Here is a 144,179-nt window from a genome sequence, read left to right as displayed (position 1 = left end):
AGGCCTGGCTGACCTCCTTCTGATGGGCTCAGCTGTGGGACTGGGTTGAGCTGACTGGAGGTTGATAAGCCTTCTTGTGGGGAAGGCCCTACAGTCTCAACTCATTGGGAGACAGACACCCATTGTGTGGGTGCCACTTGACTTGGGACATCTGTGTGGTGATTTGGATAGGTACAGCCCCCATAGGCTCATGTGTGTGAACGTTTGGCCTATAGGGAGTGGCACTATTAAAATGTGTGGCCTTGTTGGAGTAGGTGTGGCCTTGTTGGAGGAAGTGTGTCACTGTGGGGGCGGGCTTTGAGGCCTCCTATGCTCAAGCTGTGCCCATTGTGAGACTTACCTCCTGGGATCATGCTGTAGAGCTCTTAGTTACCTCTTCAGTGCCATACTGGCCAGCATGCTGCCTTGCCTCTCATCATGATGACAATGGACGAGACTACTGAAACTGTAAGCCAGCTCCAATGAAATGTTCTTCCTTTCTCGGAGTTGTCATGGTGTCTCTTCACAGCAATAGAAACCCCTACTAGGACAATCTCTCTGACAAAGGGTGGAAGTGGGCGTCTCCGGGACTACTGGTCCTCAGTCAGCTTTGGTCACAAGGGCCTGGGCCTTCCTGTCCACCAGCCCCAGTGAATGAGCTGAATGAATGACGGTAACTGCAGCTGCATGTTGGGTCTCTTGATGTGACAGCATGGGAGCCGACAGAGCAGCTGCTCACTCAGAGCTGTGGCGGGAAGGGAGGAGAGCATGAGGAAAGGCTGGCCTAAGAGCAGATCCTCAGGTCTCAAGGGGCTAAACGAATTTCTTGACTTTGGATGTAACCAGGGCCCTGGCCTGGAGCTGTTTCACGTTGAGTATCATCTGGGGTAGTGGCACGTGTTCTACAGACATGAACAGAGACAGCTCTCACCTGGGAGAAGCTTCCAAGAGCAAACTCCTACTTAACTGGAAGAGACCATCTAGTCAAACCCTTAAGAGACCAGGACCGAAATCTCATACCCTTTGGCAAGCTGGAAACTTGCGGACACGGCTGGTAGGAAAACCTCAGAGGTGGGGAGGGAGGAGGCCTGGGAGTGAGCCTCAGGGGCTTATCAACTTGGGTAACTTCCACACCCACAGGTCTACGTGGCCTCACTTGAGAAACAGCAATTCAGGTCTTGTAATGTTGAATCATCACCCTGCTGTGTGCAAAGACTGAGCTCCCAGTTCTCAGCCCAGGCTTATATAGAACCCTGATCCACTTTGATTTCAGCTGCCTCTGCTTTCCCCAAACCCTGTGCAAACACCTTCATAGTCTCCCTCTATCCCCTCTGGCGTCTACTTGGAAACTCTGCACTCTAGAGGAAGAAGAGGCCCAAGTCCCAGCTGATGGGTCACAAGTCAATGTCTGCCTTGGCCTGGCACTGAGAGTCCCATGGGACAGGCGTCAGAAACACAAATATTGGGTGGGATACACTGGCAGCCTCAGGAAAGGGTGGGAAAGGACCCAGGGGCAGGAAGAGGACAGCCAATGAATATCCTGACAACCACCACTTTCCCATACAGGTGGGGGTCATGTTTTAACACGTCTTTAACCCACCCAGTGTCCCATGGGTAAATCTGTTCTCAGCATCTTCTCCAGGCTGGTGCACCCTTCTTAGCATTAAGGCTCAGGATGAGCCCAGGTAGCCCAGGCCGTCACTTGCCTGCCTTATAAGGAACAATGATGTCCTCTTATCCCTTTTGCCACCCTCCAAGGTCTGCAGAGCTGAGGAACAGGCATTGATTGAAGCCATAGCAAACTGGGCCAGAGCTGCCCACGGTGTGGAGAAACAGGCCCTGCTCTGAAAGCACATTCCGTTCTCTCCCCTTCTTTCTGATGAAAACCCTCCTGTAATCTGCTGGTGCTGGGCACTGGAGCATGAATTATTCAGAGAAGTCTCTGTGCTCCGTTATCTCCCCTCCCCCGGGACGCCCCTACCATTGTCCGCCCTGATGGGTCATTACGCACTCTGTGAATTTAATCTTTTAGGCTATCCACCGCACAGGGGGAAAAATGTATGAATAACAATTTCCCTGTAATAACCTTCAACTAACCTTTCAACCAGAGTGAGTCATTCCAATCCCATTTTCACATCAAGAGGAGTCAAAGGCAGGCAATTACCTCTTATCTGTTTCCGAAGCTGCCCCCACCTCCCCTGCACCCTTAATTTTTAAAGGGGTGTTGAAGAATGTGATAGGCACTGGGAAATGAAGGAAGCCAGAGGGAGGGCTGGGAAGGATTGTCTGGTAAGAGGCAGGCATGGAGATGCCAAGGCCAAGAGTGAAGAAGGGATTCTGAGTCTAAGACTTCCATTCAGGATTCGGGATGTGACCTACCCTTGTCCCCTGGCACCACCTGAGCTTCCTCTCACAGGGCCAGTTCTTACTTAAGATAACCACTGAAAGACATTGTCTCCTGGGCCCAGAGACTTCCACAGAGCCTTCCGGGTATGGTAAGTCCAGAATTCTGTCTCAAGCATTTAGGTGGCTGACATGGGAGAGGGCAGGGAAGGGCAGAGTCTTTGCCCATCCACCAGGGATTCCCACTTTCCCTTAAGATCTCTGCAGGTCAGAGGCCTGGAAGAGCTTTGGCAAGTCCCCCTGCTCTAAGCCTGGGAAGAACAAGTTACCAGCATTGGGTGGGGCGGGAAAGGAATCTGTCCCAGTGGACGGCCTGGGTTAGGCATCCTCACCTAGTGGCCCTCACCCATTTCTCTTGGTATAGTTTCCTTTCTGGTGCTATGACTAAACACTTGGACTAAGAGCATCTTAGAGGAGGAAAAGGTTTTTTCTCAGCTTACAGACTACAGTTCATCTTGGACAGCTAGGGAAGTAATGGCAGACATTTTAGTGATAGGCAGGAGGACAGCACTACAGTGAGCCTCTGCCAAGCAGGCAATCACTCATCGCCTGGCACAACATGGGCTCTGTGGTGCCAAATCTTGCAAGTTTTTTCCACAGGAAGCCAAAAAAATTGTTTTTCAATTTTAAAAAATGAATTCATTTATTTCAACATTGTTAGTTTACATGAGGGAACTATCTAAATGCTCTGAGTGTGTGAGAATTAAATCAAGAAAATTAAAATGTTCCTAGAAGACAACGCGCACAGAGAGGTGGACCATGTTCTTGGATAGGGAGGTGTGCATCTGTACCAGCCGCTTTGTTCATTGCTGTGACAAAAGCAGTTTCAGGAACTGTGGGTCACAGTTTGAGCATACAACCCGTCATGGTGGAGAAACCATGGTACAGGTGTGTGAGGCATTGGCTAGGAAGTAGAGACAGGTGGATTCTTGTGCCTTCTCCTTTTTACTCAGGCTGGGACCCCAGTCCATGAAATAGGGTGTTTTTTTAGATATCAGTTAACCCGATCCAGCAACATCCTCACCAACATGCTCAGAATCTCTCTGGGTCTGCATCCTACCAGCTGATAATCAACACACTGGTGGGACTGTTTCCATTTATCATCTTCTTATTGCTTATTTTGTCAGGAGAGGGCTTGGGTGCCACAACATGCACATAGAAGTTAGAGGACAACTTGTGGGAGTCATACTCGCTGCCACTGAGACTCAGGCCCTGGACTTGTGACGTGAGGTCTGCTTGGGCACTCAGGCAAAAGGCGCCTGAGGCTATATGTGCACTAGGCACATCTCCTAGGGAACACATTTCCTAGGTCAGCACATTGTTTCCCTTCGTGGAGTGAGCATGGTGGTTCTGGGTCTCAGTGCCTTCACCTTAGCCTGATAGCTATAGCATTCTCAACCATCTATCTTGACCCTTGTCTCTGCAGTGAATAAAACCCCGGGCCATCAGCCTTATCTCTCTGGAGATTGGCCCAGAGTCCTAGCAAGGGAGATCCCAGCAAGGCGAAGAGAATGCTCTGAGCTGTTGCTGTGCAGTCACTCAGATGTTCTGTGTTTGCGTGGATAGAAAAATAAACAAAATGTGCCTAAGAGTCAAAACACAATCTAGAAAGCCACACCACACCAGCAGCCCTTACCTTTCCCCAGAGAAACCAGATTGTAAATACATGTATGTGTTTTTTCCCTTTTTCTTCCCCGTGGGGGTGGAGGTGTTACATTTTAATCTCTGAATTTGGGCATTTGGTTTGGAAAAATAACTGTAATGCCAATGGGCAAATTTTCCTCCCTACCATCTCGGAGGACTCAAGTTCATGTTTAAACTTTCTGCAGTGGAGTTAAACACACAGTGTCCAGAAGCAGCTGTTCCAGGCAGACACATTCCTAGCTCCACCCTGAAAGAAAACAGCGGCACAAACACTACCCCTGTTTGGTTGCATCTAAGCTATGCGTAGCTGCAGCAAAGACCATCTCTCCTGGGTTTCCACAATCAGGATGTCGTATGCATGTGGACCACACCACAGTGCAGACTGCCAGCAGGTGAGGTTCAGGAGATGAGAGCGCAGAGAACAATAATGAAGAGATAGCAGAGAAGAACCCTCCATCCATCTCTCCTACAGCCTGGCCCACACCCTCTTATCCTGAGTTCCAACAAAAGCAAGGACATTAATCTCTACAAAGTTTGATTCCTAGCAGTGTTGTGTCTGCAAGACTGGGCTCTGCTGGGACAGATAAGGGACCTAAGTGTCCTCTTGAGCTCCTGAAGCAGGTATCTTTGAGAAAGGCCAAATACACTTCCTACTGCCTGGTGGTTATGAAGCCGACTGGTCCTGGGTGGCCATGGGATCAGGCAGGTGTATATCCATGTTCTCTGCAAACCCTCGGTTCTATAGCCCCTTTTCTGCTCTGAGAGATTCAATGGGGATTGCCTACCAGCTCGAGACCACAGTGAGTCCCTAGGAAAGGCCTCGCCACAGTCTCACAACCAGGCAAAGGCAAAAATACCAAGTGGCTTTCTACTGCTTTTGCCATAGCCCCTGTGGGGAGGCCCAGGAGCACTCAGGGAACAGGGTGGCTGGACTTGGAGGACAGAGGAAGATCTGCCTCACCCCTTACCTGAAATCCTGAAAGTGAGTTGGAATGGTGGCTGTGAAACACCAACATTTCCCAAAGATATGCTAGGAAGAGCCCTTGTCCTTGGGGCCATAAAAATTCCAGTGGTCTCTGCTCTGGTCCAAAGCCTGTCTAGCCTTAGAGTGCTGCACACACATGTGTTGTGGAACTCTGGATTAGTGCAGCGGTGGGCGTAGAGCCCTATCTTTCTTGGGGAGGAGTAAAATAGTATTCTAATATTGGCTAAATCCTTCTAAATGCAAAGTGGTTTAACAGATTAGCTTAAAATCATAGGGAAGGCTGTGTGGAAGTAGGCCACAGGAAAGGTAAGTTTGGATTCAAAGCAGAGCCCAGGGAAGTGAAACCCCCTGAAATCCAATTTGAGAAAAGCTTATTTAAATGTGTTTCTTGGGGAAAATAAATGTTCTGTGTATTGTGTGGGCTTGTGCACCGGGAACTCGTAGGGCAATCAAGCCGTAAGAGGCTCTTGGCTCAAGGACTCACGTTTGACTCAGCAAGGAGCTGCCAGATGTGTGTTGGGGAACCTGTTAGCAGGGTCGGTTTGTTAAGGGTCTCACTGTGTAGCCCGGGCTAGCCTTGAACTCAGGAGCTTCAAGCCACCTTAGCTTTTTGAGTTCCTGGATTATAGGCATACACCACCATGCGAGGAAATTCTTGTTTTCTTAAAGGAAAAACCTCGCATATATCCTCTGGGGAGAGTTTAAGGCAGGAAGATGCCCCTGCTCCATTTAAGGCTATTCAAACGAAGACCTGGTACGCAAGCCTTGAGGGCTGGATCTTACTCACTCATTTAGACCCAGTTCAGGGCTAGGCCCTCAAGTGAGTGGCCATTGAGCAAAATCAGACATCTGGGGCTGGGGTCATGGCCCAGTTGGTAGCGTTTGTCTCACAAGCATAAGGACAAAGTCACAGAACCTACAAAAAAGCTGGGCACGGTGACACGTGATTCCACTGCCGGGGAGACAGAAACAGGCAGACGTCTGGGGATCTCTAAGGGCCTGTCTAGCAGCCTCGTCAGGATGTATGGACGATATGATCGCTTGGAAGGAACACCTGATGTATTCTAACCTCCACACATTCACACACAACATAAACACGCATGCACACACATGCACATGCATGCACACACACACAAACATGCACGCACACCGTCTGGACATCTCATCCTTGAGGTTTTAAGATGGGGTTCTATTAAAGCAAAGCTAGACCTCAACACATAGAACTTTCTGGAAGAATTGTTACATAAATTATGACTCTGTCCAGAAGGGCCACAGAGAGAGAAGACTTGAGGAATATGTGCCCAGCTGCTTTTCCTCACTCGGATGACCATAGCAAACTGCTCACCTCTGTGAGACTCAGTGTCCTCCCTGGACCCGGGATCCTAAAAGTTACCTGTTCTCTCAAGTAACAGATAATGAGATGAAGACTCCCATTCTCAAGACGTGGCAGGATCAGAGAGCTGTCAAGAAGGCCTCCTGTCTAGAAGTATGTCTGCCAAGGACCGTCAGAGGGACAGCCTCCAAAGCTTATTCCCCAGAGAGGGCTGAAGGCCTCTAGAACATGGAGATGTTTTTACTGACATGCATGGAGAAGGTTCCAGAGTTCATCTGCTCTCTCTTGATTCAGAAAGCCTGGTGGGAGGGATGGGCCTCTCCAGTCAGAGAACCACATGGACCGGGGCCAAGGAGAGAAAGTAGAGTTAAAAGCAACTACATTGTCTGGGCTGCTCTCCAGCTACTCAATAGCCCCAGCTTCTCATCATTAACTGGGTCTCCCCAGGATCCAGTGATGGGATTAAAAATCAGATCCCAGCTCACGCATGGGGCCCGGGTAGAGGCTGGGAGTCTGCATTTCTCATGACAATCCCACAGGATGCTGGCGATGCTAACCTGGGAACCGCATTTGCAAGAACAAAGTGATAAACACCAGTGAGCCAAATCTTCCATGGAAACCTGGCCTCGGTCAAAGGCCTCCTAAGTCCTGTAGCAGGTGGCAGTTTGGGAGGAATTCTGGCAAAAGCAGTCCTCCCCTGGGAGAATGGAGTGGCTAATACAGAGAGATGCTGTTTGTAAATTTGGATTACAGGGGCTGTGCGATCCTGGTAAGTGAACTGTGCTCTCAAGAATGATAAATGTTTGCAAGATGGGGGTCTTGCGACCTTCTGTCTCCACCCCACAGAACCTAGGGCTTAATTCTACACTGCATATTTTACCTCAGTCTGGCCTTACATTTGCCTGAGTCTAGGACTCTGTGTTTGGGTGGTATCTGAGCCATTGGTTCTCTGAGCATCCATGCATCCATCTACGCATCCACCTGTGCATCCACCGTTGCATCATTGTCTCTGGCTCTTCCTCTCTTTTAGGTCCCCCTCTTTCTTCTACCTCTTTTCCCTTGCTATTTATAGGCTTTATCCTCAATATCTGGTTCACAGGAGACAAGAGACTCGCCCACTCACCAAGAGGTCCCTGAGTACCCTTCAGGAAGTGAGCCAGCCCTGAGTCCCTGAGGATGGGCACAGGTGTTCTCCCATTGCCTAATGCAGAGCTTGGTGCAGTGTGGACAAGGGCGCATTCTTGTTTCACCACCGTTGGCAACAGCTGCATCCAGAGGTGGGTTTCTCAGTCTCTCAGCAGAGAGTCTCTAAGCCCAAGTTCAAATGCATGGTGCTTCCTAAGCACTGGTTTTCCCAAGTCTCTGAAGTTGCCATATGAAAATGAAACTTTGAATTCAACATGAAACAAGTGAGCTCAGGCATCTGTCTTCATAGCGTGAGGAGCCGTACCTGGGAGAATGGGGACATATTGTCTCTAAAGAGGGAGGCCAGATGAACTCATTGAAGTCACAGAGGCTTTGGCATGTGGCACCTGTTAGGGATGGAAGGCTATCCTTTCACGGAAATATCATCTGAGCCCAAGGGCACTCAGACTAACATGTATTCTCTCCACTTCTGTGTAGCCACACCGTTCTCCAAAAGCAAAGGGGGTGTCATTGCAGCTTGGCCTTGCTTCCAAACCAACTTCCTGTTTAGAGTATTGGTCTTCCCAGTCCTGCTGGGAAGGTAGATCCAGGCTTGGGGTGTGGTTTTGCCTGAGGTAGTAATTACACTTGTCTCCACAAATGAAGAATATGAAGGGCATCGCAGTTAGTGCCGCTCAGAGTGTGGGCCAGAGCCCATCTCTAAGCCCTTACCAGAACAGAGGGAAGGGGGAAGGACTGTGCCCTTCAGTCATTTGGCATTGCCCTAACTTCCATGTTTTCTCTCTGGTCTTGTTGAGAACAGCCAGATTCTCTAACTCACATAACGGGCTGCTGATGCTGTGAACTGGGCATTGGTTCCACCTAATGTGACTGTGTCAGACTACAGTGGATTGGAGATATTTTCATTGTTATATCAAGATATGGCTTGAGTTCTTGGGGCATTTGGTAGTATGGTTGAGACATGAAGAGTCTAGTCACTGTGGAGAGCACCACCAAGAACACATTTCTAGACACGGGGGTGAAAGTCCCTCCCTCTGGGAGACTGTGATCCAGGCTACCTGGGAATCCAGGTGATCCTCTCTGTGTCTCAGCTGCCCTTGCCTAGTTGTCTGAGTGACCACGCAAGGTGAATGGAGGGTGTGGCCATTTGCCTGGCCAAGCCAGGCCTCTTCAGGTGAGATTTGGAGCACGCAGGGTGTTATGGACAGAGACAAAGAAAAACCAGGCTTCAGTTCATTCTCTAGCAACCACTGACACCCTCTTTTTGAATTGGGGTCTCATGTAGCCCAGGCTGGCTTCAAAATTGCTTTGTAGCTGAGGATGACCTTGAACTTCTAACCCTTCTGCCTCCACCGACTGTGTGCTGGGGATCGAACTCAGAACTTGGTCAAGGCCAGACAAACTGAGCCCTAGCCCCTTTCTTTGCCTTTTTAGAATGTGCTGCTTCTCCCAGATTGCATTTCCTGGGGGGACCTGGCAGGGACAGAGGGGCATTCGAGGAGCTCCTACAAACTATCCAGGCTGGTCTGAAAGGCAGTAATCTCAGAAGAGATGATTTACAGTGCGGTGCGGCGGGGTGGGAGGCAGTGAGCTAGCTGTTCCCCACGGCGCTCATTAAGCTTCCGTAGATTGCGTTTCCTGCCTCCCCCGCTAGCCCTCCAAAGTGCCTGTTATTAATTCATAAAAACACTGCAAGCATGATTGAGTCCGCTGATTACTGGAGCAGGCAGACACAAGAGACAGTAAAATATTCTGCGTCTCTCTCTCAGGCTCTCAGGGGCTCAGGAGGAGGGGAAAAAAGAGAGAGAGAGAGAGAGAAAGGCAACAACTCAAAGAAAGGGATATGAAAAAAAAACCATGTTGTGAAATATTAATCAGAACTGTTTGCCCCCGGGGGCCAAAAATAGGAGGTGGTATAATCAATGTAGCAAGAGCTGCCCAGCGACTGTCTTTGAGAAGCTGATTATGGCGGGTAAATACAGCTAAATATTCTAGATCTTTGGACTATCCCTCTGCTGTTATTGGAGAATCTGATTTCCTTATCATCCTTCTGCAGGCGTGGCCCTGGGGGAATGCAGTAGGTGCTGGCTGGACCTGGCTGTATAGGTTGGGAGTCACTGGGGCCCAAGTAGGAACTGCTTTGGTTCCCTTCCAAATGTTGATTCAGGCGGGGCGGGAGCTGGGGATGCACACATTGTGGGTGGGTTGGACTTTTAGTCTCTACAGCTAATGACCCAATGCTAACTGTGCCAAGGGAACCCTCCTGAGGACCTTCTGCAGGATGGAATTTAGTAGAAGCTGGGAAAGGGGGTGCTCAGGAGTAGCCAGCAAGACTGCAATCATTCCTGCTCAGCCATATACTGAGACGGTTGATTCAGTGAGCCTCATGCCTGCTGTGCGTCCCTCAAGCTCAGGGATCTGGTTATGAAGCCTGCACGGGTGTCACTGCAGGCTGGAATGAGTCCAGATGCTGTCCTCCCTGAAGGGTGGGTGGACAGAGGTGTGGGCTCCTATTCACAGAGGCGGAGGAGGTCAGAGTGGAAAGTGTCTTTAGATTTCAAGCACAAGATCTCAGGGTGCACAGAGCTCCAGAGAATGACATCTCCAGTAGAGAAGATCCTTGACATACCACCGAGTGTGAAGAAAGAGAGATGGAGCTGGGGGTGGGTGGCTCAGTCAGTAAAGGACTTGTCCTGCAAGCCCAGGACCTGAGTTTGATGGACCAGGACCCATATAAGAACGCTGGCCATGGTGGCATGTGCTCGCAATTCCAACACTAATGAGCCGACAGGCAGATCCGCCATCCGTGGGCCTCCAGCCTAGATGAATTGGCAAGCTCCAGTCTAATGAAGGACCCTGACTCAAAAAGCAAGGTGACTGGCTCCCACCTGCACACACACACATACCCACAGGAGCGTACACCCACTTTCACCAAGTCTCCCCTGAGCTTTGGTTCCTCGTTTGTGTATTCATTTGGCAGAGTTCATCCAGATCTTGAAGGAGAGGGTAGGGTAAGGGGTGAGCTGTGCCCAGGGTCTTCTCAGTGAGGGGAGAGAGAAAGTGGAGTAGAGCAAGCACCTGGGATCATCAGAGCACCCCGTGTCCATGGACCAGGAAAGCACCCCCTGTGAAGGACCTCGGGAGAAACTGCTCTGCTACGTTCCCTCCACAGTCTGGGGTTACAGATGTGTGCTACCGTGGCAGGCAAGGTATTGCATTTCTTTTTAAAACCAGGTTCAGTATGGTTCCCGAAATGCCCTGAATCATCCAGTTACCCGCTGAGAGTTTATTATGGGAGCTCGGAAGAGCTCCATCTCCATCTCCGTCAGCTTCCGCAGAGGGTGGTGAGGACCAAGGCAGGCCACAGCCAACTGCCTTCGTGAGTGACTCAACCTGGAAACAGCTGTTCCTTCTTGGCTCCAGGAGGTGGTTGTTGGAGCTACTTGGGAAAATAATGGCAATTGCCTTTCAGCGTGGTAATACCACCCCTGGAGTGAGCACGGAACACCGAATCTTCAACTGGTGCTGCCCATTTTACAGCAAAAATACAGCAAGGACGAGCAGATTTCAAAACTTTGCTTCAGGCCAAAAAGCCAACTGGGAGTGGCTCTGGCCACAACTCATTCCTACCCATATATATATATATATATATATATATATATGTATATATATATATATACATATATATATGTGTGTGTGTGTGTGTACCTATAGATGTACATATATATGTATGTATACATATATGCAATTTTATATGTATAATTTGCTTTGAGAGAGGCTTTCACATAACCCTGGCTGGCCGGCATATTGAACTTGCTAAGCAGCCGAAAACAATCTTGAATTTTTAACCCTGCCTGGGATTACAGGCTTGGGTCACCACACCTGGCTAGGAGCTATAAATTTTGAACAAGGGTCTGCATGATTCTCAAGACACACAGGGTCTTCTCACTCCTCGTCATTGATATCAAGTGACAAAATATAAATCAGATTTGTCTACTGCTGATTTCTCTCAAGCCAGGAAAGTGAGATTCAGGCTGGAACAGAGAGTGCAATGGCCAGTAAGTTCATGTGCTGTGTATGTACTATACATTGCAGGAGCTCAGGCTGCCTTGAACTCCGTTCAGACTCCCGAGGCTAAACCTCTGATCCCTGAGAGGCCTTTCAAAGAGCACCAAAAACTGATGTGGCCTACAGAACAGGAAAGGCAGCGTGCATGTGGACAGAGGTATTGTGACCTTGAAAGCTTGGTGTGAATCTGAGGTTCAACAGAATCACACATGAGGAAAGCATGACCAATCAGCAATTAGAAAAGGACTAGGAATCATAAGGGCCCAAAACAGCTTCGCTGAAAACAAGTGAATCGCAGGAAGCCTGTGTCAGAATGTGTGGTCTTTAGTGGGTGGTCAGAAAAACACAATAAAAGTAATGGATCTAATTTTAGTACAGCAATTGGCAAGGACTTTCAGTGCCTTCAGACAGGGATGGAGAAATGCAGGAAGGAAACCTAAGCAACTGTACTGAGAGAAACTCAGGGGACTTGGTTAATGCCTGCTCTAGTCTGGCTTCTATTGCTGTGATAAATAACACTGACCAAAAGCAACTCGGAGGAAGAAAGGGTTTATTAGCTTATGAGTTCCAGGCTGTCATCTAGGGAAGTCAAGGCAGAAACCTGGAGGCAGGGATAGAAGCACAGGCCACGAAGGAACACTGTTTACTGGCTTGCTTCCAGGCTCATGCTCAGCTAGGCTTTTCATGTAACCAAGGCTCATAAGCGTAGGGATGGGTCTCAACCACAGTAGTCAACCCCTCCCCCACACAATCATCAATCAAGAAAATGTCCTCACAAACATGCCCACAGCCAATCTGATCCAGGCAATTCTTCAGTTGAGGGTCCCTCTTCCCAAATGCGTCAAGCTAATAGCAAAACTAACCAGGCCAATGCCCAGGGCCTGACCCTCTACAGACACTCAGCAATATCTCCCAAACAGAGTGTCAGCATGGGCTGACATGCCATGTCAGCATGGCCGTGGAAGCGACAGAATCAGATCCTGTCCCAGGCAATGATTTAATCTGTTACCTGATAATAGACAGAGAAGTACGGTTTAAGATCCGGTTATGACTCATATTAATACTAACACTTAATCTTTGTAGAGTTATCGAAGTACCCTTAAAATGAAATGAAAAAAAGTTTATCTATGGAAAAAGTTCTAGAAGCTACATTTCCACCTGCATGAACACACGCATGCATGCTTGCACGTGCATGTGCAAGCACGTACACACACATACACACACGCACAAACTGAGCAAGCATAGAGAGGGAATATAAAATGAATAGTAAGTATAATTCTGTTTCACCTCTGATAATTGTTTTATAATAAAAATTACCGTGTGTGTGTGTGTGTGTGTGTGTGTGTGTGTGTGTGTGTGTGTGTGTGATGAGACAGGGGTCTTGGTAGCTAAAGTTATTGCTTTGCAAGCATGAAGACCTAGGTTTAATCCCCCAGAACCCATGTAAAGTAATCCCAGTAGAGGGGAGATAAGAGACAGGCAAGAAGGAGAATGTAGCCACAGCCTTGTCCACTTCCCCCAGGAACAGGTATTTAGACCCTGCCAACCTTGCCACCAATATACCGACCACCTACTGTATACTAAAGCTAACATTTGTCCAAAAGTTCAAAGAAGATGCTTCCCTCTCAGAAGGAGGGAGACATTTTGTCCAAGGAATGACGAGCAGCTATTCAACTAGTCAGTGAGACCTGCCCCAGGAGAGGCCATGGGTTCAGGACAGCCTGCAAAGCACAGGGAGACAAAGCCACTACTCAGGATGAGTAAGGAGGGCCTCGGCTGAGGGGTGGGACTAAGAAAAAGATACAGGTCACAGCAAACATGGGCAGAGCCTCGGGTACAATGAAGAGGAGGGAAAGGGTCAGATGGCGTTGGGGCTGCTCATGTTGTCCTGAACTCAGGTCTATGCTCTGGGTGTGGCCTGGACTGGTGCAAGGCCAAGGGCTTTGATTTTCTTGCTCTAGAGATGATTGGACATTCTTTTTTTATTATTATTATTATTTTATTGAAAGAAAAAAAAAAGAAATTCCCACCTCCTCCCAGCCTCCCATTTCCCTCCCCCTCTTCCCACTCTTCTCCTCCTCCCCCCACGCCTCTCCTCCTCCCTGTCCAGTCCGAAGAGCAGTCAGGGTTCCCTGCCCTGTGGAAAGTTCAAGGTCCTCCCCCCTCCATCCAGGTCTAGGAAGGTGAACATCCATACTGGCTAGGCTCCCACAAAGCCAGAACATGAAGTAGGATCAAAACCCAGTGCCACTGTGATGGAGGAAGGTCATTGGCTAATAAAGGCACTGCCCTGGCCCATTTTATTGGTTAGAGGATAGGTGGGAGGAGTAAACAGAACAAAATGCTGCGAGGAAGAGGAAGTGAGGTCAGAGACTCCACAGCTCTCTCGGGAGCAGACGCCTGAGAGAGACGCCATGCCCCAGTCCCAGGATGAAGCTCCGAACCAGGATGGACTAGGCTAGAATCTTCCCGGTAAGACCGGTTCTCACAGATTACTAGAGATGGGTTGATCGGGATGTGAGAATTAGCCTGTAAGTGCTAGAGCTAAAGGGCCAAGCAGTGCTTAAAAGAATACAGTGTCTGTGTAATTATTTTGGGGCATAAGCTAGCCATGTGGGCGGCCGGGTGTGGGGGACGCAGCCCTGCCGCCCCATACTACTACAGGTTGGCGCTCAGACGTGTGGACAGCCGAAACCCACTTAAAAAACCTGAGAAGGCTTAAAAATAAGGGAGAGAGAGTTTAACACAGATTTTTGCTGTTTGTTGGTGGCGTGCTGTAGAGAGATTTCCTGATTCGGCAACAGTAGCAGAAAAAACGCTGTGTCATTTTAAAGCGCGACTTCCTGGGGCTGTGCCACCATTGCGATCTCTGTCTGACTCCTGCAGGAGACAGAGCTTTTGAATAGACCATTTGGAGTAAAGTGCTACGATTTGTTTGATGGCAACTAGACTCGCTGTGTTCTCGGGTCTGCTCTGCTTGCTAGAGGCAAGCATGCGCTTTCTTCTAAGAGAGGCTTCCTGACTCAGCTTTAGCTGCAAAGCCTGCAGCTCATTAAGAGGTCCTGCCACGAAACACTTAAACGGTGTTGACGAAAAGCTGAGCGCATGCTTTTCGGTTTTCAGCCGTAGCAGGAAAAAAGCTGCGCCGTTTAAAAATGCCGGCTTTCTGGGCTGTCCTGCCAGGGCAAACTCTGACTGTTTGAGGCAGGAGGGCCGGCTACTGAGAGAGGACTTGAGTGTTGTCTGTTGTAGCTCACTTGCTGGCAGGGACCTTGAAATGCCATCCAGTAAACATGGCTACAGCCAGTACCTCAGCCATGAGGCTGGAAAGCTAAGGAATGGACTGGATCTAGTTGGCAAAGCCACGCCTTTAGTCCTACTGAGATCGCTTGGTAAATTAAAGACTCATGTGGTCAGAAAAAGAGAGATATACAGTAAAGAGAGATTCAAAGACAGAGAAAATTTCTGAATGGTTTAAAGTGTGTTAAAAATATATGCAGACTAAAAGTTGAAGTTCTTAAAGTAAAAAACATAAAAAAAGGAAGAGAGTTGTTGTGTGTGGTAGCACACGCCTTTAATCCCAGTGCCTAGAAGGCAGAGACAAACAGATCTCTGTGAGTTCAAGGTGTAGTAGTGTACACCTTTAATCCCGAATGCCTGGGAGGCAGAGACAGGCGGATCTCTGAGAGTTCAAAGACAGCCTGGTCTACAGAGTTACTTCAGGTCAAAGATACAGAGAACCTGTCTCAAAAAGCAAAGAGTTAAAAGTAAAAATAAACAAAATAGAGGTTAAAACAAAGCTGCACAAAGATGGAAAATATACAGAGAATTTTGATACTGTATGCTATTATGCTCTCTTTGAATCGTTTGAATGCTGAGGAAGGACCAACAGCTGCTAAAAGATATTTGTTTATAAATGCTGCTGAACTAATCCAACATAGATACTTTGAAAATGCCTTAACTTTGAAATTTGGATCTAAGGACATGATGCTTTGGAAAGGAGTTTCTTATTTTGTTTTCACAGAGGATGAGATGCTGTTCATTTCTTCTATTCCGATTTGGTATGATGGACCACGCCCTCCTGAAGGGTTGGTGAGAACGCCTTCAAAAAATTGCTTTGCTCAACTGCCAACTGAGATGAAACTAGCACACAGGTTATACCATGAAAGACCAAATTAACGACGCCCCCATTCAGCAGGAAGCAGTTTGGAGAGAAATAACTGCGCCCAAATTCCCAAAAAATGTTTATAAATGTTCTTTTACATTTAAAGGGGGATATGATATAGATATGAATAATTTGCATTAGTATAGATTTTGCTTTATTGATAGAGATTTAAGGTCAATTTTGTTATATATATAAGTGTTTCTGATTTTTATTAAGGTATTGTGATTGTGTAGTTCATTTAAATATGTACTGTATAATTAAGAAATATAGGTTGTTAATGGATAATCATCGATAATAGTAAAGCTTGTAGTCATGTTAGTTAGACTTTCTAGATATATAGAGATATATTTTAGATAGACATTCTTCATGTCTTTCAAAGATTACAGAATAGGACATTTAATGTTTTAATAACTGAGGACTTTTCATGACAATGAGACACTCTGCTCCTGGCAGCACCAATGTACTTCAAGAGGAAGATGGGCATTGAAGAGGCTCGTTATGGAGTTTGATAGCCATTTGGGCAAGAAACTGCTCTTGCCTGGACTATTGCATAAATTGGACACAGAGATCCCGCAGAGAGAGGACTACTGAACTTGCCTAAGGTGAGATGATCTTTCGGGGTTCCTGATTCATGAAAGAGTCTGCGAGACATTCTGCAGGACACAACAGATAGTGACTGAACTGACTGTGAATTTTCCTGCTTTATGGAAATGTCTGCTGGATACCATGGGCCTGAAGGCTGAAGATGGATGCCCCAAAGGTACAGAGGAACTTTGGGTGACTGTCCAGGCAGCGAGATGTCTTTGTCATTTCTAGAGTTTGAAGTTTCTTAGTTCTTGTTTACTTAGGTAATATATCTTTCTGGAGTCTTTGATGGAATTAAGAATAGTTAGTTATAGTTATAGTTTTCCTTAGTTATGATAAAGATTATTGTAACTTTTACTTGATAACTGTTTTGTTATATGTAATTTTGCTATGTTAAAGCCTTCTTTTTGTTTAAACCGAAAAAGGGGAAATGATGGAGGAAGGTCATTGGCTAATAAAGGCACTGCCCTGGCCCATTTTATTGGTTAGAGGATAGGTGGGAGGAGTAAACAGAACAAAATGCTGCGAGGAAGAGGAAGTGAGGTCAGAGACTCCACAGCTCTCTCGGGAGCAGACGCCTGAGAGAGACGCCATGCCCCAGTCCCAGGATGAAGCTCCGAACCAGGATGGACTAGGCTAGAATCTTCCCGGTAAGACCGGTTCTCACAGATTACTAGAGATGGGTTGATCGGGATGTGAGAATTAGCCTGTAAGTGCTAGAGCTAAAGGGCCAAGCAGTGCTTAAAAGAATACAGTGTCTGTGTAATTATTTTGGGGCATAAGCTAGCCATGTGGGCGGCCGGGTGTGGGGGACGCAGCCCTGCCGCCCCATATTACTACACCACTGTCTTTGGCTTCTCATCAGCCCTCATTGTCTGCCATGTTCAAAGAGTCCAGTTTTATCCCATGCTTTTTCAGTCACAGTCCAGCTGGCCTTGGTGAGCTCCCAATTGATCAGCCCCACTGTCTCAGTGGGTGGGTGCACCCCTCGTGGTCCTGACTTTCTTGCTCCTGTTCTCCTTCCTTCTGCTCTTCATTGGGACCTTGGGAGCTCAGTCCGATGCTCCAGTGTGGGTCTCTGTCTCTATCTCCCTCCATCGCCAGATGAAGGTTCTATGGTGATATGCAAGATATTCATCAGTATGGCTATAGGATAGGGTCATTTCAGGTTCCCTATTCTCAGCTGCCCAAGGAGCTAACTGGGGACATCACCCTGGGCACCTGGGAGCCCCTCTAGGTTCAAGTCTCTTGCCAACCCTAAGATGACTCCCTTAATTAAGTTATGTGATTCCCTGCTCCTCTATCCAACCTTCCTTTCTCCCAATCATCCCGTTTCCCCAAGTTCCCCCTTCTCCCCTTCTTACTTTTCTCTCCCCATCTCCCCTTACCCCCGTCCCACTCCACCCCCAAGTTCCCAATTTTTTGCCCGGCAATCTTGTCTACTTCCCATACCCAGGATAACAACTATATGTTTTTCTTTGGGTTCACCTTCTTATTTAGCTTCTTTAGGATCACAGATTATAGACTCAATGACCATTATTTGTGGTTAGAAAACAATTATGAGTGAGTACACCCCTTGCTCCTCTTTTTGGGTCTGGGATACCTCACTCAGGATAGTGTTTTCTATTTCCATCCATTTGCATGCAAAATTCGAGAAGTCATTGTTTTTTACCGCTGAGTAGTACTCTAATGTGTATATATTCCACACTTTCTTCATCCATTCTTCTATTAAAGGACATCTAGGTTGTTTCCAGGTCCTGGCTATAACAAATAATGCTGCTATGAACATAGTTGAAAAAATGCTTTTGTCATATGATAGGGTATCTCTTGGGTATATTCCCAAGAATGGTATTGCTGGGTCCAGGGAATGCAAACTTGTGCAACCACTTTGGAAATCAGTATGGCTGTTTCTCAGGTTGGACATTCTTGAAGCTAGTGATCATCGCTTCAATGCTCTGGATTGGAGGAGGAGGAGGAGGAGGAGGAGGAGGAGGAGGAGGAGGAGGAGGAAGAGGAAGAGGAAGAGGAAGAAGAAGAAGAAGAAGAAGAAGAAGAAGAAGAAGAAGAAGAAGCGTCAAGTATCCCAGGCCAGCAGGGCACCTTTACCCCAGCCCAGGCTCTGACCAGTGGGGCACCTGTACCCCAGCCCAGGCTCTGACCAGCAGGGCACCTGCACCCCAGCCCAGGCCCTAACCAACAGGGTACCATAGCCCAGGCAGTCCCAGGGCCCCAGATCCCAAGGATAGCAGCCATCTCCTACCTGTAGGGCTACTGGGTGGATTAATGAGCTTGTGTTTATGAAGGGTGCTCAGCTCCTCAGAAGGGCTCTGCAGAGGCAGAAGAGGGTTGTAATTACCACCACTGCAATTAACAAGTCCAAACTTCTTAGAGAATAAAGTGCTTAATAAAAGGAGGGGGGAAAGAAAGGGAAAACCCGACGTGTTTGAACTTAGGATTTTCTCCCATTTGGAAAGGACTTCTCAGGATGGTATAAATGATTCTCGATTCTCTTCTCTCACAACAGAGCCCCAGATGGGATGTCTTAACGCCCAGGGCAGACTCAGCTGGCATGATAAAGCACACTGAGGCTCTTTGGAGAAAGCAAAGCTGGTAATTAGGAGCTTAGAGTGAGTCCTTGTCGTTAGGGGTTCGATGCTACCCACCAGCCAGCTGGATTCTGAGAGGTGAAGGTGCCACGGTCACACCCAATCCTCAGTGCTCCAGGTGGAGGGGGCACCATACCTCCCACTTGACTTACGTGAGAAGCAGGTAGTCACAAACTTCAGAAATAGCTCATTTCTTTTTTTATTGTTGTTATTATTTATTATTTAATTGAAAATTTATGTACCAATCCCAGTTCCCACTCCCTCCTCTCCTCCTGCTCCCCACACTTTTCCTTACCCAACCCCCATCCTCTCCTCAGAGAGGATAAGTCTTCCCATGGGGAGCAAACAAAGTCAGCACATCAATTTGAGGCAGGACCAAGGCCCTCCCCACTATATCTAGGCCGAGCAAGGTATCCCTCCAAAGAGAATGGGCTTTAAAAATGTCAGTTCAAGCAGCAGGAATAAATCCTGATCTCGCTGCCAGTGGCCCCACAAACTGGCCCAGCCATATAACCTTCACCCACATTCAGAGGGCCTAGTTTGGTCCTATGTAGGTTCCCCTGCTGTCAGTCTGGAGTCAGTGAACTCCCATTAGCTCAGGTTAACTGTTTCAGTGAATAACCCCATCATGGTCTTGACTCCTTTGCTCATATTATTGCTCCTCCCTCTCTTTGACTGGATTTTGGGGGTTCAACCCAGTGCTTAGTTAGGGATCTCTGCATCTGCTTCCATCAGTTGCTGGATGAAGTTCTATGATGACAGTTAAGGTAGTCCTCAATCTGATTGCAGGGAAAGGCCATCTCCACTGTTGCTTAGGGTCTTAACTCAGGTCATCCTTGTGGATTCCTGGGAATTTCCCTAGGGCCCCGTTTCTTGCTAGCCCCATAATGGCTCCCTTGATCAAGATATCTCTTTCCTTACTCTCTGTCTCTGTCCTTTTCCCATCTCGACCACCCTATTCCCTCTTAGTCTCCTCCCCCTCCCCTTCTGCCCTCCCTTGCAGAAATAGCTCATTTCTAATAACATTTTTTATTTTAGTCTTTGGCAAGGCTGGGCTATTGCATGAACAGGATTGAAAGAAGAAAGTGGTTTTTCTTTCTTTCTTTTTTTTCTTTTTTGCAATATTAGAAATGGAACCTAGAACCTCAACCATGCAGGCAAGCACTCTGCCATGGAGCCACATTCCCAGCCCTACGTATACTGCTCAGTCTGTTCTTGAATTTTCCCTGCATTTCAGTCAAGCCTTGAATTTGCAGTCTTCCTGCCTCAGCCTCCTGAGAAACTGGGATTAACAGACCTGTGCTCCCAGGCCCTGCTCAGGAAGGTCTCTTCTGACTCTTAAACTACACTGCTAGATATTCCTCAAGAGGCTGAGCCTGATAGGTATGCATGTTTTATCTCCTGTTCACCAGTACTGTGCATGGCTATTTTAATGTGTGTGTGTGCGCTTGCGTGCGCATGCACACACATGCACTTGTGTAGCCAAAGTCAGATGCAAATTACTGTGCAAGGTTTGCACCTTCCATTCAGCACCAAGATGGGGAATTCTTGTTCCATCTGTTTCTACCTTCTGGCGTTGGTTGTGAATGAACCTGTTGGTGGTTCCTCCCCATGGTACAAGTGGTAAATTAATAGGCCCCCTTTCTCCTAAACAGAAAGCCAACCTGACCCTATACCAAAGGCACAGTCACTCATCAGAATGTTTATAAAAAGAGAAACTGGGTTTGGAAAAATAAACTAGAAATTAATTCTATTCTAAAACAGTTTTAAACAACTTCCATATACTGCATAGTATGCAGGGTTCTTTTTAATTTATGCATTTATTATTAGTGTGTGTGTGTTTGTGTGTGTGGTGTGTGTGTATGTGTGTGAGAGAGAGAGAGAGAGACAGAGAGAGACAGAGAGAGACAGAGAGAGAGAGAGAGAGAGAGAGAACAGAATATGTGTGGAGGTCAGAAGACAACTTGCTGAGTCATCTCTTTCTTACTACTACGTGGGTTCCAGGCACCCTTACTTAGGTCATCAGCCTCGGCAGCAGGCGTCTTCACCGGCAGAACCTTTATTACTCTGGCCCCAGATTTAACTTTAAAAATCCCTCTCGAGGACAAGGAACATGTGGTGGCGAGGTTTGATTTCTAAGTTGGTGTGGCTGATCTGCTATCACAACTGACCTCAGCCTCTTCCAGGATCTGGCAATATCAGGACTTGTTTACGCTGGGCTGTTGGGAAATTCCAGTCCAAGCACTGTGTTTGACATGAATTCGGCCGAGTCACTTACCAGCATATTCACTGTCTTGCCAGTTTTCCTGCTTGTATCAGTTCTGGGTTTCTCCCTGGCTGCAGGGAGGCAGTCTTTCGATAGCCATTGCTCCCTTGTTTCAGTCTTGGGCACAGGGTGTGTGGGAGGGGACTTCTCTGACCTGTTTGTGCAGGTGACATCTTTCTGGGTATTGGACAATCAAGAGTTCATAGGAAACTATAGGTTGAAATGTTAAGACCCACGTCTCTTTCCTTCCCAGCTCAGAGCCCTGAAGCCAAAGGAGATTGGATTTGACTTTGCTTTGCGGGTCTTTGGAAGAGGAAGTCAGATGTGGGGACAGCTGCCAAGAAGAGTCTAGATCCATCCGGTCTAGAGCACCATAGTCTTTCTGGGAAGGAGATAGTTTGTATAAAACACCCTGGGAAGGAAAGCTGAGGAGGAGTAAGGACAAGGAGAAAGAGAAGTGGGGGCACTCTGGCTGGCCGATGACCTGCCCCCAGTGTCTGCTGAGGGGCAGCGGTCCATCCAGCCCACACCTGACCTTTTCAAGCAAGCAGCATCTGAGCCAGGGTCATCTCACACTCTACCTCAATGCTATAGTCTGGAAGTCACCTCCACCCCCTCCCCATCAATTCATGCATTGACTCCTGAGGGCCAGTGTTAAGAGTGAGGAAGCTGGGAGCATGCCTCAGTCAGAAAAGGGCTTGCTCTGCAAGCCTGAAAACATAAGTTCAAGCCCCAGAACCCATGTAAAGACGCTTGGGCGGGGAGGGTTATGCCAGATATCCCAGCACTGAAGAGTCAGAGACAGGAGGTTTGTGAAATCTGCTTGGCAAACTCTAGATCAATGAGAGACCCTGAGGACACAAACCCAAGATCAACTTCTGACTGCTACAGCGCACATATGCATGCATACACATACATGCACACACATGCACATACATGCACACATATGCGCACACACATATGCTTGCACAGCCCTTTGGGGTGGTCTGGTCATGAGGGCTCCACTTTTTTGTACAGGGTTAGCCGCAGCCTTGTGAAAGGACTGGATGTCTGATGGGCCTTTTCTTGCCTGCTTTTCTTCCATGAGAGGTCACAGCAATTTGTCCCTGTAGAGGGACACAGTGTAGGTCTCACCTTGGAAGAAAAAAACAGACTCTCACAGCACCTTAAACTTTCAGCCTTCTGGACTGCAAAATACAAATTTCTGTTGCTTATAGATCACTCGCTCTGAGGTATTGTGTTAGAGCAGCACAGAAACTGGGTGCTGGAGACTCTCCCTGTTGACACTTCACACAGCAGGGTCTGGCGACTCCTTTCCGGAGCAAAGGAGAAAGGCACCAAGACTCCGGGGCTGGTGGGGGAAGAGAGAGAAATGGAGGAGCCCGGAAGCTGACAGCATCATGAGGAACTGAAGTCTAGGTCCTTTAAGACTGAAAGGGGGAGAAAGAGGTTCCAGGCTGTCCCCGCCCCTCGCCCCCCCTCCCCCCCAGAGCCTGGAAGAGTCTCATGAATCCTTTCAACAAATCCCTTTTGGCTCGAGGCTGTCAAGTGGCTTCCTGTTCTTTTCCTGCTTCCTGCCTCTGACTGTCCTGGTTATCCTGATAACTCGACCTCATTCGCTAATGTTTACAGTGTCTTTTTAATTTTTAAGAAGTAAAATCAGATGGAAATATATTCTAATTTCCTGTATTTATTCTTCATCTGCAGAGCGGTTTCTGGCTGTCTGGATCATGCCCATCCCCACTTCCCATGCTCTGAGGCAGTGAGGCGTGGAGGGGAAATGCCGCACGCTTCTGCCTGTCTTATGGAAATTGGAGACCAAAGAGCTAACATAGAAGTCTTTAGGAGAGGGTCCCAGAAAAAGCCCAGAAAGGGGGTTTGCTCAGCTGGTAAGTGACCCTCCTTCCTCCCTCCTTTCTTTCCTTCCTACTAGGAAGGTAGGCATGATGGCGGGTACTCCAGCAACTATCTTATAAGCAAGAGGAAGCAATCACTTGGGAACTGGCAGGGCTAGGAGGAGCCTGGGAATCAGATGAGATCATGCGTTATCCTGAGCAGTGAGAAAATGATTAACTACTACACATTCTATCTCAAATGCATTCCAGGAAGACCCCTACCCCAGTCTCTGCATCCTTGTCTATCTCCAGGCCCCATCTTTTCCTTCTAGAACATTCCTACATGAGCCCAGCAGCTTCCCCTTTCCCATCCCACTGAATCACTTCTGATGGCCACTTCTACTCTAGTTGACTCAGGTCTCCATCCCTGATCTTACTGAAGCTACGTTGAGAGAGACTCCACCCAGCCTGGTCTGCTGGCAGCTGAGATCACACCACCCACCTACTCTCCAGGGTCCTGCTGCAGAATCTAAACCCTGAAAGACAAATCAGCACCAAAGCCCAATCCTTTCCAGCTCTTCAGGGTGCCATGTGTTGGCCCAGCAGCCTGGTAGACACCTGGGGCAAGACCTGCCTATCCAGCCATCAGGGGTGTTCACTGCCCAGTTGCCTCTCCGTGTGCAATTCTTCCAGGCTGGGCTGCTGTATTTCTCCTGGGTCATTTCACAGGCCTCCTGAGTTGGCGCTCCAAAGCCTTTGTCCCTCTACGGACAGGCTGTGTCATCTGTGCAGAGCATAGATGCGACACTCACTCCTCCAGTTTCAGCATTTCCCAGTCTCCCCAAGGCCTCATAAATATCGCTTGCCTCTCGAACCCCGTCTCCTGTTCAATCATCAATCCTGTGATGCTCTGGCAACCCCAGCCCTCTGTCTCCCTTTCTCCACCTACAGAGGCATTCCTCAGCTTTTGGATTGCATGGGATTTCTGTGTTACCTGCTCCCTAGCGCCTGAGGTCATGGTCAGCTGTTTCCCTGATGGCCACTCACTCTCTGAGAACCAGCCTCTATTGCCAGCCTCCCACCGTATGGGCACTGGGTAGGCCTCAGTAATTCGATCAGGTGATGGCAGACAGAAGGTGAAAAGCAGGGTCTGGGGTCCAACAGAGGGCTGAAACCTTCCAGCACCATCTGAACCCTTCAGCAATGACCTAGTACTGTCTCCCTTGGTCCAACAGTGTCACCTGTGGGGGGAAAGCAGCCCTAGGCCAGGGCAAGGTAAATTCCCCACCGCCTACTGGCATTCAGGCCACCAGGCACCAGAAGAACAAGGCTTCTTCTTCTTCCCCTCATCCAAGGGACCCAGGGCCTTCCAGTCTTCTTTGCCCGAAGCCAGATCTTCCTATAGAGTGCTGGATGATAGCTTGGGTCTGGCCTTCAGAGACAAACCCAAATACTAGTGCAACCTTGAACTTATGCATGTGAAGCCTATGGCAGGTATGTGGAGATGCCCTAGAGAAAGAGTCCCCAGCCTGAGATTCTCAGAGGTGCCTCCAGCAGGGCCTGTTAAATCCAGCTGCCCGCCAGCTCTAAGGATTCAGAAGGGTGGAATGAGCCTGAGAATTTGCATATCCAACTTGTTCCCAGGTGGTGTGGATGCTGGGGGTGGGGCCACCTAAGCGGCACAGAGCCTCTGCCACTCTTAAACAAAGAAGGTGTCCCTGTGGGCACAGCCATGGGCAGATGGATAGGAAAGTAAGTGATGCCACCTTTTGGGTCCAGGGAAGGGCTGTTCAGAGGCAACTCCCCTTCCCTTGGGAGGCATCCAACATCTGCTCCCTGGAGCAATTCCTGGGCTCCACCCAGCTCCCTTTGTAGCCTTTCCTAAAAAGCCTTGGAAAGAAGAAGGATGATCTAAAGTCGTCACTGCACCGTGGAGAAAAATATTAAGGAATTATCATGTCGCCTTAAACCCTATATATGCAAATGTGCTCATTTGAATAACTGCCAATTTACATGCCCCATCAAATTAGATATTCAAATTCTAGCTAGGCATGTACAGTTGCTCCCCTTCCTGGTTCAGGCTTAAGTAGTCACAAGAAAGATGAGCTGGCAGCGCCTCCTTTGAGTCTGGCTCTCTAGAGCTGAGGGGAACAACAAGGGGTATATTTCCTTCGGGGTCACTTGTCCCTCTGACGGCCCAGAGGGCCTTTGAGGCTTTGTCAGTAATAAGTCCATTTCCTCCCCCTGTCTGCAAAATATATTGTGTTTTCATCTCCTCTGGGTCTTAAAACATCCCCAGAAGGCTGTCAGGTAGAATTCCCAGGAAGGGAAACTAAGGCCTGTGGTCTCCCAGATCATATCCTTGAACCCCTGTCTAGGTATCCCCAGGCCTCAGTTCTTTTTATCCTGCTTGTTGTATACCTTTGTTGCATTGCCTCAGGAAATCAAAACCTGTGAACTGTGGATATGGCGCGGTGGGCGAAGTAGACCCTGTGCGAGCATGGGGACCAGAGTGTACATAACACCTGTTTAGTTGGAAGCTTCACCCTGGCATCCATATATCCAAAGAGTCTGGAATGTTTGGATGGAAGTTCCATCCCAAGCCCCCTCCCCTGGGAGTTGCCTCAGTCCAGACCCCACCTCCGAGAAAGCCGGCCAAACAATGACCCCTCCTCAGAGATGCTCAAGACCACGCCCACAAGGTATTTAAATTGCCCCCACCCCCTCCAGAACAAACATGTGGTTTTCTGGTTTTCCTTCCCTGTCTCCTCTCTGTGGTGCCAGACGGCCACCAGGAAGCACTGTGATCCATTAAACCTGGGCTTTCTCTCATTTGGTTTGATTTGGATTATTGTGTCAGCAGAGAGGTTTATTGGGGCACAAAAACTTTTCAACACCTACAAAAACTCCAGCCCACTTGTAATCCTCTGCCCAGAAAGCAGGGACAGGATCCCCTGAGCAAGCTGACTAGCTAGACTAACAAAATGGGCAAGCTCTGGGACCGTAAGAGACCCTGCCTCGATTAAGAGGAGACTGATTGAGAAAGACATTCAGCCCCCCCCGACCCCCACTCCAGCTCATACACACGTAATATGAATATGTGTACCACACACATATACACTCAAAATGGAAAAAAAAAACATACAGGATCAAAATCTGTGCTAACTTGAAACACTACCATTCTTTTCAAAGAATCTCCCACCCCGATTCGATAAGTCCTATCACCTGGCATTATCTAATTCCCCCGTGGCACGTGGCTGTTCTTAGCGTAGGCGACGTCAGAAAGGCCTGGAGGTGCAGGGCAGTTTAGAAGCAGGGCAGGAACCATGGTTGTGCCACTTGCTTCTCAGAGACCCTCCGGGAGACTGACCTGCTTCCAGGAAAATCGCTGGCATCTCTGCCCAGTTCCACAACAGTGCCCTCCATCCATGGCCAGCTGGAAATGGACCTCGGCGGGAACCTGCTGGTCAGAGTGTGGCCCCACTCCTCCCAAGGCTGCTTCCATCCACACCTCCAAGAAGACATTTAGCTGGACGCTCGTTTTATGTCCTTGTCAGTTCTGTGGTTTGAGCTTCTGTCTTCAGCCTTCAGTACCGCTCTCTCCAAAGAGAGGTGATCTGAGTCCCCACAGCTGACTTAAAAGGGACCTACCTGCCCCTGAGCAGGCCCCAGCTCCAGTCAGAACCTGTAAGATCTGCAAGGTCCCAGGACACAACGAGGGGACCTGCCTTTATCCTAATTATCGTCTGTTGCCCTATGTCCCCTCCCACTCTGACCTCTGGAAACATGAGTCAAGAGGTTCACCGCCTGCCTGCTCCTGCCTGTCTCAGGCTGCCCCAGACCTTTTATCAGTGCTCCGTGGTCAAGTTCCTGCAGGACTTCCAAGTGTCACGTAGAAGGGTCAGATGTGTCAAGCTGAGAAACCAGGCTTGCCATCTTTGGACTCAACTCTTAACCTTCCCTGCTCTGTCTCTCAGGATGGAGTGTTCCAGGCCTGTCTCCTGCCAGCCTGCCTTGCCCTATGACCATCTATAACAAATGGCGCAGGTTTACTAAACTGATCTGGTACCACCTGGAGGCCAGAACAGTGAACCACTTACTTAGACACCTGATTTCCTCAGGGCTTCCCAGCAGGAGCCCCACTTGGCAGTGAACTCTCTCCTTGAAAGACTGCTGTTGGCCTTAGTGGTATCAGGGACCCTGCAGGGCGGGCAGGTTTGGAGCACCGGGCCAGAGCTGCTGGGGGTTGGAGGATCTGGGGATAACTTAAAGAGAGGTAGGTAGAGGAGAGGTCCCTCTGTTCTAACCCTTCATGTTTTCATCTCACAGATGTAAATAGAAGCCCAGAATTGTGGGTAGTTATCGGTGCAAGTCTGTTTTCCTGAGACCTGTGGTGCCTATTTCAGAGCTAAGCTTTCTCGTCTCCATGTTGCTGGGGATAATTTTGGCATCTTTCAGATGCAGAGCAAATATTCCAGCAAGAGTCCCAAGATATCTACAGTTTATTAATTTTTTATTCTTATTTTTATAGTATTAGGGATTGAATCCAAGGCCCTGCATATGCTAGGTAGGCTCCATGTATACCCCTAGCCTACTATTTGTATTTTAACAGGACAGACGAGAACACCAGTTGAATTTCAGGTTAGTCTCTTCCTCATGTGTACTCCATCAAGTTCCTGAACATATACAAAGCCATTTGTAATATTAACTAAAACATTCACAAACAACCAATAAATAAATAAGTTCTCAGAAGGGTTTTTTCCAAAACAATTTAAACAATTAGGAAAAAGAATTCCTCAGGAGCCTGGAATAACATCTGATTTACACACACAGATACACCCCCCCCCCCCCACCACACACACACACACTGAGCTTCCTGGCAGCCAAAGCAAAAGAAACCCTTCAAAAGGTAACCTAATAGGTAATGGGGGTGGGGATCCCTTGAAAGAGATAGCTGATGCCTCCCCCCCCCCCACGGTGAGCCTACTACCTCGGGCTCCCTGGAGGTGGGGGAAGGTCCTCCTGCTCTTTTCCTTCCCACTCCTCCCTCACCAGCTGCACTGCTGGCACTCTCTGCCTGACCTCAACTAACCCACTCCCAGAAATGACAGCGGTGCCTATTTCCAAAGCAGCTTCATAAATAAACATAGGCGCCAAGAAGGAATTCCCTAAAGATAGTTAGGAAATCAGAGGTGTGTTTATATTAAGGAGGAGGGTGTGTAGAGCCAGCAGCTGCTCAGCTCCCATCCGGAAATAGGAGAGAAGAGGGATTTGGTGGCTGTCTGTGATGATCAAGTGTGGTCTAGCCCAGAATAGTCAAGTGTGTTTGGCTCGGGAATTAGGTAAGTAGCCGCATGAGGTGGCTGGCTTTGTGCAGCTACTCTGGCTGGAAACACCATGGACAAACGGGTTCCACAGACAGGGAATACTGTTTGGACATGAGCTTGAGCCCACATCAATTAAAGGGCTCGACTGGCTAATCTTCAGGGAAGGGTTGAAAATGTCTGCCAGCTTGATCCGGCTGCTCCAGGTGGCTTTCTAATGGCTGATTTGGTTGGGCTGGAAATCCTGTGTACCGGTTAGAGGGAGTCAGCCTGCTTCCTGGATGGCTGTCAGGTGGTCTTGCATCTGTGCCCTTCTTTGGCCCCCGTTCCATGGTGTTTTCTTTACTGCTCAAACAATCAGCTCATTTTCCTTTCAGCTGAGTCAGGATGGTGTGTGTGGCAAGGGTGGGAGTGGACCAGGAGGAGAATTTGGCTCAGTTGGCATTGTTCTGAAGGCAAAGAAAGCTGCATTGGCAGCCCCCACAGAGATGCGTGTGCAGTCCCGCCCCCACCAGAGATGGCATAGACTACAGACTTCTGCAGCATCTTCCGCATCCTCTAGGGAATCTTCAGAGACTGTGCATGGGAGGTTGAGCCAGAAGGAGAGACCGCTGCTCATTGGAGGGCTCAGATCAACAGAACACTAGCTCTCAGAGTGGATCACAGGGCCTGGGGGTGTCTATTGCCCTGGGATAGTGGATGGGCTCCTCAATGTTTGCAACCATCCTAGGCATTTCATGGGACTTCCTTTTAGTGGGGTGTTCCCCTTAGGAGTTCTTGAGAAGGTGAGTTTGGCCCTTTGGGGAACAATTGGTAATGTCATAAGATGGTTTTGCTGTCCTGGCTAATGAAGACAGGGTACTCCTGTCACCTAGATTGCAAAGGCCAGAGATGCATGTGGCTAACTTGGCAGAGGAAGGGGCAGGCCCAGGTTGAAAAGCTCTTGTGGATACCTTGCTTCTCTAAAACTCAGCAAGGAACCTCTTTGCTCATGGGAATCATCATGGTCTCCTCCAACTGCACTAGGAACCCAGCTTCCATAGTCACGTCGGCAGGAGGGGGGGTGCAAGATGGTTGACGAACTGTATGGAGGGATGTCAATCGCTACAGCTTCTTTCTCTTTCCTCTTCCATCTGTTCAAGGCAGCGGGTTGTGGCCATGTGAGGCTCTTTGCAAAGATGTTCCCAGACAGCCTCTTCCAGCCTCAGTTTTCCTACCCTGACGAATTTGTCCTAGGCCCACGCTTTCCCTTCTTCCAGGGTGGCATCTTCTCACTTCCTAAGGGCTTTTGGTGTCGACAGCTGAGGGACCAAGAAAACTCACGATTAATCACCACCCACAACGGAGCTGAGGAGCACAGAGCACATGATCAGGAGCGACTCCTCTCTAGCCTTGTCTGCTTCCTTAGCATATATCCCCCCCAACACACACCCTGTCCCCAGCTGGCTAGTTGGACACTGAGGGACAGGAACCCAAAAGGCTAGCAGAGGCAATGGGATGACTTTCTCTGACTTGAGCTTGGGCGATTCTGTTGCCTCCCAGGCCTCAATTTAATGAGCTTCAGTGAGAATGATAAAGGCTGGGGCACCTTAGCGTTATTAGAAAAGCAGCGGAAAGGATGGTGGGTAAGTTCCTTTTTTGCTGTGGTCACATACCTGGTAAAAAGTAACTTAAAGGTTTACTTTGGTCACGACTTGAGTCCTTCAGAGGGATGGCATTGTGTCAGGAACAGGAAGCTAGTCACTCTGCATCCACAGCAGCAAGCCTGGATCCCCAGCCCACGGGATGGTGGCACCCACATTTAGAGAGGTTCATTCCTCTTCAGTTGACCCGACCTAGAAACAGACGGGCCCAAGATACCTCCCAGGTGATTCTAGAGTTGAGCATTGGACAATCAATGTCAATCATCCCAGGAAAAATGGCACAGCTGATGTCTCTGGCCCTTCACCAGCAACACTGCAACTGTTCATGCTGATTCTCTGCTTTATGGAGGAGGAAACTCAGTCCTAGAAACAAGAAGGAACATCCCATATCCATAATAGTGATCCCATCACCGAGGACCACGCACCCTTGCCCACACTGCGCCGTGTCATGCATGACCTGTATTAGCCATGGAAGACTGGGAACTAAGAGACTCTGGGCACACGTAAACCCTCACCACGGCCGTCAGCACACCACAGCTTTAGTCTGCACTGAGGGCCACACGTGTGGGAGTGAAGCTAGTGCGGAGGAAGGAGAGAAAAGAAAAGGTGGAGAGTTGGAGGAGGAGCAGGAAGGACTGGAACACAGCCTTGAAGGGTGGACCCCAGAGGCGTTGGGAGACCTTCCAGAGAGTGAGGTCGGAATGAGAAAGAGTGGTCCTTGGTTGGACTCAACACCACGGAAGAGAGAGGAGACCAACCTGTGATGGCAGGGTGGCTCCACGAGGAGGCTGCAGGTGGCTGAGCAGGAGCACCAGTCTGCACACATCAGGGACCAGGTGGCAAGGACAGAGAAGGTCACATAGATGGTCGTGTCTGGGGGGGTGGGGGAGACCACCCTCTGCATTCTCTGCTCAGGACCGGAAGCTTTCCAATTCCTCAGTCACACTCTGGGGTCAATGACTGACTAGCAAAATAAAAAATTCAATAGTAGAAGCCTTGGAGATAATTAGCATTTTAATTGGGATCACCGCTTCAGGCTAAGGGGGGGGGGGGGTGTGCACCAATGGTGAGATTCAGGCAACAGCTGGCAGTGGGACACTGTTCTGCCACCCAGGAACACCACCAGCCTTCCTTTCTCCTTATCTCGCACCTTTCCTTTCAATTAACCTCCGTGGATGTCTTCTGTGCGGTGAGCCCTCCATAGGTGTTTCTAAACTGTATCTCATTTAATTCCAGGCATAGACCCGGGCCATCTCTGAGTTACTTCTCCGCCAGCCATTCTCAGACCGGCCTGGGCTTGTTGCGGTGACTTGTCTAAGGGCCCCTGGCTCTTGGTGTTTGGTCTAACACCAGTGTTTAGATCCCCGTCTAAATACACTCCTGCTACTCTTTGTAGGCGACTCCTGACTGGATAAGATGAGTAGGAGGGGAGGGACCCTAACAAGCCCCACCTTAGGTTCTGCCTGTCAGTTGGCAAGAGTAAATAGGAAAGCCCGTTGGCTTGGAGACGGGAAAAGGACTCCAAAAATCAATCCTATCGATTTAAGGTTCTCAATTTGAGAACCATATATTTTTATAAGGACAGACAATTTCGTGGGGGAGATTGTTTTAAAATGCCATTCTGGGACTGGGGAGCTGGCTTGGTCAGTAAAGCGCTTGCTCCGCAAGCCTTAGAACTTGGCTTGGGATCTCTGGGAACTGTGTAAAAGCTGCACACGGTGGTATGCATCTGTAACCCTGGCTCTGGGGAGGTGGGCAGGGGTGGGTGGGGGGCTCCTTGGAGACCCCTGGCAGCCAGGCTAGCTGAATCAGCTCCAGTGAGGTGATGGAGAGCAACCGAGGAAGATGCCTGGTGTTGGTCTCGGGCTTCTACACACATGCACAGATGCACGCAGAGAGCGTGAGCACATAAATAAACAGAAGACACTGCTCCTTTCTGCCTAACAGGAGACAGTTAGGGGCCCCTGGGTGTGTGCTACAGGAAAGGAAACCCCAGCTATCTGAAGTTTGAAGGCTGACTGGTCTTTATGGCTGTTTGGTTTGGGCCTCCTGGGAGCAGGCACCTACCACCACACACCACTCCACTCCCCTCACCACTGAAGTGCTCTGTCTCGGAGCCAGGGTCAAGCTAAGCAAAGGACACAAGGACACATGGTTTTTGTTTGGTTGTTTTGTTTGTTTTTGTTTTGTTTGTCTCAACCTCCCCTCTCCCATTTCCCTCCTTTATAGGCAGGAAGTAGGCCTGGTCTTGCTCAGATGTGGGGTCAGTAGCATTGTAGAGTGGGTTTTCTCTCCCAATCCTTGTGGAGGGAGGGATAAAGAAAGAAAGAGAGCTCATTGGAAGAGAGAAGCTTTATGAGTGGGGATGCTTACCCAAGGCGGTGTGCAGACAATAGAGCACAGGGTGTGGATGGATGGGGAGAAATTCTTTCATAAATGGCTTCCTGTGCTATTTATCCCTGTTAGGCATAGGAACCACCTCTGGCCATGTCCCACCTCGGGGGCAGGGAGTTCAGAAGAGACTGTGTGCACTTGAAGTTGGTGGTTTCATCTTTCTAGATTATATTCTGGAACCTGGGACTCCTGAATTCCTGATCCAGTGGTTCTACTAGTTCTAGGGCTTAAACTAGTCTTCTTTTGGGATTCAACTCCTACCTGGCCATGGTCCCCACCTCATAGCCCTCAGGGCTTGCTTATTGGAGGTTAGGGGAGGGTGGAGGACTGGGAGCTGGAGCAGCACACTGTGGCATGGAGCTCATATGCCTGGGCTTAAGGACCTTTGTGTGTGAGCCTGCTCTAGGTCCTGCATTAGGGCTCTCTAGTCTTGTCACTGTGGAGAGAAGCATGACAAAGGCAGCTTTGTGTTAACCTATAGGTACTGGTTACTTAGTATTTTGATTCATTTATTAAAACAGATTCAATATTCTAGCCTAAATTTGATTTTCCCCATGTTTCTTTCTCTCTTATTTTATTTTTCTTTTGGGACAGGCCTTGTTGGCTCACTCTCCCACTACACTAAGTGGGCAGGCCAGCTAGCTCAGGGTTCAGGGTTTTTCATGTCCATGCACCTAGTTCACACTCAACTCTTTATGTGGATGCAGGGATCGAACTCAGGCCCTGATGCTTGTGTGGCAAGAATCTGCTGATTGAGTGACCTCCCCAGATCTTTTTTATTTTATTTTTTTCTTTTTGAGCCAGAGTCTTGCTACGCAGCCCAATCTGGCCTCAAACTCTCATTGCATTCAGCCTCTTTGGTGCAGCGATCAGAAACATGGCTCTGGATTTGGATCCTCCACAAGACGAGGTTTAGAAGATCTCTGACTCACTCAAACCCTTGGTCTTCATGGGTGTGGGCCTCAGAGAACCTGCAGCTGTGTGGGGAAGTGGGTGCGGCAGATGGTCTCCCAAGGCCAAGGCAGACTATTAAGCAGAAAGTCTGAAGGGGCAAGGATGATGAAGCAGTTTCTCTGGGAAAGGAGTCGAGGTTTCACAAGGGGAAATGAGGCCTGGAAAATGCTAAGCATTGCGCACTGAGGAGTTTTGATAGGGAAATGCCGTTTCCCCTGACTTGAAGCACTGTGTCCTTGCGGCCAGCCTTTGCAGTCGGCTTTCCATTTTTGCATGCCAGGGGATACCACACTCCAGCCTGTCTTTATATAATACCTTGTTTACACTCTCCTTAGATTTTGACTAAGCTGCTGTGTGCAACACACACACATACAGATACATAGTCATATACACATATACACACACACATACATACACATATACACACACACAACACACACACGTGCAATTGCACACACACACACCTGCTTCCACTCTAACTTCAGTCTGGTGACAAGCCCAGATGACAGAGAAATCGGCTCCCTGCCTTTAAGCCATTAGGAAGAAAATGAGAGCCAGACTACATCCTGGCACAGCTTTGAAATAAGATGCAAGGCTGGACCAGCCACTTGCCTGCTGTGGTCACCCCCTGATCGCCCTGGGGAAAGTAGTCATGCTATAGAATCCGCCCTGATCAAAACCCCCACAAACCCAAGCTGAAACCAGAACTCTGTGTGCTATTAAAAGTGTTTAATAACTCCCCACAGCTCCTCCCTCGATAAAGCCCCTGCCTGCCCGGGCCCCTTGTTTCTCTTTCCTTCACCCCGTCTCCAGTGGAGAATGGGGAAGGGGGGATGGATTTGATTTCCCTCACCCTGTTCACAATCATAACCTCCACGTCAGTAATTTCCATGTTCCGCAAAGACCCTTACAGTATAACAAACACCCTCATTACTGTGTTTACCGCCCCTTAATGTAGTTTTAAACACGCGGCTTCCGATTCAGTCGCCCAGCAACGTAGCAACACGGCCAATCGGTGGCTGGCGAAACTTCCTGTGAGAAAAACCGGTCTCCGGCCTGCCTGGATCCGGAGATGTCAATCTTATCTGGCAAGCTGAGTAATTTGAAATTTAATCATCTTTCTCCCAAGCGAGAACATCTTGCCGATAGAACAAAGAGTGAGTCCAGAAACCAAGCTCTAAATTTGGGGGTGATGGTGGAAGGAGGTGGGGCCTCAGACTTGGGGACCTATGACAACCTCCTTGGGGACCTTTGAGGATCTTATCCAGGTACTGGGTGGCTTTTGGCAAATTTCTGCTGTCATCCACCACGAGGCTGAGTGAGAAGAGCTGGCTGGGATAGGTGGGCCAGGACAGAGGTGGACAGGCCCATGGCTGGTATCTCCTCCAAGTGCTTTCCTCGCCAGCCACCTTTCTTGTGCTCAGAATGTCACGGGATTCCTTTTTCCTCCCTTGTTAAAAGACAATTGCATCAAAGCAATGGTACTGCGTGTTAGGATCAGCCAGCAGGACCCACGGTCACTACTTGGCATCTCGCTCCCTCAGATGGCCATTAAAGATCTTGTGACCGCAGCTTCAGGCAGCAGAAGACTGTGCGTGCGTGTGTGTGTGCACGAGCGCGTGTGTGTGTATGTGTGTGCGTGTGTGTGTGCGTGTGCGTGTGTGTGCATGCGTGTGTGTGCGTGTGTGTGCGTGTGTGTGTGCGTGTGTGTGCATGCGTGCGTGTGTGTGTTGTCATGCTGTGGAACAACCACATTGCCTTTGAGCCATCTTCCCAGCCTGCTGTTTCTTATTTTGACTAAGTTGTCCAACTCGGTCTCAAACTCATGTTGGATTTCACACAGCCTTGAACACATTATTCTCCTGCCTCAGCTTCCTACATAGCTGAGATTAGAGGCCTGTACCATCAGGCCTGGCTTAGTTTTTAATAAAATCAGATTCTGCCTGTGTATCATGAGGAGAAACAAGAATGTATGTGAGCCAGAAGCCTGTGGAAGGAAATGCCTGTCATCAGCTGTGTGTGCTTCTGCATGGGGGACCTGGCTTGAAGCGGCGTCTGGCCCAAACAGAAGTTCCTTCCTGCTGGAAGAGACTTGATGAGCTTGCCTACGTAGTTACCAGCACAGCACACTGACAGCTCAGGTGCAGAGGAGCTCGCTCAGAGGGAAGATTGTCTGGATTCTGTAAGAGTCTTTACGTTCCTGACCCAACAGCAATGGGTTTTAAAGTGGAAAAACAAAACAAAACAAAACCTTCCCTATACATTCATAAATGAAAACCAAAAGGCGGTGGGCAGCGCCAAATGGAAAACCAGATTGCCTTTTCTATTCTGCCCAGAAAAATACCACAGAACTGTTGACTGGGCAGAGGAGAGCCAAAGAATATATCGTCAAAAACATCAGGGGAAGAATTACCTAAAGGGCCTGGCAAGCTGCAAGCACCGCTAAACATGGCATGCTTTCTCTGGTTACTCAGTTTTTTTGTGTGTGCATGTACGTGCACACGTGTGTTTATGATGTGGGTGCACAGGTGTGGGTATGCTTGTCGAGGTCAGAGATCAACCTCAGGTATCATTCCTTCAGTTTGCTGTCTACCTTTTACTTGAGGTAGGCTTTCTCACTAACCAGTAGGCTAAGCTGGCTGGCCAGGCAACCGGCCACAGAAAGCGGCATGTCTGGGATTGCATGTGCATGTCCTTGCACCCTGCCTTTTTCATGCTGACTCTGGCAAGTTAACTCAGCTCTTCGGTATTGTGAGAACAGCATTTCACCTGCTGCACTGTCTTCGCAGCCTGTGTTTGGAGTTTTGATGGCTTCTGGAAGCAGCGTTTGTGAATGGCTGCTTTCTCTGTCCAAACAATTCTTAGAGCCAGCTTTGTCTCAGGCTTTGGATGTCGATGTGGAAGAAAGGGGGTCAAGGATGGCCCCAGAGTTGTGCCTTTTTTTATGTTCACATGGTTATTTAAAGAACGGGGACCGTGATGAGCTTTTAAAACAACCTTGTTTGGCAAGGAAATCAGTGAGTCCTTACCCTTACTTCAGGTCATATTTTGCATTGAATGTCCTGTCTCATTGTCTCCCTTATGGAATCCCAGTAGAGGTGTCATTTCTGGGAGGAGGAGCCCATGGAAGTGTCTTTGTATAGGAGGTGTTGGGATAATACTTGGGTTTGGGGAGGAGACATGGATTTGGCCGTGTCAGCTAAGCCTTGGGGGACCCAGAACACAAAGTGAGAGAGAAGGGAGGGCTATCTGGCCAAGGCTAGCCAGGCATATAGTCCTTGGTTCTATCACTCAGACCTGTCTGCCTGGAGTTTCCTCACAGCCCTGGCTCTGGTAGATTCCACCTGCTCACAGTTTGCGTCTCACACCTGTTCCTCCAGACTCCAAGCTGCTATGATTGCATCACTCAAGGTGCTCCTTTAGGGTTGTGGCGGTGCTTGTCTGGACTTGTTTGCACACGTGCTGGTGAGTTCCTCGCTCACCTCCAGGGCATCTTGCCATCCCAGGTCCCACTCCAGCTGATGCTGACACATAGGACTGGCAAACAAGGCCTTGTGACAAAGGTATACAGAACCTTTTGGGCTCCATTCTCTCTGCACTCAGGGGCATGCCAAGACCATCTCGGTAGGCAGGTTCAGGCCATTGAAGTAGCTGTTCTAAACTTGGGGGTCGCGATCCCTTCGGGGGTTGAACAACCCTTCCACAGGGGTCACCTACGACCATCCAGCACATCAGATATTTGCAAAACGATTTATAACAGTAGCAAAATTGGAGTTATGAAGTAGCAACCAAAATAATTTTATGCCTGGGGATCACCACTGATTTAAAACATCCCGGGTTCTGCTTCATTTTTTCCATCCATCAGACATTTGGACAGCTACCTGAGGATGCCCGTTGATTCTCCGCTGATAGCATTCCCTGAAATCATTTGTGTGCGGTGGCAGAGACATGTGACTTTGCTTGACCTCAGCAAGGTGAGCTGTTTACCAATGGCCCCTGCCTGGACAGGAGAAAGGGGACCCAGATCTATCAGTTCATGGCAGTAACCCCCTCTGCCATGTGATGTCCACATAGGACTAGACAGAAGCATTCTTCACCTACATGGCAGCACCAATGAAAAACGTCTCCATGTGGAAACAGTACAGTTCCATGTGCTGAAAGCCGGTGCTGCTCTGGCTCCACTGAACTCTGTCACCTGGGCTAATGTAAGCCTGGGACCCACCATGCTATCTGTAAGAAGCATTGCACTGCCTCACTTCTGACACCTTAAACCTGACCTTGTGGAGGCCCCACCCCAGACTGGCAGGAAGTCTCCTCACTCAGTCTGGGTATCAATTCCACTTTCTTCCTCCCCAGCAGGGAACTTGGGATCTTCATCTTACATCTGCCCTGAAATGCAGGCCACTCTGAGAGGACAGAAGAACAGCGCAGTTGGCCCCTGAGGGGACAGGACCAGAGTGCTGGGGTCTCTAGATGCGTATCATTGTTACCTGGCTCTGCTGTGACAAGACATGGAAGGGGTAGCCCAGAACCCTTGGAATTGAATCTGAGGTCCCCTCAAACCAAAAGGACCATAGACCTGTCTGTCAGCAGCCTAGAAGAGGAACCAGAGAGGTGGAGAAATCTTGGGGAAGGAATTAAGAGTAGAACACCAAAGATGGCATCCTAAAGTCAGACCCACGCCTGCAAGAAATCCACCCAAGAAATCCATTACTGCAAAGGACAGTCCTCGCCTCGGCAGGCAGGGACAGAGCAGCCACCCAGAGGGCCGGGTGACCAAGTGTTTACAGCCTAGAGCTTTGTTTTGTTTTGTTTTAATAATAAAACATCAAAACAAAGTGTAAAGATAGGTAGTTGACTCAGAAAAGAGAATTTCCCAGCATTTCGGATGGTAAAGTTCATGTATCCTGAGAAGTCCAAAGAACAATTAAGTTCCTGTTTTCAGACCCAGGATGGCTGGGGATTGTCTGTGTCTGCTTTCGTGGTTTCTTGGCAGAGAGGCCTCATCAAGACAGAAGTCATGTAACCTGCAGGCTGGGAAAGTGGTGCAGTGGGTGATGACACTTGCCGTGTAAGCGTGAGTTGGAATCCCCAGCATCGGCATAGAAAGCTGAGCATGGCCATTTTGCCTGTAACCTCAGCTCTATGAAGGCAGAAATAGGTTTCCTAGTGTTGCTTGATGCCAGTCTAGCTCCAGGTTCAGCATGAAATGCGCTGTCTCAAGACACAAGGCAGAGAGCGATAAAGCAGGACTTCAGGTGTCCTCTGCTGGCCTCTGCCCTCATTCTCATGTGCTTATATACATGCACATACGCCACACATATCCTCATTCACGGGCACACATGTGCTCATGAATGTGTGCATACACCACACATATCCTCATTCATGGGCGCACACGTGCTCATGAACGTGCGCACACAGCACACATATCCCTCCCCCTTCTCCCTACCCCATGCACACGTGTGCGCAGGCACACACACACACACACACACAATCACAACGACAAAAAAAGAGAAATCATGTGGCCTTCAAAACGTAGACAGCATTTTCCATCTGGTCCTTTGCGAAGGCTGCTGCCCCCTGACTGAGAAGCTGCCGTTAGCATTGTGCTGCACACAATTTATCACATGCACAAGGCGCATCCAGATAGGGAAAGAGATACAAACCAGAAAGCAGCAGGAGCTACTGTCCAGAATTAGCCAGGAAGGAGAAGGGCCACCTCCCTAGGAGGAAAGCCTGGAGGGACAGGAAAAGGACCAGAGAACCTAGCCAGTCTGGCCTTTCATATGAGCTTGGAGCTATCTGACAGGGATGCAGGTACCCTCTCTGCTGTCAGGCAGACGCTGTGAATGTGAAGGAGTTCTCCAGGGTGGGATTAGCTGCCTGGAAGGTCCTATGGCTGGTGCAGATATAGTGTGTGTGTGTGTGTGTGTGTGTGTGTGTGTGTGTGTGTGGTAGGGGAGGGTATTCACATATGAATGTGCCCAAAAGTTGCTTGTCTTCCTGAATTTCTCCACCTTGTTATGTTTTGAGACAAGGTTTCTCACTGAAGGTTTAGCTCCAGGATTGGCTAGACTGGCTGGCTGGTGACTTCCAAGGATCTGCCTGTCTCTGCTTGCCTGGTGCCTGGATTGCAGGCATGCATTGCTCTATCCGGCTTTTCATGTGGCTTCTGGGAATGTGCAGTGTGGGTCAGCTTGCAGAGCCAGCACTCTGTTCTATTCTGCCTTCTCTTGCCGTGATAGACAAGATGACACAAGAAACTTGGTGGGGTGTGTGGGGTGCTCATTTCATCCTAGAGTTATGGTCCATCATAAAGGAAAGTCAAGGTTGGCATTCAGGGAGGAGCCTGGGGGCAGGAACTAAAGCAGAGACCTGGAGGCACCCTGCTTACTGGCTTGGCCTTCATGCATTCCCAGCCTGCTTTCTTATACAGCCCAGGACCACCTGTCCAGGGATGGCACCACTCACAGTGAGATGGGCCTTCCACATCAAACATTAATTTAAAAAACAAATAAAAGCGAATGTCCAAAGACTTGCCCCAGCCAATCTGATAGAGACATTTTCTCAGCTGAAGTTCCCAAATGGCTCCAGCTTATGTCAAGCTGCAAAAACTGACTGGCACACAGTCTTCCCCGCTGAGCTGCCTCCCCCGTTCTGTAGATCTTTGGAAGTCCTCAGGGACAGTCCTCTATAGAACCTCTACAGGACCCTCCTTAAGCGTAGGGCTGAGCACATCTGTGACCTACAGATATTTATCAAGAGGATAAAAGTGTGAATCTCTGAAATGGGACCCGAGTTGGCAACCCTTGAGACACCCACAGAGACATGGGAGACACTAGAGGACAGAGCTAGAGTAACCAGGCTTTTACCCCGGTGGGAACCACTACAACCATTCAGATGTGTCTAACCTGAAGCCTGCATGTGCCCCAAGATAGCTACGAATGTGGCCCAATACACACTCATATATGTAGTTAAAACACTATGTGAGGTTTGTTTGTTTGTTTTTTCAGCATTATTTTTATAACTTCATTTGTTTTTTTGAGACAGGGTTTCTCTCTGTAACAGTCCTAGCTGTCCTGGAACTCACTTTGTAGACCAGACTGGTCTCAAACTCACAGAGATCTGCCTGCCTTTGCCTTCCAAATGCTAAAATTAAAGGTGTGCACCACCACCCCCAGGCTTATTTTTATAACTTGATTGCATGGTTCTCAAGCCTGAACATTGTAGATGACAATGTCAAAAGGTTGAAGGTAGGAGATGGCTCGGGGGTAAGAATCCTGGCCAGGGAAGCGTGAAGATCTGCATTTGGATGGCCAGCAGCCACGTGAAAAGCCAGGCAAGACAACAGGCACCTGTCTGTACTCCTTGCATTACCGAGGCAGAGAGAGGAAGATCGCTGGAGCTCACTGGCCATCAGTCTAACTAGTGATGAGCTCTACCTTCGGTGAGAGACCCTGTCTCAAAGAATAAGGTGAAGAACAATTAGGGATGGCACCCAGCGTCTAGCTTTCACACATCTGTGCGTATGCATGCAAGTGTACCTACACACACAAAAAAACGTGCGCGCACACACAAAGTTGACCCACACGATACTGTCCGCTGTGGCCAAGGTGCTGTCTGAGAGGTAAGGGCAATGCCTAACTCTCATAGTCCCCACTAGATGAGGAGGAGGAGGGAAGCACTCAGCATGTGCAGGTGTGAGCCCCGCTAGCTTCAAAAGCCTTCCACAAAAGTAAACGTGATTGCAAACAGGCGGCTTGAAATTACATAATATGCTCTCCTGTTTCTGAGTCACACTGGAGAGAGGAAAGGAAGAGCAGCTGGTTTGGAGTGATGGAAAAAGTTGAGGAAGGTGGGGAAGCTGGTCACTAGCACAGCCTGGCAAAGGAGCAGGCTGCAACTACCGATGTGCCCGCAGGGTAAGCAGGACTTTGATGCCAGAGAGGCCTTACCCAGGCGTGAGAACTAAATCGCCCATGCCTTGGAGGCCTGCGTGTGTTCTGTTCTTCTGCTTTGTTATTTTGGCAAGTCAGAATGACTGGAATGCTCTCCGTCCACTCTTTGGACATTAGCACAGAAAGATGTTGTATTAGCTGCTCTTCCCCTTGTGACAAGACACCCCACAAAGCTGTTTAAGGAGGGGAGGTTATTGTGGCTCATCCTCTGGGCCACACTGTAGTAGAGAAGTCATGGTGGCAAGCGTGTGCAGTGGGTCTCATGGCACCCCCAGTCAGGAAGTAGAGAGAGACAGATGGATGCAGGCCCTCAGCTCCATTCTTCTTTTTCATTCAGTCAGGATTCCCTAGTCTGTGCCCAAGGCAGCAACCTCAGCAGAAATGTCATCTACATTAAGGGGATCTTCCTACCTCAGTTAATCCAACTTGAAAACTCTCTTGCACGCGTGCCTTGAGCTTTGTCTCCTAGGTGACTGCAGACCCTATGAAGTTGAACCATCACAGACACCTTCGTGGGCATCTTTTGTGGGCTCCACCCTGCACTGAACATTTTACCCATTCATTGAGCCACACCTTCACACGGGAGCCTCACGGTTTGGGATTTAGGAGCCTCTGGACAGGAGGATCTTGATGGAACATTTTTGACAAGTCTACTCCCCTCTTGAGTGACTGGCTTAAGAATGATTTCAAACCTGGATATGGTTGGTGACTCTCCCAGGGCTCACCTTCTGGGGACAATTTCTTCTGGTGTGATGGAGTGTTTCCGAACTCCATGGGGGTCATGGTTGTATAGCACTGGGGATGCACTTTGAAAGGTTCATTTTGTATTTTAAATGCCCGGCTGACCTGTAGCCTTCAAGTGCAAGGCCATGAATGAAGACAGAGTGGCAGCCCGGGTCTATGAAAGTGACATCTGGTTAAATAAAAGGTTGGCTTTGTGAGCACATGGACTCCATGGCAGCTACCCGTGCTCACCCATCTCCCCATTGTGAGATGCTTCTGAGTTTGGAATTAACACGGGCCTTCTTGTGTAAGGGGGGAGGGGGAGGAAGCAGTAGCTCACATTTTAGAGATGAGGGTGATGGATCAAAGCAGGAAAGCCAGAATGATTCTCTTCCCATTACTGTAAGAAACCCAAGGATTATTGGAGTGAATGTCACCCGGGTCTATACATAGTGTGCAGTTGCTGCTGGAATACAGGGGAGGGGAGTTCTGCTGTTGTTGTTAATGATGATGATGTTGTTTTGATGATTTGAGACGGTGTTTCATGTATCTCAGAGTAGCTTCAAACTCAACCTCCTGATCGCCCTACCTCCAGCCCTGGAATGCGGAGATTATAGGCAGGTGCCACCATGCCCACTTTAGTGGTGCTGGGTACCAAACCCAGTGTTTCATTCATGCTAAGCAAACGCTCTACCAACTGATTTGAATTCTTGTTTGGGGAAGGGAACAAGTTGCTCATAATTACAATAAAATTCAGCAATTATTAGACCCCTACTGTGTGCCAAATAAGACTTTAAGTACTGTCTGTTAATTATATAATTGAATTAAGTTAATCCCATCAGTCCAGATTTTACAAGAGACAGCAGCAGCCCAGAGAGGTGACACAATCCAAGAAGTGCTATTCGGAGGGCCAGACCTTGACTCAGGCCGGCAGAGGCCAGTCTGACTTCTCCCTATGCTAAACTGATCACCTCCTCTCAAGTCTCTGGCAGGTGACTGGCATCCTGGGGAAGAGCAACCAGAAGAGGGAGAGGGGGAGGGGAGGAAGAAGGGCAGAAAAAGGAAGAAGAGAGAGGGAGAAGGAAGAGATGGAAGATAGGAGAAGGGGGGGAAACTGGAGAAGGGCAGGAGGGGGAGGGGGAAGAGTGGAAATAATCTGGGAAATCTACAAACATTACCTCAAAGGTGACCAAAAGAAAAGAAAAAGACCCTAACTGTGAGTGCTTTTTGCGTCTCCAGCTGTCACTCAGTACAGCTTTGCTCTTTATGGCCACGATGATTAGCATAAGAACCGCTTCATTTGCACAGACAAGGGGCCTCCTGGGGAATGGCCACCATTAACCCGCACTGTGAGCTCCCAGCTCTCACCTTCCCTCATACACTGAGACATGAAGGTGTCAAATGAGCTCAGTTCTCCTCTGCAGACAGCCACAGGCCTGATTCATGGGGGGGGGGGGGGGGGGAGGAGCGCACTGTTGTTTATGTCACCTAAGAAACGCCAGGGCTGCAAGCATGGGCGGCCTCCAGTGAGGTAGATGGCTCCCTTCCTGTCCGATCCTATCTGGCACTGTGGAGGTGTCATCCCAGCGACTGGGAGGTGGACACCGGCAAATCAGCAGTTCAAGTCCACTTAAGGAGTTATGGGCCAGCCTGGGCTATGTGAGGCCCTATCTCAAAGAAATGAAAACCAAGCAGGGCGCACTGGCATTTAAACCCAGCACTCAATAGGCCGAAGGCAGAGGATTAGTGCAGTTTGGAGGCCAGCCTGAGCTACTGGTATCAACAACAACAAAACCGAAAGCGGGGAAGGAGGAGTGGGAGGGAAGTAATACCAGAGGATCTGCAAACAGCAAAGCAAGAAAAGAAAAGGAAGGACACTTGCCCCTGGTCCCTGAAGAAGGCGCGACTGCCAAGAGGGAGGCACCTGCGTCTTTCCTGCTTGGCTGAGCAGAAACTAGCGTGATCAAAGCAAGGCAAAGGCTGGCAAGATGGCTCAGTGGTATACAACACCTGCTGCAAGGCCTGATCGCCTGAGACCCACAGAACAGGTGAGCGGGTGCCAGCCACAACACGGATCAGCTTGCCTGGGCCCGTGGGCAGCAAGGACCCAGGTGAGCCTGTCCCAGAAGGATAGATGTGAAAGGGCCTAATCTTACCGCAGGCAGGAAAGGGAATTCTTCCTTACTTAGGTATCAGTAGTTAAGGAGGGGAGATTAGGACAAGATTCTCATAGTAGGTAGAAACATAGGTGGGTATGTTAACTACCTATTTATGCTTAGATAGTTCAAAATCTTCCTTGGTTGATTTTAGGTTACTTTACTATTTAGTCTTTTTTTATGTGTATGGTGTTTTCTCTGTACACCATACATGTGTAGTGCCCTCAAAGGCCAGAAGAAGGCATTGGATCCCTTGGGATTGGAGTCACAGATGGTTGTGAGCCACCATATGGATGCTGGGAATGGAACTTGGATCCTCTGGAAGAACAACAAATGCTCTAAACAGTTGAGTCATCTCCCTAGCTCTGCCCTGCACTCCTGGCTTTATGAAAGAAAGGTGGCCCAGTCAGGCGGTTCCTATAGTGATTAGAGCTAAGACTCGATGTGTCAATGACAGGTAAATGTCACAGACCAGAGTCTGGCATATGTTAACTTGGTCACTCTAACTCTAAGGATACGGAATGACAGTCTGATATTTGGGATCATTCCAGGCTTTTCATTTATCATCATAACTATCCAGAAACAAGCTAAATGCCCAGCAACAGGGGAGTCCTGGGGTAAAATATCCACCTAACAGACTTCACAGGATTTATGCCTATTAAAGTTTGCAATAGCATGGTGTCTTAGCCGTGAAAAAATATTCTTTAAAAAAAAAAAACTTAAGGGGAAAAAGAGTTTATTTTAGCCCATCATTCAAGGTTTGTAGCCCACCATGGCAGGGAGGAGCTTGAGGCAACTGGCCACCCTGTTTATGCAGTCAGGGATCAAAGAGCAATGAATGCTGGTACCCGCTCACTTTCCGTTATACAGTCCAGGCTCCCAACCACCGTAACCAGCCTAATCAAGGGTGCCCAGGAGCCCATCCTCTAGAGGATTCCAGATCTCATCCACTTGACAAATGAGAATAACACACAGACATCCTTATAGTACTGAGTAAAAAATAAACGGGCCCCAGTGGGAAAGCATGCTGATAGCAATCTGTAAAATACTAGTAATTCTATATTTCAAGCCACATCTGTGTCAACTCAGATGTTTTAAGTCCAGATAGGCCATCTTGGAGGTGGGCCGTTTTCTACATACTGGCTTGTGTGAGTCTCTGTGAGTAGGTATACCCACAGAGGCAGGGTTATGGTGAATCAGCGTTATTTGTCTCCACCAGCTCCTGGGTCAGACAGATGTCCCTATGTCCAGCTGTCACTTAGAACGTAGAATAGGCTCTTTCTCTGCCTTCAGGGCAGAGTCCCATGTAGTGGCTTCAGTGCTTGCTGGCTGCACATTCTTTGGATGCCCTGACATACGGCAACTTTTAGCAGGTGGATGATGAGCTGAGAGAGGCCTCAGAGGTGACATCACAGAGGATAGCCCTCCAAACATGGCAGCAACCATAGGGTAGCAAACTGGCCTTTGTGGATGTGTGTAAGACATACAGGACACCAGGAAGCGTGTCATGGTTTGGGGTGCCAGGGCATAAAGCCAGAGAAACAAAGTGACTGCTCATACTAGAATGGCCTATAGTTATCCAAGTAGTTCTCACTCAAAAAGTCTAGAGGAAGATGTCGTGAAAGACCATAACAGTGGTGTCTGAGGCTGAGCCTTGGTTAGTAGAGGCACTTTTCAAGTCTGCTTAAAGAACCAGTCCCATCCTCAGCACCACACAGACAGTGGCATGTTCCTGTAATCCGAGCACTCAGATGGTAGAGGCAGGAGAATTAGATTGAGGTCCTCTTCAGGTACATAGGAATCTGGAGGCTAGCCAGGACTGCAGGAACAAAGAATCCTGGGTCCTGGGATCACACCTAGAGATGGTTCTGGGAGGCTACACAATCTTTGAACAAACTGCCATCCCATATACATGGTGACAACTAGTGATGCCTTCCTTCTCTAGGGACCTAAATCCCCAGCACGAGCCACAGACAACTCAGAAACAAGACATTATCTCCACAATTATCTCCCAAGTACTTTCCTCCTGCCTCTCTCCCTGACCAGTCCTTCTTACTCATTCTGCTCCAGTCCTTTGACCTGGACTGTCCTGTCTGTCTAGAGCATTCTCCTTCCCCCTCTCTTCCTGGCTAACCCTTACTCCAGACGCAGGTCTCATCTTGATGATGTCACTCCTCTATCTCTCGGGCCATTGGCTCCACCTGCATCGCCCATCCCTCCCTCTTTCCCATGGTGTCATTCTCAGTTGGGGGATCTGATGTCTAGCTCCTTTCAAATTTTGAGATAGGAGAGGCTGTAAACCCTCATCAGTGTTCAAATCTTATGACAGATACGATGTAAATATGTATTTGGGTGGGTGAACAGATGGATAGAAATGTCTGGAATGACCTCGAAGAGTAAGCGAAAGGCAGCCTGAACAGTGGCTACTGGGTCATCCTGAAAAGAACGGCCAGTCACTAATGGCTCTCAGGCAAAATCTTGAAAAGCTCAGCTTAGGGTTGGAGATGAGAAGACTGTAAGCCAGGGATGGCAGGAAGAAGCGGGCTACAAGCCTCTAGATGTCAGTTCATTCTATACTGGCAGCTTACTGACCAAGCCTTCCCATACCAGCCCATCTGAGGGTAATGGTGGGATGTGTGGATCCTAAGGCTGCCAGGCCTTTCTTAACCCTACTCGGAGCTATGCTGGTACTCGATTCTTGACGCTATGTGAACCTTATTGCTTCCTGGGAAGCTGGCCACAAGTTCAAACCTCTACCTAAAGGGAGGCCCACCTTCCATGTATAGAGCCTACCTGAGTGCCTCCTCTAGCAGCCAACCTTGGTAGTCAGGAACTGGTAGAGACCCTATAGAGCGCCCCCTACCCCTACACCGATGACATGGCAGGCCACTTCTGAAGCTAGACCTGAGGCAGAGATGAGACATCAGGCTTTCCTTCCCTGGACCCTCAGAGATCCCAAGCACAGCTCCATGGAGAACCCAGAATGCACTGGGGCAGAAAAAAGGCTATACTAGCTCACTGGACCTGCTGAGACAGAGGACCACAGACTGGCCACGATAACAGAAATCAATTTCCTCACAGGTCTGGAGGTGAAGTTCAAGATCAAAGAGTGGGAAGGCTGGTGTCTCCGAGGTCTCACTTGGAGATGGCTCTCTTCATCCTGTTGTCTTCCCATTGTCCCCCTCTGTATATGCTGTATCCCAAATCCTTAGGACTCTAAGGACACCATCTTTTCAGGCTAGGGACGACCCTGACACCCTCTTTTCACCTCCCCTCTATAAAGACAGAGCCCAAATATAAGTTCTGAGGTAACAGGATATAAATTTGGTTGTGTGGAAACACAATTCAGTCCATTCCAGAGGCCCAAGGGTCAACAAATGTACTCCTTGCTCCTAATGAGACAGCCTGGACCTCAGCACCTGTAACCCAGCTACCGTCCATTGAGATCATTGCTGACCCTTTGGCCCTCCTGGCAGTGATGGTTCCTCTGAACTCATAGCTCTCAGGTACGAAATTAACTCTCAGCAGGGAAGCCACAGCGGGTAGGAGAAGACCCCTGGTCAGGCTATGAGCCCCTCAGAGGCAGAATGTCCCTAACTCTGAACTTTATCAGCACATTGCTGGGATTCAGTCATCTTGATGACATCCTCAGGGCAACTGGGAGCGCCCAACCTTCTGTTCTCACCAGGCGGAGGAGACTTCTGGGTTTGCTGCTTATGAAGGAAAAAAAAAAAAAACAAGAAATTCCAGTAAGGGATTAATGACTTAATTATAAATGCGGCTTGGAAATGTAAGGTTATTAAGAAGGGAAAAGATGCATGCTAATAGGAGACACACTATTAACAGCAGAATAAAGATTCATTGTTGGCGCCACTGTAAAGTTTTCCAAGTTTGGTAATAAAAACCACCTGGTCTGCACCAGGCTGGCTGCCATGGTGACGGTACTGCGCTGGATCCAGTTAATAAGGCTTGTCTGCCTGCCTCTGATCATGCTCCCTGTGGGGCTTGGGCTTCCTGGTAAAATTGGCCTGCAGGCCTCAAACCACTACAGAGAAAGCCAGGCTCTAACCTGTTTGTAGGAAGAACAGCTTTTCAGCCACCGCCTGCTAGGCCCACGGTGCCCCGGTACCCCGGGAGTCACCAGAACGAGGTGTTCCTCTTCCCACAGGAAACTACCAGTCACTTCTGAGTTGTGTGACCTTGCCCCTGTTTCTCAACCTCTCTGAGCCTGTTTGCTCATCTGTGAAATGTAGAGATCTTACATCTGGCTCTAGGGAAGCAGCTCACATAATCCCAGGACAGACTCCAGAGGCAGGAACACCAGCCCATCTCTTTCCGATAATCCAGCTCGTGCCCTCTCCTCTTGGGTCATCCAGCAGCCCCACCCCTCACTGTGTTTGACCTGACTCACCACCGTGCGCCTGGCACTGCCCCCCTCCCCCATTTCGGCTCCCACATTCTCGAGGTCCTTACAGATGCCACTCACACAGCCCTGGCTGGCCCCGACTTAGGACATCTCTGGACAGCGCTGGCGTCACCCTGGGCTTGGTCATGCAATATCACCTCGTGCTGCGTTTCCTAACAACTGTGGCTGTAGGCAGAGGGTGGCAGAGGAAGGAGGACAGGATGAAGGGAAGCTGGTGTGGCCATTGGAATGGCCTGGGAATGAACAGTCTGTTCCTGGCCGGCCTGCTCCTTGGGAGCCTCGATGTTCTCATCTGCAAAATGGCTACGACACTCCCTCTGGAGGACTTGCTCTTACCCGCATCTGTGTGTGTCCTCAGTAAAGTCCCCCAACCATTCTCCTTTGTGTCCATGCTGCAGGCACATGTGTGAGGGTATGCATGGCAGCATGAGTGTGCAAATGCGTGTGAAGATCCGAGGTTGATGCGGAACGTCATCTCGGATCTGTCTCCACCTTATGTGTTAAGGTGCATCCCTCTCTTGAACCTAGGGCTCATTAATTCAGCTACTCTAGCTAGTTAGCGCGCTCCAGGGACAGCCATCTTTGTTCTCCTCCTTCGAGGATTTCAGAAGTGCCCCCATGCCCAGTGAGCACTTACAAGAGTGCTGGGGATGCGAACCCTGGTCCTCACGGTTGTGCAGCAAGTGCTTTTATCTGCTGAATCATCTCCCAGGGAAGTGGGAACAGGAGCAGGGGAGGGAGATGGCACATCTAAAAAACGGGGAAAGTAATGAAGAAATCTCCATCTAATTAGACGGGCTGCAGCTTTAATCAGACAGAGTTTCTCTGGCAAAACCTGTTTGCATGTTTTCTGTCATTCAGCCAATGTGTTAATTAGGCAAATAATATTAATAATGATATTCACTTTGGGAAAGTTAAGAGGGGAGAGAAAGGTGGAAGTGACAGTTTGGGGCTGAGCTGGCTAGGGGGAGGGGGGCTGCTGCTTTAACTCCCAGGCAGCAGAGAGAGCAGAAGCAGAGCTTCTGGAGAGATGCTGGTGGGGTTGCCCAGTTCTGCCCTAGTATGTAGGGAGGGCTCAACCTAAGCCTTAGTTTCCTCATCCGTCCTGCAGATGTGATCAGGCAAAGGCATGCCCACAGACTTGGCTCAAGGGGTGTCCCATCCAGCTCCTGCCTTTTCTTGATTTGCCTTCTACCTTCCTCCGGCTTGTTTTCAGGGTTGGTGCCCCCCCTCCATGTCCTCTAAGAGCAAAGCAGGGGATAATGGAAAAGTTCAGGGGTTCTGGGCCTCAGTTTCCCCAGGGCCCCATATAGGAGTTCTTAAGTCAGTCCAGGCTGGCCTACCGAGTTCTGGACTACAGAGTTCCAGGGGTTGAGAGCAGGCACCTGAGGGTTCCTCTTACAGCTGTCATGCTTCCCTAACCTCAAGTCCGAGGACTCTCCCAGGCATTAGAATCAGACTGTACCGCACACACTCCATCACGGTTCCCAGAGGACCCCCCTCCCCTCTCCTTGCTGCTACTTCTGCCAGACCCAGATACCACAGTCAACCCCCTGCTCTCCCCACTGGAGATGCCAGAGGGCAAACAAAGCTCCTGGGCCAAGACTAGGGCAGCGAGGCGTTACCCTGTACGAGAGATCTAAGCAGCACCCTTAAAGTACACCGATAATGATAAATATTTCAAAGCGATGTATTTTAAAATGAAAAGCAACGTCTAGATTCTTTTCGGTGAACTTGGCCTTTAAAAATATATCTTTGTCCGTAGTATTCGTCATGACCGCCGACTCTTTAACCATCCTCACATTTTATACCTGGAGACAAATGCCTCCTGGCCTCGCCCACATCCAGCTCTGGCCTTCAGCATTGACTTTACCTCCTCCCCTGCCAGTTTCAGGACCCAGACACCAGGAGCATTCTCAGGGACAGTCGCTATGTCTCCCCACCTCCCAGTGGCTGCCCAGGATGTCTGAGTGACACTGGAATAGGGGCTGCACTACAGTTTCTAGGGAAGGTGTCATGGTGAGGGAGGAACCAAAACAAACGGTTGACAATATCTAGAGACATTAGTTGAACTGCTATTTCTCATATAGCCACAGGCCATGAGGCCGGCAGGGTTGTCTACATGGTTCTAATTTGCTAAGCTTAATGGTCTGGCCCAGTGGGTGAGGCCGACAGTAGAACGGAATCCTGAGTTCTCCCTGTGTCCGATAGCTGCGGCTGGCTCACAGCAGGGAGAAGAATGCACCGGATTGAATATGGGGTAGCAGTGGTGGTAGCAGGAGCAGGTGCCACCACATAGCTACGGAGGAGGACGAGAAGCGTCTAACCAATACAGCTGCTTCCTACCTCATAATCACCATCACATGCAAGACCTTAGAAATCAGCCAGGCGCCAGCGCCAGCAGAGACCCATCCTGGGGTAGGAAGGCTCTATTCCCATAAGGAATTTCTAAAGAGCTCCCATTTAGAATGTTTAGTCAACAATCCAGCAGCTGTGCACATCTGAAATGCACGGTGGTCCTGCAGGCAGCAGATGACCCTGGCCTTGTGCTCATCAGGGCCCATGGCTCCAGCAGCCCTGTAGGTTCTCCCAGGCCAGATTCTCCATCCTCCAGTGTGCACTGGCAAGGTCTGCTGTGTGACAGGTATTGTTTATCAGTGTCATCTGCCGTTTGCTCTGCCCAGCGAGACTTTCAGGTCAGATTCATGACCTCCACAATACAGCCCAGAGCCATGAAAATTACCTAGCCTTCATCCATCACTAGTCATCCAAAGGCTAGTAATGACGTGATATTGTCCTTCTAGTCTTCTTCCTAGGCAATTCTACCTGCGGAGGTTCCTGTTTGGAGAATTTGTTGTTATAAGCATCTAACATGGTGGCGCACACCTTTAATCCCAGCACTTGGGAGGCAGAGACAGGCAGATATCCATGAGTTCGAGGCCAGCTTGGTCTACAGAGAGAGTTCCAGGACAGGCTCCAAAGCAACAAAAAAACCCTGTCTGGAAAAACAACAACAAACCCCAGAATTTTCTCCTTACAAAAGCCCCAGAAGGAGAGCTCTGTCATCTTGTCTCTTCTTTAAATGAAAGTCCAGCAGCTCCGACACACAGCTTCCCCGTCCTACCCCTCTGCATGCCTGGTAAGAAGAACCAGACTGTTGTGGCCCTTACAGAACACTGTCCACTTTTCCAGTGCTTGAATGCACGGGCAGCTCACTGGGGCTGGTGGCTCAGCAACTAAAGCCTCCTGTTCTCCTCAGACATGCCCAGCCCATCTTTGTAGTTCTGCTGCTGGGAGAGGCTGCTGAGTCCTTTCAACTGCAGCCAGGGGATTTGACTCTGTGTTCCTTGTGACTGAGGTCAGCTGCACCAAACACCTTCTAGCCAGTGGTGAATGAGGACTTTATGAGTTTGTAACCCAGAGTTCCAGAACCCCAAGGGAGCTCTGACCAGGCCTAACCCTGAAGGCAGATTTCTGGGAAGACGTGAACATGTCACTTGTGTCTCTCCTTTGCCGTCACAGAAAGGAATCATCTTTTCATTATTTATCCATTATCTGTGTGTGAGAGTGTGAGCCGTGGCGTGTGTGCGGTGTCTGATGGTTTGAGGACCATCTCAGGTATCTGTCCCCACCTCCGACCTTGTTTGAAACAGTTCCCTTTGTTTTATTTGTTGTTGCTGTTCTGCCATCTACAACAAGCTAACTGATCCACAGGCTTCCGGGACTCTCCCATCTCCACCTCCCATTCACTGTGGGGACAATGGGATTGCACCCGTGTGCTACTACAGCTGGCTTTACATGCATTCTGGGCATTCAAACTCAAGTCCTCACACTGGCGTGGCAATTACTCACTGTCCCTGACATGGTGCCCAATCCTCTCACTCCCTGTTATTACAGGTGAGTAGCATGTAGTCCTAGACGGCAGAGATCACACCGGGGTCCAGACCCTTACAGAACGGGAGACAATCTCAGAAGTGGGTGGGGTCCATCCATGGTCTTTGGGTTTGAGGTAAAAACAACTAGGTCAGAGACCCAGTGGCTCTCAGCCTTGATCAATGAGCTCTGAGCCTGTGGAGGGGGTTTGCTCTTCTGGGAACCTAGAACTCCCCTCCTTTTACTGGCTACCAATGAGCCCCATGGTGTCCTCACCATATGCCATTATTCTCTTCTCTTAATGGCATTATGTATGCTGCGGGCATCAACCCTAGTGGCGCCTCGGTGTCCTTGGCCAGCCAGGAGGAGGAAAAGCACAAGATGAGCATGTTGGGGGGCTGGGGGTGGGGGTCTACAAAGGAGCCCTGCAGGCGACAGCATTAACTTGTTATGTAAATACCTTATTCAATTAGTCCTCCTTCTCCAACACCAGTCAGCTAATCACTCATGCCTGGCTGGTTCATGAATATTAAACCCGGCTCCCTTGGCAGAGCCTCATGGGGGTGGGAAACAGTGGTCTCCAAGGAAGGGAGAAGAAAAATTAGATGCCAGAAGTCCCATTTCAGTGGGCTAAACACATCCCGTTGGTGGTGGTGGGGGGGGGGGAACTTGTGGGGTGCGGGGGAGTCCCTTCTTTTCACCTGCACAGCCTAAAAATGTGGACAGGTGTTCAAGAACTCTGTGGAACCTCCAGGCTGGGCTTGGATTGGCTGTGGGACCCGAGGCAAATGGTGTGCTTTCTCTGGGCCTGGTGTCCTCATCTGTAAAATGGCACAGTAGCCTCCACCTTATCTGTGGTTGTGATTCATGAGCCCATGCGTGTAAAACATGCCTGCTCTGGGTTTGTGGTTAGGAACGCTCAGCTGTTTTAAGCCTCCCTGAATGACAAAGAGCCCTCAGGCAACTTGGGAGGAAGGAGTCCAAGGTTCAAAGGCAGGACAGAGGAAGGCAGAGCTAGGGAGGAACTCCTGGTGTGCAGGAGGTGGGGTAGGTGTGAAGGGGCCAGGTGTGAAGCAGGGCAGGTGTGAGGGTTTTTAGTGGCTTGGCCAGACTGTAAAGATGTGGGGCCTGGGGAGAGGGTGAAGATGACTCAGCAGATAAGAGTGTTTGCTACGTAGGTGCCAGGGCCTGAATTCAGATCCCTCAGCAGTCATGTGTTAAGTTGGGCCTCATGCTCTTGGCACTGGCACCACAGTGCTGGAGGAGAAGGAGGCCGGGCATGCTGGTTGCCATCTTATCCCCTGGTTCAGTGAGAATCCCCATGTCAAGGAAACAAGGCAGAGAGTAAAAGAACAGGACTCCTGGAATCCTCCTCTGCTCACACACGTGGACACACACACATCAGCACACACGCATGCATATACTGCACACAATAAAGAAACAAACAAATAAATCACATATGCAGTGCCCCCCTCAACGCACACGTGAACCAGGAGTCGCTGTGTGCCAGCCACTGCACCCAAGGCCTGGAAGGCCGGGTCCTGGGGAGCAATGTTAAGGCAGAGCCGGAATCCTCAACTTCCTTCTACTGAAAGGTGTGCTCTACTCCCACTCTGGAGTTCAGGATAGCCTCAGTGATGATCTGGGCAAAAGAACAAGGCAGAAGAGTCGCTGTGAAGAAAGACCCTTGCACACCTCCCCCTACCCATACCCCACTCTAGGAGCCCTGGGCTCCATGGCCTTAGTGAACCCAGACACACTGCCGAAGCCACATGTAGGCCCTCAAGTGCAGGGAGTCCCAGTTTTCCCATGCTGCTCCCAAGGTGCAGACAGACCAGTGAAGCCATCTTGGACATGCTAGCCCTGCTGCCAGCCATCTCCATTGCCTGCTCCTGAGACAGGACAGCCACTAGCCAAGCCTTGTCTGCTGTTCCTCACCAACTGTGAGGCTGAATGAGCTGCTGTTTTGAGCTACTGGGTTTCTAGGGATTGTGTCACGTGTAGCAATAGATACGGAGAATTCTGTAATGGCTGAGAACAGACAGACAAAATCAAATGTGCAAAAGCCATCAGAAGCTTGGTGTGTCACAGGTGCAGGCTGTGAAAAGACTGAAGTGGGTGGCGGGAGACAGGAAGTGTGTGTGTGTGTGTGTGTGTGAGAGAGAGAGAGAGAGAGAGAGAGAGAGAGAGAGACAGAGACAGAGACAGAGAGAGACAGAGAAATAAAAAGAGAGAGAGAAGAGCGTGAATTCTAACTGGTCTTAAAAATAAAAGCCCAGAATCAAATATTGGGATAAATGCTAAAAGATCAGAGAAGTAAAGGAGCCAGCCACTAGAGAGACTTTTTACCTGAATTTTGTACTGAATCCTCAGACCCAAGGGGGCAAGATCCCATCTCCATGAATCCTCAGAACGAACCATCAGATTGAATCCTCAGATTGAATGTGGTGAGCTCATGTCTCCTCCCACTTTATATTCCTCTCTCGGCCCAGCCGTATCCCTTCCTGTCTCCACCTCCCTCGTGCTGGGATAAAGGTGTGTGGTTCCCAAGTACTGGACTTAAAGGTGTGAGCCAACACCACCGGACTCTATTTCTCTTTTAAACTGGATCAATCTAGTGTAGCCCAGGGTGGCCTTAAACTCACAGAGATCCATCTGCCTCTGCTTCCCAGTCCTGGGATTCAAGGTGTGTGCTACCACTGCCTGGCCTCTAACCACTGCCTGGCCTCTATGGCTAACTAGTGACTCTCTTGGCACTCTGATCTTCAGACAAGCTTTATTTGTTAGATCACAAACAAAATATCAGTGTGTGTGTGGGGGGGGGGGCATGTGCATGTGTGTGTGAGAGAAAGTATAGCTGTGTATGTGTCTGTGTGTGTGTGAGTGAGGGGGGCGGGAGAATTTGTACTTAGGATACACAGAGGGGGGTGCTATCTGATCAGAAACCTAAGGAAATGAATGCCCCTGTGTGGAAGAAGAATGTTCCCAGCAGGAAGTTAGCCTGAGTGAGGGCCCTGAGTAGGGAACACGCCTGGCTCACATGAACAGCAAGGGCTTCGATGGAGGAAGAAGTGGCTGGCTACTTACAATATTGCCTCCCTCCTCAGCAGTGGCGCTGCACTGAGGGTCACATAGTCTCTGGTGTGGAACTTATCCATCTAGGAGACTAACACCCTCTGAGATCAGCGATTCCATTCTACAGGTGGGGCTCTGGAAAAGGATGAGCCCAGAGCCTCCCCACTTTTACAAGATGGCCAGAGGAGGCACTATTGCGGCACATACTAATATCTTCCCGTCCTGGGCTCTGAGGTCAGCACTATGATACCCCTTTACGATGTGGAAACTGAGGCAGACAGAACACACATGTCCCACCCAAGGTCTTCCAGCAGGAAGGCAGACATGGGTAGCATATCTCACAGCTGGAAGAGTGAGGCCATGTGGGATGTTTGTCTTCAGGGAAGACAGCGGAGGATCCACCCAAAAGAGTTCATAACGAGCAGCTTGCAGGACTGCGTGACTGACGGAAGGAAGCAGAACAGCATGACATGCATCCCGCATACCCTTAGCAATGTAGCTCAGTTAGTAAAGTACTCACTTAGCATGCGTGAAGTCCTGGGTTTGATCCCTAGAACCAGGTAAACCCTGGAGTGCAATGGCTGATGCATAGAGTCCCAGCACTCAGAGATAGAAACAGGAGAATCGAGAGTTCAAAGCCATTCATATCACACGATGTGAGTGAGTAGAGCCTGGGCTACATGGCACCTGATCTCAGCAACAATCACCAGCTGTGTTCAAGGCCAATAATTACTAAAGATGATAATGGCATAGTCAAAATTTATGGAACCCTAACCTGGAACCAGGCTTTCATCGCAGGCCATTAACATCTCAGAATAAACCTTGTGGGTTATAACCACTTTTTGAAGGGGGACATTGGAGCTCAGAGGAGTTTAGTAACCTGTCCAGAGTCACACAGTAAGGAGTCAGCTCCTCCAGACTTCAGGACCCACACTCTCAGCCACTCCATAGTGACAAAGCCCAGCTCTAGACAAAGTAGCAGGCAGAAGAACAGCCCCGCAGGGCCATCTACACCAGGACTGTGAGTAGATGGTGGAACCTTGTGCATCTATACCCAGTGCTCACAACCTACACTAACAGAAGGTTCTAGCTTTATTGTATATAGTTTCATTTGTGTCTCATGAGAGGCTCTTGAATGTGACATCCCTGTTTTCTTTTCCTAAGTGGGGAAACCCAGAGCCAAGGCTCCTCAGACAAGGAAGGAACTGGCTGTGAAGTGGGACTTGACCCCCAGTCACCCGTCAGCCACCCAGGCAGCTGCTTGTGGTGCAGACCTCTTCTAGCCTCTGCCTCTGCCTCTGTGTGCTCCCAACCAGGGCAGGGGTTTGGTGCTAGCTGACATCGCCTCTCCAGCCATCTTCCTGATTGCCAGAGCGCCCCTCCTATGAGAACCCAGGGAGCACCCTGGGTATAGGGCTGTTTCTCTGACTGAAAAGTCATGCTGGGGCAGGCTGTGGGCTTGGGTGAGCATTGTGTGAGGTTTCATCTCAGCTGAGATCTAGGCTCTTGAGTTTCAAGTTCATCTCACACAGCCTTCTGCACTGTGGGGATCTGTGAGCTGCTTTCTGTGGTCTGAGTGTGACTTGACACCCAAACTGGTGTTGAGGCCCGGTCCCCCAGGAGGTGCTATTGGGAAGTGGTCAGGTCATGGGACAGAGCCCTCAGGAAAAGATTCAGCCTTGCTTGCCTGAGTGAGTTCTCAATTTCAGAGCCTGGGGCAGTCACATGAGCACAGCTGTTATGGAGGGAGACATAGGGTGCTCCCCACTGGCGCCTACTTCTCCTCATGCTTTCCACCCTGGGGGGCCCTCCCCAGATGTGGTCCTTGACCTGGAACTTCCTAGCCTTTCTCATTATGAGCCCCCCACACCCTCTTGCCTCTACAGGTGACCCTGACCGAAGAGGATCTATCCACAGAAAACAGGTTGCGATACTCTGAGAAGCTCACACCTGTGCACTTCATTAACTACCGAAGGAAAAGAACGACTAAGCTCATTTCACACGACTTCAGAGAACAGCCAAAGTCCGTCCCCACCAAGCTGAGAACTAGAAGAAAGAGGAAATGATAGGCAGGTGCTTTCCCCCATCTGCCCTGAGCGACGTAATAAAAGTATCACATTCAGGATGGGCATGGGGTATGTCAGTAAGAGCCACCCAGAAACGTTGGTTAAAAATCCACTTTGAGAGCCAAATTGGTAATATAGGTAAGCTGTAGAATGTATGTGTATTCTACTCCTGCAGAATAGAATACGATTCTATTTATGTGTGTTCGGTTCCCTCCAAGCACATCTGGATACCCGTGCAAGCATGTTTGCCCTGGTGCTGGTTTGTGACTGTTAAAAACTAAACAGTTCCTGGGCTGGTGAGATGGCTCATCGTGTAAGGGTGCTTGCTGCCAAGTCTGACGACCAGAGTTCAATCCCCCGGATCCACATGGTAGAAGGAGAGAACCAACTCCTGCAAGTCATCCTCTGACCTCTAAACGCATGCTGCGGCAAGCGTGTACCCGCCCAGCCCAGCTCCATGCAAATAAATAAATGTAATATAAAAGATGAAAAAAAATCTAAATTTACCCAATGGAGTATTGCAGAGTTGCGAAGAAGAGTAAGCCATGTTTCCCTGTAATGTCACTAGCAAAGCTAAGACAGACTGTTCCTCACGGGGGGCGGGGGACAGCACAAAGAGGTTTTCTAGTTTTACTATACCTTTGCTTCAAAATACATAACGGCTTCTGTTTATTTATGTGTTGATTTCTAACATAAACTTCAGCCCAGCAAGTTCTGAGTGACTGTTGTTTTTTTTTTTTGGGGGGGGGGAGGCTCACAGACAAAAGGACTTGCAGCTTTCTCCGCTGCCACGTTTGAATTTTTATTTTACTGTGCCTTCTTAATATTTGAAAGCAGATGAAAAATGTAGATAATGAATAAATCATGGACTTTTAAAAAGGGAAAGGAAAGGAACAGGGTAAGATGCGGGAAGCCAGAAACAGAGAAAAGGCGTATGAGCGGAAGGAGGGTGAGGTAGCTCTGGGTGGAAATCCCAGTCTTCAGATGGTAGGGAGCGCTTGTGGGAGCCTAGTCTGCAGATGACAATGAAGGCTTGGGGTGGGGTGTGTGCAGGATACAGGGACAGCTCCCCACAGTCACTGAGGTCTCCAGGGCTCTGTCCCGCTAAGGGATGCATGGAAGAGAGAAGGGCATCAAAAGGGGGAAGAAGCCTCTGAACAGAGGGGAATGGAAAACAGAAAGGATGTCTCCAGCATCCCCTGCCCAAACACAGTCGTGGCGACAGAGCAAAGAAGATGTGTGTGACGGTGTGGTAGTTGATACTGACTATTGACAGGCTTCAGAATCCCCTAGGAGACAGGCCTACAGGCATGTCTGTGAGGGGTTCTGGATGGAGTTTATCCGAGTGTACTTCGTGAGTAGCTTCATTCTGTGTGACAAAGCTCTGGATGCTGTCCAGGGGAGCTTGGGAATGGAGCACCAGCCTTCATCTCTGCTTGCTGACTGCAGATGCAATGGGACCACCCACCTCCTCACCCTCCTGCTGCCACACCTTCCTGCTGTGATGGACTCCATGTCCTCAGATGGAGCCAAAAATAAACTCTTCCCGCGTACATGGCTTTTGTTGGGTATCTTGTTGCAGTAACAAGAAAAGAGACTAAGACAGAGGGATGGAGGAATCCAGCCTGTGTATGAAGTGCCCAGTGCTACAGCAGGAACGGAAGCCCCAAGAAAAAGCACAATGTTCAGAGACCACTTTGGACCTTTAACAAAACAGTCACTGTGACCACTCTTGAGAGGTTCTGCAGGTCACTCAGACCCTGATGCTCAAATCTCTGAAGGTTAGGCCCAGGAACCTGCACTTTTACCCAATTCTTCATGACCACTGGGTATGCTGAAGTTTGAGAAGTAATGGCTTAGGATGATCAAGGTAGTGGTCTTAATTTCAAATGGGGATTTCAACTTTATTTATTTACTTTAAATGCAACGTATCCTCAGATAAGCGTCCACCTGGGCACAGTGCATTCTGATGACTCTCGTTTCCAATGGGCTCGTCCCCATCCACTCCCCGGCTCTCTTCTAGTCCTTTCTGTATTGTGACCCAGCACACTGAACCAGGGCTGTCCAAGTGAACATGCGAGTGGAATTACCCATTGGAACCAGGTGGATGATGTCTCCCATCCCCCAGCATACGTTAACAGCCACCAGCTCCCCAGGGAGGTGGAGTGCCCCAGAGCCTCCACACTCCACAAACGCCTTTTCCACTGCTCTAGCATCTGACAAATCCATCTTGGTCCAGGTATAAGAAAAGCCAAACCTGACTCACCCTGTGACTCTGACGAGTCCATTTCTTTTCTGGCCTCAGTTTCCTATTTGCACAATGAAGGAGGCAATCCTTGCATTCTACAAAGTCCCTCCAATCTACAGAACTTATCACCGTGACTCATCTTGAGCCCCTGCCTCCCACCCCCTTTCCAGCCCCTGCTCTGTGCCAGACAATTGAGAATTCAATAAATATTTAGTTGATTGATGTAAGCAAATGCATAAAAGTCACTGAAAGGGACGTTAAGCTCCTATAACGCTCTGGAACCTTCTATGGTATCTCTCTCTTGTGATTTCCCTCAGAGGGCAGCAAGCATAAATAAAGTAGGCAGCTGAGGTCCCCCCCTCTTTAAAGTCAAAGGCCCATAAATTATGCATGTGCAGATTCATTTCATAATTAACATCTCAGGGTATAGGTCTGTGAAAGTTGGGTTTCATCTGGGCGAGTTGTTCTGCTAATTAAAGGCTTATTTTGTGGTGGGAATCATTTTGTGGAAGCTGTGCGCCCACCCTGCTTTAGATATGTATGTTTTAATGACCCTCTGACTTGGCAAAGGAAGTCCACCCATGGCCCAGAGAGGCTTGTGGCTTATTAGACCAGAAGACAGCATGTACCTCCAGAGCCTTCGTTCTCCAATGCAGCCAGTGGCAAGTGTGTTATTGAAGCCACAAGGAGGGACTCAGCAGGCGCTTGGGGAATGGCTGAGGCCCAGGGCCTCCCACTCGACTTACAGACCGCAGCTTGAAAACCCCATTTTATAACATCCTCCCAAACTTCTGTCTAGTCTCTGCGGCCCTGCTTGCCTTGGGAGAGAGCTGTGGATGCACCTGCTGGGCTTGTGTTGAAGCCCGGGGGAGGTGAGCCTGCTCACGGCCGCGCTGCGCACCCCCTGGAAGCAAGAAAATTGGAAAGAGACAACTGCGATGGAGTCTTAACAGTTTTAATAATGTCCGCGGCCGTGGCGGTTGCCAGGAGATTAGCAGGGAAATGGAACAGTGTGTAATTTTTCCTAAGAATTCCATTAACAAAATCAAACGGGCAGGCAGGAGTGGGGGGGGGGGGCATGAACAGCTTTCCGACCGCTCCAGCAGGAGGGAATTTCTAAGCCCCAAGCCTCAACAAAAGCTCCGCTGTGAGCCCAGGTTCCCACGGCTTTCTCTTTTAGTCCTCCCCATGGTGGTAGGAGAGTGAGACTGGAGTTCAAGTCTCTAGCCTGTATCTTTCTTACCCATGTGATCTTAGACAAGTTCACTGCATACAGTTTTTTCTCCTGCACCCAGATACAGCCCTACAGAGCTGAGGAACAGACATGGTGGGTCCCAGAGGCCCCTGCAGGGTAGCTGGTGCAGACTGGCCTTGTCAATGACTCCCTCTTCAAATGCCACCCAGACTCACACGGGTCACCTCTCCTGCTCTCTTTCTGTATCTAGAATGTTTGCTGCTTTCTAGGCCAGTGTCAGGGGCTAAGAGTGACAACGGAGAAGGGAAGGTCCAGCTGTACACTCCGGATGCTGATCCAGTTTTAAGACACTACTCAGAGGGTGAGGATGAGTCCAGCCTATGTCACCTCAGCCTATCTTAAACACCCTGTGGAAAGGGACTCTGTGGTGATTTGGATGAGAATGGTCCCTGTAGGTGACGGTGTTTGAATATATGGTCCCCTCTTGATGAAACTGTTTGGGAAGGATTAAAAGGGATGACTTTGTTGGAGGAGGTGTGTCATTAGGGGGGAACTTTGAGGTTTCAAAAGCCCACACCATTCCCAGTGTCTCCTTCTCTCTCTGCCTCATGCTTGTGGGTCAAGGTGTGAGCTCTCAGTTACTGCCCCAGCCCCATGCCTCCCTGCCTGCCTGCTGCCATGCTCCCTGCCACTATGGCTGTGGACTAACCCTTTGAAACTGTAAGCAAAGCCTCAATTAAATACTTTCTTTTCTAGGTTGCCTTGGTCATGATGCCTTGCCACAGCAATGGGACAGTGACGGAGACAGGGACTAAGCCTCTATGTTCCATTTGACGGATGAGAGAAGCAGGGTTCAGAGAGATTGTTTTCTGCCTTAGGCCACATGTTAGTCTAGCAGACTTCAAAATGGAGCACTCGTGTCCAGGTTTGAGATCCCCAATTCTTTCTCCAGTGTCCTTACTTACACCCGCCTCCCTTTTCCATCTCGCGGGCTATTTTATAATTTCCGTTTGCTTTTGTCTTTCCCTATGCATTAAGCTGTGACCCTTGAAGACTGATGGTTACTGCAAGTTCTCTGTACCATCTACGAAGATAGTGCACACAGTAGGTACTTCAGGGAGATTAGGGAAATGCCGCGGCAGAGACCCACTGATTCTTTAATACATCCAGACTTTCTAATAATGTTCCTGTCCCTCACTGTGCATCTAGTCCACACACAAACACACACACACACACACACACACACACACACACACACACGAGAAAAGAGAGAGAGCTTGCGAAATCTAATAACAACCAGTTTAAAAACATACTAAAAACAGAAAATTTATGTAGCATGACCCAAATTGAATTATACATTACAGCACTATAATTGATTTTTTAGAAGAGAGATTAAATTTATTTTATGCCTCACTAACTAACAGCTAGATTTACCTAATTGCTTAGAGTGCAGAGTTAGTATGACTCATTAAACTTCATACATGCTTGGGTACGCTGTGCACTGAGTAAAGCTTCCCTGCTCGCGGCAATTAACGGGGAGAGACCCGAGGCCGCTCCGGTAATTGGTAAGAACAATGCAGCCGGAAGTAGAAGCTTGTGGTGGGTGCTTGAATTTTGTCAGCAATGCATCTATGGAACCTTCTGGTACGACGGCAACCCCAACAAACCAGAAACACAGCTGGATCTCTCTCTCTCTCAATCTCTCTCTCTCTCTCTCTCTCTCTCTCTCTCTCAATCTCTATTTCTCTCTCTCTCTCTCTCTCTCTCTCTCTCTCCCTCTCTCCCTCTCTCTCCTTTGTGATGGGGACGGGGAAAGGAAAAAATATGAGGGAAAGGCAAAATGGAAGCCTCATCTTGGATTAATTACACCCATCATAGCAGTCCTTTAGGAAGCCCCGCAGTGGCTGACAGCATGCAGGCAAAGTCAGCCAACCTAACAAAGAACGAGTTTGGGTAGAATCAGAGAGCGTGCCATAATTATATACACATTATCAAAAAAAGGTAGCAATTTAGAAAAACTGGGGTGGGGGAGTATGCTAATTTGGGTAGCAAGAGAAAATGAGAACTCTCTGAACCATTTATTTATTAATTATTAATAATAATAAAGAACATTTCCAAGTGGCAAGTGTTCTGGGAATAAGTGTGTTCCCTGTGTCCACATGCCCGGCTGGATGTGTTTATGGGTTCTGCAGAAGTCACTCACACACTGTTTCCCCCTCATTCAAAGCCAAAATTTGAATTTTCACACTCGCTTCCAACGTAGGTGAGACAAACATCAGCAAGTGCTTGCTACCTACAGACCGAGGGCCTTGCCTGGCTCTCATGTCCTCTGCGGCAGGGTTCTGCCCAAATGAAGTGGAAATCTAGATTCTCAGGACAATCTCAAGGGCACCAGCATCTTCATTAAGGGGACAGGGAAATTCACTTTGTTGTAGAAGAGGCACTATGTATATGAAAGTGTCAGCCATGATTTGTACCTTCTGGGACTCAACAGCAGACTCAGAGAAGCATAGTATGAGGGACTGGGGCATTCATGATATATTCTCGTCCTAGCTTGCTCTCTACTGCTGTGACAAAACACCATGACCAAAAACAACTTGAAGAGGAAAGGGTTTATCTAATTTACGTTTCCTAATCTCAGTACATCATTGAGGCAAGCCAAGACAGGAGCCTGGAGGCAGGCACTGAAGCAGAGACCATGAAGGCATACTGTTGACTAGCTTGCTCCCCATGGCTTGTTGAGTTTGCTTTCTTAGAGCACCCAGGACCACCTGGCCAGGGGTGGCCCCGCCCACAGTGGCCTGGGCCCTCCCACATCCATCATTAATCAAGAAAAGGCCCCATAGGCTTGCCTACAGAACAATCTGGTGGAGGTATTTCTCAGCTGAGGTCTCTCTTCCCATATGACTCTACCTTGTGTCAAGCTGAAAACCAGCAGCCCAAACAACCAAACCAAACAGCACAATCCTTCTCTCCCAAGACACTAAGTAGGCATCTGCCAACCTTGCCAAGGCTGTTTAGGCCAGGGAACACAGCTTGCTGGCTTACTCATAGGCTCATACTTAAATAGCTTTCTTCTACAGCCCGGGACCATCTGTCTGAGCATGGTACCACCCGTAGTGGGTAGGATCTCCTTTCTCAAACAGCAATCAAGATAATCCCCCACAGGTCAATTTGATTTGGGCAACTCCTTTCTTGGATGACCCTAGGCTAACGACTGAAGCTAACCAGGACAGACTCTATCAGGGTGAAGTTTTTCAAGCCAACCTGGTGGTCTATCTAGTTTTCCTTGGAAGACCTAGGAAATCTCTTTCCCATGATCCAATTCTCCAGGAGGTGACAGAAACATTTAGTTCACCGAAGAGAAAGAACTCTCTAGAAGTTCCCCAGTTCTTACCTAACATAAAATTCTTATTCAGACTAACACATGAAAGTAGCAAGCAAACCAGAGCAGATAGGGCACACCAAGGGGACAGTAACACTCTCCTCTGTGCCAAACCACTAGGGTCACAGAGCAAAGTCACCTGCTGCCTCACCCCAGAGCACACCAGGAAAGCAAATGACATGTTCTCTCCAAGGCCACCTTGACTAGCCAGAATCCCAACAGGGTTGGGTTGACCTCCAGGGACTTGCTCTACACCATGCTGCATTCATGCAGAACAGGGCCAACATGGCGCGGGAGGGACTTTAACAGCTGTGTGATTGACTCCTGATTCAATGAGAAATCATGGGGATATCAAGGCCTTTGTGCCTTGCACACCTGGGATGTTGCCGTGAATGGAGAAGCTTTTCTATGTGAAATCAAACCAAGCTCCCAGGCGCCTGAACACTGCCAGCACGAAGATTCATCGGCGGCCTAAACAAACCGGAATCACCAGTGAATGGGGCGAATTTAAGGCCTCAATTCTGTGTTTCCTGCTCACAGGACTGGCATAATTGAAATCCATTTGCTCTCACGTAGGAGAGAGTTAAGAGTTGAAGTAACATTTAAAGAAGTCTCAGGAATCTCTTTATTTTGTCCTTCAGCCCTCAGTAGAGCAGCGACAAAAATGATGTCTAAATTGGCCCTATTTATATCTTCCGCAAGGCAGTTTCTCCATTGGGAAGAAACTCCAGACTAGTAAGAAGTAGTTTGGAAAGAAAGTTGGGGAAGGCTTTGATGAGTGCATAGAAACTTGGGGGCGTTTTTTGATGGGAAAGTGGGGAGGGGGCAAGAGGCAAGTATCTAGCAAGTGGGTTTTGCCGAACTTTCTCTAGCTAATGAATGCAGTTAATGGGCATAGTGTTGGGTATCAATGCTGCGTAATGATAATTTAATCTCGTTGGCTGAGTTTCTGTAGCTTTCCAGGAGAGAAAGGAGGACCAGCGTGAGATCAGTTAATCACCCTGCCTTTAGCCAAACTTCATCTAAAGTTTCACCGTGTTCTCTAAACAGCGCTGAGGGACTGTCATGTGCTTCAGTGAGTCACCGAGATTGAAAACAAGCAAGAGACCCGGGCGTTCTTCCTTTTGCTGAAGCTGGGAGTTTCTGGTTACATGTGATTCAGAGCGGTACTGGGGCCTAATCAAACAGTGACGGCAGCCACGCTTCTCTGAGGGACTTTCTGCACTGCTCTAAGAGCTCCTGAGACACGGGCAAAGCACTCTCGTGGGGAAGGGGACTCAGAGGTCCAGAGGATTGGGGGACTCGTGTACAGGGATCATCAGTGGAGAAGTGAAGTCCAATACCCTCTCCTGCCTGAAATAGTCTATAATCTATTTTCCTCATCAGAGATCCAACACCCAGAGATCCAACCAGAGCACACTAAAGAGGTTCTGACTGTCTTCCCAAGAATGTGCTCTGGTCACCGCCTTCCCCTGTTAGGGATGCTCTGCCATCTAGGAGGAGAAGTTCCACACACTGTACATCATCGTGTAGGATCACCTCCACCCCAGTGTGGGATCTGAGTTGAATGCCCTTCAAACAGGAGGGCAAAATGAGACCCAAGGGAGGTTAAGGGAGCTAAACAACTGAGTAAGGAAAGCCCTTGGCGCAGCGGGCAGCCAGTCCTGGAGTTGGCCTACTGTTCTAATACCAAGACTCTGAGCCTGCCCTTCCACCCTGGGAGCTCAGGAGAAAGAGCAGTTGTGTTTCTGACCTGCACTTAACAGGTGGTAAGATGGAAGCCAGGCAGGTAGAGGCCCCCTCTGAGATTTGAGAGGATATTGAGCAAGAAAACTTTACAGTGGATGGAGAAAACACAAACAGTGGATGAACACAAGTAAATACACACCCCACGCCCCTGCAGGAATCAATGATGCAACTTAAACTTATCATTATTATTACTGTGTATATGTGGTATGTGATAGCAAGCGTGTACACCCCGGCACACGGATGGAGGCCAGAGGATGACTTTTGGGAGTTGGTTCTCTCTTGACTGCGGCATTGAACTTAGGAGGACATCAAGCTTGTGGGACAAGTGCTTTTACCCATGAGCCATCTCTCCAGGTCAATGATGTAACTATAAAGAGATGTCTGTTGGAGACGCTTCAGGTTTCTTCCCATCCTCTTTCATCTTTTCCTTTCTTCCTCTCCCGCCCTTACATGTCCGAATGTTGAAATTTTAAATCCCACTGCCATGGTGTCAGGAAGTAGGGCTTTGGGGGATGACTATGTCATGTGGGTGGGGCCTCATGAGTGGGATTAGTGCCTTCCCCTGACCACCTGAGGACCCAGCAGGAAATCTCCACCTAGGTGGAAAAGGTCTTCTAAGACTCCAAGTCCACCTTGACCTCTAGCGCTGTGAGAAGTAGATTTCTGTTGGTTTACAAGTTTCCCTACTTGTGATATTTTAACACAGCAGCCCCAGTGGGCCTAGCTGGCCTCCCCTGCCTACTTCCTTCCCTGTCTGAGAAAGGGAAAGCTCGGAGGCACGAAATGCCTTGCTTTCTAGGGCTTGTGCTGGGCTTCTAACCCAGCTTGCCAGTTTGCGACTCTTGAAAGCAGTTATTAGAGCCTGATTCCCAAATCTGCCCCCAATTTGTTGTGAGCTGCCAGCGCCGCCTCTGTCGTTGTCCCTCCCAGCCCAAACTGGCAGATGCTCATCTCCCTCTCTCAAAGGTGGAGCCCATCCCTCCACCCAGAAGAAATCCTACAAATGGAATTTCATATTGATTCAAAACCCAGACTCCCCACATGGAACCAACAGCGTTACATGCTGTCTGGTTTCCACCCATGAGCTAAGTGTTACTTAATATTCATGATCCAATATCAGCCTGATTTTATTGGGAATATTCTCAAGAGGAAGAAGAACTTCAGAAAAAAGCCAGTCCTGTAGCCAGGGACTCCTTGAACCTGTCCCTTGGACCTTCTCCCAAGCTAGCTCTGAGGGAAAAGCTGGACCCTTCTCTGGATACTTCCTGGAATGGATGGATATTTGAGGGGTACATGGCCTGCCCACTGTGGGACTCACAGATGGTGTCCTGAGAAATCCATTCCGGGGCTGTGACTCGCATACACCCTGTGCCAGCCGTGCCGGCTCGGCCTGGATAGTGCGTGCCAGTCTCTATAATCACTCTGCCATGCTGCCTTTTAGAAAAGCCATGCATGGGGAGAAAGGAGGACAGTCCCATCCTTTTCCAAATAGAAGTGTCATTCCAGAAAGAACAGTCAGTAGGCCTCTCTAAGGAGAAGATTAGAAACACACAGACAGGAAATTAAAGCAAGCCTGCTGAAGCCTTGGAGAGGAGTGGGCTGCCTATCTATCAGAGTCTCTGCCGGTTCCGCAGATAGAGCACGAAGGTCCACAGGGACCCAGGAAGCCTCTGTGGGCTGCTCAGCTGTGACACCAAGGCAGAAGGATTGGGACAGGGTGGCATACCCTGAATGCATTTCCTTCTGTCCACACAGTGAGGGAGGTAGACAGATGTGGAGTGGAGATCTCAGCTATCCATCCCAGTCCCCTACCTTCTGTCCCTGTGGAAGTCTTGGCCACCAAGAGCCTGTCTGCTGCCCAGGCCCTCTCAGAGGAAGCCTGGTCCCCCTCCTGTGTCCCACATCCAGTTCTGCACGGGAGGCCTGACTGTGGCATCCTCACCTGGGCATGCTGGCAAAACCCCAGAGAGAAAGGCTCCCTCGCCCAGCTGTTTAGCTGAGACTTGGTCACTGTTCTATTGCTGGGAAGAGACACATGACCACAGCAGCTCCTATAAAAGAAACCACTTGACTAGGGACTTGCTCGTAGCTTCAGAGGTTTAGTTCATTTTCATCATGGCACAGAGCATGGGAGCATGAGGGAAGACATGGTGCTGGAGGAGATGCTGAGAGTCCTATATCCAGACCCACAGGTACCCGAAGAGAGAGACACTGGGCCTGGCTTGAGCTTTTGAAACCCAAGGCCCACCTCAAGTGACACGCTTCCTCCATAGTGCCTATTTTCCTCTCAAGTAGTGCCACCCTGATGACCAAGCATTCAAATAGATGTGCCCATGGGGGCCATTGTTATTCAAACCACCACAATACCCCTGAAAGAAGGGTCTGCATCCACATCTGCACACGCGTGCGCGCGCGCGCACACACACACACACACACACACTCCTCTGTGTGGGGCACTTGTGCATGGTGTGTGAGTGTAAGAGTGTGTGTGCATGTTCCTGCGCGTGGTTATAAGTGTCCAAGTGCCCACAGAGCTACAGCACGTATGAAGATCCAAGGACACACTTCAGGCATCAATCCTCCCCTTCCCACCTTATCTGAGACAGGGTCTCTTGATTGATGTCCAAGCCAGGTTAGTTGAACCATGAGCTTCCATTGACTCAGCTGCCTCCTGCCCCCACCATCGCCCAGTAAGGCGATGGGATTACAAATGACAGTTTATTCTTGATTCAAGGCCAGATTGCTCTCCATGAAACTATCTCAAAGAAGGGGAAGGGGGTGGAGAGGGAAGAGAGAGAGGATATTAATATTTTACCGGCTTGGTGTTCAATATGACCACATGCTAAATGTAATATATCATCACACAGCAGGGACTGACTCTTCCTATAGCCTCTTTCCCTACTCTACAGGATCAGTCTGGTCCAAGGGAACTGTCAATCACACAGGTGCTGTAGAAGGGTTAGCATAAACTGTTCTAAATCTTTGGTGTCCCTGAGCCTCCCACTCCTGTCCCCAGTCCCCTTCATCCTTTGGCCTGACAGCCCCTCTGCCTCCTGACAACCTTCTGGTGTCCCTCTTAGCCTTCTTGGATCCCAGGGAGCTTTCCTGGGTCCCAGTCCCTTGCCTAGTGATAACCACTCAGAGTTTCCAGGTCATTTCCACTGCCAACAAATGCTTATGACAAAGAGACAAGAATACCAGACAGTGGCTTGGTGGGGGTCAGCAGGTATATAGGTGTGCTCAGCCCTTACTGCATGTCCTCCCTCTCCAGCACAGAGTAGGACTCAGAGTTCCTGCCTGACGCTATCACTGAGGTTCCCCGTATTTTACAGTCAACAAAGGTCAGGCTGGCTGCAGTGGCCTTGAGACCATGATGGACCAAAATCCTCTTGTTCCCGACCAGCAGGTGGATGGAGGCATAGACCACCCATCCCAGGTAACCCGCATCCTGAGCAGCTCAGTGGTCAGCACCGCCAACTTTGCCTGTGTGTTGTGTGTGTATTGTATGTGTGGTGTGTGTGTGTGTTTGTGTGTTGTGTGTGTGTTGTGTGTATGCGTGTGTGTGGTGTGTGTGTCTGAATGTGTTGTGTGTGTCTTTGTGTTTTGTGTGTGTGTGTCGTATGTATGTGTGTGTGTATGTGTGGTGTGTGTGGTGTATATGTGTCTGTGTGTGTGTGTTACATGTGTGTGATGTATGACTTCTGTTTCCATCACCCTGCACAGTCAGGATCTGTTTTATCTGTCTCAGTGTTGTCCTCTGCCCTCATCCCCAAAGCCACTGCTTCCTCCTTGGGCTCCTGCATCCTTCTCAGCCTCCTGGCCTCTCTCCTAACCTTGGCAGGATACTTCAGAGAGAATAGGAGCTTGCTGGCAGTCATGTGAGAACTGGCTTTTAATGCTAGCCCACATCCTTCAATGGGACACTCTTTAGGCTGCAGCAAGGGACCATCTGGGATGGAATTCAGGGATTTGAGGGCGGAGAGTCATATTTAAGAATCAAGCACAGAGAACTTGAATCTAGGTTATGAGAAGCCTTCTCAGTAAGTTCTCCAGGCTATGGAGCCCTAGGCTTTGCACAGTGCTGGAAGGGCTGGAGAGTTTGGGCCTCGCAATGACCCATCTACCTTTCTTGCTGTCTTTCTTGTTGTCTTTCTTGCTGTGGGCAGAAAGAGGGCAGGGCTTCCTGGGTGATACACCCCTGGGGCCCCAAGAGTGGGAGGAGCTTCCCATAGCCCAATTTGAGGGACAGGTTTAGAATGGACTGACAGCCAATAGACATTCTGAGAACCCTGCGTAGTCCTCAGAAAGCCCCCAGACTCCCAGCCAGGCTGGAGAGTGGCTTGTGGAGAAGCAGAGGGTGATCCTGCTCCTTGCGGATCACGGAGCTGGCTTGCTGGTGACCTGAGGGCAGAATCTGTTGAGCATCAGCAACACTGTCCCTCTCCTTGTCTCCCTAGTCAGTACCCTGCAAGGCACAGGGGTCCCACAGGTTCACCGCCTCGTCTGTGAATGAATAATGGTCCAGGTCCTACAGTCCCCAGCTGCAAGTTGTGAGGAAATGGAGCAAAGGGGTCCGTCCAGTGCTTACTCAGTGCCACACAGTGCTATGGGTAAGGACACGAACTGTGCACACAGCCGCCAGTCTTAGCACCCCAGCTTCCAACTGGGACACCCCGGTGGGCATCGGAGTCTTAGCTTGACCGTATCTCCTTCCACGAGTAAGATGGGCATCCTGGGCTTGCACCTTCACTGCCATCGTGGGAGAGCCTGTATCCAAGGCAGCACAGCCGTGGTCCTTACAGGAGGTGATGGCACTGGGATCTGCACAGATCTGGCCAGGCTCCCTGCAGTTACAACGGCTACTGCTGCCACTACTGTGTGTCCAGCGGCAAATGTCTCAAACTCTCTGGAACCAGGATTGTTTATCTCAGGGAGGTGAGAATAATCATAGCTGTCTCCAGAATTAAACTCCTCGTACTGTTGGCAGCCAGGTAGTCATGATTATGGCTGACATATTTGTCTTAGTTAGGGTTTCCATTGCTGTGATGAAACATCATGACCAAAAAGTAAGTTGGAGAGGAAGGGGTTTATTTGGCTTACACTTCCATATTGTTCATCATCCAAGGAAGTCAGGACAGGATCTCAAACAGGGCAGCAACCTGGAGATAGGAGCTGATGCAGGGGCCATGGAGGGGTGACTTGCTCCTCGTGGCTTGCTCAGCCTGCTTTCTTATAAAACCCAGGATCACCAACTCAGATATGGCACCACCCACCATGGCCTGGCCCTCCCCCATCAATCACTAATTAAGAAAATATTTTACAGCCAGGTGGTGGTGGCACACGCCTTTAATCCCAGCACTCAGGAGGCAGAGGCAGGCGATCTCTATGAATTTGAGGCCAGCCTGGTCTATAAGAGCTAGTTCCAAGACAGACTCCAAAGCTACAGAGAAACCCTGTCTCAAAAAATGAAATAAAAAAGAAAGGCAATGTTTTACAGCTGGATCTTATGGAGGCATTTTCCCAAATGAGGTTTCCTCTTTTCAGATGGCTCTATCTACAATATTCAAACATTCCTCTTCCAGCTGGCAAGGGCCAGCTCCTCCTACCCCACAGGACTGCCTGGCCCCTCTCAGCCTTCCCTGGGAGCTGGAAATAGAAGTTTGTAACAAGCACGAGAGGGCTGTGCCTCTAAGCAGGCTCTAAAATGAACTATAACCTCAGCTGAGTTATGCTCAGTTAAATGCGAATTTCAAATACATAATTAAGTTTTTAATATAAATATGTCCCAAAATACTGCGTGCTGAAAAAACATTTTTTCTCTATCATTTTTCTGAAATTCACCATTAAAATACATAATCATATTTGTTTGTGTGCGTGTTTATCGGTAGGGCTGAGGGCTGAACTTCGGGCCTTGTACCTTGCACACACTCGGTAAGTGTCCTGGCTCCCAAACTGTATTTTGTCTGGTAATCTCATCTTTGTATTTCTTTCCTTTCTAGAACAAAGTAAGAACAGAACAGGGCAAAGACAGAAAGGATGGAGGGGTCCAAAGAAGGTACAGAGGACAGCAGGGAGAGGCAGAGGAGGGCAGGGGGAGGCAGAGGAGAGCAGGGGGAAGCAGAGGAGGGTAGGGGGAGGCAGAGGAGAGCAGGGGGAGGCAGAGGAGGGCAGGGGGAGGCAGAGGAGGGTAGGGGGAGGCAGAGGAGAGCAGGGGGAAGCAGAGGAGGGCAGGCGGAGGCAGAGGAGAGCAGGGGAGGCAGAGGAGAGCAAGGGGAAGCAGAGGAGGGTAGGGGGAGGCAGAGGAGAGCAGGGGGGAGCAGAGGAGAGCAGGGGGAGGCAGAGGAGAGCAGGGGAGGCAGAGGAGAGCAGGGGAGGCAGAGGAGAGCAGGGGGAAGCAGAGGAGGGTAGGGGGAGGCAGAGGAGAGCAGGGGGAAGCAGAGGAGGGCAGGGGGAGGCAGAGGAGAGCAGGGGAAGCAGAGGAGGGCAGGGGGAGGCAGAGGAGGGTAGGGGGAGGTAGAGGAGGGCAGGGGGAGGAGAGGAGGGTAGGAGGGAGGAAGAGGAGGGCAGAGGGAGGAGGGAGAGGAGGGCAGGGGGAGGAGAGAAGGGCAGGACTGAGGAGAAAGAGCCCTCCCACTCTGCAGCTGCTTTCTTTCCCCTCCCTGCCTCCCCTCCCCCTCCCCACCCCCCCACCCCCCATCCCCCAGCAGCGATGAGCTGTGTACAGGGCAGGGGATATTGGGCATGTCTCAGGAACCTGAGTGTGCTCTCTGAAATGTCAGCAGAAATAAACCTGGCTGATCCTCCTCGATGGCCCGTCACATTAATATCCCCGAAATTCCAAGCGGATTAAAATAACCACGAGCATGACACCCTTTGGAAGGCCGGGGATTTGCTTGGAAGAGGAGGCCCATTGGCGAGCGCTCTCCTAATTGCCGCTTCATATAAATAGAGTGCTCTTTAATATCGCCAGCAGCCCTGGCTGACAGATTTAGATCGGAGCTGTCGAAGTCATTAGTGCCCAGGCCGTGGTAAACCGAGGCTCTGTTAGGGCTGTAAATGGGATTCTCACGGGCCGATCAATCTTACCAAAGCCGCCAGCGTTGCTTGCTGATCTGCAAGGTCCTGAGTGGCTACAGCTTCCCAGAAATGCGCTTGCATCTGTCAGAATTATGAGCAGCTGGCAGCTGACTCAAAGGTCATATTTGCTGCTAGTGTGGAAATAGAATCTCCCCAGTACAAGAAATGCTACTTAGCAGTATATCAATTGCAGGCGGGTCATTACAGAACTGTGTGTGTGTGTGTGTGTGTGTGTGTGTGTGTGTGTGTGTGGTATAGCGTGGCTTGCCTGGGACACACTTTCTCTAGGTCCACACTGGGCTCACAAGCAGGTGTTCAGATGAATGAAATTAAACCGTGCTGAGTTCCCAGGGAACTTTGCAGCATGAATGTCCTAAGGCAATTCTCCTTCTGTCATCTAACAAATATTTAGTGTGGACTCATGCTGTCCTAGGCACTCTTTTAGGAGACTCGGCCCAGGCTTCTCTTATTTAGTGGCTGTGTGGCTTTGGGCACACTGTTGGCCTATCCGAGCCTCATGTTCATTGTCTCTAAATGGAGTTTATGATGCCTAGATTTTGGAGAGTATTGAGACAATATAAGGCCAAAAGGGGGCTGAAGTGCCAGGAGTGACCAAGCTCAGGAGGCACTATCAAGGATGGTACAGCAACAGATGCCCTCCATGGGCCATGCAAGGAGTAGATGGTAAGGGAGGGGAGAGAGCTAGAAAGGACTAGCCTGGTCTGATGGGAGCGAGCCATCCATGGACACCATGTGAAGAGCGATTAAAGGTCTTCCAGGTGTGTCCAGCTTTTTGACACTGTGGCATGGCATGGCCATTCATAGCGTTCATGCTAGAACATATTTGGGCTTTCAAACAATCACAAGAAACCTCCTAACCCGAAAGCATTTGAATTCTGTCCTGTGCCATCTGGAGACCGCAGCTTCATAAGGCCACTTCTTACTATGAGGAAGGACTTTCTTCCTAAGCTTTAAGTTGATCTCTTCAGATCCAAACAGTTGAACTGTGTGGAGACACCTGCCCTGGCCTTCTCCAGGGGTGTGGCTGTGGCTCCCTCATTGAGGTGAATCAGGAGCTTCGTCCTCTTGGTCCCTGCTTCTATGAGGAAACAGTTTATGACAGAGAGCTTGCTTTGTTTGGTTTTTAACAAAACATGCTTGCTACACAAACAGGAAAATTAGATAAAAATATAAACAGAGAGAAATGAAAGTGACCCGTGGTCTGCCACCTAAAGCTAACACTGTAAATACTTAGGAATGCATTTCTCATATTATTTTTGGTCTTTTTCCTTCCTTTGTATTGGTGAGGATCTCTCTGACTTCAGAGAGCTGAAAATCTGACCAGCCTAATTTCAACATTCTGGTTTTACCAATTCCACTGTGGAAATGTCTGAGATTCGGGCAGCCTGGGGCAAGGCTAGACAGGGTCCTTCTCCAGTTGTGAGCTCCCTTCTCAAACCCCAAAGAACATCCAGGACTTAGCTTGTCGGTCTGACTCTGGCCAGCAAGGAGATGAGGACTTCTTTGCCAAGGTTCATCTAATGTGGCCTCTTGTTGCATGCCCACCTCTGAACCAATGGCTGCGGCTGGAGGGATATGAGGCACTGACTGGCTTAGGTTAGGGCTACATACCCCTCTGCCAGCATCTAGCCTGAGCCACCTGGACTTAGGAGAGAAACATCTGGGCTGGTGAGATGGCTCAGCAGTTAAGAACACTTGCTACTCTTACAAAAGACCTGAGTTCATTTCTCGGCACCTATTTGGCAGCTCACAACCACCTGTCACTCCAGCTCCAGAGGACCCAACTCCTTATTCTGGCCTCTTCAGGTACCAGGTGTACCCATGGCATACACATATATGTGCATGCAAACAGACACATAAAATAATAGTAAGTGAATCTTTAATAAAAAGAAACAGGCCTCAATTCCAGCAAGCAGATCTTCACTAGTCATTGAAGAAATGGAGGCAAAGGAGGGATGAAGTGCTCAGCTCTCAAGAGCCTGGCTTCTTGGTTGACCCGTGATGGAAAGGATTAAAGTGGGACTCCCGGGGATGCTGAAATGCTCACCTGGTTGACCTCTACCAACCAGAGGTCCACACATCTTCTGCCATCCAATCTGTCGGAGGAGGCAGAGACTGACCCACTGGAAGCAAGGCAGACTCTATTCCCACCTTCCAGGAGCTGTTCTGTGAAGCAGAACCATTCCCTCTCTTTATCATGGTCCCCACCCTCAGAAAGTCTAGTTTAAGTGAGCAATGCATTCTGGGAAATGTTCTTCTTATTAGGCAAGTCTGAGCCAGTCAAAAGAAGTCAAGACCATGTTGGGAAATGCCTTCCCCCATATCAACCATCAGGGCAGCAGTCAGGTAAGGATTCCCACTGTAGACTGAAGATCGACTAGGAACTGGGCACTGAGCTGGGAGCCCTCACCTCAGCCTGATCCAGCTGCTAGCAGGAGGAAACATTCACCCACCACCCTAGCGAGCTCAACGGATGAGAAGCCCCAATCAGTTGATTGTATTTTATTTTTTTAAATTGTGGTTGTTTTTGCTTGTTTGTTATGAGAAGGTCTATGTTGCACGGGATGACCTCAAACTAGCTGCGATCCTCCAGCTTCAGTCTCCCAGATACTAAGATACTGTCCCACTGTGCCCAACACACTATACATTGACCACGATTTAAAGGGAGCAGGAGGTCCTAGAGGGAGGGCCCTTATTTCATTACAGACTGAAATAACAAGGTAGTTCATAGGGAGAGGGGCGGGAGATAGAAGGATGACCAGCTGACTATAAACAAATACGATATTTAACTTAAAAACCACTTTGGAAGTAATCAGGATGACCCAGAAAAACAAATCAGCAAGATAGAAGAAGAAGAAAAAAACTTGGCCAGTTCTCCCAGGGTACACAGAAAAAAAAAAGAAGAGAAAGCTGGGAGAAAGATGAGAGACATAGCTGGGGCTGTTAGAAACCAACCAGAGCAGGCCTTGGCCAGGCTAGTCAAGGGGAGAGAGGAGCAACTTTGCAGGAAGAAGAGAGATGACCAGAGAAGCCGAGCAGCATTGTGGAGAGCTGATGTGGGCCTCTTCCCCCAGTTTGACTCACCTGCTTGGATGCTGTTGTCACACCCCAGTTGTCTGGCACTTGGCAGTCTGCAAGCTCCAAGTTCAGTGTTGCTGTGGATATCAGAGACTGCGAGGGGTGGGCAGTGGCAGCAATGGGGTTAAACAAGCCACAGAATCTGGTGAACTAGCAACCTGTGAAGATGCTGGATGGGCTGAGAGGGCACAGAGGAAGGCAAGAGGTCAACAGAGGACAGCAGAACTCAGCTTCTTCATCCTGCAAAAGATGGAAGTACTTCCTGTTGATGAAGAAAATCGGTTTTGCTCAGCAGAGTATGACCCACTCAGGACAGCCACCCAAGTGGGGATCATCATCTCAGAGACCCCAGGGATGATATTATGGCCTGGCTCAGCATGTTGACCACTGTTTCTGTGACAAATATCCTGACACAAAGCCACCTATGGGACAAAGGGTTTCTTTCTTACAGTTCCACACTTCAGTCTGTTTGGAGGAAATAAGGCAGGAACTTAAAGTATCACATCTGTAGTCAAGGACAGAGAGAGAATGAACAAGATAGAATGAATAAGATGCTTGCTTGCTGTTCTCAGCTGGCTATATCCTCTCTTACATTGTTCAGGACCCCTGCCTAGGGAATGGTGCCACCCACAATGGCCTGAGTTCCCCTATGTCAATTAACAATCAAGACAATCCCCACAGACACAACCGACAGGCATTTCCTCGTTAAGACTCTCTGTCCAGGGGGTTCTAGGTTCTGTCACATTGACAGTTAAAACTAAGCGCACAACTCAATGTAGGTTAGAAGGCAACAGGGCAGCTGGCTCTCATGGGCGGTCACATAGTGGGGAGTGGCTCCGTGTGGCTCTCAGCTTCCTCTTGCCTCTTCATCCAGGCTCCCCATTCTCCAGAGTTCACCCTCTGCTTCCTCCTTCGAAGAAAGCGCACTTGGCAGAGGGCCAGTCCACCTTCCCTGGATGATTCTCATCCCACCTCAGTCCTGCCAGGGAAGACGGAGCCACAGTGCTGCTATCAGAAAACCTGACATGCTCAGTGACTTCATGTCCTCACTATCTCAGAGTGCCAAGTCTACAGAGATGGGATCCTGGCATGATTCCGTTTCCCCCAGACACAGCAACATCCCACCGAGACTTGCAACAGCCTTCCAGAGGGATGGCACACAGGATTGTCAGGACATGGAAAGAGAAAAAGAGAGGCCTGAGAAGATGCTACAGGGAGGAACAGTAGGATCGGATGACAGTCTCCTCTAAGGGGACCCTGGTAATAAAAAAGAGCCCATAGCATGGAAAGAGAAAAAGAGAGGCCTGAGAAGATGCTACAGGGAGGAACAGTAGGATCGGATGACAGTCTCCTCTAAGGGGACCCTGGTAATAAAAAAGAGCCCATAGCTGTATTTAAATCCACACTAGAAACTGGTTTGGGGGCCACCCTGATCCCTTCTCTGTCCATCAGACTCTTGCCAGCCATCCTTTTCAAAGGGATTCATATGAGAAAAATCCCAAGTCTCTCTGTGTCTCTATCTTCCTGTCTGTCGTGTGTGTGTGTGTGTGTGTGTGTGTGTGTGTGTGTGTGTGTGCAGAGTGAAAGAAGGCTCTCTCCCCATTGGCCGTACCTCTTCTAACACTATCTGTTCCCTGATTCCATTTCCCGAGGCCAGGCAACCCAGAGAAGGCACCCAGAAGCAAGAGAGTCAGAACCAAAGGCCATTGGCTGCAAGTGCGGCAACCTTGTACCTGCTCCTGGTCTCAGGGCTTCTTTTTCTACAAAATAAAGTCGTAAATAAGGAGACTACCCCTTGTCTTAGGTGCTTCCAGCCATTGCCACAGAGTCCCACACTGGCCTATTAAAAACAGTGGCAATTTATTTTTCTTGGTTTGGAGGTCGGAAGTCTAGCCTTAGGATCCAAAAGGAACTGGAGATGTAAGTCAATTGATTGAGGGTCTACCTAGCTTGCACGTGTTCAGTCTCCAGCACTACCTAAAACAGGAGAGATGGTGAGGGCCTGTTACCCCAGCACTGGGGAGGTGGAGGTGGGAAGATCAGAAAACTAAGGCTATCCTTGGCTACATCGTGATTTTGAGGTTAGTCTGGGCTACACGACAACCTGTTTGTAAATAAATTAATTAAAATAAAAAAAACAGGCTGAAAAGAAATTACTAAGATCAGGTGTAGGACTCAAGAAAGAATAGGTAAAGTCAGGAAAGGGGGACAGGCCAAGCAAGTGGCCAAGACAGCAGCACAAAGCTCCTGCCAGAGGAAGGCATTCTGCCAAGAAGCCCAACACATGCTATGCACTCCTTGCTAGAGCAGGGGCCATCCTAGGCCAGGGGGATGATTCAGAGCAGCCTGTCCAAGGAAGTAAAGCCTCAGCAGAAAGGTGCAGAAAATGCCTGGAGCTATGCTAACACTCCCCTGATTCAGTTCTGTCACAAGTTTTACGATCTTGGCTTCCCCTTTAATCTTCCAAACTTCTGAGGACTGAATAAATATCACACTTCACAGAGAGACCACAGAAGCTGAAAGAGGGGCTTTTCTGCTGCAGCACAAAACAACACAGATTTAAACAGGGACAAGCCTGGCCAGGACCCAAGTTCACTCTTGACCCAGGCAGCCTCTTTGGACTAGCAATGGGGCTAGCAAACCCTAGCTAAGGTCTCCCTCCATCCTGTCCTGAGCCACTTGTTCCCAAGCTCTCTCCATCTTGTCCTTGCCCATGGTAGCACCTGCATGGCCCTGCTGACGGCAGTCAGCTTACAAGCCTGAGAGGAAGGCCAAACTGAATCCCACAGGAACCTTGCTCATCAGGTGGGTGCTCCAGCTCAGGCCTTCACACCCCTAGTCCTCCCAAGTCATTCCACAGCTCCGGCTGTGACCCAACACATCTATGCCTCTGTAGGTCTTTAGTGCTCGCTCATCAAGGACTGAGTGCAGAAAAGGGCTCTGTTCCCAACCCGCCCAGAGCCTGTGGGCCTCACCTGCAACCCCACGGGTGAGTTGTACCCTCTCTTATTACGGTGTCGGTGTCTTCGCAGTGATGAACACACTGCATGAAGGTCCTAAATGAGAGACAGAGGCAGGAGTATCTGTCTGGGCTACAAAGGAAGAGCCCATCTCAAAAAGAGAAGAGAGAAAGAAGCAGTCACCAGGTGGACAGCTGAGGAGGAGGTGTGAGTCCCTCCAGCAGTGTGCCCTCCCCAGGACTCCACTGCTTCAGGACCTTTTTGTCAGGGGAGTTTAACAAGAGCGTCTCTCTGCTGAGACTGGGCCAGGAGGCCATGGTTGGGACTAGGCCAGGGAGATTGTTCCAGAGCCAGCTCTGACCTCAAGGGCTTCTGCCAGGAGCCCAAACACCTTCATTTGTCTTCTTCACTTGTTTCGAGTCCAAATAAACTGTCAGGGATGAGTCAGAAGGACCCAAGAAGTCTCTTGTCACCCAAAGTGGCCCATTTCTGAGTAACATGACCCCATGCTCCCTGGATGTCCCCTTATTCAGAGCTTCCAGGGGCACACAGGAGCCTTACCTGTACCTGGGCCTCCCCTCTAGTGAATACCAAGCTTGTCCACCCTCATCCAGAAGGGGCTTCTGGGAAGGGCGAGGCTAGAAAGGTTCCAGGACATCAACCAGGAAGGAATTCCCAAATCCATGCTATGCCTTTGTGGTGCCCCTAGCACCCTGAGCTGCCCTACCTTGGCCACAGGCATGTTCTCATCTTACTTGCAGGGACCCTTGCTCTGTATGCCAACACTTCTTTTCCTCCCTCTCGTCTCTCTTTCCTTCCTTTCCTCACCTTCAGCCCCAAAGTGGCTTTTACAAGGGCCAGGGGCAGCCCACATCCTCCAAATCACAGTTCCACTGAATTCTGGCAAATGGCATTTTCATAGAGTCAGAGAGTCTGAGAACTTGAAAGGATCTGATTGATGGTTTCAACCAACTCCTTATTTTAATAGATGAGGAAGATTAATAGATGGGAAAAATGAAGGCCAGGGGGAGGAGGCTCACTCTGGTCACAGCAAGTCAGCACAGGGCCTGGACAAGCGCCATGGCCTGACCTCTTAGAACCCGCCTGTCTCCCCACTCCTTCCCGCAGTTCATTCCGGATCCCAGAACTCCCGGGTCCCGGGGCCAGGGCCATAGCCCAGTTGATGCATATTTGCCTAGGATGCACAAAGCTCGGGGTTCGATTCCCAGCACCACATAAGCCAGTTATGATGGTCTGTCCCTGTAGCCCCAGCCTGGACTACATAAGACCCTGTCTTAAAAACAAAGCCAGAGTCCTAGGAAGTGTGTGGTCAGGGGAAAGGCTGGTGACAAGGCTGAGTGCTTCCTGTGGACGTAAAGTCATTTAAGGCAGAAGGAATTCAGGTCTCAGTGACTGACACATAGGCCCAGGGTTTCTGTAAATTCTGGTACCTTTTGAGAGCTAGAAAATGCAGGCTTTGCTTGTTTATTTTTGTCTTTCAACTTGTGCGCATGTGTATGTACATACACATGTTTGCAGGTGCATATGCGAATGCAGTATATGTGATGGGGGCAACATGTAAGTGTATGTGTATGTCGTTTGCTCATGTGCGTGTATGCATGTGTGTGAATGAGTAGGCCAGAGGTTAATATCTGGTGCCTTCCTAAATTGCTGCCCACCTTATTTCTTTGAAACAGGGTCTCTCATTGAATATGGGGCTCACTAGCTGACCAATGATCTCCGGCCATCTCACCTTCCCCAGTGCCGGGATTACAAGCGCACATCATCACTGGTGGCTGTTTTTCCTTGGATTCTGGGACTCTGCCTTGGGTCCTCATGCTGACATGGCAAGCCATCTCCTCATCACCTTGGTTTGTTTTAAGTATAAAACGTTTCCTTTTCCAAGTGCAGAACCAAGGCAAATTTTAAAACCCTCAAGGCTAATATGTGGGCTCTAACAGAGTCCAACTCCTTTATAAATATAAAGAAGCCGAGGCACGGAGCAGTGGCCCGTCAGCGACAACCCACTTACCACAGAAGTCTAGTGGAGCTCAGTCACTCTTGAGAGTCCTGCCTGAGGGCATCCCCCATACCTGCCCAGCCTGCCCTCCTAAACTCATTCTGTAAGCAGCTCAGGAATTTTACCTTTGGCCTTTTGTCATGTTCACCCCATGTCCCGCATTTGCAAACCACTTTGAACATTTTTTTCCCTCCTGGTTGTATCCCTCTAAGACTTTAAAGCAGACCGGAACATTCCAAGCCCCTGCTGGAGGCTTCAAAAGGGAGCACACACTCTTGCCCTGGGCCGAGCCCTTCCCATTTGCCCCTCCTATAGTCTCTGAATGGGTTTGCTCTTGGCAGCCCAGCTCCATAAAGCACAGCCAACACCCCAGGAAAGAATCCCATAAAGGCCAGTTAGGGACATGTCAGCAAAAGTGGGGAATGAGATCACAGCCAGCCTGCCACCTTCCCTGGATGGCTAAATCTGTCAGCAGTCCAGTGGTCGCCATGGTCACCAAACCCTCTCTGACCCCTCTGGCATGTCCAGCCTAGAACCCTGGACAAACGGAGAGGGTGGTGATTACTGAGCAAGGAGATGACACAGCCTCATAAAGCCACCAGGAATCATCGAAGTCAAGTGCTAAGAGGAGCATTGCCAATAACAAGGGCTTGGCAAGCTCTGAGGGAAGGGTGACCAAAATAAAAAAGGGTCTGGCAGGGAGCACAGGCTGGAGTCGGCCCCAGAGAGGAGAACTAATATAGACGGATAGAGGAGAGTAGAGAGAACTCTCAAGGTGTTAAGCAGGCAGGACCAAGGCACTGGGGTGAGATGGAGTGCCTCATTCAAATCCCCATGCTCCACCTCTGGGAGAACCTGCCATTGTTCTGACCATGGATCCGCATCTGCACTGGGGGCTGTAGCCACATGAACTCAGGGTGTGTTTTAGTCTCCCAGCCCAGCTTATGCCTGATACGCGATCCTGGCTGTGTGGATGAAGGAATGAACAAATGAATTAAGGAAGCGAGTGAAAAAGCCATTAAGGAACTGAGCACCAAGCTACTAAGAAAGCTGAGCACAGGTACCTGAAAAAAGCTGACGCTTCAGTTTTTCAAGATGTTTCCCCATCTCTTTCTGTCGTTCCCTTAAGCACCCTGAGAGGCAGAAAGTGGCTTTGTGAAGTTTTGACAAATAAGGAAACTGAGGCTGTGTCTCACAGCTCCAGTACCCCAGGTCCTGCTCTGGGCTGCCTGACCTGGCTGGAAAGTCTGTCTGGCTCAGAAGGGTCACTGATCTTTTCTCTTGTGACTCAGTGTTTAGATGTAAGCATCCTCTGCTCTGGATTCTGGGAAAGGTCACCCCACTTGGCCACTTGTTTCCTAGATGGGGGGCGGTGGTGAGAAGAGAAGGGCTTTGTTAGCTTCAGACCACAGAGTGGACTGAAGGCCTTGGGTGGTTACTTTGGACAATATCTGAGCCTCAGCTTTTGTGTCTGGTAGGGATGAAATGCTGGTCTTGCCGTGCTTCTGAGAGGACACAGGTGCCTGCTGCACACACTCCTGTCACCATGGAGATGCGCAAACTTGTGCTCTCAAAGGTAGACAGGATGAGAGACTTCTGTCCAGCGATCACTGGACAAATAACTTTTGATTTGGCCAGAGAATTCTCGGAGTCGGAACCAACCAAGGTTCACTCCTAATGAGAATGATGTCCCTTCGACTCCCAGTTTTCCTTTCACCTAAAGTTGAGGACATGGTGGCAGGGGCCTGGAGCTGCTCTGCTGGTCCCTCAGCTGAAAGGAGGGCAGAGCAGGGCCAAGGAGAGAGCTCATTAAGGGCATTTGCTGCACAAGAATGAAAACCTGAGTTTGAATTCCATGCACCCATATAAAAAGAAAATCTGGGCATGGGCACACACAGCTGTAACCCCAGTGGTGTGGCAAGGGGGCAGTGGCTGAGACCAGAGGATCACTGGAGCTTGTTGGTCACCAATGCAGCTCCAGGTTCAGTGAGAGATTCCTGTCTCAAAGGAATAGGTGGGGAGTGAGGGAGCAGGACATTTGATGTCTTCATCTGGCCTCTGCATGTGTATGCATGGGTACCACCACTCAGAGACATATGTGTGCACACATCATATACATATACCACAAATGCACACATACAGAGAGAGAGAGAAAGAGAGAGAGAGAGAGAGAGAGAGAGAGAGAGAGAAGAGAGAAGAGAGAAGAATGGCAGAACAACAGTATAGATGGAGCCTAACTCTCTAAAACCATGGTACTACCTGTGAAAGAAATGCTTCTACCCCAACTGTGTTCAAGCTGCTCTCACAGGGAGCTCTGGCATGACACTGAACCAGTTCCCTGTGCATCGCTGCCTATTCTTCAAAGGCCATCGGAAGGCGTTCTCTTCCATGAGGTCTCTCCTGATTACACCTACGACACCTACCCTCATCTCATGCCTTACCCATCCTACTGTATAGCACCTAGACCCACTCTGGACACACTGACTGCTGCTTGATTTGATATCAACCCCTAGCGATGAGCATGGCCAGAAAAGACGGAATGGATTAGGTCCTACATGATCTTCCCTGTTCTGAGGTTGCAGTTTTGTCTCTTTTGCAGGAATAGTGCCCTGTGACACTGCAGGATATGCATGCCACTGTAAGTGACACGGGACACATAATACCAAAAACAAAACTGTAACAGCAAGAAGCCTAATAGGGAGATCAAGCCAGTTGTGGGTGTGGCCGGGGACATCCTCAGCACCCAGCTTTAAATACACTCTGATATCAGAGAACTGGATGACATGTAACCCAAGACAGACGTGCTATAATCAGATCTTTCCGACATGGAAGACTAAGACAGGCTGACTGCCGCCATCAGTGAGGTGACAAATGTCTGTCCTTGGGTGTAAGGATGGCTGCCTGAGTCCCTGCTATTCTCTGGGGAAGTACCTCTATTCCAGCTGGAAACCATTCAACCTGACCAAGCTCCTTCTCAGGTTGACTGGTTGGGACATGGCAATAGGACAGGTTGTGTAAAGAGACAACACGACACTAAAATTAGCAGCTGGTCAAGACAGACTGGAAAGCCCTGGTGAGAGGGTGAGATTCCTAATACCAGAAGTAACTGAGCCAGATCAATATAAGTGGGTGGTGCTATTAGGGCATTCCAGACTTAGCTGGAGACAAAGGTCACCCTGGGTCACTTGAGGCTTTGTGACCCCGAGTTTTCCAGTCACCACATGAGTCTGGGTCCACTGTCTCATCCCCACCTTTCTCCTTCCACAAGCCTGGCGCAGTGCCTGGTATTTTTAAGCGAAAGCTCTCTCTTCCTCGTGGGTAAGGCACCATGAGCAGGAGTGCCGTGTTATGGTACAGTGGTAACTTCTGTTTGTGACCTCATTCAGCATGCCCTTCCCCAGACAGCTTGGGCCGAGATTCCAGGAACCCTAGCCACACAGTAGGGTCTTTGACCACACAGAAGGCAGCATAAAGACAACTGGGGAGGGAGTTGAGACAGATGAAGGCACAGAAAAGTCTGAGGACGGAAGTGTAATGGCCCAAATGTGACATCAAACACAGTCACACACAGATCGTCTTGGCCCCAGCCCTACCTGGTTCAAAGCTTCTATGCAGAGCTCTCTCCTTCCCATGGATGCTCTCCCAGGCAACTCCCGACCAGGAGTCCAAAGGCCTGTCTGTGGGACCCAAGAGGACTGCTCTCTGGCAGTGAGACTTGGGCATGGCACCCTATCAGCCAAGCTTCCTCCACACCCAAACAAGAGGAAGTTTGGTCCCTAGCAATCTTAGGAGTCAGTATTTGAGAGAAGGAGCCAGGTACTAGATGTGACTGTGAACCCCGCTCTGCTTTTCCCGAGCCATGCAACCTTGAGGGAGTTACCCCAACTTTTTAAGCCTTAGTCACCACTTCTGTAAAGTGGGAAGATGGGTGTCTAAAGGCTTTAGGAAGGTGCTAACGTCAGTCCGTTGTGATCATGGCCTTTACCTGGCGAATCCCTCAAGGAGGTAGGGCAAGCTTCAGCCACCACACGGAGTTTCCTGGAGACTCGTGCTGTAGACAGAGGCTGCTTGTTCATTTCCCAGCTGCCCAAACCCAAATAGTAACACAGAAACTATATTAATTACAACACTCTTTGGCCTATTAGCTCAGGCTTCTTATTAATTAACTCTTACATCTTGAATTAACCCATTTCTATTAATCTGTGATTTACCGGAAAGTCTGGGTCCTTATCTTTCGGCAGCTACATGGTGTCTCCTTGACTTCGTCTACTTTCTCTTTATGTCTCTGTTCAGAATTTTTGCCTGGCTTTACTCTACTAAGCCATTGGCCAAAATAGCTTCTTTAATAAACAATGGTAATAAAACATATTCATAGCATATGGAGGGGAATCCCATATCATTGTGCTGCTCTGAGTACTTCTGGGTTTAGGCCATATCTTTCCTAGGTGCATATGAGCTACTAGGTATCAAACGCAACGAAGTATGCAAAGTTCAAATCCATATCAATGAATTATACAAAGATCCCTGCCCTTAGACTAAGCCCAGACCAACCGCCCACCTGACTGCCCATAGTTTCCAGAGCCCACCCTAAGCTGTGAGCTTGACCCTCCGACACTCCATGGGGAAGAGGACAGGTGAACATTGAGTCCCACTGTTCAGTTGCAACTACATGGTAAGGAGGAACAAACATCATGTTTATTTGTTATCTCTGGCGAATCTGTCAAGTCCTTGGACATAGATAAATATTGTCTCTACACTCTTCTAGAGAAGCAGCCTAGGGACTTGGAAGAAAGAAATACAGATAGCTTTGAAACAGATTAAAAGATATGGACAAAGCAATCTTAGAGATGTTTCACATCTATCTATCTATCTATCTATCTATCATCTATCTATATATATCATCTATCTATATATCTATCATCTATCTATCTATCTATCTATCTATCTATCTATCTATCTATCTATCTATCTATCTGAACCACAGCCCTTGAACTGATGGCCCTATGTTTGCCCACCTCTCTTCTCAGGAGTAAGTCTAGGGCTTGCTGTCCCCCACACTGTGGCTTCTACACTGATGTTCCCTCTTGCTGGCTCTCCAAGGCCTCTATCAACTTTTGCAGAGCAGCGGAAATGAGATGACAGCTAATCCACAGAGCTGATCTTGGGTTGTTGCCAAGGCTGCTGTGGGGAATTAATTACTTAGTAAAGAAGTAATAAGCATGGGCTAATAGTATACTGCCACCAAGAGATTCACTTCGTGTTAAAAAACTCAAATATGTTGAAAGTGAAAGCATAGAAAAAAGATATTTCACAAAAATGAAACCAAAAGTGAGCAGAGATGATCACACTAATATCAGCCCAAAGCATATTTGAATTTTAGAAATTGCTATGAGACAGAGAAAGATATTACATATTAATAAAAGTTTCAACACAGCAGAAAGGCATAACAGTAACAAGTAAGCATGCTCCTCAACAAGCCGTCCAGATATCTGAAGGGCACGCTGACAGAATTGCAGAGAGCAAAGCATTGGGCAACAACAGCAGCTGGAGACGGCAGCACCCGACACCCAGTAATGGATAGAACAACCAGAGGGTGCATGAGCAAGAAGCAGGGGACTAGGACATCTCACCAGGCCAGTGTGCCAAACAGGACAGAGCGCTCCACCTACCCAACGTCATGTTCCCCGTAAGCACAGGTGCGGCACTTTCAGAGACAGACCACACATCAAGCCACAAATCAAGTGTCAGCAGATGGCTGCCACACAAGGCATCTTCACTGACCACAGGGAGATGGAATAAAAACCAAAAACAAGAAAAACTAGAGATTCACAACATTCTATTTTTTTTAAGTGATAGATCACAAAAGTCTTCAGACAAATTAGAAAATACCTGGACCCAAGTAAAAAAAACAAAACTCAAGCCATGATGTAACAGAATGTGTGAGACATAAAAACGCAATAAGGAGGACCTTGGAATAGTAAGTGTTGGGCTGTGCAGACAGCTAAGGAGATGAGAGGGCTTACAGTCATCTGGTGACTTGTGTTAAATCACTAGGACCCACATGGTGGGAAGAGGAGAAATGGCTCCTGTCGGTTGTTTTCTGACCTCCACACATATCCCGTGGCATGCATGTACACAAACACACACTGAAAAACTCACAAACACATGAATAAATAAAAAAAATGCAACTTTTTTTTTTTAAATTTTAAGTGTTTGCATGAACAAAGCAAACTCAGATGAGCAGCTTGGCTTTGCCCTGAAGATAACAAATAGAAACAACAAAACCTTCAGAGATAGAAGGTAGGATAAGCAAAAAGTAGGGCAGAGATAAGTCAGGTGGAGAACAGAGAAACAGTGCAGAAAATAGATGAAACCAAAAGCTGCTTTAGAAAGGCCAACAATATTGACAGCAGAAGACCAAAGACTGAGATCAGAAACGAAAGTAGGACCACCACTGCCGCTGTACAGAAACAGCAGTGACTCTGAGAGAGCATTGTGAACGGCGGCGCACGAACAAGCTGGATAACTGAGATAAAATGGACACACGCCTAGAAACACAAACTGTCCAGACTGAAGCGTGGGAAGAAAGAAATCTAAATAGGCCTATATACCACAAAAAAGAATATTGAGTCACTAATAACAATTTTCAGAGCACTTGAGAAAATTGACCCCTGGCCCCGATGGTGTCTCTGGTGTTTTCCACAAGTCTCTAAAGTTATCTCCCATACCGTTCTCACAGTTTCCAGCCAATGGAGACGGGTATCTCCTAACTTAGTGCATAAGGGTATCATGGTTAACCTTGTTTGCCAACTTGATTGGATCTGGAATCAACTAAGGAAAGGTTTCTAGGTGAATCTTGTGGGCATTTCCAGGAAGAACAATCTGGGAACCTTCCCACAGGGTGTATGGCTTCTTCAAGTGGAGGCCCAGATGCAAAGAGGGTCCAGACCCCCAGACTTTCAGTGCAGGATTTGAATGGCTAAATCATCCAGCTCCTGGACTCAACAGTTACCCAGTTCTCAGCCTCTATCATGGAGATGGCCACTTTGGACTACTCAGTTTACAATGGATAAACCAGTACATAGTGTATACCCATGAGTATAGATAGATATATAGGTATATGCATATATAGGCAGTCTACTGGTTTTTTCCCCTATAGAATCTTGACTGATAAAGGGGCCGGCATTACTCTGTACCAAATCTGGAAAAAGACACAAAAAAGTTAACAAACTATGTCAATTTTAAACATTACGAAGAAAGCATATTTAACAAATGGTCCTGGCATAACTGGATATCAATATGTAGAAGAATAAAAATAGACCCATATCTATCACCTGTGGAGGTCAGAGGACAACTTTTAGGAGTCAGCTCTGTTTTTCCACCATGTGAGTCCGGATGATTGAATTAAGGCCATCAGTTAGCCAAGACCCATCTATCCATCTATCGAGACATCTAGATATCCATTCATCTGCCTATCCTTATATTCATCTATCATCCATTATCTATCCATCCATCTTCTATCACCCATCCATCCAATCATTCATTTATTTTTCAACAAATACTATGATCACATGATATGTGTAGGCTCTGTACTTGGAAGAGATATAGTGGTGATCAAGACATTCCCAGACATTCTCAGATGAGTGATGGATGATAGATGAAGATAAATGGATAGATTCTTGGATGGATGGATGGATGGAGGATGGATGGATACAAGGATGAATGGATGGATGGGTGGATGAATGGATGGACTGATGGTGGATGGATACAAGGATGGATGGATGGATGAACGCTTGGATAGATGAATGAATAAATCTTTGCTAACCGATGGATGATCTCAGACATGCCTGTGCTCACAGCAGACCAGGGCTCTACCTTGGTTCCCAAGCTCTGCCCACAGTATGAGTCACACGATCTCTAGCAACCACACACTTCTTTCTACAGTGAGACTGCCCAGAGGGGCCCGAGCCTCAGAGGGTGTCAGGAAAACTCAGCTCACGTACAGTTCCTGCCAATGTTTGATCATGGCCGATCGTTGATGCGATCCTTGTGAGTCAGAGCTGCTGTTGCCCTGATGTGCTTCCGCTTTCTGCAGCACTGTGATGTGTTTCAAAGAAAAGTCAGAAGCAGCAGATTCTGCCCTTAGGCTAAGACTGCAGAACACTCAGATTTGATTTCTCCTCGATTTCAGTCAGAATGAACCTGTGGTTGGAAGGGACAAGGGTATCAGAGGGAAGCTGATGGCCTCTCTCCTGTAACACAAGGAAGCGCTGTGAAGCGCTGTGCAGCACCCATCGGGAAGCACCCATCCCAGCCCCACCTCATCAGCTGCACTGCAGTCTTCTTGGCATCTCTGTGGACTGGCTAGGGCCTGGCTCTTTCCTCACTCACCCTGGACTCTCGCCGTGGTTCCTAACTGCAGATATCCTCCTGCCAGGAAAGCCGTCTCTCACAACTTCACTTCTCACTTCCAAACATACTCCAGTCTAAATCCATGCATTTCTTGTCAGCTTACCAGAACCAAGGGCCCTGGAGGTCTAGGAATACTCATTACCCTTGGGGTAGCTGCCCTGGTGATGCTCTGGTGGTGTGTGTTTGGCCCAGCTCAGCTATTTTATCCCCCACCTCAGAGAAGTCGTTACCCACACATTGACCTTCAGTTCGATTAAGACTACTTTTTTAAAGAAGTATGTGTGTGTGTGTGTGTGTGTGTGTGTGTATGTCTGCACATGCACATACTGTATGCACATATACATGTTCGTGACATGAAAGTCATGTGCATGTGTTTATGCAGGCATGTGTAAGTTGATGGTGGGTGTCTTCCTCTGTCATTCTCCATCTTGATTTTTGAGACAAGATTCCTCCTGAACCAAGGGCTCGCCAGTTCAGCGAGACAAGTCAGACCATGAGCCCTGCTGCCTCTGCCTTCCCAGCTCTGGAATTACAGGCGCTCCCCACCATGCCTGGTTTTTATGGAGGGCTAAGCCATCTCCCCAGCATCCCACACCCGTTTTTTTTTTCCTTCCTTTTACTTTTTTTTTTTTTTTTAAATATTTATATACAATGTTCTGTCTGTGTGTATGTCTGCAGGCCAGAAGAGGGCACCAGACCTCATTACAGATGGTTGTGAGCCACCATGTGGTTGCTGGGAATTGAACTCAGGACCTTTGGAAGAGCAGGCAATGCTCTTAACCACTGAGCCATCTCTCCAGCCCCCTTCCTTTTACTTTTGAATACCAAGTAAGATCCTGGTGACAAGCAAGTTCTGTGAACTGTGCTGTGACCCACGTGTGGCGACAAGCGTCAGCACCACCACTTTCCTTCTCTGTTTACTGTTACTGTCGTTATCACCATCATCATCATCACCACCTCCCCACCCTCTCACTTCTCATACACACGTTATCTTCCGAACTGGCTTGCGAATGTCTCACGGTTAGGGACCAGTGGCTCACTTCCAGCCCCCACTCCTCCTACACATAGCAGGGTGCTCTGTACACAGTGGGTACCAGAGATGGTTTCCAAGTGACTGATAAGCTCAGGGGAAAGCAAATCAAGGAAGAGCCTTGTGTCTTCCACGGCCCCTGCTTCTTTCCTTCCAACATCTTGAAACAAACACAGAAAGCCAGGTCTTGTTAAAAGTCTAGGGGCCCCCACCAGAGAGAGATGTGCTGTCACATGCCACATTAGTGCCGGGACACTTCTCATCCCACAGTCTTCCAGCCTTTCTAAGAAAGGAATCCAGAATGTCCCACAATTGGCAAAGTGAGCAAGCCAGGGCCTTGCTAACTCCAGAGGGTTAAGTCATTGGCCATTCCCAGCCTTGAAGTGGGACTCTACAGCTTGGCCTTTGGATGTCCTTAAGGGGACAATCACTCTACTAAAAGAAACCCTGTCTTTGATGCTATTTCATAGAGTTCTCTTGGCACCTTTACAAATGTCTCATCCTCACTCCCTAAGCATGAGGAAATGGAGAAGCGAAGGCATCAGTTTCAGGGTCATGAGGGAGGTGAGGTACAGGGGCTCGTCCCTCAGTACCCAGTGAGCATTCAGAGGCATGTCGGCTGAGCCTGCTGCCAGGTCTCTCCCCCAGTCCCCTGGCTCCCCACTGCACAGGACGTTAAGGTCAACCACATTCTGCCACCTCCTTGCTGAGGAGCTATCAGTCCCTACCACCAGCTTTCTCTGTCCCACCACAGCCTGGCGAGCCCACGAAGGCTCAGGGGCTTCCTTTACCCTCTGACAACCACTGAGTGTCAGAACTAGAACGGCCTCCTTCCACGCTCCTGCCCCAGAGTCAGCTGGGGAGCTTGCTCACACTGCAGATCTGCAGGCCAGCTGCCAGGGTGGAGAAAATGATGCAAGGTCCAGGAATCTGTGTTCACGGGACTCACTAGAGTGATTCCATTAGACCTTGAGTCTGGGAGCCTCTGGACCAGACTGTGTGTGTGTGTGTGTGTGTGTCTGTGTGTCTGTGTGTCTGTGTCTGTGTCTGCGTGTGTGTATCTGCATGTGTGTGTCTGTATGTGTGTGTCTGTTGTGTATATGTATATCTGCATGTCTCTCTCCATGTGTGTGCGTGCGTGTGTGTGTGTGTGTGTGTGTGTGTGTGTGTGTGTGTATTTAAAGACCAGGAGTCAATCTCAAGTATGCAGTATTGTTCCTCAGAAGTTGTCCACCTTGCTTTTGTTCATTGTTGTTATTAATGAAACAGGGCTTCATTGGGACTCACTGATTCAGCTACACCAGCTGGCCAGCCAGCCCCAAGAATCCCCCTGTCTCAGCCTCCTCAGCACTAGTATTACATGCACCTGACACCACATCCAGCTGGAGATGCTGCTCAGATCTGCACTCTGCCAATGGAGTACTTGCCTAGCCTCTAGCCCAGCAAGGAAGAGGGCCCTGCCATAGCTCATAGCCAGTAAGACTGTGGTGTCTTTGGCTGGTTTATGATGCACTTGTCATGGGGCCTGTCAAAGGCTACTAAACTCATACTTTGACCTTAGGAAAATAGGTTGTGGAAGTTCATGAAGTGAGCTTGAGATCAGACTCACCCAGCTCCACATGGGTAAGAGGAACAATGCTTCATGGAGGGGGGCGCTTTTGAACCAACCTTCAGAAAGAACCTCTAGGGAGGGAGTAAGGCTGAGTCAGATGGACATGGAGAATCCCACCTTCTTAGAGTGGTGGGATGTTGGACCTCAGCCCCAGAGTGTAACCCAGCCTTTCCCAGGGGAGATGTAGAATGGTTACAGGCAACTTCAGCCTAGTTATAATCTAACTATGCCCAGGCTTACGTCGTGTTGAGGGTCATTTTTAAAGCTGGAAAATATTCACGACCTGGCCTTGAACAGAAAAGGTCTGGCGGTTCCCACTGCCCTCCAGCCACCAACAAGCAAAGATGTGTTCCTGGGTCTATATGTCAAAGTCCCTGGAATCCAGACATGCTTCCTCACTGCCACGGCAGCCTGGTGCTGTGCCAGGCTGCGGGCACTTAAAAAACAAAAGCAAAAGGAAAATGGTTGAAATCGTGAACCATCACGATGAGCTAGCTTAATTCCAGTTCTGAAAAAGCTAATTATGCAGTTCAAGGTCAGGGAACCAGAAAGTGGGGATTAGGATTTGTCTTATTTAAGGTAGAGCATCTTAGCATCCTGACTCACAAATCTGAAGGACCATGTAAAATCCTCCAAGAAATCTGAAGAAATGGAAAACTAGGTGAAGCCTTTGTTTTTAAATAATGTTTTTAGATTTTCCTGACTGTGTGTGTGTGTGTGTGTTCAGGTGCCTGTGAAGAGAAGGAGAAAGTGTTGTAACCCCCAAAACTGGAGTTATAGCGAGTTAATTTAAGAATTTGGGAAGGGGCTAAATCATGAAGTTGGAAGAAGTGATAAAGGACAAACAGATCCTGTTCTGCCATGAAAATAAGTACCTTTTATCATATAGTTGACTAATTCATATGACAGTGTTAGTTTCTTCCTGGACCTGTGTTCTTCTTAACTAGTGATAAATAATGGAGTTGCGGGGGGGGGGTGTTTTATTTTGCTTTTGTTGGGGGTCAAAGGAGGACACATCAAAGAATGAAGAACAAGTTGACAGTGAGTCAGGCAGGCTTGCCCAAAGTCATTCAAAACCAGCAAGGTTCTGGTCTCAGTGATATATCAATAGGTGGGCCACTTCCTTGCAGTGGGCCTGTGGCCATGAAACCTTCCCTACCTGGAGCCTCTCAGAGCTCTCGGTGGCTACGTCAGCCTGGTACCCTGCCTGGCTCACGGGAAGCCTTGGAGGTCCAGGACACACTATCGTGTTAGATGACTACTTGCTTTCAGGGCCACTTGGACAAAAACAGTCATAGAAAGCAGAATGTCGTTAGCCTCGGCTTCCTGGGATGATGGTCTTGAATGCAAATTAGAGGAGGTTTGGGACTAGGGTTCAGCGTGGAGCGCTGACAATACAGACCCGTCAACACGGGTGACTTCTACTAAAGTTTCACGTCACCAAAACTGAGCTACGTGATTGTCAGATCGTCTAAACCAGCAGGAGAGATAGCACTCAACGTTCGCCAACCGCTGGTTTCCATGGGCTGGGTAAGAGCTTCCCTCTGCCCTCCTCCCCTCAATAGGAAGTGACTCAATGTAACCTCACATTTACCAATTCACTGTTGTTCTCTTTCTTTCTGCGGGAGCCCGCCTGACAAAAGAAGTGACTGAAATCACAGGGATCTAATGAGATGGCTCAGTGGGGGAAACTCATTGCTGAGCAAGCACGACACCCTGAGTTCACATCTCCAACACTGTGGAAAATCTGGGCATGGCCTTGCACATGCCTGAGGCCTCAGCCAGCACTGTGCGAGATAAAGATGGGGTCACCAGGACTTGAGCCACAAGCCTAGCTCCAGGTTCAAAGAGAGGCCCTGCGAAGGAATACAACAGAGCGTGCCAGGGCAGGACACCTCCTAGCATCTTCCTCTGGCCTGCACAGTTCGTCATTTGACAGTTCCTTTCCCACGGGGTGTCAACAGTTTCCAGTCTCTCTGTTTCTTGTGAAGCGAGAACATAAAACCAGAGGGCAACCATTCTGTTTTCACAGGATTTCCCCCTCTGCTTTTCAGTATTCCACTGTGTCGAGGGATGGTGGGGTTGGGTTGTAAAAGGAAACAAACACAAGGAACAATCATAGATACTTCTGGCTCAGCTGGTGCTCCTGGGGAAATCTGAGGGCACACGCAATTGGAGCTGCTGGAAGATTTGCGGGATTCTGGCTAGGCCATGAGGCTTCTAGTCACCTAGCGAGGAGGTCATTCACAGGTAGATGAAAGTAACGTCTGTCAGGCAAAGAGCCTGTCTGGTGCCATCCTTCATGAAACTGAAGTAGGCACAGATTTCCATACAGGGAAAACAAGGACCAGAGGTATTCCAGAACTTTCTCAGGGACAAGCAAGTGGTCGTTACCTCCTTTGTGCCTGTACTGCAGGTGTCTAACACAGAGCAGACCCATGAAGAAAAATCAATCCCATTGTTAATGGGACAGAAATGACAGAGACTGGCCCAGAACCAGGAGAATGTGCTCAGAGAGCTATACTTTCCGCTTATTTACAAAGCACTTGTAGTGAGGGAGGGGACACGATCCATGCAACTGTAATCCCAACCTTGGGAGGTAGAGGCAGGAGGATCAATATATAGTAAGTTCAAGATCAATACATACTGGTCTGGGTTGTGGGAGATCCTGTTTCTCAAACCACTCCTACCCTCCCCCACCCCAAATTATAAAATGCAGGCTGTTGATCAAGCCCCATGACTACTCCATGCAAAAGATAGAGCCAGTCGCTTGTCACTTGCCTAGGGTCACCTGCACCTCCACGCTCACCCCTCCCCCTGACTTGCTCACAGGGAGGGGCAGCTCTGTGTCTCCTTCGGGTTTTTTTCTGCTGGAATCTTTTACAAGGAGCCTAGGAAAAGACGATGGGGCACGCATGAGGACGGAACCCACAACCTTCAATGGAAGGGGTTCTGAAGAGCACCCCGGCAGCTTCCCTGGTCCACAGACTATTCCCTCTCCAAGCTCCGAGGCTTACCACACTTATGCAAAGCATCCTGGCTGAATCTCTGAGTGCTGGAGGGGAAACTCTAAACCTCAGAGTGAAATTAAGAGGCAGATTGGCCCTTGGGGAAACGAGACAAGAACTCGCCTGGGGTGAACCACCGGCTTGAAGCTGTTTCCCCACACATGAGTCACGCGTTATCCACTCAAGAAGGAATGTCCTTTCCCACCCCCCAAAGGGCCTCAGCTCATCTGGAAGGCTGGCCTGGTTACATAGCCAGAGGAACAAGAGGCAGAGAACAAGAGATGGGGGTGATCGCTTACCAAAGAAACCGCAACCACCTTCCGCCGGCCTGGGTGGGGCCTGCCTCTCTTTTAACCTGTCAAACTGCTTGTCAGCACCTCCATTTCCTGCCAGCCCTTAGAGGAGACATTTGTGTACCTAACAGGAGACCGTGCCCCCAATCCCATCTCTCCTCTCTCGGGGAAAACAGCAATGATCTTTTGGCTTGTCCCCAGCAAAATGTTGTTAAATCCCAGGGGTCAGCCACCATGTGTGTTAGGGACCAGGAAAACAAAGAGCCACAAAGGTTGGCATGGGGCGCCTGTCCTTGTGGAGTTGATAGTTGGCCAAGATCAAAGATTCACTACAGAGAGTATTTACCCGTGGCAGGGGTTCTAGCTATACAGTCTACTGCTATACAGTAATACCAGGACAACTGTCGGGAATGTGACAGAGATTCAGCGTGTACGTGGCAATCAAGTAATAGCTGTCAACCATGATTATCTGTCTGTCTGTGTGCTTGTTTATTGATACAGGGTCTCACTATGTAGGCCAGGCTGGCCTGGAACTCAGAGATCCATCTTCCTCTGCCCTTCAGACACTGAGATCAAAGGCATGCGGCATGCCTGGCTCTGCCGGTCTTCTTGATACAACAGTTAAACGTATCAATGGCTTTGAGTCTGTCTCTCTTACGAGCTCTTATTTCTGTGTAGGGACAGACAGTCTTCTTTGCAGGAGTGATATTCCAGCTAACATCCAAGAAGTGAACAGGAGGCAGGTAAAGACAGGATAGGCACCTAGGGAGCGTAGTCCTTAGGAGCAGCAGGGGGAGTCCCTGAAGCAAGAAGGAAGGTCCTTCGGTGAGGGGCTCACTGGAAAAGGTCTTTGGAAAGGGGGAACAGGGTCTGTGTGAAGCGGACAGAGCAGAGGGTCCTAGCGGCAGTAAGAGATCGTTAGAGTGTACCATAGGGACCTATGTGGCCAGACTCTCGTTGCCATCACAAGGTCAAAGGGCCACTAGGAAATCACGTGAGTGAGGGTCCAGCTGTGTGTGGCTGTTGGGAGCTTGACGGGCTTGTGACAGCTGAGGCTGGATTGGAGAGTGATGGATTTCTAACTTACTGCCAAGTTCACCTTCACTTCGCCGTGTAATGTGGTTCATTTAACAAATGCCAGTATCCCATGACAGCTTACCAGATGCCAAGCTAAAGGCTCAGAAAATATCAGTGTGCTCTGTCCTCACCGTGGCCCTTTGATAGAGGTGCCTCCCTTAACCTGGTTGAAAGATGGAGCATCTTGGGTGGGGTGTTCAAACCAAGACCATAGGTGACACTGACAGTCTTCCTCAGTTCCTGGAAACATGGAGAGCTCCAGAAACCCTCATGTGTCTGTGGAGGGAGGAGGAAGAGCATGGAGAGGAGGAGAGGGAGGCGGCAGCTGGTCTAGTTACGGCAGCTGAGGAAGACAGATGGGACAGGAGCAAAAGGCAGGCAGCTGTCAGGGGGTCCGAAGAGCCAGCCGCCCCGAGGCAAGCAGTGCTAGCAGGAAGACAAGGTCCCTTGTCCCTGCTTGGCTGCAGTCCGGACTCTGTCCACGTGGCCTCGGGTCCTTTCAGTTTGCCCTCTGCTGGATTATCTGCTTTGCGGATGCCTCTTTCTTGGTGACTCTGGAGATGAAGACAGCGAAAGGTGACTTTGGGAGGGTGTGAATTTTAAAGGTATCTTCAACAACTCCCTGGATTTTTATTTTCCTGGGTATAAACTCTATAGCGAATTTTTTTTCTTCAGAATTTTGTAGGTATTACTTCTTTGCCTCTTGTTTTCAAGGTTGCTGGGGGGAAGTCCACCCTTGATTAGTAGTTTGGCTGGGTATAGAAATCCAGTCAAAACCAGCTTGCAGAGCTGTTGTTGAGAACTGACTGCCACCCTGGGTTCTGTTTTCCTTCCTTTCCCCAGTCACTCCATTGGCCTTTAGGTTCCTGCTGGCCTCACACTCCCTTTGTAGCCAAAGAGAACCCTGAACTCCTGACTCTCCTGCTTCCACCTCCAGAGTGTTGCCTTTCCAGGCAGGAGCCAGCACCCAGTTTCTCTGACCTTTTTTATGTTGTTTTGTTGCTATTATTTGCTCCCTGCCCCTTTTTTCCTGGAAGCTTTCAGTATCTTCTCCTTATCATTGAAATTTCACAATCTGCCTTGACACGGGCCTTCTGCCCTTTGTTGAGTTGAGTGTGCAGCGAACTGAGACTAGTTAAAACTGATTTCAGTCCTGGGAACTTCCTTGTCATGGCATTTCCATGAGTAGCACGGGTCCCACCCCACACTAGCTTTCTCCCTACTGTTTTCTTTCTGGAATTTGGCTTGGTGTGTGTGTGTGTGTGTGTGTGTGTGTGTGTGTGTGTGTGTGTGTGTGTGTTGTGTGTGTGTGTGTGTTTGTGCATGCATGTGTGCACACATGTGTGTGCAAGTATGTGTATATTAATAATAAGGTCTCACATTGCTCAGGCTATCCTCACACTCACTACCCACCTGAAGAGGATCTTGAACTTCTGACCCACTAAGATGATAGCTGTGCACCATCACATCCGGTCTATGAGGTGTTGGAGACTGAACTCAGGCCCGTATGTGGTAGGCAAGCACTCTACCAACTGACCTACAGTCCCCGGTTCCCCCAATATTTTAGATGTTTTAGATTGGGTCTCATGTAGCCCAGGCCAACCTGGAGCTTGTTATGAAGTTGAGGCATCGTTGAACTCTGTGTGCACTGTCCAAAGCGTTCTAAAACATCAAATATTTGAATTCCCACAGCAATGCTTTGAAGAAAGCATTCACACTAACCTCATAGCTGGCCAGAGACCTGATGCCCAGAAAGGGCAAACACTTTGCCCAAGATTGTCCAGTGGCTAGGGCTTCAGAAAGGATATAGTTATAGGCACACTGACCCAAGAGACATCTCTGCTTAGCCTCCAGGAGGCTCAGTTTTCCCATCTGTATGATAGCAAGTGATTTCACTCAGAAAGTTGCTTTGAGAGAGAAATAGGGGAACACGTGCAAGGCCTGTACAGAATAGATCGTCCACAAGTATTACTGTCCTTATTACTGCTGTGTGTCTGTCTGTAAGTGCGCCTATGTGGATGTCTCCCAGTGCACACGTGGAGGTCAGCCGACAGCTCCTAAGTTGCATTCTTTTACACGTCATTCAGCCTCTGTTAGTTGAACCTCTCAGCTATTTGGGAGCAAGAAGTGCTGCTCCAGGCCTAAGCTCAGGAGTGGTTTCTCATTCTACTGTGGGTTCCCAGGGTGGAGCTCAGGTGGCCAGGCTTGCCCAGCAGGCACTTTTCCCTGCTGAGCCGTCTTACTGGCCCTGGTTTTGACCATCAAACATTCTCACCGTTGGTCTTTAGGTAGGCTGCAGTGTAGGCCTACCTAAAGGCCTCTGATAGCCATGAATCTCCATGTTGTGTGAGATGAACTGCAAAGTTAAGGTGACCATTAACTCAGAAACAAGATGAGGTTTACAATAGCGGGCAGACCTGGAGGAGAGAGAAAAACTCCCGGAGTCTGGATCTGCAGCACAGGCCCCTAAGTGTTACTTCTGTGAACATAAATAGCTGTGGAGCTCTGAAAAACAGAGCCAAACTAACATGTAAGGGGACACATGTAACCACTTACAGGCCAATTAATATTGGTGTGAGGAGAAGACCACAGGGAAGGGAGGCAAAGGGTGGGAACAAGCCAAGAGGAAGGCCACTCTTGCAGGCCCGGGGGCTGAGATGGTTATTATGTGTCATCGGGAAACTTAAGCAGAGGGAAAAACAAGCCCCAAGCCCCGATCAAAGGCCCTTTTGTCAAGTTCTCCAGATCAACAGAGGACAGACTTTGCACTCTGAGCTCTGCTGCAAGGTCAGGGCAGCGGGGAGGGATTTGTGGGGACTTTCTTCTTCTATGCAGCTGCCACACTGCTGGACTAGCCACTCTGACAGTCCAGCTGGCCGAAACTGCTTGAGAACGGTCTGCCTTCCCCGGGGCTTTTTTGGAGGGGCAGTGGGGTGAAAACTCTGAACCCAGAAGACACCTGGAGCTTTTCTCATCCTATGGCCTCTGCTGTGCTCAGGAACCCTGGAACCCAAGTTTATCCGCTGTCACTCCAGACCCCACCTGTGGCCTCCTGGTGGCCCTTCATGGATCACAGAGGGAAAACAGATCCCCAAAGCTGGCTTTGAAGCCTTGACGTCCTGTCCCCCATCACCTAAGGGCTCATGCGCCAGTCACACAAGGAGGCAGAGGCTCTCCCCAAATGAATATTTCTCTTCTGTCTCCACATCACTATCTTCCCTGCCTCCTTCTCTCTTCTCCTGTCTTCTACATGTTCCCTCCTAGGTCAAAGAAGGTCTCAAAGCTCTGTGTGACCCCTAGACCTCCAAGCACAGCCTTCTAGTGCTTATGTCACTGGGGGCCCTGCCCACCCCTTGCTCTGCACTGCCAGGGTGTGGAGGCCCACATGGTGCCTGACACAGAGAAGGAACTGTCTATTACGTGGATATAAGAACAAGATAGATGGTGTACCAAAGTGAGGGAGATCATAAAACGAGTTCCAATGACAACCATATCTATTAATTGTTACTACCTAACATTCCTCACCCCTCATAGAATTGAGACTGTGTCTAACTTTTATGCTCTAATAAAGGACATGGGGCATCCCTCTTGGGGTCTCGTTGAGGTATATACAGCAAGGGAAGGAAGATGTCAGTCTCACAGCTCCGGTACTTTATAAATGTCATACGGAGTCTGGGAGGAGATTCTCTGAGGCTTTTAAACAAGCTATCCTGTGCTGGGGGCTTATGTGGCAAAGAGTTGTGGAGGGAGACTTTGGAGCCCAAGGGATGGTCCCCGGCCCACCCAAAGCATAAACCAAGACCCTCTCTTATGCAGTCACAAAGAAATGAGTCATACACACTGCCTATCAGAGCTGCAAATGAAGCCTCTTCTCTCCTCAGTTCAGCCTCCTAGTGAGCTTGCCTTCTGCCTAACGCTGGATTGCAGCCTCCTGGGGCCTGCTAGGAAGACTCCATTGGGCATCAGGACAATAGGGAAAGATAAATACCTATATAGTCTAAAGTTGCTTTCTTATTAGTAATTTGTTGCCCAGGAATGAACAAACCTATAGACAAAACATTCTTAAAGATGTTTTCTTTGGAAGTGGGGATGTGGCTCAGTCAGACCATGCTTGCACAGCTATGGGAAAGCACTGAGCCCAATACTAGTGCTTTAATTGGGTGTGATTGTGCGAGCAATAATCCCAGCACTTGGGAGGTAGCAATAGGTGGATCAGGAGTTCAAGGTCATCCTGGCTACAAATCAGGCTTGAGTCCAGTTTTGACTATAAGAAAACCCTGCCTCAGAAAAGATGAAAATTTCCTTTTTGTTCTGAAAGGCTGTTCCACTCTGATGAGCTGGTCAGTTTGCAGCTTTGGGCTTTGCTGTCCAGTGGAAGCAGAGCCGGCCTAGGAAAGATCGAGAGGGAGAGGCCACACTCAGATATGGGACAGGAAGAGCACTTGCCTGATGTCAGACTTCTGAGTTCCAGCCATCAGAGATGCGGTCACCAGGCGGTGGTCAAGGTGACCTTGCACCACAGCCCTGGGAATGGGTGAGTTCCAGGATTCCCAGCCTACTAGGGGACCATCCACAAAGAAACCACTCCAAACTCTGTATTCTCCAAACTCTTCAGCCACTTCCTTCCTTGTTCATTCATCTAGAATAGACTACTCCGGTGTTTAATAACTTTTAGGATCAATTATGATGAAAGAGAGATATGAGTTAGGGATAAAGGACAGGGATAGAAAGCCATTTGAGGGTCCCTTGTTGGCACATTTCCTCCCCTTTGCCTGCCCTGGGTGATCCGTTTCATGTGTGCACTTCAGGTAGAGTGGAGCCCTCATTCATTGAAGACTGCCTGCCAGTCAGAATCCTGAGTCCCCAGCTACTCTAACTGACTCACAGATGAAGTACAGTGCCAAGGAGGAGCAGTCAGATGCTCCCAGGGGGCCGCTGGGAGTGTTAGGATTGAGTCTGAGAAGTTTGGGACTGCAGCGGCTGGCTTGTGGAAAGAGAGAGAGAGAGAGAGAGAGAGAGAGAATGTTTAAGGTCTAGAAAGGAGAGGCTAACCATGTTAACCATGATTCCAGCCAGCTCTGAAGCAATCTGTGTTTATTTGACCTAATAAGTTACCTTTTTACTTAAATTCATTTGGATTGGGTTTCTGGCACTTAACTCATTTAGAGTTATTTGATCTTAGCCTGTAATATTAGCTCTGGGTCTCCTGGAAGACAGGGTGAAAAGAGACCTATGCTGAAGCACAAAGGTCTCCTTCTCCAAGACCCGAAGGCCCAAACGACAGAACAGAGAGCCTTTTCTCAAGCGCACGAGCCCTTCTTTGGCATCAGCGGCCCGGAGCTGCGTTTTCCACAGATGTTTCAGCAATGACGCAGGCACATTCTTCCTGTGCCTGGCTGCCTTTAGGGCAAAACATCTACAAAAGACACGGAGCAGATATGGATCGCCCGTTAGTGCTCACAGTGAAGACCTCCAGTTTCCCGGCCAGAGGTACGTAGGCCAGAGGCCTCAGCCTGTCTCATCTTCCCTGGTTCTGGGGCCCTCAGACACGCGCCCCCAAAGGTTGTCCCTAGGTGCGACTCCAGTTCACCATTTCCTTCGTTGGAAGGTTGGTGTTTCCTTGCAAGGAACTACAAAGCCATATTACACTCGATGCTAAATAAACAAACGCTTGAGTCTGTGTTTTGCTGGTTCCATACCATCTGCCATCTGGTTTGGGGGAGCAGGGAAAGCTGTGGTTTTGTTGGGTTTGTGTATATGTATGTGTTGCTGTTGTGGAGTTTGTTTTTTCAGGGTGTTTTTTTTTTTCTCTTTTCCTCCATGAAAATTCTCTGAGGTTGAACGCCGGCATCAGTAAGGGACTGCCTCAGAAGTCCTCTCGTTTCCCACATCTTTACACTCAGCTAAATGTTGGAGGCTGGTCTGGGTCCCCATCTGCTAGGCAGCCTGTTGTGTGAAAATGAGATCTATACATACACAGGGCTCCTCGGGCTCCCTTCCAAGATCCAAGGGATCATCGTGAGTGAACCGCGAGTGGTGGCTAGTGAACGGGCAGAAGTGGGCGGGAACACGCCATAGGAGAACAGAGGAAGCCTGTCTTAACAGCAGGGCCGGCAGGGCGCACTGGCTCTGACTTCAGGATCTGGGTTGTTGGAGGGGAGAGCTTGGAATGGCAACGCTCCAGGGGCTGAATGATACTAATCCCTGCTTGGAATCTTTAATTTGGGAAGAGGCCTGGGGGCAGGGGCGGAGGTGAAGGAGGGGTGAGGTGCATCGTGAGGTGGGGTGGGGTGGCATGCACTGTGTCGTGGGGATGGGACGCACTATATATTGAGAGCAGGGGTAAGGCACCTTGTATGATAGGGGTGAGGGTTAGCTGTGGTATCCATTGTGTACTGGGAGTAGAGCGAGACTCAGTAGGACGGCTGGCAAGTCCAGCTGTTTTGCATACTGGAGCTCTCTAAAAAAGGCGGAAGTATTCTCTGAGCGTCAGTTTTTGTAACCCTTCCCCTGGACTTCCCCTTCCTCATCTTTCAAACAAGGCAGAAGTGAGCCTGGATTTCTCCCCAGGACCCCGCGAGCTTGGAATTTGACTGAGGCTGGCTAGGTGGGGCCCAGCACACAAGTGCTGGACAAGAGAGTGGCCTCCGCCCTGCCATCCTCTCATCTGAGTGACTAGGGCCATGTACGAGCCTGGCCAGTGAAGCCAGATCCCCACATTCTCAGTGCAGGCCCAGTTGGTAGGTCTGGGGGTTTGGTTGTTTAAATATGAAATGCCTCGTATGTCCATGCTAGCAGCTGATGAACCTATTAAAAATGATTCCGGTCAAGTAAGACTTGTCTATAGCCCTTGGACAGCACCCTGGATCTCCAGCTGGTGTCTTCCGTGGAAGAACTGGATCACACTGGGGAGAACCATGGTCCAGTACCACCATGTATGCTCTTGGTGAAAGCTGAAGTGGCCCGGACCAGGCTAAACAAGTTGGTCCTGCCCTGTCCTGTAAGAACTATGGCTGTGTCAATCTCCAGGCGCTGGCACCTCCGGGCTTGGTGTATGAAGCTATAAGGCCTTTCCCAAAGATGCTGCCCTGACACTCAGACCTGAGACAGCAAGTGTTCCAGGTCTCTGCAGAGCGCACATCTATATGCCTCCTTCATCTCTATTTCAAAAGTCATTGCTGGGAGACCAATGAGCTCTACATGGCTGTGTGCTGTCTGTGTACATGTGACCATGTCACACACCTGTGCACATGTGGCATCCCTGTGCACCTCTGACTTACACCTGTGCATGACTGTGGCACACACCTGGTGGCAGTCTACTCTCTCCTGTCCACCCATTGCAGGTTAGCATGCTGGTACCTTATATGAAGTGACATTAAGGGGACCCATCTCTGGTTGCATGTTGTCCTTCTTGGGATAGTGACCAGCCCTCGCTGTCTCAGCACCCAGAGAATTTTCACATGACTTTTCTCTGGATTTTGCGGTGCTGAGCTTTCTCTCTAATCCTGCTTCAGAGATGTCCTTGGGTCATTTTACATTCACAGTGAAGAGACACAATTGAGAATTCTGCACAGCAGGAAAACCTTCCCATCACACTGCAAATCATGTGACCAAAACAACTCAGAGTCCTCCATTTTCCCCTTTAATAGATGACACGTATGTGATATGAAGCCATTATACTATATGTCTTGTGTCTAAAAATAAACACAGTTAAATCTTAGGGTGACTTTACAACAACCAGACAGGCAGAAGCCCAGATCTCCCCAAGACTGCCATCTTGCCATGTGATCTTGGACATACCCTCTGAACCTGGCTGGCCTATGCCAAGTCCCTCAGTTCTGCCCATCTTATCCCTGCAAGGCAAGGGTGAGGGTTAGGTAAGCATAGTAAGAATTCACTACCAAAACGTCCCAGGGAAGCAAATTGCCCTAAAACCCAAGAGGGCACAGGAGTCACATGAACTCTGCTCCGGTACAAGGACAGACTGTGGGGTCTCAGAAAGGGTTGGTCATATGCTGCTCATCTCTGGGTCACCAAGCCTAACACAACACTTGTAGAAATGGTACCCTGTACCCTGTGGCTATGGAGGTCACACAAGCCATATCATCTAGAACAGGCTGGGAAAGCTTCCTTCCACAGAGTGCTTCCACCCTACCACCCCCTAGATCACTAAACCAACCCTATGAAGAAGGACTGGTTCCCTGACAGATTGGGAAACTGAGGCCCAGCAACATGGAGATTCCTGGAAAAGGTGGGTTGATGGAGAGGCTCTCTTCCTGAAGCACAAGGCCTCTCAGGGACTTGCAAACCCTTTTGGGGGACAGCCAGGCTAGAAGCAAAGGGTCTTTCTGAGGAAACCACAAGGCAGTTAAAGAAAATAACCAGCTAATTTGCTGCTCAGTCAGGCGTGGGCCTATCTCACATTCTAAAACTGAGGTAACATATGAGGTGATTTAAGACCCAAAGGAGATAAAATGGGGTTTAATTACTTCATGTTATTTTATTTTCTGTGACATTCAGGCAAGACATCCCTACTCCACTCCCACCTACATCAGAAATGCTCTCTTTCCTCTGCTATGCACTGGAATCTTCCCAGACATACCTATACCTCCCTGGCTCCGGGACATTTGAGCATGATGAGCAGGTTTCAGGGAGTCCTGGGCTCCTCAACATGAACAGACTTTCAGGGACAAAGAAGGAAGGTAGCTAATACATGTTCATTCTATCTATCTATCTATTTGTCCGTCTGTCTGTCCATCTGTCTGTCTATCTATCATCTATCTATCTTTCTTCTATCTTGCTCTCTCTCCCCATCTCTTTCTCTCTCTCTTTCTTTTTCTCACATGCACATGTGCGCGTGTATACACACACACACACACACACACACACACAGAGAGAGAGAGAGAGAGAGAGAGAGAGAGAGAGAGAGAGAGAGAGAGAGAAAACCACATCCAGTCTGGGCTGGCCCCAAGCAGAAAAGCCATGGTGAAGGGTGACTACCCCACCCAGTAAATCAAGATGTGGGATTCAAACCACTTCCTCCCTCAGCTTCAGGTCAAGAGCACCATATATCTGCTGTCGGCAAATGCATAAAACCTCAAGGGGGCGGGGTTGCTGCTTCCAGGACACAAGTGCAGAAACCCACTCAGACGACAGGCCATACCTCTAAGGACACAGCTAAGGAGAGGCGGGGCCCAGGTGAAGCTACAGATCGGTTCACCTCATGGAACAGGCCCACTGGATGCCATTCTCCAAAAGCACAGAGGTCTGTAGGCTGCAGTCCTTGAACAAAACAAAACAAGACTTGAACATTTCCAGTGTTTTCATCTGTGCTTCTAGAATAATCTGCTACCATTTCCTAGACCAGAGGTTCTATACTATGTCTACCCGTGGGGACCTTCCTTCGAGACAGGCACTCTGCCCACAGGGGTAAAGCACATAGTAAGAGGTTCAGGCTTGGGCTGGGGGAACGGCTCAGTTAGTAAACATAGTTTACCCTGACAAGCCTGATGCTCTAACTTCCGTCCCTGGAACCCACAAAGTTGTCTCTGACCTCCACACACACTGTAGCATGGGCATACACAAACAACAACAACAACATTAACAGCAGCGATAACTTTTGCAGGGGTCCTGGCCTCCACTTCAGTGAACACACCACAAAACTCTTTGGTAGATGGACAGTAGACCTCTTCGCACGGAAGCCTCTCTCAGCTGCTGACGGTCGCGCATTCCCCTCCTCTCCCTGTTCACCCATTCTCCCAGATGGGAAGGCACCTAAAAGACTCGGCCAAGGCTCTGGGTTTGAGGTGCTGATGCCCCTAAGGCCCCTTTCACCTGACTTCCTAACCCCTTGGGGAAAATTATGGTGCTGCTCTGAGGAGTTGGCCCCGCCTGCTGTGCAATGGTCCCAGACTGTCCTTCTCTCACTGAGACTCCGAAAGCTAATGACCTAAGCTGAAGCCACCTTGTGGCACTTCCCAGTCTCCGCTATGACCTTGATGTCTGTGAGGTTTCGGAGCAGAAACCAGTCATTTCTTTCCTTCCATCCCATCTGATAGGTGGGAGGGCCTAGTTGGGGGGGCGTGGAGAGCTTTCCACATTTGGCTTTGTGTCTGTTGCCAGGGACACCCCCAGGCAAGGACTGGAAACACCAAAATTGACATCACAGCAATCATGAACAGAATCCATGTTTCCAAGTTCTGGGTCCAGTGTGCTCTCTGCACCCTGGAAACAAGAAGTTAACGTCACAGTGTGAGATGGGGAAGTGCGTTCCCCACATCGGAGATATCAGGAGGGAGGAACCTCCACCTGATAGGCTTCTAGGGAGAAAGAACGCTTGTGGCAGGAAGTAACTCCGAAAAAAGAAAAAAAAGAAAAACTCAAGCTGGGGAGAAAAGACCAGAATCAAGTCCACCCTGCCCCCAGTCAGTTATCAGCTGGCTAACATCAGCTTGTGGCTCTGCCTCCCAGGACTTCCCTGTCTTCCACTGGCACTCGAGTCAACTGGTGAAAGTCACCTCCAGCCTAAGAAGTCACCGAATGGGGCCTAGAAAGCAGTTTGGAGTTGGTCACTTTCAGTGAAGTTACCCACATGACTGGAGGCAAAGAGCATTATGCAACTCCAGACGAGGGGTTAAGTCACTGTTGAAGTCCAGCACGAAGGATGACTCTCCCTCCAGAACTGGGGCACACGGGTCTACTGTGGTCGGAGGGTCTGGGTTGAGGCTCCACCACCTGTAAACGAGGGGTACTACTTCAGGCCAGGCTTCCTTTGCCCAAGAGCAGCCCCTCTTCCGGCACATAGTCACAGGGTTTTAAAGGTTTGAGTGCCTGGCGAAGTAGGGCTCAGTCGCTGGCGGCAGGGATGGAGGCTGGAAACTTAGGGAATGCCCAGATACTCCTTTGGTTATTTAGCAGTCTCAAGGGAAAGAGATCTTGCAACTGGCTCAGAAATACTGCCTCTCTCTCTCTCTCTCTCTCTCTCTCTCTCTCTCTCTCTCTCTGAAACAGAAACAAACCCCAGTCCTCCTGGGCTTCCCCAGGCACATGAAAGGCAGCAGGTACAGCCCTTACAGTACATCACATCTGGGGAATGCAAACACTGTACAGCACAGCCTCCTGCTCCAGCAGCATCGGATTCCGGGTCACTCTCCGATCCCGCAGGAGCAATGCTCACAGGTTCTGGTTACTCCCAGAGTTCCTCTTGGGGTGGCTGGCCCCTTCTCAGGAACCCAGAGTGCCCTGAGAAGGAGCACTGAGGAGTGTGTAATCCCTTAGAGGCTGGCATTGCAGAGGTCCCCTGTTGGATGGAGTGCAGGAGATGGAAGTGAATAACAGGTTCCTAAGTGAGGCGGGACACACGCCATCCCAGAAAGGCCTCCTCCCTGCAACTGGATAAAGACAAGGAAGTCATTTCCTTTCTCTGGGCCCCAGCTTTTCTACAGGAAGTGAGGTGCTCGCCTTAAGCAAGACCTCAGAGCCCCTCCAGCTATGGGGTACAGCCGGCCTGGCTGGCCACTTCTCAGGCGTCAGTCCTGTTCAGAAAGCACAGGCCTCGGCCTACGCACCAGGCACCTGTGTTGAGCCACAAGGAGATGGCACTGTCCCGTTTTCCATTGACACAGTAGAGCTCAGGGCCTGGTGAAAAAACACGTGTCTACACTCGATTTTAAACACAGATGGTTTCAAACTCCAACACAGTGCTATTAGTCCTCCCAGGGAGTTCCAGGAAGGTTCCAGAAAGGAAGAGGATGCCTGACATGTGAGCAGGGATATGAGAAGGCTAAGGTTGAGAAGAAGCCAAACAAAAGGGAACTGAGCTCGCACTGTTCATAGCTCCAGGGAGAGCAACAGAGGGACGGGATCTCAGAGAGACAAGCTGGAAACTCAGCACGGGAGATGCTAAAGAGCAGCCTAGGAGCTGGCCCTGTGTCCTGAGATATGAGAAGTGTGCAAAGGTTCCAGGCAGGTGAGTGACAACAGCAAATCTTTGTTTCAGACAATGCCTGCCGACAGGGACATCGGCCCATGGACCAGCCCAGTCCGTGTGTGCCATTTAAAGAGATCTTTTCTTTTTACTGTTATTTCTTTGCTTTTTTTTTTTTTTTGAGCTACGATTCATAGACATAATCCAATTTTCTTCCAACTTCCTCTCTGTGCTTCAGAAGAACCAAACCCCTGTTTGTAGAACTGCTCTTCTCTACCCTAACACACCCCTCCTGGCCACACACCCCACTCCCTTCCCATGCTCCATTTCCTCAGGCTCAGTATTCTTGGACTCACCAGACCCCTTCTTGTCTTTCAGTTCACCCCTTCTTGTCTCCTTACTCCTAGTGTTCCTCTCACCCATTCCTTTACCCATGCAGAAGACTCCTGCTGATCTTTCAAGACCCAGTCCAACCCGGTTCCTCCTAGAAGTCACCCCCCACTCCGGCTCCTTTTGCCTTGTTCCCATCTACCATGGCTGCACTGGGTCATCTCTGGTCTTGGGTCTTGCCCTACCACTCACTGGCACCTTTAGCCTGAGTCCTGGGAGCCTGAAGGAGAGAAAGCTCGGCATGTGGTCTGTGCCCTTTAAAGATACAGAGTGTGAGTTGGCAGACATTCGCTCCTCAGTCCTGTGTCCCAAGGGGCAGCTCGATCTAGGTCAGGCTCGCAGTCGCCTGGCTTTCCCTCCTATTGGTCATGGGATTTATGGCAAGGCTGTTGCCTTTTATTAGGCTGTAATGGCCTCCATTAAAATGTGTTACACGGAAATAGGCTAATTAGGTGTGTCAAATAAGTCACTATTCCCCCTGAGTGGCCAACCCTGCCCACACAGTGGTACCTCATTACCTGGGGGGGGGAGGGTGGTGCAGGGACATCTAGGTTTCACATTGTCCCCCCCTTAGGCCTCTGCATGCCTCCTGAGCACCATTTCCTTGCTTCTGAGGCTGCCCTGGGTTCCGTGTGAGATGCCACTCCCAGCAGGTCTGTCCACCTGTCCCAGTGTGGGTTGAGAGACTGGTTCATTTAATTTTTCCTGGGCCCTTGGGAAGATGGAAGATGTCCCCATCTCCATTCCAGGAGGACTCGACTAGTGGACTCTCTGGGCATCCCAGAATAGCACACCTCCTGCTGGACTACTGCATCTGGGGGGAGCCAGGCAGAGAAGGGAGCTAGAGACACAGCTCAGTCGGACGCATCTGTGCATGAATCCTTGCTTTGATTCCCAGAACCGCATAAACCATGCATGGTGGTGCGCCCCTGAGATCCTAGCCCTGGAGAGGTAGAGGGTTAGATGTTCAAGGTCTTCTTCAACTACTACATGAATAGTTTGAAGCTAGTCTGGTCTACCTCAGGCCCTGCCTTGGTTGGCGGGGGTGAGGGAAGCAGGGGAGAGAGAAAGAGGAAGGAAGGAAGGAAGGAAGGAAGGAAGGAAGGAAGGAAGGAGGGAGAGAAGGAAGGAAGGAAGGAAGGAAGGACATGAACAAGTCATAAATAAATTTCCTGCCCAAGCTTAACTCCTCTACAATCAGGAAGCTGATGGAGGAAGGTCATTGGTTAAATAAAAAGAAACTGCTTGGCCCTCATTGGTTAGAAGATAGGTGGGAGGAGTAAATAGAACAGAACGCTGGAAGGAAGAGGAAGTGAGCTAAGACTCCACAGCTCTCCTCTCGGGAGCAGACACCTCAGAGAGACGCCATGCTCCCAGCTCCCAGGCAGATGCACGCGATGAAGCTCCGACCCAGGATGGACATAGGCTAGAATCTTCCCGGTAAGCGCACCTAGGGGTGCTACACAGATGATTAGAAATGGGCTAAATTAATATGTGAGAATTAGCCTAGAAGAGGCTAGATAGAAATGGGCCAAGCAATGATTAAATGAATACAGTTTGTGTGTTGTTATTTCGGGCATAAGCTAGCCAGGCAGCTGGGGTGCTGGGGACACAGCCCCACCGCTCCAATTACAACAGGAAGCAGAGTCTGAAGAATGCTGCTTCTCAGCTCCTGTTCTCCACTTATACACCCAGGACTCCAGCCTAGGGGATGACACCACCCACAGTGGACAATCCTTCCAATCAAGACACTCCCCACGGGCATGCCCAGAGGCCCATCTCCTAGGTGATAGATTCTAGATCTCACCAAGATGGCAACTAAGATTAATTATCATAGGTACCTGCATTAAACAAAGAAATAAAAAGGAAAGGCAATGTCACTGCTCCTAGGTACGGAGGAGGAAAAAGTTTCTTGTAAATAGTGGGAGAGCCAGTCAGAGGCAGGGACCTGGACATCTGGAGAGTCCAGAGTAGACATGTATGGACTGTACTGGGCCATGTGGAGACACAGGAAGGGGAAGAGATAGAGAAGAGAGGGGAACCAGGGGTAACAGCCAGGAGGCCCAAAAATACAGAGAGCAGGTAATCAAAATGGTTGGATTATATAGAAAAGGGCAGTCCAGCCCCCTGAACTGGAGCATTTAGGGTAGGGACAGAGTATGCCAGCCAGGAGGATCTTATGGCAGCACGGACTGAGGGACACAGGGAGAATCTGGAGGTCAGGTCCACTTTGATATGTTAACTACGCACCTCAGCCATTTGTCCCAGAGTTGAAACCAAACAGTACTCTCTCCCTAGTCTGCTAGACTGAACCTATTCTTCAATGCCCAGATAAATTCCACTACCCAACTCTCCTCAGATCTTTGAAAGCAAACTGAATACAAGCGGGGCTCAGAATAGATCTTTGGGTTGATAGCAGGATTCCTGGCTCACAGGAGTTCCGTGTTAAAATTAGGCAGTTTTATTCCCTTGAAGGACTTCTCAGGGTGATCTACCCATTCATGCTTATTGGCAATCCTCTAGAAAAAGTGTGGCAGCTTGGCATGTCAGGGGCACCCATTCCACTCTTTGCTCTCTGGCTATTCTTACAGACCATACTGCATGTATTTTCAAGTGGTAGGCTGGTCTCATGACCTCCAGTGACAATCAGACAGTCAACTCAAGTGTACTGTCCTGCCAGCCTAACAAGTATCTGTTGGTTTTCTCTTGTGTTTCTGTCACTGCTATAAAAAGAGTGGCCCCTTGTAGCCACTGTCCTACAAGACAATGGGAGGGAACCGATGCCTGATTCCTAACTGAAAGAAAAACTGTCCCAGTCCATTTGCTGGGGCTGGCAATGAGAAGGCCTGGAGCCCACTGATTACTTTGGCAGTCATTGATGGTATTATAGCTGCTTTAACAAACAACCACAGACCTTAATACAGTATGCATCATGCAAGAGAGATAGACCAGGGAGTTGGGTATCCGTGAGGACCCAACATTTAAAAGAAAAGGAAAGGAAAGGACCCCAAGTTCTATCCCTAGAACCCTCATTTAAAAGGAAAGGGAAGGGAAGGGAAGGGAAGGGAAGGGAAGGGAAGGGAAGGGAAGGGAAGGAAAGGAAAGGAAAGGAAAGGAAAGGAAAAGAAAAGCCAGGCATGCTGAACATGCTTATAATCCCAGGGCTAGGAAGGTAGAGACAGGTGGATCCCAGATACTCCATGGCCAGCCAGTTTAAATAAATTGGCAAGTTTAGGTCTCAATGAGAGACCCTGTCTCTAAAGAACAAGGAGAAGAACACACACAGAACAACATCAGGGGCTGCCCTGTGGTCACATAGATAGACAGACAGACAAAACACGCACTAATCCATTTATTCACTTATTCTGGAAAGCAGAAGTTCAAACCCAAAAGAGTTCCAGACTCAAGTCAAAGACAGGGCAAGACTGGATTCTCCCAGAGGCTCCAGAGAAAAGCCCCTCCCTTGCCTTTCTCCTTGCCCCAATGTCCTTCCCTCTGTCTTCGAAGGGTTTCACTCTTATTTGCCTGTTTCTCTCTTTGGCCCTTCCACCTACGTGCTCTGAACACATGCAGACGCCGCCGGGGCCACAAAAATCAGCAACGTTAGGGCTAGGGAGATGGCTCTGTCAGTAAGGCGCAAGCCTTGCAAGCACGAGGACTTGAGTCTGCCCTCCAGAACCCGTGTGAAAAAGCTAGGCACGGCGACACGCGCTTGTGACCCCACCGCTAGGGAGGTGGAGACGGGCAGATTCCTGGGCCCCACTGGCCAGCCAGCCTAGCCTAGTGGAGAAGCTCCAAGCCGATGAGGGAGACCCTGACTCAAAAGCCAAGGCAGATAGCCTTCCTGAGACTGACACGTTAGGTCGCCATCCAGCTTCTGCGTCATGAGCACACACATGCGCACACACACAAACACACACACACACACACAAAGCATGAAAGAAACAGATGTCTTTGCATCTCCCTGTCTCATCCCTCCCCATACACTAAGGTAACACCACAAGGACAGGCAGAGTGGCAACACCACCCTGGGGGACAGTGACTGATGTGACGGATATAACTGGCTTTTCTGTGTAACATATTTTAAGGCCTTTCATGACTCCACTAGGGGAACTGCCTAATTCAGGGTGATCTCCCCATCCCATAATGCTTAATTTAACCATGTCCGTAGAGCACCTCTGCCGTATAAAGTAACATTCATAGTTTCTGGACAGAGACTTGGATATATTGGGATGTGGGGAGACACCATTTAGCCAACCACACTGGCTGATTCAGAAAAAAGCTTATGTAGAATGGGGTTTCTTGAAATACATTTTTACCACACAACATCTCAGACTGTTTTCTACCTCCCGTGGACACTACTTTTGGGAGTTGGGCCCGTCCATCCCTGTTATCTGATGTCTCTATTGCCGGTAGCAGCTGTTGATAAAGAGGCAATCCCTCCATTACCTGTGACTGGATTACCCATCTCTCCAGGGTCAGTTCAGCCACATGTTTGCTGGGAGCTCATCCACTTACCTAGTGAGCAAAGTGGCTAACACCTGTGCCTGGCTGAACTGACGGACATCCATGTTGGTCACTCTTACCGCACTGACTAGTGTCTGTCTAGACCAATAAGTCAGGTGTCATTCCCCAGGAGAAACCTATATTGTTTTTGAGTCCAGGACTCCCACCCGGACCTGGGGCTCACCAATTGCGCTAGGTTGAATGGCTGGTGAGCTCCAGGGATCCTCCCGTCACTGCCTCTCCAATGCTGGGATAATAAGTGTGCATCACCTTGACCACCTGGACCACAAACGTGGGTGCTGGGGCTCTGAACTCAGGTTCTTGTGTTTGTGCTTTACTGACGGAGCATCTCCCCAGCCCTAGACCCACTCCTCACTGAACACCATTATCCGTCTTAACTCAGCTTCTGTCTTTTCTAGAATGGGGAGAAAATGAGACTCAGACACTGCGACAAGGAGGAAGAAGGCCCAGGAAGGTGGAGCCTGCTGGTGCCCACAGCACACACCCTCCACTGCCCTTCCCTCTGCAGAGCCTGACATAGGGCATTGCCCTGTGCTTCTGGTCTTGTCCTCCCTGGACGTTCCAAGTCTTTAGGGTGGCAGGCAGGAAGAGTGTTGCCTAAATAAATTAGCCTGATTCAGCTATCAACGGTTGTGGGACACTGGGAACGTTTCTTGTTTTCTTGGGCTTTAGCTTGCCCCACAAGCGACCACGAGGTCACGTTATGAGCTCCAAGACCTAAAACCCTTGAGTGACTCTCAGTTTTCTCAGCATTCTGCTCAAATAACACAGGCTGTGGGGCCGGGGGTGCTGACTAACTCTTGGCTCAAGCACGGAGACCTCCTTATAAGTAATCTTTCCAATTTCACATCTTAATGGTTCCTTCAAACCAGAACTTCCTTCATAAACCATAAGAGGAGGCTGGAGAAATAGCTCAGTCAGGAAAACACTTGGCATGCAAACACTGAGACCTGAGTTGGGTTCCCAGTACACACTTGGAAAACAGGACTTGGAGGAATGGGTTTATAATCTCAGCCCTGGAGAGGCGGAGACAAGCAACTCCCTGGGCCTCACTAGCCAAACACCCCAACTGAAAGCCAGTGAGAGAGTCCCCCCCCAAAAAAAAGTAGGTGGACTGCACTTGAAAAGGGAGAAAGTACGCCTGAGGCTACCCCACCCCACGCCTGAGTCACCCAGAATAAATGTCTAGATGGCTGCTGGGCCTCTTTGGGGACCATGTGGATAAAATGGAAGTAAAATGTCACTAGGGAGGTGCTGGCATTCCAATTCCCATCAAGGGTCACCCTGTGGAATAAAGAACCATGGATTCTGAAGTCTCCAAGCAGAAAGGTTAAGGCCTGGAAGGGCAGCTTCCTCCCCTGCCCACTCCCAAGCCTGGGATAACTCCTGCCATTAATATTTTAAGCAACTAATTTGACATTTTTCCATTTAATTAACTCAAATACATATGAGAACAGGGTTCTGAGAGTTGCGTGACATTTAAACAACGTCGTTTAAGATTTCCCATTCCGGGTGGCTGCTTCTTTTTTCTTGGCCCCTTTTCCCACTGTTTTTGCCCCCATTTCTGCTTTGCATTCCTCATTGTCAAGCTGGCTTATTAGCCCAGAGAAATGACCAACGTTCTCTAAACAAAATGTCCCACACTCTCGACCTAGGTGATGTGGGTGGGCCTGCAGCCCTGGGCGGGGCTCCTTTTAACCCGAGCCTGCTCTTTTCCACGCCTCTCGGCAAAAGGGTTTCCATCCCAGCAGGCCCACATCACCGGCTAACGTTTTCCTGTTGCCAGCCCTAGCCCGAGTGGGAGTGGGGGAAGGGCAGGAATAAAAAACATTTATCAAAGCAAGCCTTGCCACCTAGGAAGTGGGGCTGCGGGGTGAGGGGGTGAGGGGCTCTTCCAAGGGGGAGGCAGTGGCTCCCGGACAATTTGCTCTTTCAAATGACAAATAATTGCTGTCAAATCATCAAATGATTAAGAAATAAAGGAAAGTAGACAAATGGAGAGCTTCGGAGAGGGGTGGTGTGGGGGGAGCGGGGAAAGGCTTGCTCAGTGTTCCGTAATTGAAAAATCGCTCCCTAATTAGCTCTTACTCCAGAGAATTCATGAGTTCTGTGCGCCATCCCGCAGCCCAGCCCGCCAAGTCACAGAACGCAGAGCTGTTAAAGTTTACTGCTAGTTGCTAGCGGACATCGCTGTCTCCAGATGTGTTCCCTCAGACGCCTCAGCACACAACCAGCCCGCAAGCAGACAGACCGATTGCCTCATCCCTCCATCTGCCAAAAAAAGGCTTGAGCGATATCAGCAGCCACTCTCCCCATCCCCCGCTTCTGTGATAAAGGCCAGCCCAGCAAGACTCACACTGGCCTCTGGAGCTGCCTCTTCAGGAGACACAGCACCCTGTCATGGGTCAGTGGGGAGCATAGGGCCTGTGAAAATGGTGCAGTCTGTAAAGCAAGTGTGAGGACCTGAATCTGTATCACACACACACACACACACACACACACACACACACACACCTTACTCAAAAGCTAGGAGCAGCAGTTTTTTTAATTTCAGTAATTTGTAATCTCAGCAACGGTGAGATGGGAGGCACAGCCTCTCTGGCCAGCTTAACCTACCTGGTGATGTTCCAGGCCAAGGAGACACTCTGTCTTCAAACAAAAGGAGCAGATGCCTGAAGAACGATACCTGAGGTTGTCCTCTGACCCTCACGCATGGACACATCTGTGCGCCTACCACATCAACATGACCACACACACTCCCATTACAAACCCAGGCAAAGGACCCTAGAGAAATAATATGTCTCTGCATCCCACAGTAAGGACATTCTCTTGGGATGTCTGATGAGGAGGGTAGGTTTTAGAAGGAAGAGCACTATTGGATTGGCCTGAAGGCAAAACCTGTGATTGCAGCTATTCAGGGAATAGGAGCTCAAGTCTAAACTTTTTCCAGCTAGGGCCACTTAGAAGAACTTTGTTACCAAAGTATTCAAAGGGGGTGCAGGGCGGGAGTGTAGGTCTGTGATGGATCACCTGACCTCACTTAGGTAGATGCTGGGTTTACACAGGAAGAGGAGGAGGAGAGAGGACCAGAGGAGGTAAGGCCGCCTCTCTTCCTTCCTTCCCCGCCCCACAAAGTCAGCTCTGGGATGCTGGGAAAGCGACTTGGTCTATGGGTGACGAATCACAGATGATGTGTCAGTTAGGTAGCACACACCTGTAATCCTAGCACGTTAGAGGGTGAGGCAGGAGGATGAAGAGTTGAAGGTCCGCTGAGACCTTGTCTCAAAAAAGAAAATGGAGAAATTAAGACTCATATTTTAGGAATAAGATGGCGGTTGGAGGACACTGTGGGGGGAGGGGCATCACTCCTGTTGCTGACAGTGCCCCTTGGTCTTCATATCTAACACGGGGATTATAATCTTACCCCTCCCCCGTTAAAATTAGGGTGGTATAGAGAACGAATTAAATGTATATAAAGTACCTTGTACCAAGTTGGTGTTCAATGAAGTTAATGTTTAACTTCAATTGAATCATCCATAACAGGTTTGTTCATTCATTCAATCCTCAGTTAATAGCGTTGGACGACTGTTCCTTGTCAGACACTTAGGCACAAGATACAGAAAGGTGATCTGGATAAAGACTTGATTTGCACCCACGGGGGCTTACATCCTAGAAGGCAGGACAATGCACTATATATAAATAAGCACCTACATTGTGAAAATCAGTTCTAAAAAAAATCCAGAAAATAAATATAAAGTCTTAGTGGAGTGCTGACTTGGAAGTGAGGGCCTGGAGGCTAGGAAAGACACAAGCATGTAGGGGCTTACAGGAAAAAGCATTTTCTGTAGCTGCTACAAGAATGGAGAAAGAACTGAAAACGGTCAGTCAGAGCAAGTTCCTCTAACTGTTAGAACAACAGCCCTAAATCTCTGTGAGTTAAAATAGTAAAACTTGATTGCGCTTCTTGCCGGATAATTGGTGGCTGGTTTCTTACCTAGTAATCTAAATCCCAGGCTCTGGGCAATGTGATGGCTCCGCAGGTACAAGTGCTTGCTACCAAGTCAAATGAACTGAGTTCAGTCCCTGTGACCCACATGCGGACAATGGCATGCACACGTATACACACACACACACACAGACACACACACACACACACACATGCAGGCAGGCACACAATGTAAATGCGAAAACACTTAAAATCAAAAGAAAACCTGAGCTCCTCCCCACAAACCACACACAACCCCTAGAGTCTCCACTGTGCCCTTTATGTACAGCCCAGAACAAAGAGAAAAGACTCCTGGGACCCTGAGGGACACCCTAGAGACAGCATCCAAGGTCTTCACTCAGAACTCAGGTACATGGCCTTAAGTGCACAGAAGGGCTTGGAAACAGAGTGTGGCCCTGTGCAAACCAAGAACATCAGATGGCAGAGAGAATACTGGGCCAGTTTTCTGCCTCACAAAGCAAGTGCAGGTAGGAAGTGTGGGGCAAGATGAGAAGCAGATGGTCAGGCTTTGCAGGGCTTTGTAACCAAGGAAGGAATATGCATTTTATCCTCAGAGAATAAGCCAGCAGCCCAGGGCATTCCTTATACACCAGACAGGATTCTATTCCATGAGAATAGGAAGCCAGTCAAAAGCAATGGCATGATCTGATTTGTATCTTTAATTTCTTTTATTGCAGTGTGTGTGTGTGTGTGTGTGTGTGTGTGTGTGTGTGTAAGTGTGTGCATGCCACAGCATGCATGTGAAAGAGTTAGTGCTCTCCTTTCACTGTGCGGGTCCCAGGGATCAGACTCCAGTTCTCAGGCCCAGTTGCCAACACCTTCCTCCACTGAGTATCCCCCTGGCCTCTGACTTACATCTTCAGAAGTCACTCTGGCTACCCCAAGGGAAGTGTCCACAGGGAAATAATGGGAACCAGAGGACCAAGTAGGAGGGATCAGCAACAATCCAGCCAGAGAGAGGGAAACGGATGTAAGAAAGGACACAGCCCCCAAAAGCTGCAGATTAGCCTCGAGGTTCACTTGCCAGTCAGTGCACAGACTCTGCTGATCTGCTGAGTCTCAGACAAGACCTAGAAGAGAGTAAACAGAAAGGGATATGGCAGAAGGCAGCTGGCTACCCAGGATGGTTCAGCTCCCTGGCTGCACCGCCAGCCCTCTGGCCTTTGGCAGCCATAGATTCTCTCGAAGCCCTGCTTTCCTTGGAATGAGCAGGGTCAGCATTCAGTCAGGTCGGGTTTCCACCAGACCCACTCAGGCAGCCCCAGTGAAGCTGGGAGGAGGGATGGGCAGTTTGCACAGATTGTGAGCCTCCCAAAACTCAGAATCATTACTCTCAATCCTCCCATCTGGGCTAGAGAATTAGTTAGGATCATACCTCCTTACAGGTAAGGGTATGTTTAAGATGCTCCTGTGACCTGCCTGTGTGCTCTATCGGCACCACAAGGTTTTAAAACAGTCTGCTGGGTGTGGTGGCACACACCTTTTAAAACCTGTGCTCAGTGGCAGAAGTAGGATCTCTGTGAGTTCCAGGCCAAGCCTGGTCTACATAGTAAGTTCCAGGCCAGCCAGAGACACATAGTAAGACTCTGTCTCAAAAAACAAAACAAAAACAAAAAACTCAAAAGAACAAAAACAAACAAACAAAAAACCCACAAAAAAACAAAAATCCCAGATTTTTCACTTGTTCTAGTACAAAAAAGTTGATATCCTCCCATAAGGTGTGTCTAATATGAAGCCCACAACCACATGAGCTCCCGTAGTTACAATGCAGCCCAACATATCTGTAGCTGTCATTACAACAAAATGTCAAACACTGGGATACAGGCCGAGGAGATGGCTCAGCTGGTACTGAGTTTGCTGTCAAGCATGAGAATCTGAGCTCAGTCCCCAGCACCCATATAACGAAGCTGAACTGGTGCTGTGTAAGCCCAGCACTTGCAGAGAGATGAGAACAGGAGGAGCCCCGGGTGTGCACTGGCCGGGCAACCAGCCCAGCCAAATCAGAGTACCAGGAAGAAGTGAAAGAACAGGGACTTAGAAGAGGTTCTCAGCACCCACATGAAAAGTTGGGCACAGCTTTAAGTACCTGTAACCCCAGCATTGAGGGACAGGAGAGACAGGTAAATGCTGAGAGCTTGCTGGTTGGCCAGACTAATTGAAATGGTGAGAGTCTGGTTGAAGAAAAGATCCTATCTCGGGGCAATAAAGTACATGACATATGACATGCACAAAAATAAACAGGCAAATAAGTAAGATAAATAGATGAATAAATTAAGAAGTGATTCAAAAGAAAGAAGGAAGAAAGGAAGGAAGAGGGAAAAAGAGAGAAAGAACACCCAAAAGGTGGGAACATCTTGAGAAATAACACCTAGGATCAACCTCTGACCTCCATATACAAGTGTAGACACACCCACACACATACATCCACACACACACCCCTGCATACACATAGGCAAACAAACAAAAGATTAGACTGCCATGGTCTAGACTCACTTGAAGGTGTGAAGGCCAGCAAGGCTACTGCCACACTTCCTTCATGGAGAGAGCTGGCTCCTACCTAGCTCCACGATTCACGAGTATGCCAGATGTGCCAACTGCCCAAGTCCCTGGCTTACAGAGATCCTTGCAGTTACCTGGCAGCATTTAAACACCTACCACCCTAAGCAGATGTACCACCCTACCAGATGTAATGAAGCAGAATCGTTGAGCATGGGGGCCTTGTCACTGCACTTGTTAAATCTCTGGGCAACCCCACACACAGTGTCACAGTGGTCAGAAGCACCATGATGCCAGCCAGTGTACGCACAGGTTAGGAAAGACCACTGGAGAAGGAATTCTTCTTGGTAGTGTGTTAACAACCGAGACAGGAGTGGGAGACAAGTTTCCTCAGAGTCGTGATGTGACTCCCGGGGAGGCTCTAAGGAAAAGCGCTTTCGCCAACAGTCTGAAGGGCCAAAGCAGAGCAGAAGTTTTGGGTTATCCTTCCATCCTAATGGCCATTGGAGCCATAGTATGAGTTACAGGAGACGTCTGGCCTCCCCTGTACCAACTGCAGCGTCATTTAGGAGCTACATCCTCGCAATCTATGTCTACACGTTGTCTGGGGTTTCTGATAAGAGCCGTGTTTGGAGCCCACTCATGGAGCCCTCGCCACTTCACAGCTGATAAATGCAAAGCCCAAAGGGAAGGTTTGCTTGAGATCTCTCAAGCTAGTGGCTGAGTTTTCTGATTCAGGCTGGGCTCTTTGCCACTCACTCTAACCCGGAGCGGAGCTGGACCACATTGGGGGCAGGGAGGGGAAGGTGTGGCTGACCTGTCAGTTGCAACCTCCAGCCCATTACGTTTAAAGAGCTGCCTCAGCGAGACAGCTAATTAGCTGGTTGTAGCCCAGTTCCCTTGCTCTGGTTATTGATGCCTCTTCTCCCTTCCCTTCCTAATGCTGGCCCTTGCTCATCCTAATGTGATCAATTACTCCCAGGAATAAATCATGCATGTAGCCCACAGTCTATTAGGCAATCATCGGTGTTCTGGACGAAGGAACCAAGCACGGAAGACAGGCTGTCTAGAGCAGAGGCCTGCAGAAGGGACTTCTGTGGGTCCAGGGTTGGAGAAGTTCCCAAGAGGAAAAAGGCCCAGCTCTCCAAGCAAAGGCTGGAGCTGGGGGTGGGTAGGGGTGGAGAGGAGAGGGTGTGGGGACTGGACTTTCAGGCCAAACTTGAAAACCAGCTTCAGGGGGTATTGCAACTCTGCTGTACCTCTTTGCCTTTTTCCTGGACAGACAACATTCCCCCTCTAGCTCTCCCTGCTCCTCCAGACTTGTGCGAAAAATCACAAACCACAGCAATCCTGCTGCCGTAAACGCTCTGAGGAGCTCCCAGGCAATGGCAAGGTCATGGGGAGCAAAGGTCTGGAGTTCGGCTTGTGCTGAGCAAAGTGGCCAGCCAGCTGTGTTTTCTGACAGGTCCTTTTTTTACCCGACAATTTCCCAAGCCTTTGCTTGCACGGCCCTCTTAAAGAGTTCCGATTTCACTCAGGCTGGCCTTGGCCAGAACAGGCCTGTAGAAGCCACCCGGGTAAAAAAGCAAAAAGGCCCCTCACTTGGGCACTAGTCCAATTTGGGGTTTGTTGTTGTTACAAAAACACTCTGAGCAAAAGCAACTTGGGGAAGAAAAGGTTTATTTGGCTTAAATTTCCAGTTCATAATCCACCATTGTGGGAATCTACAATGATGTCATATGGAGGAACACTCCTTACTGGCTCACCCTTTGGCTTATTCTATACTAGTTTTCTTATATAATCCAGGACCACCTGCCTAGGGATGGTGCTGCCCATAGTAGGCTGGGTCCTTCCACATCAATCATCAATCAAGACAGTTCCTCACGGACATGGACATGAGGCCAATCTGGTCAAGGCAACTCTTCAGTTGAGGTTACCTATTCTAGGTGACCAGATTCTGTCAAGTTGACAATAAAGACAAAGCTTTTCAAAGTAACTTGAAGCCAGGTGTAAGCCTCCCTCTCTGCTTTCAATGTGATGTGTGTGTGTGTGTGTGTGTGTGTGTGTGTATGTGTGTGTGTGTGTGTGTGTGTGTGGTGTGTGGTGTGTGTGGTGTGTGTGTGTGTGTGTGTGTGTGTGTGTTATTTTGGGTTAGACTCCTGACTGACTCTGCAGGGGTACACTGATCACCCAGGGAGTATCCAGCTACCTGTCCCATCCCTTCCCTCTTTGAGCCTAGAAACACAAAGGTAACTCATTTTCCTAAGCCTGCAGTCACCTTCGATTCCAGGAATGGCCAGGATAGATGACCTTGCAGGATAGATGATCTACGAGATGAAAGCAATCATCTATGATGGAAATGGCACACTTCAAAGCAGATCAGATCCTCTGTTGACTGGACCACTCTGTAAGACCGCATCTTGACCAGGACTGCTTAGATATGCAGACCTCTTCCCCCTTTCCAGTTCTTTCTCTATTTCAACCTAAAGCCCTTGCCAGTGTCCTGAGTAGGATTCACGGTCACTGGACTTTCTTCTTCCCAACTGTTACTAAAAATCTTTCTCTGCTTTTCAGTATTGTACTTCTTATGGTATATTCAGACCAGTGGCTGAGCCAAGCCTTCCAGGACTGTGAGAACTGGAGTTTCTCTGCCAGAATTCCAGCTACACGCCAATCACCTTCTCCCCAGTGTCTTTTCACTATGTTCTGGCATGTTCCATGATGACAATACTTTGCCTCTTTCGTGACAGTGAGCTCAGTCCCTTGGAGTCTTGGCGGCTCAGTGCAAACAGCAGAGCCTTCAGCTTGGTAGAGCTCCGCATCCACTCGGCACTAGAGGGCTTGAGATAAAAATCATAATACCTCCCCTCTCAAACAAGATTTTTGGCTCTAAAACATGAAGGGGAAACTTTACAATGGAAATTATTAAAATTTTAATGAAATGTCTCCCAAACAAAATCTTCCATCCAGCTCATTAACAGTTTCATTTAGTATTCGTAAAATTTTCATTACATTTCAGAACAATGTGCAGGTTAGATTTTCTCACTTTGCAAGAATTCCTGAGCCCCCCTGATAATTGCTGAAAAATCAAAGCCAACTCTACATCAAATGATTACTTGTAGCCAAAGAATTTCAAAAGCAAAGTTATAAAAATAAGTCATAATTTTTCACAGGAAAAAAAAAGTATTTAATCTGTTTGATGTGTGTGAGGCAGAGTCTCCAAGCATGCTGGGATCCAGCGCGGTCTGAAAGCAGTCTTGATGTCTGGCCTAGGGAAAGCATATGTTAGCTTCCTCCTGAGTGAATGGGTGGGGAAAAAAAAGGCAATCTAAGTGATAGCGAAAAGTGTAAAGGTGGGAGGAAGGGAAGAAAAACAGACAGGAGAAATATGAAAACATGAGCCAAAGTTTTAAGGCAACAAAAAGCAATCCTACTCAACAACAAATCCAAGGCCTCACTGCTGAGAGAAACAGACGACATCGCCCCCTCCTGGTGGGAGGAGTCCATTGCTAGCCACACAATTCAGCTTCTCCCACACTCAGAACATCAAAGTCCCTTGGAATTGCCTCAAAGAGAGAAATCAGTAGTCCCTGAGGATCAAGACCCCTGCCTCTGCTCCAGTCAGGATCTGGGAGGGAGCTCTGTAACTGACTTCAAGTCAGACATCCTGACATAGGTCTAATCCCATCTTGAACCTATTTCTACCTTTTCCCCAAACCTCGTCTTGTCTAACCCATTCCATATGGTTCCCTCTCTGATGGCAAATAGGCTCTACTTTCATTTCAAAGGGCATCAGTGAAAAATCTGGGGGACAGGGCTTTGTTCTAAGACAAGCAATACTCGGGGAGCTCTTCTGAGAAAGTAATCAGACATAAATGGAAAGATTTATATTCGAGATGGCCACTGTGGCATTATTTCTAACAGCAAAGAACTCGCGACAGCCAAAATGCCCCCAAACAAGGAGATGGTTAAATAAATCACCATCTACCCACATGAGAGAAGTTTATGCAGTCATTAGCATGCAGATTTGAAATTTTCATTTACAGAAACAGCCGACCATCAGAGAACCCTTCCTAGGCAACACGTCACCATGCCTTATTGAAGAAAGTACTTTGTGTTGCTCCCTCCACTTGACACACAAGGAAACTGAGGCACAGAAAAACTGAGTTCCCACAATCAGAGGCACAGATGGAGCCTTCACCCAGTGTCCAAGCTGTTGGAGAGCGTCAGGCTCCTTCTCCAGGTTCACGGGAACGTGGGGGCAAGGGGGGAAGCGTTCTTTCCTGGATCCAGAGCAAAGCCGTAGCAAAGGCTCCTGCAGGGAGCATTCAGAGCAGAGGTAAGCAAAATCCTAAAGGGGCGTCTTGGGGGCGAGAGCCGAAAGGCAGTGGTCACCATCTTAGAGGCACCACAGTGGCCCACTGGAAACCAAGAAGCCAGGAGAGGCTGGGTCAAGGCTTTGTAGAGCTGAGTAGTAATGAAAGCAGCGTTGCTGAGACTGTCAGCACCAGCTGTTTTCCTATGGACCACTGTCTCTCCTTTTTCCGTTGTTGTTTCATTAGGCAGAATAAAAAACTGAGGCTCGGGGAAGTCGGACATTGACCTGAGATCCTGAATGAGCAAACCCAGAGTCTGTGTGCTTGGCTGCTGTGCCGCAGCCTCTCTCCTAGGACATGGCCACTGCAGAGAAGTGGGAATCTGTGTTCACTCCCAGTATGAGGCCTTCCTGTGTCCTTCAGCTACAGCTGGCTTCCTCTACCATTTCTGGAAAGCATTCTCCGTGAGAAAGATTGCAGAGCCTCCTGGGTCTGTAAGAACACCCTCCACCCCCTAGAGGCCCAGTTCCAAGCTGCACAGGAGCCGGAAAAGGAGAAAGCCTCCTCCCATTAACGGAAAATGGTCAAACATTTGGGGTGCCTCACCCAGGTACTGTGTGAAGTGTGAAGGAACTTGAGAAGAAAAAGAGAAACCTTGGCTCCCCAGAAGTCCTTCACCCCAACCCAAAGCTGCCTGCTCTTTATGGATTAGTTTCCAATCTCCAGAGACCTCGTGTGTGTGTGTGTGTGTGTGTGCGTGCATGTGTGTGTGTGCGTGCGTGCGTATGTGCGTGCGTGCGTGTGTGTGTGTGTGTGTGTGTGTGCACATTTATTGAGGGGAGCAGCCATAAGTACATATGAGCATGTAGAGGCCAGAGGTCAACCTTGGGTGCCATTCTTCAGATAATGTCCACCTTGTTGTTTTTGTTTGTTTGTTTGCTTATGAGACAGGGTCTCTCACTGGCCTAGAACTCTCCAGAGAGGCTAAGCTAAGCCTGTCTCTCTGCCTCAGTGCTAGGGTTTGAAGCATTTCCCACTATGGCCAGCTAATGGGGTTCTTTATGTGGATTCTGGAGGTCAAGTTCAGGTTCACAAGCACTGTGTCAACGCAACTGTAGTCCCATTACAGATCAGAACTGGGCCCAGCATTGCAGAGGCCCAACCTGCCAGGCCCCTCCAGAGGCTTCTGTCAGGCTCATTTCGGCCACCATGGCGCTGCTGAAATCACATAGTGCTGGCTTTCCCCAAGTTTACCTGTCACTCTCCTTCTCGGAAGCAGTACATGAAGGAACCTGTGCCTTCTGCCTTGAGGGTGGGCTCTCTCCCCACATTCTCATGTTTACACAGAAGAGACAACCTCAGCAGACATCCCCTCCCCTCCTCTAAGGAGCCATGCTGTCTAGAGACCATCCTCATGTGGCTGTAAACACTAAGATGCAGGGAGAAGAGGAAGTGGGCTCTCCCCCCCCCACCAGCCCATCTATTGCTTCTTCATATAGCAGTCAGACTTCTGGGACCCTCCCGGCAGGCTGAGCTTCCATGCTGGTTACTACAGGGTAGGGGAGGGCAGGAACCTACAGATGTACACTCTCCTTTACAACCAAAGCTAGCCCGGAAGTGCAGGGACAAGGAAAGAGGAACAGAAGTGGAGGGGAAGGGGAACAGAGCCACATGCCTGACTTGGCCATTTCTGCTCCTAATTCCTCAGAGGTACGGCCCAATCTGTCACTCTTGGGGTCTGTGAAAGACTGCCTAAGGTCATAACATAAACAAAAGAGCTATTCCTTGAAGCCGAGGGACCCCCAGTTAGGAAAAGTCTATAAATGTGCAGGCCTGAGGAGGCCACTCCTGCAGGTGTGGCTATGACCCCTGGCCTCTGCCTCCCTGTGTTGGGGAACAGTGCCTGCCTAGGTCCCCCAGCCTTGGTGTCTGTTGTTTGAGGGCCTAGCCTCAGACACGTGCCTTTCAAGGCAGCGTTTGAGGACTCCACCGCCCGCCTCCATTCACGCCCATCACCATACAGCTGTCACGGCTTGTTCTTCCACCATTCTGGCTTCCAGTTCCTTACCGCTTCCTGCGGCATAGGAAGTCCAGTTTCCCCAGCCCATCCTCCAGGGCCACCAGCTCCCTTCTGCAGCCCCACCACTCCCTCTTGCATTTCCTGTCAGTCAGACGGATCAGCTCTGGTCCCTTCCTTCTCAGCCTGGCCAACTTCCTCTCATCTCTGGGCTTGCTTTCAAACCGCAGGGCTTCCCAGGCAGGAGGAAGGAGAGGTTCCTGGGCATTGTGCCTCACTCAGAGCTCAGTGCTCCTCAGCCTGTTAGAACTCAGGAGGGAGCAACCACTTCCTCGGTCAATTTCTTTCCTTCCTCTCCCCTCTTGCTTTCCTGAGTTCCCCCAAACTCTTGATCTTCCCTGTGGGATCCAGAAGTGGAACTCAGGCCCCCATAGTTCACCAGTGTCCTCTGTGGAGTGATACTGTCCTCAAAGGGGACCTAGTCTGTGTCTCTGCACACGGTTCCATCTGTCGCCTTCTCCCAAGGTATTGTTTTTCTTATTGGCACCCCTTCTGCTGCTCCGGGTGTCTCCCTCTACCTGACACTGATCACTGCGCTCTTCCTTTGTGTCCGCTGGATATGTGTGCTTCTCCACAAGAGCGATGGCTGCCATGTGGGCTTCACATCTATTCAGTAACTCCTGTCTCTCCCCCCACAGGCAGAGACTGTGACATCCAGCTCTGGCTCAGAATATGGCTACAGCGGGGGCTTAATTAAGGCACATTGGAGGAAAAGGGAGGGTCAAGGAAGAAGAAGGAGCATGTCACACCCTTAAAGTCCACAGGTCGCATGGGGACAGTACCAGAAGCTAGAAGGACCCTAGCTAGCATTTTTTCCCCTTTTCTTTCTCACACAGGGGTTGAATCCAGGGCCTGTGCATGTTGGGCAAGTTTATCCCCAGTCCCCTTTCTTCACTTTTAGTTAGAGACAAGATCTCACAGAGTTGCCCAGGCTAGCCTTTAACTAGCTCTACATCCTAGGCCAGCCTTGTACTGGGGCTTCTGGAATAGTTGGAATTAACATCCTGTGTCACCAGACCCAGCCGGGTGACAAACCAGCTATAACTTTCTTACCAAATTATATATTTCCTAAGTTTCTTCCCGCTCATGCCGATACTTAAAAGGCACCTTTACAAACACAGAGATATTTGATGCCCATAACCAGCATGGCGCCATTTTGTTTTTCTTTACTTGAAAAAGCTCTGCTAAGAGCCTGCCATTAGCCCTGACAGTTGGCCTCACAGCACCTGCTCCTGTCAATAAACACATTTCTACATAACATTTATTGAATAAAAACATGTAAATAAAAACATATTTCTAGATACCCCATGGATCAAATAAAAACATGTAAATAAAAACTTTTAAAACATCAAGAGGGTCTGAGGAGATGGCTCAGTTAGCTGGTAAAGTGCTTGCTGTACAACAAGAGGACCCGAGTTCGATCCCCAGTACCCATGTAAATCCAGGCTTAGCAGCTTGCTCTTGCAATCCCAGGGCTGGGGGCAAATGCAGGAGGACCCCTGGATCTTGAGGCTGACCAGCCTAGCTGAAGCAGTAAGCTTCAGGGTCAGTGAAAGGCTCTGCCTCTAATAGCGTGGGAAGGCTGCAGAGATTGTTCAGTGGTTACTGCTCTCACAGAGGACCTGAGTTTGCTTCCCAGCCCCCACCTCAAGTGGCTCACAACTGCCTGCATCTGCAGTTACTGGGGCCCAGCACTCTCTTCTGGCCTCTTCAGGCACCTGCATGCACATGGTACACAGACAAACACTCAGGTACATACACCTATAATAAAATAATCTAAAAAATTAAAATAAAGTGGAGAGCAAGAAGGTATCTTCCTCTGGCCTACACAACACACACACACATACACACATGTACACAGAGCACACACACAGGCTCTCTCTCACACACACACCTGTACTCATACATACACACATAAACACATACACATATATACAAAACCATAGAGAAACTGATGAAATGAGGAAATGTTTTCCCCCAAATCTAAAGGACCCTGAAAAAGGCTGGCCTCATGAAAAAAAAATGCACAGCCTGAAAAGCCTTCATTGTTAAGGAAGAAAACCTAAGAATAAAGGCGCTAAATGTACAGTCATAGAGTCAGTGAAATAAGCAAACGGAAAAGGACAAAATGGGAATTCATCAATCGCTAAAATAAATACCAGTAAATGAGAGAAAGGAAAAAAAAAGTACACAAGTGAAGACTTTGAAACAGGAAGTGGTCGGAGGCCCTGTGGTGGTGGGAGGGAGAAGGCCTCAGTTTCCTTCCATGAGGGTGTATCTTCCACTGGGCTCTGTGGGTCACACGCAGTGCTCCAGGCCCCGGCTCTACTGAGCTCCCGGTTGGCGGTTTCCTCTCGCTGACCACAGAGCCTCTAAATTGCAGAGCCAGGGTATCTCAGTGTGGAGCCCAGGGATTTCGTGGCCCAGCCAAGACTCCTTGGCCTGGCAGCATAGCTTTTCCTCTCAGAAACGAAGCTCCTCCATCTGGGCTTATTAAACAAACAAGTCGGTTCTGTCCTTTTCAGCAATGAAAACTGCTGTGGTTTTGTTTTCTCCCTGTTGCCAGGAGTCAAGAGGAAGTCTGCGGTTAGACATCTTTGGGTAGAGACGTACACAAACCCAGCAGCTATTATGAGCTCCTGGGACTCGGCTCCCAGCCGCAGTCAGGGGGACTAATGAAAATGAACGGGTGAAGGCGATAACCTTGTGAGCTCTTGCCCTAGCAGCTGAGCCTTCCAAACCTGCAGCCGGGGAGTCTCCGTCCTCATTTCCAATCTTTTCCATCCGTACAGGAAACTTTCACTCCCAGCAGAAGCTGAGTGTCAAAGAACGCTTCAGAATAGGACCCTGTATTGGTATGAGACTGTGGTTGACACCCCACACCCTCCCAGGCCTCTCTTTCCACCCCATCAAAACCATAGATGTGTTGGGGGCATTAGTGTATCCAGTCTAAAGCACTCACTCGTCCAGCCTCTTTGTACCACAGGGCGAGCATCTGATTGCGGCCATCGCATATTTGAGGGGGGTTTTCATTCCCCACATGAGCACTCACCCTTGTCCCTTCTTTGTCCAGCCTGGAGCTTAGGTGGAAAGCTGGACAGTATGGCACCCGTGTTGGATTTATAGGTAGCTTGTGCAGCTATGAGCCAGGCATAGAGCCATGGAGGAGAGCCATAGCGCGTTAAATCACTTCGCCCCACCCCTTATTATCGCTAAGAAGTTCATAAATAGGATCAAGGCAGTGTAGGCCCCGCTGCTCTATGGCTTGTAGCCAAGTGCATTCCTAATTGGAGCAAGACCCGTCTTCATAGGTTTTTCCAAACATTTGTACCTTGTCCTCTTGTTGGTTTTTTTTTTCTTCCAGTTTGAATCTGAAGAATTTGCTTCAAGCTCGTGTGTTTGAACACTTGCTCCCTAGTAGACAGCAATGTTTGAGAAGGCTGTGGGACTTGGTTGACAAAAGTGGGCCACTAAGGGCAGGTGTTTGGAGATCATAGCCTGGCCCCTTCCAGACTACACTCCTACCTGGCCTGCCACCCTGTGAGTGGTCACCGCTCCACGTTCCTGTAGCCACGAGGGAGCAGCTCTGCTATTCCTTCCCTGCTAGGATGAGCTTAAACCACAGCCAGCATAAGTCTTTCCTCTTATTATGTGTCTCTGTCAGTTATTTTGCTTACATTGACACAAAAATAACTGCTATAGCTCCAGCCTCCACAGAACTCCACAGACCAGGTCAGAGACTTCCTTCCCATTTCCAAATGGGGAACCAGAGTGTTCATGGAGGTCACGTGAGTCTGGCAGAGTCCACACTGAAACCCCAGGGCTCTGCTCTCTCTGCTGGGGCTGGGAAGATGGCTCACAGTTAAGAACGTGTGCTGCTCTTGCAGAGGACCAGGATTTGAGTCCCGACACCCACATGACTGCTCATGACCACTTTAACTTCAGTTCCAGATCTGATGCCCCCTTCTGGCTGCTCCTGGCACTGCATGCATGTGGTGCATTTACATGCAGGCATATACACAGAAAATAAAAAAAAAAAAGAGTATCTTTTAAAACTACCCTTCCTGCTTCTCCAAATATTCATAGCTGCTGTATCTTTAGAGAGAGCCCAGCCTCAGTCGCATGTGCAGAAAGTGGAAATTCCCCAGGATGCCAAGCATACATGAGCAAAGTGTGCTCCAGCTTCTAATACCAAGAATAAGTTCGGTCTTATTTATTTGTTTGTTTGTTTTTGAGACAGGGATTCTCTGTAGCTTTGGAACCTGTCCTGGAACTCACTTGGTAGACCAGGCTGGCCTCAGACTCATGGAGATCTACCTACCTGTCTCTGGCTCCCTAGTGCTGGGATTAAAGACGTGTGTCACCACTGTATGGCGGTCTTATTTATTTATTTATTTATTTATTTATACACTTTTCAGTGAAGTCTCACCATGTATCCCAGACTATCCTGGAACTACCTATGCAGCCCAAACTATCCTCAAAATCATGATACTCCTGCTTCAGACTCTAAGCATGCCCCACCTTACCTGGCTTCTGGGCTCTTTTTCTAAAATCTGAGCCTGGAGATTCGGGTTCAAGTCTTTGACTGGCCCTTTGCTAGCTTTGTGATCTCGGGGGAAATCTCTGCACTCTGTCTACCCACCCATAAAGTACACAAAGCAGCCCTTCTCTCAGGCCAGGGTGAGCTGCGAGCCATCCCATAATCTCTGGTACAAGATAATCACACTTGAGGGTGACGGTCTCTGAATGTTCAGATGTCAGAGGCTCCATGTGTGCTAACTGTGATAAAGCGCTGGGCGCCTTCCCTAGGAGGCTGCACCACTATGGCTCTGGCCTGTCTTAAGACTGGTGACTCCTTCCTAGCACAGCCTTTGTGGGTGATGTGTAAATTACCAATACGCTTCGTGCCTTCCTGACCACTTGTCACCATTTGTCACAAGAGCCGAGAATGCCGATCTCATGAGGCTGTGCCTTTCAGAAAGTTCCCTTGAGTGCGGCCATTTTCATTTGCCCATTACGTCAGGCAACCTTATTTTCTATATTCTTTATTTTCTTAGTAACAAAAAGTTATTCAGACAAATTGCTGTGCTACAGAGGGACCTCATTTATTTATTTGCTTTAGTTTTATTTAGTTTGTTGTAAGGTTTGAGCCAGAATCTCATGTCGCTCTGGTTGGTTTCAACTTTGTTATTTAGCTGAGGCTGGCCTTGAACTCTTGATCCTCCAAATTCAGTCTGCCAAGTGCTGGGATTATGAGTTTGAGTCACCGTGGTGGGCTTGCGAGGGACTTTTAAAAAGTTCATGTGGTTTATCCTGTCCCTGCAAGGCCAAGCCCTCTCTACACAGAGCTAGCATCCTCCCCTCCAGCTCCTGCTCCAAAGCCTGTTGGACATCAAGGCTCCACTCGCTCACTTTGAAAACAAGGCTTCTGTCTCCCAGGCCCTCTTTCATCTCTAAATATTCTCTAGATTGTTCCTCCCAAAAACATACTCCTTGGCAGCCGCAGGGATGTGTTCTTGGCAGATATCTACTGGTGAGCACACTTGACCGTGGAGAATGGAGAGGCAGAGCTGGTGGGGGCTGGGGGAGCCACGTGAGGAGTTGCCGAACGGGAAGTGCCATCTGGGCTGTATGATTGCAGGGAGGAAAGTGCCAATCAGCTGCTGGGTGGCTCTGAGATCAGCGCCTTCCTTCATCTCAGTAAAGAACTCTCCGGGAGAATAGTCGGTTAATTCTGGCATTCTCGGCATTCTCTGGGCTAGGACAGGTCAGGCCGCAATGGTGTGGTAATTACAGTTGAGTATAAGGACAATCAAGACTTAGGGTCTCTTGGGAGCTAGAGGCACAGAGGCTTGCCCACTCTCTTAGATCTAGGGCGTCTTGGGAGCTGGAGGCACAGAGGCTTGCCCACTGTCTTAGATCTAGGGTGTCTTGGGAGCTGGAGGTGACAGTGGGGGGCGGGGGAGAGGGAGCCCCTTACAGGGTAGGGGGAGTCAAAGCACTAGGGGCATGAAGCAAGTAGCCACAGGATATCTATAGTCAAAAGCGAGCAATGAGTGCATACATGCTAGTATTCAGCTCCTTTTATTGATTACATATAGTCCAAGACCCCTTACTGAGGTAATTGTGCTACCCACAATTAAAATTGGTCTTTCTGTATCAATTAATGTAATCAAGATAATCTCCCATGGGCATGGCTAGAGGCATGTCTCTCAGGTGATTCTAGATTCCTTCACGCTGACAATGGACAGTAACTCTCTCATCCTCTTTGTGTGGCATAAGGAGCCCAGAGCCACCAGTCACCACAAGCAAAGAGAGAAGGAAGAGGTGTGTGAGCTCTTACTTGCCGTGGTGTCTGACTGTCAGTGTACAAGCCACGCCTCCCTGACATGGCAGCAAAGGAAGCTGGGAAGTGGGGGAAGGGCATATGAAATATGTGGGGCTTGCTGTCATCTCCCCCACAGTCTGATATCTCCTAGAAGATCTCAGGATACGTCACACAGAAGCAAGAGTCACCTTTGGAAAAGACAAGGAAGCAAGCAAGATAATGGGGACTTTGAAGACGGTCTTCTGCCTGTCCCAGGAGTTACAAGTCCTGTCAATGGTGGCTTGTATGGTGCCTTGTCATTCCTCAGGGAGGTTTTTCCACACAAACTCCTTGGACCTAACATGATGAATATAGGCTGGTCGGTAGAATGCCCCCAGGGTCTCTAGCATCTTTCCCATCTGCCACTCTCCATCACACCTGCTCTTCCTCATCTCCTCCCTCAGGTCTCAGAGAAGTGCTCTGTCTCACACAATCCAGTTTGGTGGGGATGACATGTCATGGATAGTACTAGAACCTGGAGGGAAAGGAACCTCTGACTTTCTCAATTAGAGTCCTTGGCAGGGACTAGTTTGGAAATGTAGGAAGAAAACTGAAAAGGATTGAGCTAAAGGAGGAGAAGGGCCAGGAAAAGGTAGACTTACATTAACTTATCCATATGATGGAGAAGATGGAGGCCCAAACATTAACCCATCCATGTGATGGAGACAGGCCTGAAGGACCAAACATTAACCCACCCATGTGATGGAGATGGAGAAGGATCAAACATTAACCCATCCATGTGATGGAGATGGAGAGGGACTAAACAGTAACCAATCTGTGCAATAAAGACAGAAAAGAACAAATCACTTGATCCATCCATATGATGAAGATGGGGACAGATCAAAGACAAAGCATGTCAGGCTGCCTGGGTTTCAGGAGGATGCTGGGTGTCTAAACAGTGGCTGTGTCAAGAGAAGATCTGAAATATTGCGGCAGGAGGAAACTCCCAGCAGGGAGCCTGTGGCTTTTCATCTTTGTGAGGTATGCATGAAGACTGGGGTGGCTTTTACTTCCTTCCAGTTACTGTTAGTGCTTCTTGGAATCTATTTTCATGTCAAAACTGGGTGATAAGGAATTCTTGTGTGCACTCAGGTTACAGCAATAAAAATTCAAAACCCTGAGCATAGCGCATGCTCAAAGCATGTAAGGCCGATGTCATCAAGAAGTGGCTGTAACTGCACAGGTAGAGGAGGAGGGGGTAATTAAAGCTGTCCACAGCATCCCCTTACCCCACCTTTCTAGGCCCCTGCAGGCTGCCCCTCCCCGCCACACAGAGGTTTTTCCAGGCCTGAGCTATGCTCCCAGGACCCAAGCCACTAGGGAGGGTCTCCTTTCTCACTCTTGGTGGCTCTTCTCAGGGAAGTGACAGTGACGGCAGCTTTGCTGACTGCCACATGACACCAATGACTCAGATGGAGCTTCCTGTCCTCTAACACCCAACACCTTTTTACTTGTGCTGTTGACCCAGCCACCCCACATCCTGTCTACGTCTGGTGGGTGTTCTGAAGTCACGCATGTGCAGAGGTCTCTGTAGCCATTGCAGCCTGTTTTAATGCCAGGCCTTTGGTGACCCAGCTCCTCACCTGTTGTCCATCCCTCTTACCTGCTCACCCATCACTCAGTGATAGGATAGTTTAGTGTCAAGTGAGAACTATGGCAGTTCTACCTTTGAACCCACAGCCCTCCAGTGTCTGTGAGAGCCTGCCTGTTTCCCCTCTCTCAGCCTTCATCTCACAGCCTGTGAAGGAATAAGACAGGCGGCAAACTGTGGGGAGCTAAAGAAATGACCCGTGTCAGACACCATAAAAGAGGCTCATAAATATTCATAGTTTCTTCCCACCTCAAATCCCTTCTAGTCACTGATAAAAGTATTGACTAAGAGGAGGCCAGAGACAGAGCCCTTTGACATCCACCAGAGACTCCATCCAGGCTGGAGTAGTGAGATGCAACTGTTCACTTTGGTTGTGGCCTTGTGACCAGTTCCTCAGTCATCTGAGAAATTAGATTCTAATTACCCCAGAACCCAGCCCTGGTTCCTCATTTTCGGACCAGCATGAAATACCTTGCCGCAAGTCTGGTCCAAGTCCAGACTGAGCCCATGTGTCTGTCCTTTTGTGTAGACTTCTAGAAGGACACACAGAAGAGTCAGGAGGGCAGGTCTGTGAGTCAGAGGTGCGCTGGGGCAAGTTATACTTCATGTTTCCCATCAACCTGTCAGCTGGGCAGAAAGGGTGGACTGAACATGCTCGGGATGTGCGTGAGTGCACTGTGAGGATCGTGGGGATGGCCCTGCACATGGGACTCAGGGCCTGGAACTCCAATCTCCTGGTCACCAGGTGACCTTGGGCAGGTCTCGGAACTCCCAGCGCTGTTTCAGGTGGGCTATACCGAGAGTCAGTTCAGGAGAAACGTGAACCTGGGTGCCAAACTACCTCCCCAGTTCCTTCTTTGGCTCAAGAATGCAGACACCTCAGATGAGGAAGAAGGTCATACAGGGCTCCTTGGTACAGACCCAAGCAGTTGTTCCTATAGTAACCATTTCCTAAAGGTCCAGTATAAGCATCAATGCATGTACCCACATACGTAGACACATGCCGGGGCACAGGATAGGACAAAGTAGGTCTCTCTTTAAATTCCATCTGAATTTGAAAAACAGAGACAAAAAAAATTGCCAAGACTCTGCCTAGCTCCCCTGGCACCCGGTTCCCAGACCCCTGGTTCTATGGTGAGACTGTTAATTGAAAGCCATGACGCTGAGTGGTCTTTGGGAGTTTGTGTCCCCCAGCGTAGTAGTGAAGTAGCCCAAGAGAAACAACTGCCCTTGGCTTCCTGGTACACCAGGGAACATTCCAGCCACTTCGAGTTTCAAGGGCTGCCTGTGTCTTAAGGCACCTCATCCCACCTTTATGGCCCCCAAGGAGCTACCTTGATGCCCTCAGGAGAGGCATGAACAGCCTGCTCACCCTCACCCTAACACAACTGGTAGTAACAGTTTGGGGTACTCTGGCCTTGATTTTTAACCCCATTTCTGGGCTGGAGAAGCAGAGAAGAGCAGCAAAGTTTCGTTTAGACAGACCAGAGTTCAAATCCAGCTCTTTACCTGTGGGGAAGGGCCTTGAGGGAGTCATCAGGCACTGATGTCAGATCTGCAGCCAGAGATGAGGAGGTTGGCGTGTCCCTGAGGCTTGAGAGTGCGGGGAGTGAAGGGCGATCCTCATAGATCCTCATCTTGTCAGGCAGCCCACCTTTTTCTACATCTCACTTCCACCAGGACAGCAGGTCTTCCTTCTATCTACTTTACACACAGACCTCGTATAAGGGAAAAATGAAAATTTGCATCTCTACAACTGGCCAGGACTAAGTCATCTACTTAAATAGGACCTTAGGTTTCTCATCCCTAAAACCAAGAGGGTGGAACCAGACATCAATAACCTCAGCCTCCGTTGACCGAATGCTGTGTGCCAGGCCTTCACAGGTGTCATTCAGTGGGCATCAGTCCATTGGCGAACCAGCACTGAGAGATGTCCTGTGAACGGAACAGCACAGCACTGGGGGACACGAACCCCCAAAGACCACTCGGCCTCATCTCCTGCTCTGCAACTGCTTTTGAGCCAAGGCAACAGAGGCACTCCATGCTTCAGCGTTCTCCTGCCTGCAAACTAGTATTTACGAAGAGTAAACCAGGCTTTAACGACATCTAACACAGAGGCACATGGGAAACCCTGCTTGAGTAATCACCCAGGGGACTTCAGATGGCAGAGACCTGCCCAAGCCTACACAGTCTGGTCTGTGCACCCACGGGCCCATGCTGGGCTTTCCTGCAAAAACGCTGTCTCCTTTCTTGACCACACAGGGCCTGCTCTCAGGAGTTGCCTGGGTTTGACTCTGCAACTGGTGAGTGGCAATCTAATGCCAAGGAGGAAACTGTGTGGCAAGGAAGAAGCGTGATGGTCCTAAGACTAAACCTTCCCTTACAGAAAGGAGACCACCATATGCCCAGCATCTTGACAATAGAGAATACACACATATGTGCACATGTAGTTGCATCCACACACACACATATACACTCACATGCACATTTGCATACATATGTCCACACACAGACATTCATGCACACATAAATACACGTGTGCATTGGCACTTTCACATACCCATATACACTCATATGCTTATACATATATCCAGACATGCTCATGCATATACATGTATGTACACGCATAGGTATATACCCTCTTATCCACATATAGTCATGTATATGCACATAGGCACACTCATGCACACACCTACACTCATACATACACAGTCATATACATAATATATACACATACATATGCATACATATACACATGTGCATATGCATACAAATTCATATACACACAGGCCTACATGTATAATTACCCATGCATGCGTACACACAGAATACTTGCACATAAATATGTCCATTCATACACATCCACAAATATGTACATACACACACACTCGCCACAGAAACCAGCTGAGCCAGTGGCAAGGCTCTACCTCAGTTTCAATAAACTGGTCTTTGAATAACTACCTTATGAACACACAGGTCCCAGGCCCAGCCTCCGGTAGGTCCTTTGACAGATTCATGAGAAAACGCTCCTCAATACCATGTTTACTGAACACTCTATACATGCCAGGCCCCATGCGGGACACTATGACCTCAGAAACAAATAACTCAGGATCACTGGATCCTGTAACACACAAACACAGTGAACCCTTCCTAATCCTGGGCACATGAACTGAGTCTTATGTCATGAAGTGCTCTCACCATGGGCTCAGGAAAGGACAAAGTGCCCAGGAAGTGGAGGCAGCTTCAGCAGCTGTGTGGAGGTGTGGCATCCTGACAGAGCAGCAGCTGGGGACAGGGAACAGTGATGAGTGACAAGGCTGGAAGCTGGTCCAAAGGGTTAGCCTTGGCTGTGACAGTGGGCAGACACTGAAGGAAGGACTAAGGAAGCACAGAACATTGGGGGTGAGTTTGGGGTAAGAAGCTTGGAAAGACTTTCTGGAGGAGGGAGCTTTGGAGCAGCCCTTAAATGCCAGCCAGGTCTATGAGAGACAGAAGAGAGGAGGAGGGGCTACAGAGTGAGTTGAAGCTTTGGAGCATCAGTAAGGGCTCCAAGGGCATGTCCAGGGTCAGCAAGAGTCAGTGGGAAAATTTCAGCCAGCGCTAGGCTGCAGGGACCGTGAAGGCCAGCGAATGGAGACCTCTCCGGCCCAGGCTGCTCAGAGACGCTGTATAAAGAGGGAGTGAAAGAACCCTTCCATGGTTACTGAGCAGGCCTGACCAGAGCCATGCAGTCTAGCAGGTGTGCCTCATCACTGCAGCCGTGTCCCTGCGCCACCACATCGCTCAGGTCACACGTTTGTAGAAATTAGGACTCAGCAGTAATCTTAGCCAGTACACCGAGCAGTGGGACCCATCCTCACTCAGTCCCATGCTAAGAGCTCAGTACATCACCGAGAAAGCAAAAGCCCAGAGATGTAAGTGGCTCCCTCCAAGGCCACAAAGAGAATCATAGAAGTCAGGAGTAACACAAGGAATCCTCCCTCTGCTCGGAGCTCCCTCCACATCACTCTGCTTCCCGGTCATCAGCCTTCAGGGGCTCCCTGGTTTCCCCCTCCCCAGAGGTATTCCTTTTCCTATAAAGACTTCTTAGGAGTGAAGTTGCTATCAGAGACACTGAGAAGAGAATGTGGTGGTAACTTTTGAAGCAGTGTGGGCACTCCTGGGGCCTTCCTGGGTAGTAGGTATCACAGAGAGGCCGATTACACGACTCCCTCTCCCAGCACTAGGGCTGGCCCAAGTCCCAGGCACAGGGCATGAAACAGAGAGCAACTGCAGCTTCCCGCACACAGATTCCATATTCATAGACACCTTAGCCTGGGTAATGCAAACCCCATTTTTGCAGAAGCAGATCAAGAGGTCAGAAGGCCTCCAGAGGCACAAGAGGGATAGCTTCGGTACTGGCTCTTGGGCCACGCCCTCGCAGCCAGAGGGCACCCTCCCAGCAGCTCCTCATCAGTAATCTCCCATCAGAGTCCAAAGAGCCCCACAGGGGGATATTGGCTCTTTGCCAGGTCAATAACAGCCCATTAGGAAGCCTCTGCTTAATAAAACATTAACGCTGAATTATTGAAGGGCTAGAAAGTGCTGTGGAGATTCAAATAGACAGGAGCCGGGAGGAGGTCAGACAGTGAGGGCAAGGATGGAAAAGAACGAGAATGGAATATCCCCGCGCAAGACCTCCTCCTGGGTCTGATGGTACAGTTTTTACATCAACCGCACTGGAACCTACGTTACCTCATTTTACCACGGAAGAAACTGAGGCCAAAGAGGTTTCTTAGCAGTACCCAGAAATAAGCAGCCTTCAAGTAGAGCCCAACCAGACCAGCTGGCTTTCTCTGACACACGGCTATCCTCAGCGAGCTTGGGATGGAGCGGTGGACTGGGAGGGTCTGGAGAATGAAGGCACAATGTTAGTGCTCCAGAGCGTGAGTCAAAAATGGCCAGAGGAAGAAGGAGGGACATAAAGCCAAGGTCAAAGAGGTTCGGTAGGGGAATGACCTGGCCAATATAGTTCTTAGGAACACCCCCTTGCTCATGGGAGCTTTACCTGTGGCCACTCGAGCATTCTTTTAAACAGGAAGTACGCCCTTGGATTAGAGCTGGGCCGGAGCAGGAAACAGAACTACCCTTTTGCTCACAAGCCCGTCGCCACCACCACCGGTCTTCCAGGCTCACTGGTCCATCAGCATCTGCTGCCCCTGGCTAGTGATATTCTCCTCTAGCTCGGGGCATTTTCTTCAACTCAGCAAGGAAGGAGGACATGGGGACACGGTACTAAGATGCCAGGCTCTTTTACCTAGACATTGGAATCTATGATTCTGACGTTCTTAGAAAACACTGAGTTTCATCTACGATACAGTTCCTTAGTCCACACAATCTGCTGGGGCACTTGAAGTAGAAGTGACCGGAGGCTGGGCAATCTCTTCAACTGCCCTGGGGTCTAGACGGGAGCCGGGGGCAGGACGACGACAACAATGAGCCAGACATCTGTGCCCACCACTGCTTGGGCGCATTCCATCATTTATCTGAGAGGAAACGACATCAAAGGCTCCGTTGCACCCATTCCTCCTGAAAAGTGGATTTAGAGTCAAGAGGAGGCACCTAAGTTCAGCTGTGGAAGAGCCTGGATTCACTGCTGATTACTGAGAAACCCAGCAAATGGCTGCTTCTAGACACTTCTCCATCTGGACAGCGGCGCGGTAGCCATTACCTCCTACATGAGAGATCAGCCTCACTGAGACAGACTGGTGGTGTTCAGGACCCTGGTGCTTGCACACCCCTCTATAAGCCTCTGCCTGTGACTCTTTCCTGCCTCTCACTCTAAGGGGATGGCAGCACTTCCTGGATAAGGTTTCAATATCTGCCCCCTCAGAATTGATATCCAGCATGATGGTGTTAACAGATGGGGGACTTTGGGAGATAACTGGCTCCTGAGGATGTGGGCCTCCTAAGGAGACTAGTGCCCTCATGGAAAGAGAGCATCTATGGGAAGACAGCTCAGCCAGGAAAGTGTTGGAGGACCAGAGTTCAAACCCTAGGACCTTCTAAAAAGCTGGGTGTGGCAGTACACAGCTGTACTGCCAGGGAAGGCAGAGATGGGGGATCCCTGGGCCTCACTGTCCTGTAAGTCTAACCAAATTGGTGAACCCCAGGACAATGAGAGGTCCTGTCTCATGAAAAAAGTGTGTAGAACAACCACCAAAGATATTGAATGTCAGCCTGAGATTCCCACATGCTTGCACACACCTGTGCATCACACAGAGACACGCAGACATGTAAACACACACGCACTCACAAGACGCCTTAGAGAACCACACGGTCCCTTCTATTATGCAAAGATAAAGAAAGAAAATGATGTCTCTGACCCAGCAAGCAGGTCCTCTGCAGACACCAAGGGCGAGCCCTTCAGTCTTGGTGTTCTCGAACTCCAGAACAATGAACAACAGATTTGTGTTGTTCATAAGGATTCAGCTAATGGCAGTTTGTTACAGGGGTCTGCAGGAGCGAAGGCACACCCTCTTCCATTCAGAGCTGGCCAATGAGATGTTTATCACTGCGGTAGGAACTGGGGAAAGTGTTCTGGTGGCTGTGCTCTCCCCCCTTCGCCACCTCTGCATCTGCAGCAGTCACCATGAAGAAGATAACCTATTGAGACTGCTGGAGGGTGAGAGGCCTTGGGAGTGGAGCCAAGCCAAGCTTGAACTACAGGAGGCCAAGCAAGGTCACCCACAGTTAGCCTATGCCCAGCCATGCAAACAGTTTAGGTGAGACCAGAGAGATCTCTTGCTTTCTGCTCTCTTGTTGGTCAAGGAGTTAAAAAAAAAAAAAGTCAGCTTTTTTTTTTTTTTTTTTTTTTTTTTTTTTTTGCCACAGAATGTGGGTTGATGGTTTGTGGGGCGGCATGATTTTGGCAAGCAGTGAGAAACACATTCACAAAACAGCACACAGTAGGAGCCCAGGATGTGCTGTTTCCCCCAAATCACTCCACCACCCCCGCGCCTTCAAGAACTAAATCCTAATGGAGACAGTTGGGAGGCATAAACCGTGGTCCCGGGGCACTCTCAGCTTCTGGCTCATCGTTACCTCCCACTCCCAATTGATTACAGACGCTGACTGCTCAATTTTGATTAAACACTAAATTGTAAGCTGCTTACAGAATGCATGCAAAAAGCTGACATTTATGAAGTCCAATAAACGACTTGTAAGAACAGGAGTGCTAGATGGGGAGAAAAAAATAAAATAAAATCCTCATCCAAACAAACATGGGTTGACAGCCGACAGATGGCCAGAATCCCTTTCCTTGTAAACTAGAAAAATGAAGATTTGGCAAGGACTGTCTGAAAAAAAAAGAAAGAAAAAAGAACTCGCAAACATCAAAGCTTCCCCTTTCTGGGCTGGTGTTTTTCTGGGCCCAACTTCAATATTTTCACAGGCTACTGCACGGAAAAGGTGTTGCAGGCCTCCGCATCGCTGGCGAGGAGAGCCTAAGACATCCCAGGGAGGGAGGATTTATAGGAGGCAGCGCTGCCAACCTCGCAAAGAGGGAGTGAGCATTTAAAAGCCAGCACTACGCACTCCCATAAATCCCTGCAACTCAGTGTCAGGCCTCCCCTTAATCTGCTGAGGTGTGAGGGAAAGGAAGGGGGATTTTCAACTCCATTTTTCCACTTGGATCAGCTTTCAAGGGGGAGGGCGATGGCGAGTTAATCTTTTGGGGCCAACAGCCATCTTAATAGAAGTGAGATCCAGCCTTAAAACCTCAGGCCTAGACTCTCCTCACCTTTGTAAAATGGAAGAAAAAGGGTGTTAAGAGGGGCTTTGGCCTGGACTCAAAGGAGCCCTGAGGGTGGGGAGAGGCAGGGCCTTTGACTGCTCTGGCTTTGAAGCTTCATGCCTTCCCTAGGACCGTGAATTGCTTAGAGTGCCAGCATGCTGGTGGGGGCAGACTTGGTGGTTATCTGGTTATTTACCTGGCATGCTACAGACTGTCAGATTGGCCTCGCTCCAAAGACAGCCCTGGTGCCACTCCCCAGGGATATTGCCCCAGATGCAACGGTTGACACTATGGTCTGCGTACCATCTAAGCAGATCCATAAGTTCCCATTGTGAGTGCGTCCTGAGCTCCATAGTGGCCTATCAGCTGGTGGAGGAACTCTGGGAGGCAGGCTCTAGTGAGACAGCATTTGGATGCTGATATTATGTCTTCAGAAGGGACTGTAGGGTACCAGTTTCCTTCTCTGACTTCTTGTTCAGTAATGAAAGCTCATACACACTGCACACACACATACATACACACACACACTCACACACACACTCTCAGACACTCACACACATAGTCTCACATACATACACACACTGTCACACACTCACACACACTCTCACATACTCACACACATGTACACACACTCTCACATACATACATACATACATACATACATACACACACACACACACACTAATATGCTACTGTCTGCTGATCTCACTAGAAAACTGATAGGGCCCACCTGATCTTGGACATTTTATTTATTTACTGTGTGTGTATATAGTGTGCATGTGTGGTATATGTGCACATTTGTGCGCATGTGTGTATGTGTGCATGTGCACGTGGAGGCCGGAGGTTGAAGCCTAGCATCTCCCTTGAACCTAGAACTATTTGATTCAGCTGGACTGGCCAGACAGTGATCTCCAGGATCTGCCTGTCTCTGCCCCACCAACACCGAGGTTATAGGTGTACACAGCCAAACCTGACTTCTTACATGGGTGCAAGGGATTCAAACTCAGGTCCTCATGCCTGTGCAGCGGGCATTTTATTAACAGAGTGACCTCTTCAGCTGTCCTCCAGAATCTTGTCCTTCAAACTATGGACAGGGAATGTAGCTCAGTCGGTAGAGTGCTTATCCAGTATGTTGTATGAAGCCCTGGGCTCAGTCTTCAGGGCCATGTAAACCAGGTATGACGGCACATTCAATACCAGCCTGAGAATCATGAGACCTGCCAATAAACAAATAACCCTCCAAAACTATGATCTAAGCAAGCCTGTTCTCTTTACAATAATATTACTGCCCCAGGTATTGTCTTGTGATACAAAACATCCAAATATCATACACAGCACCTAATACTGTCACATCCAAATCTCACAGAAGCCCATGTCTTCATATGTGACAGAATATGGGGCCCCTGTAAAATTCAGGTGGTGGACTCGTGGACTTCTGTCTCAGACACCAGGTCAGCCATCTTAGTCTCTTTTTGGCTACATGGGTACCGTCCTTAGTCATGAAGGGCTACAGGTTCCCCATGCCTCAACCAGGAGTAACCACATGGATCTTGCTGGGTGATGGAGGCGCAGGGACAGAATATGAAGGAGCCCAGCTCATCAGCAGGTCACTGCAGGGTGCCTCAAGTACAATAACAAAAGTGCACCCAGAGCATTATGGAACCACAACGGACCCGGCCCAGAGTAGGGGCCAAGAGGTGGGGTTTATAGGGAAACCCTACTGAAAGAAATATTCTTTTAGTTACATCTTAAAGATTGAATAGGCAGACAAGGAAAAGAAAGAAAAACAGAGAAAGGAAAAATCCAAGTGAGTAAATTATTACCACGCAGCTTTACTGCGAACACTCCTGGCAACGGCCACTCCATGCTGAAATGTCCATTCGGTTTTTCACAGAGTCTCCCTGTGAGTTCCACCTGTTGCCCTTCATCCACTCACA

Source organism: Microtus oregoni, unplaced genomic scaffold, assembly GCF_018167655.1.
Source record: "Microtus oregoni isolate MIOR12 unplaced genomic scaffold, Mior012 000032F_ref0000030, whole genome shotgun sequence".
Taxonomy (NCBI): Eukaryota; Metazoa; Chordata; class Mammalia; order Rodentia; family Cricetidae; genus Microtus; species Microtus oregoni.
Note: the sequence above shows the minus strand (reverse complement) of the source record.